The following is a 144,179-nucleotide window of genomic DNA, read 5'->3' on the forward strand; positions in this document are numbered from 1 at the left end:
CTTCTCCGGGAGCTCATTCCACAGGCGTGGCCCCAGTGAAGAGAAGGCACGATCTCCCATGGTAGCCAGCTTTGTCCGGGGAACCGCAAGGATGTTGGATTTTCCTGACCTTAGTGTCCTGGATGTGGATTGAGGGGTGAGGAGGTCCAGGAGGTAGGTTGGACCGGTACAGCTTATGGCCTTGAATACTAGCAGAAGTACTTTGAAAGTGATGCGTTGTTTTATGGGAAGCCAGTGGAGGGAGTGGAGGACTGGGGTGATGTGTTCGGATTTCCGTGTCCTGGTGAGAACCCGGGCGGCACTGTTCTGGACATATTGTAACCTCTGGATGGTTTTGGCTGGTAGACCTGCGAGCAGAGAGTTACAGTAGTCAATCCGAGAGCTGATAAATGCGTGCACCAATTTTTCTGCATCACGTTTGGGTAGTGAGGGTCTTAGCCTTGAGATGTTTCTCAGGTGGTAGAATGATGTTTGGCAGACAGATTTGATGTGCACATCAAAGGACAATGATGAGTCCAGCTTGACGCCCAGGTTTGTGACCAGTGAGGAAAGAGGAATGGGGTGGCCATTGATGGTGATGTGGGTGAGACCGGCCTTTTTGTCTGAAGGGGGTGCCAATGAGAATGGCTTCTGACTTGCTGCCATTTAGCTGTAGTGAGTTGCTGCTCATCCAGTGCTGGATGTCATCCAGGCATTTGGTAGCCCGGGATAGTGCCAGGTGTTTGTCAGGGTTAGTTTGCAGGTAAATTTGTGTGTCGTCAGCATACGAGTGGAATTTGATGTTATGGCTCCGTAGTATTTTTCCCAGGGGCAGCATGTATATTAAGAAGAGCAGGGGCCCCAGGACTGACCCCTGGGGGACACCGGAGGTAACGCATCTGATGCTGGAGGTGACTTTGCCAAGGGCAACATATTCCTGCCGTCCTGTGAGGTAAGAATGAAAGAAGTCCAGGGCAGTGCCTTTGATTCCCACCTCCTGGAGGCGCCGATACAGGATGCTATGGTCCACCGTGTCGAAAGCAGCGCTTAAGTCCAGCAAGATTAGCAAACTGGGGGATCCTGAGTCTGCTGCCCTTAGGAGGTCATTTACCACCCTCACCAGAGCAGTTTCAGTGCTGTGGAAAGGTCTGAAACCGGACTGGAAGGTTTCATAGAGCTGGTGGGAGTGGAGATGGTCATGTAGCTGGATTGTGACAACCTTTTCCAAGACTTTCGCTAAGAAAGGCAGGTTAGAGATGGGACGGTAGTTGGAGAGGACCTCAGGATCCAGATTGTGCTTTTTAAGCACAGGTTTGATGGCTGCCAGTTTGAGGGAGGGGGCTACTTTACCAGTAGACAGGGACCTGTTTATTATGTATGTTGCACTGGGGACAATGGCTGTGAGACATGCTTTCAATAGTGATGTGGGGATGGGGTCCAAAGAGCTGGTGGAGGAGTTCATTTTTAAAACAATGCTGGAGAGCTCAGCTTGAGTGACCTCAGCAAAGTGGTCGAGGGCTACGTCATCATGGGGGGCATGATCAAGGGGAGGGTCAGGTTGGTTGGGGGTGAAGTTGTGCCTGATGTTTTCGACCTTTGTTTTAAAGAAGTCCATGAAGCGGTTGCAGTCATCAGAAGAGGGAGTAGTGGTGGAGGAGCTACAGGGCTTGAGCATCTGATTTATGGTAGAGAACAGGTGTCTGGGATTTCTATGGCCAGAGTCAATGAGATTGGAGTAGTATGATGACCTGGTGGCTCTCAGAGCAGAGGAATATGCTCTCATGTGTTCTCTGAGGGACAGTTGGTGGACAGTTAAGCCAGTTCGCCTAAATCTGCGCTCAATTTTCCTTATGACCATGTGATATTTCAGTTTTTCTTTTTTAATAAATTTGCAAAAAATTCTACATTTCTGTTTTTTTCTGTCAAGATGGGTTGCTGAGTGTACATTAATGCGAAAAAAAATGAACTTTTTCGATTTTAGCAAATGGCTGCAATGAAACAAAGGGTGAAAAATTTAAAGGGGTCTGAATACTTTCCGTACCCACTGTACATGCTATTCTCTGTGACCCAGACTTTGCAACACACATTAAGTGTATTTCCCCCAAAGAAAATGTTAAGCCTTATGGCCTTTATAAGCTGTTTTCACCACTGACAGTTTCAGAGAGACAGGCACCAAAGTACATGTGGGTGACAATCCATCCTAAAACAGCTGAGATGTTATTTAATACATCTGACAGTGAGCTTACAGTAATGTATAAAAAGACAGCTATCTCCTTGAGCTGTAAAACAACATCAACATTCAATTCAGTTTATTTTGTATAGCCCAGAATCACAAATTACAAATTTGCCTCAGAGGGCTTTACAATCTGTACACATGCGACATCGGAACAGGAAAAAACCTTTAACAGGGAGAAAAAAGGAAGAAACCTATGGGAGAGCGACGGAGGAGGGATCCTTCTCCCAGGATGGACAGAATGCAATAGATGTCATGTGTATAGAATGAACAGCATAACAGAGATACAACACATTCAATGTATATGACATAAATTATTCATATAATATGAGTAGTAAGCAGAGTAACGAAGGAAAAAATGAAGACTACTTATAATATGGACAGGATTTCAGCAGCAATTATTATCGTTATAATTATGAAAATAGGGAATAGTAATAGTGGACAGCAGCAATTATTATCGTAGAATTATAATTATGAAAATAGGGAATAGTAATAGTAATGTGACTAATAATAAACATCAATTCTCGTAGTTTCTGTTTGATACAATTCCAAGTTCCAAGTTTAGATCAACATTTCTTAATGTATTGGAATTGCCTGCCTCAAAAGCTTGATGGCTAAAGTCAGATGGCAGAGAGGACTACTCATATATTTGTGTGCTTTTATGTTGTAAAAAGAAAGTCCTCTTTTCAAAAAGGTGTTTGGTATGAACTGTTTGCAGCAAAAGTAATCAACTTTTATTGTCACCCATTTTATTGAACACAGAACAGGACCCAGTGAAATTTAGCCTCTGTGTTTAACCCATCCTCTTACTAAGACCATTGAGAGCTACTATACAGTGCACTGGGAGCATGTTGGGGGGGTCTGGTTGCTTGCTCAAGGGCACTTCTGCAATGCCTAGGAGGCAAACTGTAACCTCGCCAACTATCAGTCCACACTCCCTATTTGTTTATTTTGTTTGTGGGTACTTGAAACACTACTCTTTGGATTTACAATGGTTCAATGAGACTGACACCACACAAAAATACCTGACCATTACCTTTGGGTAACCGCTCAATAAGAATAGAAAGGATTGCCGGTAATGGAAAAAGAAGCTCACAATAATGCTAGAATTAAAAACAGCTTTGTTGCTTTAGCAAAGCCAGTATTCAAACTTTACAATACAAATAGAAGGTGGTAGCTCTATGGTTAGAGCTATTGGAACTGGATATCAGCTTACTGTCAGCTATGAACTGACAAATCACAGTTTAAATCTATTCAATCTAACCACTGAGTAGACTGCAGAGAGCCCAAAGACAAATGACTTCCATAAATATTTAGAACCCTGCATGCAACACTGTGGGGACATCAACTTTTTTTAAATGTTCTGTTTGTTTGTTTTCTTTGCTCCTTTGTGTTCTTTTTTTGTTTTGTTTGTCTTCGCCCTATGTAAAGCGTCTTTGGGTATCTAGAAAAGCGCTATATAAAATTAAAGTATTATTATTATTAGAACTAAATTGAAGTTTTAATAATTTAATTACGAACTAACATGACAGACAACCAACATAATATATAGTGAGAAGTTTCTCGTGGTACAATTTTAGTAGTACTCTGGCAGTAGTATCACAATTTAATCTCATGCAATACTATGCCATAGTTGTACTCTCTCTTTACTACCGACTATGTAGTAATTCTAATGCTTCCCATTGGTGTGACTGGGTTGATTACACGCAAAATCAGACAAAATCATGCAGGTTCACCAGAAGCTTTTTTTTTTGCCGAGCCTCCGGCAGCGACCAGCCCACTGCAGATGGACCAGATGTGGCTTCACTGTGGTCCTCTACCTGCAGTCCAAGCTCTGGCAGTAGGTAGAGAGTTCTGCTCCCGGCAGCAGGGGGCTCCTCCTCCGGCCAGGAGGGTTAGGCCGTATTGCTAGGACCACTGGAGCTACCGCTTTTGTCTGCAGGGACCGCCAATATCAACACCAAATTAAAGTTATTTGGAGTAGCTTTAAAGTGTGATGCATCTGTTCATGTAACTGGGCCATCTGCTGGCAAGTCCTAATTGGGTCAGGAAACTGTAGAGTGCTCTTGAATAGTTTGGGAGATGAGACCAAGTCTTAACTCTTGGACAAATTCAAATCAAATGGGTAGGAAATCAGCATTACATATTATTAACTTGCCTATGATAACATTAAATAGTGAAATAATCATCCAACTATGGCAAGTTGGGTCTTGAAGTTTTTGGGGCGTTATGTTGATACTGAAATTGCATAGCTTTAAGTAAAAAAAATTACTTAAAATTTTAAAAGGGAGGACCCCTAAGTTACCTTCCACATCCATGGTGGGAATATTGAGCCCAATGATTGGTACTAGAGAGGTAGAATGTTTGCTTCTTGCAAGTTCCACCAGTTAAAAAAACAACAACATTAGGGTGGTATTTGTTGCATCGCGTGGGTGGATACGGATGCCCCATATGTTTCCCTGCTTAAGGACATTTGCCCATGCTATTTCTGAACATCACTGTGCGTTTGAAGCTTGTTTGTCCCAAAGTATTTATCGTTTTATAAAGACAGAATGTTTTGACTGACTTTGCCATAAAATGCTTTTTTACAAAGTTAAACCTTGTGTCAAATATCAATTCTTTCTTTTCTCAACTCATATTCAAGTGCATTGAGTGAAATAATGTGTATATGGGTGTCTTTGTTGCTCCCTGACTGTGTGTGCGTTTCCACAGCCACTCACAACAGCAGCTGCAGCACTGGCAGCTCTTCCTCCCCACTCCACCCCCGCCCCTGTCCCCTGCCCTGCCTTCGGATTGAGGTTCATCCCCTCCACCGCGCCGCCCTCGCCACTGACTCACAGCCGGTGCGTCATGGTGGATGTAACCAAATGGCCCATTTTCAGCCTGATGGGGACCCAGGAGCTGTCCATGATACGGAAAGCCTGCGTGTTTGGAACGTCTGCCAACGAGGCCATCTACATCACCAAAGACAATGAGGTGAGACGTCAGAGGGAAAAAAACAGGGTTGTGGAGTTAATCATGCGAAGGGTAGTCATCACTGTCCACTGGCCATCGTTAGTGGTGCGTTACTAATCGTTACAGGACCACCAGGGCTTTACATGTTTTACATTACTACCTTACATTACTGTTATTTTCTTCAGCACATTGTGGGTTTTTAGATGGTTAGTTTCCTACTTTGAAAGCAGTTATTTAATTTCATGTTTAAATTCAACTTCATTCAACCATAGAAGTAAAACATGATTAAAATAGGTAATCAACCACAGAGGACTTTTACGCTGCTTTATTTCTTTGCTGTCCGAGTTATAGTATTGAAGCGTGGTGACGAAGTGGCTGTGTGTTTAAAGCTGCACTGATACATTTCTTGTTCATTCGGAATGGATCACATCACTACTTCAGATCTACGAAGCATTTTAGCACCTTTCAGCTCATTGTTTTTGGTTTTACTGTGTTTTGCTTCACTCTCACTGCTCAGTGTTGTTACTAGCCACAGCTGGCAACTGTTTGAAGGGGAAGAAAGTATTTTTAAACCCACTCTACACTACCAGCCCTGAACCAAACAGCAAACAGACAAAGTTAGAAACATGCTGGTGAACTTAGTGGAGCATTTAGCAGCAGAGCTAAAAGGAGAGTGAATATTAGACTTGCATTCATCAGATAGCCAGAAACATGACTCCAAATAAATGCTAATGTTGCTCTGTGTCTGTATTGATAGGCAATTGATAACTTACACTTAACCATAACAACATTAATAAGGCAGAAATATGTCAAAGTTTTGTCTACAATTTGTTTTGCTGCCCCCAAGTGGCCCAAAAAAAGTAACGCAGCTTCAACAATGTAGATTTAACAGTTGGCTGCAAAAAAGCATTTCAGTCAACTTGCACATTTTGAAAAATAATAAAATAAATGTTAAATGGACTGTATTTGTTTAGCGCTTTTTTAGTCCTCTGAACACTTTTACATTACATATCATTCACCCATTCACACCCATTCATACAGTGACGACAGGGGCTACCATGCAAGGTGCCACCTGCACATCAGGACTCTAAGTCTAAATGGTAGGCCAGTGCTCCTGGCCTTGCTTGTCACCTCTCTGTATCATTGCTGTAGTCCTGTACTGAGTTGTGTGTTCTCTTATCAGCGCTGCCCACTGGTGTTGGTGTTTGTGTGTGTGGAATGTGACCTGTTACCTACCTGGCTGAAGGAGACCTGCTTATCACTGATACACAAAACACATTCTCTCTTTTGTCCCTCATCTCTCCACTCTCCAGGTGTATGTGTTCGGGTTGAACTGCAGTAGCTGTCTGGGAACAGGGGACAGCCAGAGCAGCATTGTACCCAAAAAGCTGGACTTCCTGAGTGGGAGGAAGGTGGTCAGCCTGAGCTATGGCAGCGGACCCCACATCCTGCTGGCCACAGAGGGTAGCTGCACACAACATTTAATCCTCCTTTTCACAGCTGGATTAAAAAGTTCTGCGGAATGACTAATCTTTTTGTGTTTCAGACGGAGAGCTATTCGCCTGGGGTCACAATGGTTACAGCCAACTAGGAAATGGGACGACCAACCAAGGAGTAGCTCCATTGCTCGTGTCTGCCAACCTGCTCAATAAGAAGGTCACAGAGGTGGCCTGTGGCTCCCACCACTCAATGGCTCTGACCGATTCAGGAGAAGTGAGTGACTACTACACAGCAGAATGGAAGTCTGTTTAAAACCTTTTGTAATAACATGTGATTCACCACCTCAGGACTCTAAGGCCTATCACAGCAGTAGCTGATCCCACTGAGCTGAAAAACTTAGAAAAACAAGCTCAGTCTTTAGGACACTATTGTGCTTCAAACTACTTTAAACGCAGTCAGCCTATACTGAAACGTACGGTTATGCTGTTGTGTTAAACAACAGCCTTTTTTATTTTTAGTGGTCGAAATCCACAAAAAGAGTGTCTTGAATTGGTTAAATGGAAATGTGTTGTTAAAGTAATCCTTTGACATTCTTAGACACTGGTTTGTTTTCATGCTGAGAGTCAGATGAGAAGAGAGATAGATGCCCCTTAATGTCTGTATGGTAAATATGAAACTGGCTAACTTCTCTTACCAGACTGTTTCTTGGACAGGACCTTATGAATTTTACACTGGTTGCCTGGCAACTGGTGCTGGCAAAAAAATAGTCCAGTAAAATTATGTGGCAACATGTTGTTTTTCCACAGTTTTTTGTATGAATTAATCAAATGAGATATAACGTGTTAATAAGTAATCTTTAATGCAGCTGATAGATACATTTAGTCAACTTCAGACAGAGCCAGGCTAGCCTGTTTCCCCTGTTTCCATTATTTATGCTAAGCTAAGCAAGCCGACTGCTGGCTACCGCCGGCAGCTGCTCAGGTTTATTGTACCTATGCTAATGATATAAATCTTCTCAACTAATTCTTGGCAAGAAAGCAAATATGCATATTTCCCAAAACGTAAAACTTTTCCTTGAAGCTGCAGTGATTTTTGATATGACTACAAAACACCATACTGTCCTCTAGTGAATTTATCTGAGACTGTCAGGACAGCTGATGCTATAATTCCACTTAAAATATATTAAAAACATCTTTATTAATAATTAGTGTCACATTGCAGAAACACTCATTTTTAGTTTTGTCAGAATAACCGTCTACTCTTAAACTGATAGATGAGATGTGGTATATTTAACTCTTTAACCTCACGTCTGCCAGGTGTATGCGTGGGGCTACAACAACTGTGGTCAGGTGGGTTCAGGCTCCACAGCGAACCAGCCCACCCCCCGCAGAGTGTCCAGCTGCCTGCAGAGCAAAGTGGCTGTCAGTATCGTCTGTGGGCAGACCTCGTCTCTGGCAGTAGTGGACAATGGAGAGGTGACTGATTTTATACTTGACCTATAAAACTCCATGTTATCCATCTCCGACCACCGCAGCACTCGTGTTCTCCTCCCGTCTCTGCAGGTGTACGGTTGGGGCTACAATGGGAACGGACAGCTTGGACTTGGAAATAATGGGAACCAGCTCACCCCCTGTCGCCTGATAGCTCTGCAGGGTTTATGTGTGCAACAGGTGTGACATTACACAAACGTAACAAGTCATATTTGTGCAACTCACTCAGTGAGTTTATACATCATATGATTACGCAATCCAATATATCTACACATTTTTACACCACCAGTGCATCATGTAGGTATTCTGATTCAGCCATGTCTTATTATTCAATGCAAAAATGTGAACATTTACATTCCAGCTTTATCCAGTTCATAGTCCTGTGAGTGGGTGCAAGAAGACATTTTTATGTTTGCATCAACTAATGCAATTTTACTATAGTTCTGTGAGTGGGTACAAGAAGACATTTTTATGTTTGCATCAACTAATGCAATTTTACTAAGAATCTTTCCAATTTGTGAGTATTCAAAGGGTTTACAGCCAAAATACCTTCAGAAAAAGAAAGACAAGAAGAGTCTGCTGGGGAAATAACTCTGATAAAACTTATGAGAAATGTGAAAGCACCTGAGAGGGCCATTACAAGATGCAAAAAAAATCAAAGTAAAGGGGTCATAATTAGGTTTAATAATATTATTAGATACAGTGAAGCTTGTATCTGCGTTTTTGTGTTTAACCACTTGGTTAAAAAAAGTTTCTTAATTGATGTAGTCTTATCTTAAAGACCCTCAAAATGTACTTTCAAGTCTAAAAAGACCTTTAAAACTATGATTGTGGCTTATTTGGTCATTTATTTAAAGTTTGAAAAAATACATCAGATAATTTTTTTGTTTAAAACTCGACTAATATTTTAAATGTAACTAGAGGCAAAAGGGCTACCTTCTCTTGTTTATCCAAGATTCAAAGATATTCAATGTACAATGTGAATCAGAGTCTGCAAACATTAAGAGTATTGGGACCTCGAATTAACCAAAATTGACAACTCTTTAGTGTTGTATTGAGTGTTAAGTAGACTTCGTTGTGAAAGTTTTTTATGTGTTAAATTTGGCGTGTTAGAATTGTTGGTCTTACATCTAAAGAATTAGTTTTTCTCTCCAGATTGTCTCAGGCTATGCCCACTCCCTGGCACTAACAGACGAGGGGTTGCTGTACACTTGGGGTGCCAACACATATGGACAACTGGGCACCGGCAACAAAAGCAACCAGCTGAGCCCAGTCCAGATCATGACTGAGAAGGAGAGGTGAGCGAGACCATCACCACACACACACACACACACACACACACACACACACACACACACACACACACACACACACACACACACACACACACACACACACACACACACACACTGTGTAACGAACCATCTCCTCATTGTCTTTGTCACTGCTAACTCTCTCCTCTGGCTCCTTTGACAGGATTGTGGAGGTCGCTGCCTGTCACTCCACACACACATCAGCCGCTAAGACTCAGAGTGGTCAGGTGTACATGTGGGGCCAGTGCAGGGGCCAGTCTATAGTGCTGCCTCACCTCACGCACTTCACCTGCACCGACGATGTGTTTGCGTGCTTCGCCACCCCCTCCGTCATGTGGAGGCTTCTTTCCATGGGTAAGACAAGGGGCCCAATAATGTGGTTATTTAAAGTGGGGCACCAGTGGTTTTACATGATTCATTTCATTTCACTGCAAATTTCATTTTACATTTTTACATTTCATCATTTCATTTCACTGCAAATTTCCCCGCTGCGGGACTAATAAAGGATTATCTTATCTTATCTTATTAACCACAAATAAGGTTTCTGTTACTGATGACAGTATTCTAAAGCTAGTATTAAGGCAGTTGTTCCTTTCCAGAGGAATGTCGCTGAAAGAACTACTCCATTTAATTCCCCATTTATTCGTTATTCATTCACAAGCTTTTATTCACAGGAGACATTTTTACTTATCATAGAAGGATAACAACTGGTATTCTATTCAAATTTCCCAGTAAACCATGGCAGTATGACAGTGAGCCAGCATGCAGGATACAGCAGCCATAATTAATATATTATACATTCGTGCACATTTTTGCTCAATTACAGCTGACCTGACCTAGCTCAGCAGTTAATTGGAATTATTAAATAATTGGAATAATTAAATGGCAGTATAATAATAGAGCACAATTTCACGTATAATTAGTGCCAAATTCCACATCTTTTTTACTATTAACTGACACGTAAATTTTGATTAGATTATTATATTATAAATCCTCATCAAAAGGATATGAGGAAAAACTGTGGTCCTTCCTGTTTCAGTTGTAAAAAGTAATTCAAATCCCTGCTTGTTTCTTTTATCCTCTTAACAACAGAGCTTGATGTGTGTGGGTGTGTGCGTGGGTGTTTTCTCCCTGCAGAGCATGATGACTTCTTGACCGTGGCTCAGTCTCTGAAGAAAGAGTTTGACAACCCCGAGACAGCTGACCTCAAGTTCTGCATTGACGGCAAATACATCTATGTCCACAAAGCAGTTCTCAAAATCAGGTCAGGGATTTCATCTCATAGCTGTCGGCTTAAGTTATGAAACTAAATAATTAAAAGAAAATAACATCTTTATCTGTCCTGAAACAAACTGCTGTGCAGGTGTGAACATTTCAGATCCATGTTCCAGTCTCACTGGAACGAAGACATGAAGGAGGTGATTGAAATAGACCAGTTCTCCTACCCAGTGTACCGCTCCTTCCTAGAGTTCCTTTACACAGACAATGTGGAGTTGCCTCCTGAGGATGCTATCGGTCAGAACCACACACCCATCACAGCTTTATCTTTACTGCCTTCTTATTGTAAATTGGCTGTTAAGGCTCTGAGTGTTAATGTCGATGCCTCACCTCTGTCAGGGCTGCTGGACCTCGCCACATCGTACTGCGAGAACCGCCTGAAACGTCTGTGTCAACATATAATAAAGAGGGGAATCACCGTCGAAAACGCCTTCTCCCTGCTGTCTGCTGCTGTGCGCTATGATGCAGAGGTCAGTGTTCAACGTCAGTTAACCAACCATCATCTGTTTGTATGTATTTCAATAAGGAGAGTTTATCTTCTGAGATCACCAGAGAAGGACTTTGTAGATTTGTAACATCTTCATAACAGGACAGGATCACATCTTTTTCAGTCTGTCTTAAAAAAAAAAAATAGTTAGATGCTCTTATTTATATTGAAACAGACAAAATCCACAGTCCTCATTCACTGCAAAAATGTATTCCAGAGTTTATGTTACAGAAATACAACAAGCAGTCTGAGTATCTAGATCAAGGTACGGTCTTGTTAGTTGTAATGTTGCTATTCATCCACTGTGGATTGTGGCACCAAAGAACCATCCAAGTATCTTGTTAATTTCTTGAAGTACATCGGTTCATAAAAGCTTTTTCTAATTTGTGCTCTTTCCTTTGACATTCAGGACCTGGAGGACTTTTGCTTTAAGTTTTGTGTGAATCACCTGACTGAAGTGAGCCAGACCGCCGCTTTCTGGCAGATTGACGGCGACCTGCTCAAAGATTTCATATGTCGAGCCAGCCGCTGCGGAGCCTTCAAGAACTGACTTCAACCTGAAATCATTCTAGACACGGATGCAGAGGATGCTGCGGCGACTCCGGGAGTGACTTCTCAAAGGACTCGGTCACTCCCAGTCGGCCTCAACAACCTTCACTGACAGCTGGTTACACAAACTTTATATCTTAAGATTGTCATCATCGCTGTCAAACCATTGCTGTTACTCATCTCATTCAAGACTAGAACCAGTGTGTCCATTTCAGTTTGTACATAGCTGTACATTCTGGAAGTACAAGGCTGAGCTGACATTATACAGTTCAGTTACAGTAGTGGTTTGCCACAGTGCCTCACTGCCTATTCATGTACACACAATGTGTAAACGCATTGAGAGGCATACTTTCACTTGATCAAGTTGTTTCTATTAACTTAAAAGATTCTTGCCAGTCGCCTGATATCACTTTTACTATTCCTATTATTTTGTTTGATTGAATAAGTTACTTCTTTAGTCTTTGCACTTGTTTGAAATATGATTTTGTTCCTCTTTACTAGAAGGCTCCATCATGGTTTGGATGTGATATTTGGAATCGTGGTTTTCAGGTTGAGGTATGAGGCTGTTTGCACTTTTAGATGTCTGGATAGATTTTGAAGATTTGACACTTTTATTAAGTGTGTTTAGGTCAAACTCCAGTCAGAGATTATTAAACCTAGTGGCTGAGGTGTGATCTTCTGTCTAGGTCTAGGATGTAAGACAAGCCAAAGAGAGGGAACTCAGGTTACATTCAGATTCAGAACAGAGTGAGATTAAGTCTTAAACTGTTACAGATGTGAAAATGATCATCTATAGCTACAGTATATTTGTGAATTCCATAGGTTGGAAAATGTTATTTCGTGCAGCTACCATAACATAAAAAAAAGCTTCTTTAATTTGTCTATTTCTATAGCTAAAAAAACAAACGAATCACCAAGAATTCACTTGGTGTTAGCTGGCAGCTAAACTTACCTGGTTGCCAGTTGAAACAAAATGTATGGAGCCATTAAAAATCAGTTTACAGGAAAGCATGTGGCCTTGTGGAATCTTAAATTGTATGGGTCTCGATTTAGATTTTTCGTGGATCCATATGACATCTATTGTATATTGAAAACATTATTTTACATTGTTGACATTCACAAAGTTTTTAAGTGACTTCTGCTCTTCTGCTGTGAGTATTTTGAAGAATTTGCAAAATTTCTATGCAGGAATTTTTTTACATTAAAATCTATAATTATATCTTATCAATCAACAGATATTAAGTATTATGAATTGCCAGTTAACTTTTGTGACCTTTGCAAGCAAATGAAAAAAAGACATGTATGTTTTCTGTAAACAAGTATTTTTAAGTATAAAACAAATATATATATATATATATATATATATGCAATTAACTTAAATGGAAAGCACAGGAATGTTCATGTATCAAAAGTAATCATTTCAGTAAGTACAATAATATGATGTAAAGAATAAGATATTTACAGGTGATCAACACAATAAATAGAACTTGTTTGTGCATCAATAAACTGCAAGAAGCAAATCATGAGTCCAACAACACCGAGTGATTTGTTTCATCAGCTATCAAACTGAATTATCAGACGACGAGCAGTGACATTTTGGTAGGTGGGTCCCTGGTAAAGTGATCTGTTATGATCCTTCAGTGGTATGCTTTAGGTTTCATCTTTCGAGTGCACTTTTAGTAACATATCTCGCAATTGGCTTTGTATCTGATACAGATGTCAGTCGTCATTGTTAGGATGTTCGGTAGAGACACTGGTCTTAAGATAATGTGGTCATTTAAGGTTCTGCCTTTTTTTTATTTGAAAAAAATGTACTTGGTTGTGAAAATCTTTCTTTCCGCAGTTCGGTGTTGAGAAAATTCTTCGGCACTCAGAATTGTTAGGGAGCGCTTCTCGAAAGTGGTTTGTTACAATCTTTCATCTACAAAAATATTTTTCAATAAATAAATAAATCTACAGCTTTACTGGTTATGCACGGAGGGCTACATTTCGTCAATTATTGGTCGGAATAGTTCAAAGATTGGATCGATTTACTGTGGGAGTGGGAAAATGTTTTTGGTTTTTTTCTAGTGTAGAGCTACAATAAAATATCTTAAAAGTACATGAAAAATCCTTAAGCACAAAAAAATATCTAAAATAAGATTTATTTTAACAATTTCAACATTTAGAAAATTCAAGTAATCTTGGTTCAGATGATAGTGCTGGATGTGGAACTTTTTCAAGACATTAAAATATTCTTTAAAATTCTTCAGTACTGTTTTTTAAATAAAACCCCTTCATTTCATGAATGAAAATGTATGTCATACTGAAACAATCCTGTGTGACATATTACCATTTACAACTACATACCAAAAGCATCAGGCTGAAATCTGAGATCATATTGTAAGAATTCAATATTTTAACTCTTTCATTGCATTTTGAACTATCAGTGCCAAATATTGGTGCAGTTTTATATTTCCACATACATCACTTTTACCACTTAAATATTAAGGAATAATGAAAATGCTAAAAATGTCAATGTGAGTAATTTGAAATACTAAACAAGAGTGGGATTACAGACAAAAGAGAAGAGTTCTAGAGCTCTAAACACTGATCCATGTTCTTGCAGTATCTGCTGAAGGACTCATGTCCTCATCTCTGAGAGACCTCCTTTATAACTGCTGTCGCCTTCTGCAGCTCCGTTTGTTTCCTTTGTAACTCTGTGGAAACAATATGTTGACCTTTTAGAAATAATAAGTGTATCACGATACAAATGGCAATGCTGACTTTGTAAGTGTAGTTCAATGCTTGTAGACCTGAATCTTGATTAAGACTACAACATCTTAAAACAAAGTTAATTAAAAACTGAAGCTGTACTTTACAGAGCTACAAAGAGTTCAATTAAATAATAAATATAAGAGAAAAATTATGAAATACATAATCAAATGATTCAATTGCAGAAAAATATATTAATAAAACAATATAATGGTATAAGCAGGATTCCTGAAGTTAAATTCAAAAACTTTTAAGACCCTTTCAATACTTTAAGACCTCATCGTCACTTCCCACTTTGCATTTTTCCTGTGCAACCCTCAATCATATATGGCTCCATAAATTAGTAATCAGAAATCAAAACTTTGACAAACACTGGTATAGAATGTCATAAAAAAAATCAATAAAAATGTCAAAGAAATTAAGTTTTAGTATGTCCTAGAAAATGTCATAAAAAGCAAAAGTATAGTATAAAGTCATAGTATGGTATTACATTAAAAGTCATACTATAGTATGCCATCATAATCTGTAGTATAGTATATCATAAAAGTCATAAAGTATGCCATAAAAATCAGCATGCCATAAAAAGACATAGTATAGTATGCTATAAAAATAGTTAATAGTCATAGTCCTAAAAAGTCATATTATGGCATTAAAGTCATAGTATAGTATGCCATAAAAAAGTCATAGTGTAGAATGGCATAAAACATTATAGTACAGTATGCCATAACAAGTCTTAGTATATAATGCAAAAAAAAGTTATTGTAAAGTATTTCACAAAAAATCCTAGTATAGAAGCCATACAAATACCATAAAAAGTTATAGCATAGTACACCATAAAACGTTATTGTAAAGTAGTTAATAAAAAGTAATAATATAGAAGCCATAAAAATACCATAAAAAGTGATAGTAAAGTATGCCATAGAAAATGTCATAATAGTCATAGTATGCCATATAATGTCAGAGCATGATTAGAGTATGAATTCTTGAGTTATGGCCAAAACATGTTTTGTGAGGTCACCATGACCTTGATATTGAATAAATAAGACGGACAGACGACACTTAAACATAATGCCTCTGGCCATGGCGGTCACCAGAGTAGACGCATAAAAATGTCATAGTATAGTGTGTCATTAAAAAAAAATCAAAAGCATGTCACCAGAAGATCATAGTGTTGTATGTCACAAAAAAGTCATGATATACTATTACCTCTTTATCTTTCTGACTCACTAGACTCACTTCAGTTTACTTACATAACAAAAAGATCTATGTATGACGCCATCCCCCTTGCTGTGCACAGTACCTTCTCCCAACAGGACCCGAGGAGAACTTGTGAGAATGTTGTTCATGGACTATAGTTCAGCATTGAATACTGCTGTGCCCTCCGAGCTGGTCATAAAGCTCAGAGACTAGATTAAACGCTGCTCTCTGCAACTGGATCCTTAGCTAACTGGTGGTGCCTGTCCGCACAGCCTGGGGTCTGCTTAGTATAGTATGGCCAAAAATATTCATGGTATGGAATTTGAAAAATGTCTTACTTTAGTATGGCATACAAATGACCATAATACCGTAGTATGGGAACCCATCCGACCGGTATTGAAACAAGGACTAGGATTTAGGATTCAATATTATGAATCAATTTTTTAGTAGAGCACAGTGGTTGAAGAAGTAGTCCAATGTTTAACTTAAGTATAATTAAAACTACAGTGTAGGAATACTCAGTTACAAGTCAAAGTCCTGCATTCAATATGTTGATTAAGTTAAATTACAGTATAAGAAAAAAGTGTTTATCAAAATATACCAAAAGTTCTAATTATGCAGAACGACCCATCTAAGAATAACATATATGATATCACTGGATTAAAATGTTTGAGGTATTAATGTGTTAATAATGTTAATGTTGCAGCTGGTAAAGGTGGAGCTAATTTTAATTACTTTATATACTTAATAATCATATACTTCATGATCATATACTACTTAATAATCTAATAGTAATATAAAATTACTTGAAAAGGAAATACTCAAGTAAAGTACAAATACTTCAAAAATGTACTGAAGTACAGTACTTGAGTAGCCTAAATGTAATTAGCTATATTCCACCACTGCTACAGCACAAAATTGTTTACAAGTGCACAACGCTATTCATAGATAATACCTCTTAATTTGGTTCTCAAAGTGCACCAGATTGATACATTTGACTTTAAAATGCATAATATTTTCTTCCAGGGTACCACGCCCCCGGACCCACCATAGAGGGTACGACCGCCCACCACAATCTCACAAGATCCTGTGGGAAACACTGGTTTACTTCACCTTCCTGCTGCTTGGCCACAAGCTCTGCCAGTTTTCCAGAAGCATTCATCACTGATAGTGCAAGATCATAATCTGTGAAAAGAAGAGCGAGAGCTTTTATATTCCTTATAAATAAAAACATAAAAAAACATAAATAAGGGTGAGACAGAGATGCTGTCACAGTATCTTGTGTCGTCCCTCACCCTCCTGGCTGGCCAAGTCTGACTGAATTCTGCTGGAGATATCGTTCATCTCATTAATGAAACCAGTGAAGAGGGCCTGTGTGCATCCTGCCGCATTGCAACTTTTCCAGAAGGTGGAAGAGTCGAGGCTGGGCTCTGGTTCTGAGGGAGGTGCCATAGGACGGGAAGGGGGGGACAGGAGGGACACACAGATGGTTATAGGTGGTGCTGGGGAAGAAGAGGGAGGAGATTCAGCGGAGCTCTGCTGTGGGACGGGGGGTCCGGCAGCGTGCTCAGCAGGACTGTGGACAGGACTCTGATCAGGACTGGACCCTGAAAAAAAGAGGTTACTACATTTGTTTTCACGGCTTAGATAGTGAATGACATAACTCCTGTTTGATTTTTGAACTTCATTATACAACAGCATCTTTCTGATAGAAGTGCTGTGTACCATTTCCCATATATTAATCATTTATAAGGCCACAGTCACCAATTAAAATGATCTCTGTACTGTGACCAGCAGTATTACAGCTCACATCAATGTTGTGGCATCACATTGTACTTTTGAGTACGTTTCTTACATATTATTTTAATGAATAAATCTAATGTGAATGGCTAACCCATACACATTGTGATGTCTGCTTTGTAAAGCTTGGCAACGTGTGTACACTTAAACACAAACACACACACATACATAGGACATTTTTATATGCGAGTGTTTACAATTGTGCGTACTACCAAAAAAAGTATTTATTTTATTTTGGCCAGTAATCATGCACAGTATATCACTATAGAATTTTAAAGTTGAGTTATTTTCCATGGGAAGAGCTGCTATCAACATATCGACGATTCTATTGGCCTCATTGCTGGTTAACATGCAGTGTGTTTCCCAGATTATAGTAATAAAAATACATTCTACACTAAGAAAAGAATTCTACCAAATCTTTATAAAAGTGCCATGTAGTCCAGTCATAGTGCACAACCGTTGGTATAAGTAATAAGAGGAAACAAGCTTCGTGATCTTGAGATAACAAAGCTTGTTTTTTCGAGGTTACATGATGATAAACTCATGATCTCAAGATAACAGCATTTTAAAAATAACTGCGAGCATGGCAGTTCTCGGCTTCCATAGCTCAAACTATTCACTCGTTACATACATAGAATTGATGCTAAAAATGATAAAGGCTAAGACTATACACGCACTGTATAACCACAAACAACATCTCAAGTCTTGATCCTGGTTATATTTATATACTGAATTTGAATGTACAGTTCCAAACTGAAGTTCATCTTAACATCTGACAACATAAGTAGAGAAAACTGTACCTTCGCCTATGCTCTCTGGCTTGAACAAAACCATAGTTGGTATAACAGCCATCGTCACTTCATGTGACACAGGAGACAGCAGACTCTCTGACTCAGCATCCTGAGAGAACGCAAACACATTTCATGTCAGGGGAGTTATTTACCGTTCTGCTAGTGATGATACACCACATAAATTAAATATAAAAGTCTATAGATGCTGGAATTACACATCCCTAACAGGCAGATCAGATCAATTCAAATTAACTTCAAGAAGCTTTGAGTTAATATTTTGACTATCAGTGAGATAGACCAAAACTTCTTCTGGACTAAATGAGATATAAGAACAATTGCTCAAATGTTCAATAGAGCCTAAGGTAAAGATGAGACTGTATAGCTGTTAATAAAACAGACATACACTTTGAAGGCAATACAGTAGGTAATAACTCACTGATTGTATTTTCTCATCTTCATCTTCATCTTTATTTCCGTCAATGCTCCGATCCTCCAGTTGATTTCCTGAAGGAGACAGCAGGAGTTAGCAAACTATGTCTTGGCCACATATTTTCTATATGCAGAATTTGCTGTGACAGCCTACCGTACCTGAAGTAGACCCAGTGGGACTCTCGTTGTCTTGTCTGAGTGTGGACAACAACATCAAACAATCATTCTCTATTGTTATTTTTACACTGAATAACCACACAAAAGAGAAACTTAAAAGCTGAATGCAATTCAATGAGACTTACTGTAATGGAAACTATTATTTAATATCAAAGTTGTTGACTGTAGTTTTGTAGTGGTGTTATATTGGATTGCATTTTAATGCAACTTGAAGGACTGCAACTATGATGTTCAGTAGATTAGTTCTTTGTTTAGTTTATAAAATATAAAATAAATACAAAATAATGTAACACCCATCACAAGACTTCATCTTAGGCTGATGTCTTTAGATTACTTGTTTCGTCCAAACCTAACAATAAAGCAAGCCATCTCTGTCTGTGTGTATATATAGGTGTGTGTTTGGTCTTCACATATCAGGAGAACTGCTTGAGAACTTTATAGCCACAGAGTTAATGTCGAAAGCAAGCTACTAATACAAAACATAAATCCGCAAACTATTTTTCGCCAATGTTTCCAACTGCGAGTAACAGCGACCTGGATGTGTTTTTCAGGGTCAGATTTAATTAAAAAAATCTATTAAAAGGCTAATCAATTACCAGAATAGTTAAGTTAAGTAGCTCTGGTTTCAATTATATTGTTTATCCGTCATGGATAAACAATATAATATAATATAATTTGCTGCTGGGTAGTTTAATCTACAGCTATTCAACTATTCGTCATATTTTAGCTGCAATTTCACTGGAAGCTACAGCTGTCAAATAAATGTAGTGGAGGAGAAGTAATGTGTGTGTAGCTCAAAACTGTACTCGGAATATCAGAGTGTATTTCACCCTTGTTTCATTTTTATGCTTCAGGCAATGCAACATTAAGAGTGCACATATTCAATTTATAATATATAATACAAAAATAATCTTGACCTCTAAAAAGATGATTGATTAAATAACATAAACAATTAATTTTACTAATTGATGGATTAACTAATTGTTTCATCACTAGTGAGGTGGTTGTGATATTTCTGTTCCTTCTAAAGTGTACTGTAATTGAGGTGGAAAAAGCAACATCCTTCAATATAATGCAACGCAACACTACATACCACAGAAATGATTTAACACACAAAAAACTGACATAGTGACTTCAATTAGATCATCCAATGTGAAATGCAAATTCAATTTATAATTTCACTGAAGCACAAAGGTTTGATCTTACCTGGTGAACTGCCGCACAGTCAAGAAAGAAGGAGGATAATAAAGGAAAAGAGAAGTATAATTTTTATCAGATGATTGGACATCTTAAGCCTCTCATGATGATGTTACTGATGAAATGGGAAAGATTAGACTTACTAGGGCTTCTGGAACAGAGTTTGCACTTTCGTCTATATCCGTCTCTATAGGGGCATATATAGCCATTTCTGAATCAGGTTCATTGTCACCTGTAGCAGAAGAGAAACTGGAATAAATCTGGTAAATCGGCTTAAAAAACAAGAGAATTAAATATGTTACATCATCTCATGTATGGAAGTGCGTTAACCTGAATTTGAAGAATCATCTGTTAAGAACACATTCCAGGCTTTACGTTTGGACGGGGTCCCTTCCTGTCTGTGACAGAGGAGAGAGGTCAGCCGTTATAATTATTGTAACTGTTACCCTTAAAGCAGTTTAATGGAAAGCAGAAAGTAATGAGGGCTGCTTTAAACAAAAGCAAAGATGTAATTGAAAGTAAAAAAAAGTCAAGGTATAAGGTGCCTTGGAAAGAAAACAAAGAATCCTGCACACGGTCTGTCACTTGTACTCACTTTATTCCTCAGACCTTCATCAGCCAAAGGTCATATACTAGTCGAACAGCACCAAAACATATAAAAGCTATAGGTTCTAACTTGCCTAAGAGCAAAGTTCTCATCTTATGTTGACCTGAATTTGCATGAATATGTACGGTTGATTTTTTGTAGATGAGAGCCTATAGCCTATATATGATAAAGGTCTGAGGACCAAAAGTGAGTACAATAAATTGTGCAGGATTCTTTGTTTCTATTCCAAGTCTGGAATTTTTTTATCCTACAGCGACATAATCAAAACTGTATGGTGCGCCAGAACTTTTTTGAAATTGCAAACAGCAGGTATAAGGTGACAGAGCAATCAGTCTGTAGTAGGTCAGGCATGCAAATTATCCCACACTTACTTGTCGCTGCAATCCAACGGCCTCTGTTTCAAAAGCAAAACAATTTGATTGAAATTTCTGAATCATTCTGAAAATAACTGAAATAGTACTGAAAAGCTTGATTTAAAGTGACTATGAACAATATGCATACCTTGGAACATGAAGGGGTCCCACTGCTGGATGAGTTGGAGTCACTGCTGTGCACAGACGGTCGTCCAGCTGCTGGAGAGTCAATTGTGAAGAAGAAAGACAACGGGCCCCATTCACTAATATGTGCCTACAAATGTTCTTATGTTGCGCATTCATGACAAGTGCCTACTGGCCAATAGTGTTAATAACATTGTGTGTATGTTAGGGAATCAGAATCATTCTAAATTAAGAGATGCGTCCCCTTTATTGACAATCAGGACTGATGATGATAAAAACAAAGAGGTAAAACAGATATGGTTGCTATCAAAGTTTATGTGGGAAAAAAAGAATAACAGAGCAAAAGAAAAAGAAGGAAACAGGTGGAAGAGGAGGACAAGGACCATCTGATTTGTCATCCCAAGATGTTAGTTAGTTACTGGACAAACGTCTTTAAGCGGGATATCTACATAAATGACAGTGAAAGTGATGACATCAGCCAAGGACTTTCACCCAGTGGTAAATTATTTCCATTCGTGCTGTACCGGATAGTTGAAGCTTCATTCCTAACCTTGACATTCCAATTCTAAATCAACATTTCAATGCTGCACAGTTTTTTTTTCTTCCTTTTATTTAGGGCGATGTAAGAAAAAAAAATGCTTTGTTCAAAATCCTTCAATAGAAAGTTTGAAAAATATTATTTTAATTATGACATAATTGATGAGGATCATTTATTCATAAATTAACTGTAAAATTGGCTATTAAACTACAAATAAGAAAATTGATGGTTTTAAATATAGTTGTCTATGGAAACCTTTTGTAATGAATGCGGTATTTAATATGAGATGCATTTAGTTAAAGCTGTGTGTTTACATAAGGACAGCCTTAATCATTTGTGCGTTTGCATGGTCTGAGGCAGTTCTAAATTTGTTCGGAGAGTAAAAACAAATTCAGGTAAGAAAATCTTGATGAGCCCGGGGTTTGTGTGTTTAACATTCGTATGCACAGTTTAAGCACTGTTGTTGCATGAGGCTCATTTTACCTGTAATACTAAGAAGAAAACAACTTAAAGCACATGACAAACATGTGCTCTGAGCAGGACTTACCGCTGGAGTTCCTCTTATGTGATGCAGGAGCATGTTTGTTACAATATAACCTAAAAACACACATGCCTGGATGTTACAACGGGATCAGATATTGATGTAAGAGACATACAAATGTTTAGTTATACACTTAGAAAGAAACTTTGCCAAAATGTGAACATACTTACATAACAATGCTATTGGACAAACTTTCGATGCTGATATTTCCTTCTGTTTTTTCACAGGCAAGGCAATATACCTCATCAAAAACAAATGGATATCATTACTTCCTATACAAGGTTTTGTGCCAGATAAAACTCTCCCATGTCTTTTGATATTTCAACATATAACCATTTTTTTCTGTAAACCCAAAAATGATCACATCACTGCTTCATTTTGTTCACTGTGTTTTATCTTGAGCTTGAAATACACTATCTGGCTGCTGTAAAAGCTCAATAGGGTCCAAAAGGTGCATTAATCCACCCTTGAAAATAGTCCCAAAAATTCACTAATCAATCAAACCTTAGATGGTCCCGCTTCACTCTGACTTTTGGAAGTGGGTGATTCATTGAAGGAGGAGGGACGTCCGTTTACAGAGCCGTTGTTTTCTGGAAAAAATAAAATAAAAATTCAACACCTAATATGTCGTTCACTGAAAGTGTTTAGAGGAAGATGGCCACCTACTTTGAGTTTGTTGATCGTGTTTGGTGCAGTACAGCCTGAAGCATAAAATGCATGAAGATTGTTTAACAAAAATATAAAAAAATATATATTACAAAACTATGTTTATTTACTGCATTACAGGGTGTTTTAGAACAATAAAACATGTTATTGACATACAAACAGCTACAGTGCATCCGGAAAGTATTCACAGCGCTTCACTTTTTCCACATTTTGTTATGTTACAGCCTTATTCCAAAATGGATTAAATTCATTTTTTTCCCTCAAAATTCTACATACAATACCCCATAATGACAAAGTGAAAAAAGTTTGTTTAAAATTTTTGTAAATCTATTAAAAATAAAGAACGAAAATATAACACGTACATAAGTATTCACAGCCTTCGCTCAATACTTTGTTGAAGCACCTTTGGCAGCAATTACAGACTCAAGTCTTTTTGAGTATGACGCTACAAGCTTGGCACACCTATTTTTGGGCAGTTTCTCCCATTCTTCTTTGCAGGACCTCTCAAGCTCCATCAGGTTGGATCGGGAGCGTCGGTGCACAGCCATTTTCAGATCTCTCAGAGATGTTCAATCGGGTTCAAGTCTGGGCTTTGGCTGGGCCACTCAAGGACATTCACAGAGCTGTCCCGAAGTCACTCCTTTGTTATCTTGGCTGTGTGCTTAGGGCGTTGTCCTGTTGGTAGATGAACCTTCGCCCCAGTCTGAGGTCCAGAGCGCTCTGGAGCAGGTTTTCATCAAGGATGTCTCTGTAAATTGCTGCAGTCATCTTTCCCTCGATCCTGACTAGTCTCCCAGTTCCTGCCACTGAAAAACATCCCCACAGCATGATGCTGCTGCCACCACCATGCTTCACTGTAGGGATGGTATTGGCCAGGTGATGAGCGGTGCCTGGTTTCCTCCAGACATGACGCTTGGCATTTAGGCCAAAGAGATCAATCTTTGTTTCATCAGACCAGATCATTTTGTTTCTCATGGTCTGAGAGTCCTTCAGGTGCCTTTTGGCAAACTCCAGGCGGGCTGTCATGTGCCTTTTACTGAGGAGTGGCTTCCATATGGCCACTCTACCATACAGGCCTGATTGGTGGAGTGCTGCAGAGATGGTTGTCCTTCTGGAAGGTTCTCCTCTCTTCACAGAGCAGCACTGGAGCTCTGTCAGAGTGACCATCGATTTCTTGGTCACCTCCCTGACTAAGGCCCTTCTCCCCCGATTGCTCAGTTTGGCCATGCGGCCAACTCTAGGAAGAGTCCTGGTGGTTCCAAACTTCTTCCATTTACGGATGATGGAGGCCACTGTGCTCATTGGGACCTTCAATGCTGCAGACATTTTTCTGTACCCTTCCCCAGATCTGTGCCTCGATACAATCCTGTCTCGGAGGTCTACTGACAATTCCTTGGACTTCATGGCTGAGTTTGTGCTCTGACATGCACTGTCAACTGTGGGACCTTATATAGACAGGTGTGTGCCTTTCCAAATCATGTCCAATCAACTGAATTTACCAAAGGTGGACTCCAATCAAGTTGTAGAAACATCTCAAGGATGATCAGTGGAAACAGGATGGACCTGAGCTCAATTTTGAGTGTCATGGCGAAGGCTGTGAATACTTATGTACATGTGATTTTTTCGTTCTTTATTTTTAATAGATTCGCAAAAATTTTAAACAAACTTTTTTCACTTTGTCATTATGGGGTATTGTGTGTAGAATTTTGAAGAAAAAATGAATTTAATCCATTTTGGAATAAGGCTGTAACATCACAAAATGTGGAAAAAGTGAAGTGCTGTGAATACTTTCCGGATGCACTGTATGTTGAACTAACCCATATTTCCCCTCTTCTGTATCCTCAACAACCTTCGCTCTGTCTTGCACAGCACACGGGTAGTGGTAGGACTTCTTGCAGCGTTTGACTTCACACCCCGCAGTGGCACCCTTCATCTTACATTTGCTACACATCTAATGTAAACAAATGAGAAAACACAATTATAAATAGCTCCCAGCACATTATTAATGGATAAGGTCTTTTCATATCTAAATGATGAATAATCTTTACCAGTTTGCTTCCTCGTTTCACCTCAATCAACACATCCTCCACAGAGAAACCAAACAGATCGTCAAACTGTGGGGTGTTACGGCAATAAATGCCAGAGGAAAATAACTGGGGGAAAAAACAACAACAACATGAGAGAGGATGAAATGTCTTGGACAATAACACAGTCATTCAAAGACAGGCATTGGAGGTAAGGTTAAAGTCAGCTGTAACATGGTGATTATATGGTTATATACTGTATTACAATTTCATCCATCGTTTAGACCAGTGGTTCTCAAATGGGGGTACGTGAAGGTACTCCAGGGGGGTATGTGAGATTTAAAATATATATATTTAAATTAGCATCCACTCAAAAATCCTTTAAAAATAGTTATTTAATAAATATTAAATAAAATATAAGTGTAAGTTCATAAACTGAATTCAATGCAACAATGCAATCTTCAGTGTTGACAGTTTAATAAATCAGTGTATTACATCTTTTTTTCAACCAGAAATGCTTTGCGCTGGTTAGGGGGTACTTGGCTGAAAAAATATTTCACAGGGGGTACATCACTGAAAAAAGGTTGAGAACCACTGGTTTAGACAACCACATTACTATAAATATATTGTAATCTTATTTCTATATTTATCCTCTACACTATTTCATGTTTGTAGTAGCATTGAACTAAGAATGTCATGGCCAACGACTGCTTCACTGTAATTCTTGTGCATATGACCAATAAAGAACTTTTAGAAGAAAATAAAATGCTTTTCATCATCATCATCACTAGTCCTGTTACAGTTCAACATGAATAAAGGAGCTCCAGACTTTTATATTAGATTTTCTGTTTTTTTTAATCTGTCTCCATCTTTTCACAATAAGATGCCAAACAATAACAATTCTCTTTCTGGCATCTTTTATCATGAGGATGGTCCCCCTGCTCAAAGGTCCTATTTCATCCGGTTCAAAGTCGTAATGTAGCTTGCTAACTTTAGCTTACTAGTTCAAATGAACTTACTTCGAAGTGAATTAAAAAAGAACAGGACAAACATGTTTATATTTACCAAACAGTTCTGGTGAGCCGTGACATCGTCTTTAGTCGATAACGCTCCGGTTATCTTCGTCTCTTCGCTGCGTTGACAGAGCACGCAGGACACTCTGTTACTGTCGTCCATTCCTGCTCCACTAACAGCTGATAAACTCTTTGTTTCTCTCAGGTTAGGTGAGTAATGATATGTAAGAAATGTGACAGTGCAGAGGTGCAGCGTTGTTGTATTGGGATGCTAACTACTTCCTTAAATTTGTTTCACCGCCTTTTAATGTGGTTGCCGGTTGCCAGGTTGTATCTGTAATATCCTCCGATGTCCCAAAACTGTATTATTTATTATTTTTTAAGAGTGGCTGTATTATGTTTACCCCTCAAGGGTATCAGGAATGTAGCCAGAGTTGTAGTTTAATACTGAGGTTATGAATTTAATTCTACTAGCCGAATCCCAGCCATTAAAAACTATTATGGCTGGCCACAGGTCAAACATAATTAAAAGAGAAATCACATAAAAATAAATAACTGTTTAATTTTATTGTGTTCAACATTTATTGATGGTCTGGAGCCAGTGTAAATAGCTAAATTCCTTTTTTTAAATAATTATCTATTTAGATTTTTTTTGCCCGAAAACAAAATATGAGAATCAGCCTAAAAACAACAACTACAAAACATGAATAATGCTGAATGTGTAATTGTGGAATGTAACTTTCCTTCAAGGCATTATATGTTTTTTCAGAAATATAACTGTGGACGTGACTTTGGTGTTCTCATGAAGATGGTAGTTTATTGTTCCAAAAATATTATAAAGTGTTTATATTACAAGTAAAACACAGCAATCACCTATCTTGCATTAATGCCTGGTATTGACTTATAGTTCCATTTAATATCACCATACTATTAAACAGCTGCCCTCTGTAATGTTTGCAAAGAACTACATGCACATTTTGACATCCGATTTTTATGGTCACATCAATATAATCATATTTCTCAATTGTGAAATGTGTTACATGTTTATTTAATTTAATCACAAATATGTTTCTATTGAAGTTATATTACTGTTCTCCCACAGAAAGCTTTATGGAGTTTTCATCGCTGTAGTAAACAAGATTAGTTTGGTTGCTGGGATTTGCCTTTATTGATATCATTGATTTGGTTTTATAAACTAATTTTCTGGCCACTGGAACTCCAAAACTCTGAATTTACAGTTTTAATGTAAATAGATTTGGTCTGAATAAAACGCATTTAAGCATTAATGGTGGGTTTTGACTAACTTGGCAACCCAACTGGTAAGTATCACTTTCGTTTTCAAAGGTCGCCTCAAGCTGTTTATGTCTGCCTTTGTGAGTGAAATCTGCACCCAAAATGCTCCAGATGTTTAAGATATGCACAGTTTACTTTAGCCAAAGAAAAATCGATCATTATTACGCTTTAATAAGCGATAACAAGACAGGAATCAGCAGTGGAGGAGGTATTCAGAGTAAAAGTAATAATACCACACTGTAGAAATACTCTGTTTCAAGTAAAAGCCCTGCATTGAACACTAGTGGTATAATCAGGAAAATGTACTTAAAGTATTAAAATTAAAGTACTTGATATAGAAGAATGGCCCGTTACATGCTATGCAAAAATTATTATAAAATGTGATCATTATTACACATGCAATACCATAACAGCATGATTGAAGGTTGTTGAGGTGGCAGTCATTTTTTACTATTTTGGATTGCAACTAATGATAACTTTCATTATAGATTCATTTTCTGATAATCTGAAAATAGTGAGTTATGCCCGTCAGAAGTTTTCATAGCCCAAAAAACATAGAACCCTTGTTTTGTCCAACTTAAAGCCCGAACTCCAAAACTATTGAAAATAAATTCAAATAATTAAAAAGAAAAGTATTAAATCCTTACATATGAAAAGCAGAAACCATCAAATATTTGTGTCATCTTTGCATTAAAAGTTACTTATAGCATTATTAAAATAGTTACCAATTAATTTCTGTAAATTAACTAATCGATTAATTGACTAATCCTTTCAGCTCTACTTTTATATACCGTTGAGTAGTATATTATAACAAAACACATTTAATAAGCTTGTCATATGTTTCCTCTGAAATGTAGTGGAGTAGAAGTTGAAAGTGTCATGAAAAGAAAAGACACAAACAAACTACAAATCTCAAACCTGAACTTAAGTACAATACTTGAGTAAATTAACTTAGTTACATTCAACCAGTGCAAGACATAAGAGTACCTCGCCTTCATCCATACACAAGACAAAAACAAAGACAGAGTGACTGAATTGAAGTTGTTTATGTAAAAAAAAAAAAATTACACAAGTCACACAGTAGTGACGTCACCATACTTAATGTACAATATAGCATCTCAAGTAACAAACATTTCATGACAACTGATATTAATAAACAATATCTACATTCAGAACATGATCCTCCACAGGGAATAAGTTAGCGCTATACAGTGATCTCTGATCATTAACATGGAGAAACATATTTAAACTGTAGCGTACATGAAAACTCACAGAGTTAGACCATGAGGCCGTCAGAGACCCCAAAAGACAAACCTCATACACAAAGTCTGGGCAGCTGGTGGCAGAACAGTGAGACAAATGACAGACAGAGAGAAAGTAAAAAGACAGGAATTAAACAAGGACAAAAAAAGTGACTAAATATATGTAGGCTTTTTCTTTTTTTACAAATAAATACACTTGTAAAGGGAAAAGCAGAGGACGGGGTGATTAGACTCTCAGTAAACATTCATTCAAGCTAAACAAGCTGTACAGCATCTCTCTCCTTCCATTGTATTTACAGTAACAGTAGAATTATAAACTCCTGCTTGGGTGAATTAGTGCAGATAAACACAGTTGTCCTCCACAGATAAACACTAATCTTTCTCCACTTTTAATGTGAACACAAATAGATGCATTAACTGAGATCAGTCCTGCTGGCCCATTCATACATCTATTACATTATAATCACAGGGATCCACTGTTCTTCATAAAAATAAAAATGTACAAGTGTATGACTAGAGGAAGATCACTTTGCAATACAGTGAAATGACTGTCTGTGATGTATTAATCGATCCAGCATTCTGTATCTTCAGCGCACAATCATGTTTATAACATGGGCACACATATGACATATTATGATAATAATAATAATAATAATAATAGGTGCATGTGCATGATTTGAAATATGACAAAATACAGCTTTATGTGGAAACCTGACAAAATTCTTAAGGATACTGATGTTGGCAATACAGCACAGATAGCAACATGATGCTAGCATTAATGAGGGCAGTTTGGTGATGGCGGAAATGTTCAGGGTTTGATGTCAGTGAAGGTTGTGTAGGTCTCACTGCAGCTGGACGATGTGCTGAGGTTACCAGAGCCACTGCCTTCTGGTAAAAACACACACATGTATTGAGATCAGATGTAGTATTATTGCTTAACATATATCTGTTCATCGGTCACACTCTTTATTTTGGATTGTTTGTTTGAATACCTGAGCTGGTGAGAGACTGGCAAGACTTGGACTTTCCAATGAGCGTGATGAGATTAGCAGCTGCGATCAAGCCCTCCTTAGAGCTGCTAAGGTTACGTACAAACCTGCATGACCACACAGACAAACATTCACTTTTATAGCATACGATATATATATATATATATATATATATATATATGTTGTTTTTTTTCTTTGCTCATAGGCAGCAGTATGACTGTATTCTCACCATTGTCCGTCATCCCCCTCTTTGACCAGCTGCACCATGTCTCCACTCTTCACTGAGAGCTCTTGAGCGTCACTGTTCTCGTAGTCAGACATCACTCTATATTTGCCGGCACACTGTTCAAGGTTGAGATTAGGAAACAGAAAAAGATATATACTAAAATTAGAAAAAGTTACATTAACATGTATGATCGTTTTGTGCCATGAATGGACGAACCAATCAACATGTGACAACTTTAAAGATGCAGTTATCAAAACTTCAGACAAGGTTAGCAAATAGCTGGTGAACATAGGTGAGCACTTATTAGCTGATTAAAGAGTTTTTTTCCCCACAGGTGATGATGCAGGACAAACCTGACATCATGTGGCCAAAAATGCAAATCTTTAGAAATGCTAATGTTGATCTTTATCTGCTTGCATTGTAAATAGGCAACCTTTTTTCTTCTTTCTTTTAATTTAATAAGATCTGCTGTTCTGCGTTCCTTAAGCGACCAAACTATTACTGTCACTGTAAGAAAATGTAATTGAAACACCATTTATTAAGAGTGTTAAGTTAGCAGAATGTAGAATGTCATATGTGGTACATTACACACAGTTTGTTCCATTTATCTGCAATGATGGAAAGAAAATTCATAATTGACAAATTAGAAATAGATTTTACCCCAAAAAAGGCCCTTTTCTCAGAAGCCATTTTGACATGCCATAGCAGGGTTTAAAATTAATTATTGTCCCTTTTTTTTTAGTGTGTCACATTCGTTCCACTGGGCCAGCACACACAATACCAGGGCCCTAACCCACTTTAATGCAACAGGGCCATAATTCATTTTATGTATTACACATTTGTTTACCCTGCAATGACATGTCAAAATATCTGCTGTGAAAAGGACCTGTTGTTTCATGAAGGTATTTTCAAATCGACCAATATGATGCATGAGTATCTAGACAGTGTCTTCAAATGCATCCTATTGTCTCAGTCTTTTATGTGTGATTAAAATCTACATAAATGCAATGACAAATGGGCAAAAATGGCAAATCAGTGTTCATGTGGGATAGATGTATGTTTAATTTGTTGTAAGAATACCAATTCATCCAAATCTAGTCTGAACAGTGTAGTATACCCACTGTTTTTCTTTAGTTTTCATGACTAACTAATTTTATACTTTAATGTGTGTGATATCAAAAACTGCCAGCAGATGTCATCATCTTACGACTAGGGGTGGTTCTGTGCATTGTATTCACACTTCCTTGTCGAGTTTTGAAGAAGAAGAACAGTAAGAAAAGAGTGTTACGCAGAGAACAGGCACCCTCATTCAAACGTTTGTTTGAACTATATTTAAGTTACGTTATTTGGTGCGCCCCGCCATCATACACTGACAGGAGGAAAACATGTGGGTCATGTTACCAATGCAGCTGATAATTATTGCATACTGAAGACATACTGATTATATATTTGGCGGCATAGTGGTGTAGTGGCTAGCACTGTCGCCTCACTGCAAGAGGGGCCCGGGTTCGGTTCCTGGGCTAAAACGGCCATCTGTGTGGAGTTTGCATGTTTTCCCCGTGTCAGCGTGGGTTCTCTCCGGCTTGCTCCCACAGTCCAAAGACATGCAGTTAATTGAAGAAAGTAAATTGTGTGTAGGTGTGGATGTGAGTGTGAGTGGTTGTCTGTCTATATATGTCAGCCCTGCAATAGACTGGTGACCTGTCCAGGGTGAACCCTGCCTTCGCCCATTGACAGCTCAGATCGGTTCCAGCCCCCCCCTCCCTCCACGACCCTTAACAGGATAAGTGGTTACGGACATTGAATGAATGAATGATTATATATAACATCAAAATGGTGTTTAAAATCAGTTGTACAGGCAGGCTTGGCACATGTCTATTTCACACAGTGGCTCACCAGCTTCTTGCCGTTGTCGTCCTCTGGGTCAGAGTTCAGAGGATCCTCAGCACTGGAATAGCCGTCATGCTCCTCTGAGGCATCCAGCGAAAGGGAGGCCTTGTTCCAGCCTAAGGGGAGGGAGAGACAGGTGTTTTGTTTACAGCAACATTAATCTTTAGCTGCTGTCAAACATGAGCGTGACCTGCAGTGACAGATCTACAAGTGTGAAAGAGTGAGAGGAAGAACCACAAAAAGCTCTTTTGAACAGAGAACCTCAGGAATCCCAGCATGACACAATACAATCCACAACTATAACCCAAAAACTATAAGACTAGGGAGAGGGGCATGCACGTCCATAGTTTAGACTGACTCAAACAAAGAAGAACATTAGTGTGTATTTCTATGATTTTGCTTAGCCTGAAAGAAATGTGGAGATGTGGGACCGCAATGCAAAACATAAAAAAGACTATAAAGGGTTTATAGTAGTGAAACAGTGGGCCCAACACAGGGCACCTCTCCACTTTGTCTGTAAGAGACTAGGAGTGCTGAACCACCTGGCCCTGTTCAGGAGGAGGGGGGGAGGACCTGCATCTGAAGGACAGGAGGCAATAGAAACACAGCTAGTCACTCACCCTGCAGGAGCTACAGCCAATGAAACCCATCATTATTAGAGTTCATCCCTGTGCTCAGGCTTCAGGGATGAACAGGTAACCAGACAGGGAGAGTATGCAGTTATTGTTGAACAGTCGAACTACCTTTGAAGCCAAAGGGCGTGGGATCGCTCTGGCGTTTCGTCTTGTGATCGGGACTCGTGGGAGATCCTGCGGTCAAGAAAGTAAAAAAGGGACAAGCATGGTTGAGACAAGAAAGAAATCCCCATTAAAATGGCACACTTTGATAAGAAGAGCACAAATGGTTATAAGCAAAGATTCATCTCCGACTACAATGAGACAGTCATAGACTAAACTAACACCTGAATCAGAAAGGTTGAGGATAGACGACTAATACAGAGGAAGAAAAACAATTCTAATAAGGAGAGAAACTGCAAAATGCCGCTCAATGTTGTGATGTTTTTTTAATGGAAGAGGCTTCCAAAGAGCATCAGCAAGGTAAGGCTTTGTCAGAGGACATTGTAACATGTTACAGTAGGAAAAGCACAGGTTTCAATAATAAAATCAATGATGCTTCAGTTTCAGGGACCTGGTATTGGGCATGCTGGCTCACTTTCACACTGTCATGACTTACTGGGGCCCTTGGATAAAACAGAGCCATTGTTAAGACTTTTAGTTACACCTTTGCTTTTCCTACTATTACAAGTCAAAGCTGTGGGAAAGGCATTGTGCCGGATTAAATAAAACCAGGGTCTAGAGCTGTGTGATACCTGGTGAGAGGAAGATCATCATGGATGGTAATGTAAAACATTTATCATCAGTAGTTGAGGACTCTGTGGAGGGAAGCATGCAGTATTTGACTTACTGACCAAACGCCTTTGAATTATATTACATCCTTATTTATTTTGTCCTTCAGAGACTTAGGACAACTTACTTGGCTTAAGTTAAATGAGAAGTTTGATGCCCTTCTTATGTCTGTACAGTAAATATGAAGCTACTGCCGGTAGCCGTTTAGATAGCTTAGCATTTAGAGTGGAAACTGGGAAACAACAAGGCTGGCTCTGTCAAAAGTTAAAAAAAATAAAATAAATCAGCATAGCTAGAGCTCAAAAACTATGTGTAAAACAAAAAATTTTGTATATGCAGAAGTATGAGCCGGACCATTTCTTAGTCAAGATCAGTAAATTACTTCCCAGTAATTTGTTGTCACCATACAGACATGAGAGCATTCTCTAACTTCTCATCTAACTCTCGCCAAGAAAGCAAATTATTCTAAATGTCAATTCTTGAATGACTCGATGATGATGATGATGATGATGATGATGATGATGATGATGTGATATGTTGGATGTGAAATCCACTGAATGGCCTGAAGTTACCTTTCTGGGCTTTGAGGTTACTGAAGCCCTGTAAAGTAAAACGCTTTTTAGCCACAGCAGCTCTGTCTGAGGTAGGGCTTGTCACAGCCTCATCTGACCCAGAGAATAAGATGGGACAGATAACAAGAGGGAAAGAGGAGGGTAAGTGAAGATTATACAGAGGAAGACAAGTAATAAAGAGGGAACATGTTATATGATTCAGCGGAATTGACAGAAGTTAAGACATGGGTTAATCAAAAAGAGGTTTGTAGAATACATGCACTACAAATGCTGGAGGCAGATTTGTTAATAACAAAAAACAATATTAATTAAGGGTTTTATATGTTGGATTAAAGTCTGTTCTCTCTACTCACCTTTTCCTGTTGGCTTTGGTGAAGAAAAGGAGGAGTTGGCATCAGTACTGCAGGGCTCAGCTTTCTTCTCCTCTCCCCTCTTCAAGCTCTTCTGACCAGACTTGAATGGACTGCAGGAGGAAAAAGCGGAGCATAAGCTTCAACAAGCATGATTGTTCCTGATCATCCTCAGATTAATATTAAAAGGCTGTCATAAATCTAACTCTTAATTAAAATTGTGAGAGAGAATAAAATGATGGTGTGGAGTACAGACATACCTGAGACTCAATGTTCCAGTGGGCACAGGAGGGAACTGGAAAACCTGATCTGGAGCCCTCTGCTGGCTGGCTTTGGAAACAACGAGAGGGAGAACCACCCCTTCAAATCACCCATGGTGGAACATATTTCTTTTATAATCATTACTGATAATAATATCAATGTTTTAGTTTCTGGTTGAACGTGGATATCAGAGTGAACATTGATTCATTAAATAGGTTTTAGAGAGCATTCTCTCTCTGTACCTCTGCACGCTTCCAGCTGGGTTGTCAGAACCTTCCTGATCTCATTTACCCAGGTGGTTTTTACTTCAGCCGTTGGAGCCTAAAACAGGATGGTTAACAAATATTAACAAGTTCATTGCAAACTGTGTTATGGGTTATCACTGTTACCTGGAGGTAGACATCCATATAAATGACAATGGTTCAAATACAGAACATTGCCATTCAAGGATGAGCTATGTCGTTGTTTTGTAATTTTCTAATTGTCAACAGAATCCATAAAAGAAGACTTAAAACCATCAATGTGTGAGTCCGTCTCTAAAAACTTCCCAAGTGCATTTCCTTTTTCAACAGGCCCAATAAAATAAATAAATAAAGTTTTTTCTTAAAACAGCAGGGCAATCAAAACGTACTGTTTTAGCAAACATTACAAAAAAAGATGTAAATGTTGCATTTGTTGGTCTTCATTTTCAGCTTCATTTTAATACGTGCAAGTGGGAACTTGGGAGTCCAGGATGTAGAGGAGCTATTGGCTGATCTCTACACACGGGAATCAGGCTTTGGATACAAAGACAATACTTATTATTAGTCGGATCAATTTCATGGGCTTTGTTGACAATTAGAAAAAATGAAGAACATAAACATAATTTATCTTCAGATATTAACGTACCTGAACAATATAGACCTCTTCTCTGGAGTTGCACCAGATTTCAAACTTCTTGTTGTCTCCCTTGGCGTTCTCAGTTATGCCAACAGCACTCATCTATTAAAAAAGATGGACATGGTAAAATGTAAAACAGTTTATGAATACAAATTGATGGTAGCATAAGCGACAAATGCAGCAAAATGTTTGCAACCATATATGTGCTCACATTCAGAGATTGCTTGAAGCTGTATGAGGGAGCTTTCTCGTAGCCTTCACCGTTCTCCTCCCTTCTCTTGCAGAAGAGCAGAGCCTTCTCATGGAGGAAGAGGTGTCTCTGCATGGGCTTGAAACGGGCCAGATCCTTAACTTTGGCATGACCTTTCTTGTGCTCCGTCCACACACTGAATGACCCCTGCATAAGCAGCTTACCCAACTCACTCATATTACCCTGAGAAAAGAAAGAGTTGAAGATGCTATAAGACAAAGCAAATTGACCGTATACTGCTCTTGTTTTAAAGTACTGCATAGAGGCCATAATTTGATATTCAAACAACTCTCTGTTCCCTTTAATGCATCTGTTTTCTGTCTAGTCGGTGCTCTGTGTTATGTGCCAGTGTTCATCTGGAGTGTCTGTAGTGTCTGTAGTCTGACCGCAGGGAGCCAGTAGATGTGCTCACTTGATTTAATCTGTAAACACCAACTGCACTGCATATATTGTTTAACACTTGGTTTTGCATTTTTATGTATAAAAAAAAATGTTCTTATTTTTTACTATTGTTTGACCTGTTTATACTTTATGTTTCTCCTCTCTTTTTAATGTAATAGTATTGTCTCATTTTGTATCCCCCCTTCTTTGTTGAACTTTTCCATCATTAAATCACAAAGACAATGTACCAGGACATCACACTTCACCACAGATCAGTGTGTCTTTTGCACAATATTATAATCAAATGCTTTGATCAGCAGATATCTATCTGTCATTTTATGTCAGAGATCTGAATACAGCATCTGTTCTGTGATTGATACGCCTATAACCTGTTTAATGTCTCACCTCATATCCTGTAATGGCAATGAGGTGCATTGAGTCGTTGACAGCCTTGAGGATGCCTACAATGGAGGTCAGTGCCTCCTGCAGGTCACCGGCCCCCTCACAGCTCTTGCTGTACTTCAGCATTTCCTGTTGTCAGAAACACAACGAACATGAAGCTCAAACATACCTGAAGACCAGAAATCCCACTGAAAAAACAACCGGTAGTATCATACCTTCAGTAGCAGCTGATATTTGGTAATCCTCTGAACGGGTTTCAGCAGGTAGGAGTCTAAGCCGAGTTTATGCTCCAGCTTTTTCTGACACTCCTGAAGAAAATGGAAAAAATAAAATGTGTCAAATAAAACAAACATATTTACTTAAAAAAACTTGATGGTGCTGACGGTGTTCACCTGAAAGAAGGCGCAGTCAGAGCACTGCCTCCAAAGGCTTTCAGAGCGAGGCTTGTTGTGACAGTACTTCTCATAAATCTGCAGGTCTGTCATCTAGAGGAGCAGTAAAAAACATTTATATTATAGAAACCTCTTCATCAGCACAGTGGGATTTACATCTCTGTCCTGAAAATCACAAAATCCACTCACCCTCTCTAGAAAACACCTTCCAACCAACTCTGGGCAGTCAGTGTACTGCTCCAACTCCCTCAGAAACGTCCTGGAAACGACCAAACAAATATGTTATGGATGAAAAAGCAAAGATGATGAAGAATGTGAAAACACAGAATAAAGAGATATTTGAGTAAAATGTTGATTTGCTTTGATGGCTGACAGTGTGTCAGTATCATCAATGACAGGAAGATGGCGCTCCTTCACCTCTTATGGAAGTGGTAGATTTCTGGCATGTTGCCAAATAGAACCTCCTTTTTGTTTTGCAAAGGAGTGGGGATGAGGTGAGACATTGCTGCATTATCCATCTCAGAGGCATATCCCTGTAACACACAAAACAAAACATGAAATCCAAGACACCAGTAAAAGACAGAGAAGAATAAACATGTTGGTGAGTGATTAAACACCTGTAGTACACAGAGCAGCTCCTCCACGTAGGCTCTCTCAGTTTCCAACAGCTCATTCATAACATGCCTTCAGACAAGGAGAGATTAGAGAGTGAGATAGATATAAAAGCACGAAAAAAGATCAAATGAAATAAAAGATAGATGCACAGGGCTGCAGATAATGAGATAACCGTTTTCACACAGTCCATCTGCCGTGTAATTTGATTACAGATGAAAGAGTGACAGCTGATCCCTCACCTCCTGAGCACCGCCAGGTTCTCCTCCTCCTCTGATAGAGACGTATGTCTGCTGTTGCTGTCCCCGTTCTGCAGTTCGCTGTTTCTCTGGGGGAAAAAACATCGGGTCACCATGATAAGCGACAGACAATACAAACTTATAAGAAAGACAGCGTGTAGACACAAACAGAATCATGACAATGCTCCACTCACCTTCTCACAGTTGTTCCCGGAGTCCGTCTCTGAGCACTTTCTCTCCTGCTGTGCTCTGTGTGCTGTGGAAGAACAGAATAAATGTAGGGAAGTAAATAAATATTGCATTTATCTTCTCACATCAGTGGATGAATGATTATCTGTGCAAGTTTTCAGGTCGGCCTTAATATTTGAGGAATCACATGCTTGATAGTTTTTGAATAGCAGATATTTAAGCACTTTTGGTTCAGTCTCAAGTATTAAGGTATAAATATTTTTAAATTAATTAAAAAAAGATATAATGAGAAATATGCTTATATGCTTAAATAATATAAACAGAGTAGGACTCTTAGGTCCGTGGACTCCATGGTCAGCTAGCGCAGCTCGAAGTCAGAAATAAACACGGTGAAGCAGCATTTAGCTGTTATGCTGCATGCAACTGGAACAAACAGCCAGAAAATCTTAGATGTGCACCAAATGTAACATTTTTAAATCCAGGTTTAGAAGAAAATCTCTTTTCATGTGCCTATGATTGAGCTACAATGTTTTTATTCTTTTTAATGTACTTTTTTTTGGGGGTTTTTTTTTTTATATTTATATAAAGCACAAAATTGCCCCTATGCACTAAATGCTGTTGAGAACCAAACTTGCGATTGCTTTATGAGTAAGGCAATAGGTATAAGTGAAAAAAAAACCTGCAACCTTTTGTTTTATTAGAAATAACCTGGATGTAATAGATCTACTATAAGACAACACAATGTTTATTTCTTCATTTGATGATGCTCTATGACTATCTCTGATATAGTTTGGGAATTTTATTAGTATGACATAATTAATGTGGTTTTTTTAGAGTAAATATTAAAATACCTTTTAAAAGAATATTACAATAACCTAGAAATGTACAGTAGAGTGTGCAAGATTAAGTATAGCCCTTGTTTCATCAGGGCTTTATTGTGCCCACTTGATCAAAATGTATATATAATTATAATTTGGATAAAACTGTCTTTTAACAATAACAATTCTAAATTCACAAGTACCTAACCCTCACTTACAATTTCTGGGTTATTTGTTGTAAAAGTGTAGCTCTCATGTTGTTTGACAGGCAAGGTACAGTACAATCCATATTATCCATCCACTCTATCAAGTGTTAAAGGGCTCTGGAAAATAGAGTCTATAATGTAGAGTCTGATAATGTACATTTAAGTGCTATACATAATTTGAATAGCATTAAGGTCATGTAAAGAAGAGCATAAAAGCTTCTAAAAGGCTCTGAATGTGTGGGGACTAACCCGGAGAGCTGAGAGGGGATTTGATGAAGGCTTCAGGTCTGGGGGCTACCGGCTGCACCGGCCTGGTCTGTTTGGCTGCAAGCTTCTTCAGGCTGACCCTCCTCTTGTCAAACATCTCCTGCATGGACGCCTGTTTCTGGAAAACCTTTTCCACTTGGTCCTGATGCACAGGAAGTTATCGGGAGTGTCAATACGGGACATGTGCTGCATATTTAAGTCATTTTTCTCAACATATCAACAGAAATGTATGTAAATGTGTAACGTCTAGCACTTTATCTCAATTCTGAGATTTACTGTTACTTTTTTTTTTTCACTGTGCCATGGATCATCCAATACATTTTTGGGATAGTTTTACAATATAAAAAATCATCTGGATTGCTTTTTCTCCCAGCACAAATAATGCCGAACGCTTAGGGGTTTATCATAATGTCATCTAATCAGATAACTGATAATAACAATGGACAATTACTTCCACAACACAATCATCCTCTTCTTTGTGAAGAGTGCAATTATTATTCTGTGATTGGTCGCCTTACTCTGAACTGCTGGTTGAGCACTGCATCATATTCTTTCCAGATGGTACTGAGGTCTGTCAGTTGGTTCTGGCCTGCATTATCCAGGTATTGCTCCAGCTCCGTCAGGGCTAACTCCGCCCCCTCATGTGATTGACACTTGTCTACTGGCTGAGACGCCAGCAGGTAAATACCATCATCCACCCATTTAGAAGCCTGAGGAGGACAGCAGAGGAGGAATCAGTAAAAACAACAACAGAGAAGACAAAGCAACTACACCAGGAGTGTGTGAGTGTTCTTACTCTCTCCAAACTGTGGTGCAGCTCCATGGCTTTGAGGAGATGGTCCTTCTTGGCCCTCAGGTTACTGCTCACATTCTCACTAATGGTTTTGAGCTCTCCGCATTTAGGCTGAATGGAGTCCTCTGCATAGTGGGAGTTCTGGATCAGGTCATCACCATCACGGGCCAACGACGAGGCTCTGTCCAGCACCTCCTGTGGAACAGTATGGAGTCATACTTATTGAGTTATGTCCTTTAAAGTCTATTTCTTACAACATTTTTCATATCTGGATGAGCCTAAATACTTTGAAGCTTTTGTTTTTACTTATATACTTTTACATTATTTTCAAATACTGGCTGTGTTTTTTTTCATAACTCTTAAAAGGCACAGTCCAATAGCGAATACCGAAATGTAAGCAAATATGCAACGGTTAAGTTCGATAGGTCCTGCAAAATGTGTTGGCATTTTGCTCACAGGTGGTGCTATACAGCAACATGAAACATTTAAATAGCCATGATGTAGTGGTTATGTGACATTTTTGCAGAACTAGTTCTTGTACAAAGCCCTAATATTCCCAGACAGGATTGAAATACTACCCCAAAATCATGGCCACCATCGACCAGTTAGCATGACTAAAATGTGTATTTCAAACCCATTTCAAAGCAGATCTGGATCCAGATTAGGATCTACTTTTTTTGTAAATATTTTTAAATTAAATTTAGATGATTGTGCAGCTGGCAGAGCAACACATGAAAGCTTTCTTAAATTAAATCAAACCATGCTCAGTAGGCATTTTTCAAGAAAGTACAGTGTAGTTAGAAATAAGATTATAAAAATCACATTATTTTGTAACACTGACTGGCTCCCTGAAGTCATCGTAAAATATATCATTCATCTATTCATGCCATGGTTAAACAAAGCTTTAATTGTGAAGGGTTGGGTATTACTTACACAGACTCTCTCCTCATAGGTGGTGAGTTCACAGAAGATATGGTCAGCATGGGCTGGGCTGATCCCCACCTCAGAGAAGGTTGCAAGTTTCTCAGACACCTGATCCAGCAGAGCCCTCACCTGCAGCCGAAACACAGCAGTCAGGTTTAAATAGGGATCATGTGTTCTCTATTCTTGTATGGACAATTTCACCTGAGCTAACGGGCTCACCTCTCTGTAGTTGTGCTCAAAGTGGCGCAGCTGGAGACACTGCTCCAGTTTGGTTTGATGTCTCACCCAGAACTCATCGAAAGCTCTTTCTGTTTCGTCCAGCTGGGACAACAGCCTAAAAGAAGAGCAGAGAAGGAGGTAGGGATGTGGGTAGGTGGAGAGAATTTGTTAAAAGAAAAAAAAAATCAGGCAGTAAAGTAGACCCTAAGCAGTTAGAGGAGAAATTAATAAAGTAGAAAAAGCAGTGGGGATACTGACTGAGGTAATTGGATATATTTTGTGTGTGTGCAGGTGTGAATGTTATGTAGATCTAATGCCTGTTGACATGGGATTCAGTGAACTCAGTGTTGCTTAAAATACCACACTGACTGACCTCAAGCTCATTGCCTTGCCAACTGTTACAGCTATACTAACAGCACAGCTGAGACAGCAATAAACAGATCAGCAGCCATAAACAACAAAAAACAATTAAATGTCTGCTGGCTTTAATCTTCGTTACATGGAACAATTTAAAAACTGAAATCTGATATATGACAATCAAAGCACTATATCCTAGTCCAGTGCTGACACTTACCATACAGTGCGGTGTGGATCTTAAAGTTTAATATTTGCAATTACATTACAGAAGCTATGTCTTAAAATTGGTACCCTTACTGATGTTGAAAAACACCAAATATATCAAATGTTTATTTGTAATGGAGACACGTTCCAATTAACAACGTGAAGCTCGAAACTGAAAAGAGTATTTTCTTTTCACATTGTGTTAAAATGATTCACTCATAGCATGAAATAATTGAAAAAGCATTCTTTATATTCAGTTTCTGAATAGTGACTGTGTCGCACCTTATTTCAGTGTCACAGTTTCCCAAATAATGTCAAATTTTTTGCTGATGCATAATGGTTTGAAACCTGAGATTTCTGGGAGATTTGTCCTAACCAGATGTGTCAAAGATCAAAAACAGTCTCACTCCCATCTGTCTGGTTCTTTTATGTTAATGATAGTCTTGACTTAATTTTATTCGCCAACCTGCACCTACATGGTTCTTACCTCCGCACTGTAGCCAGATTCTCAAGCTCATCCTGGTTCATGTTGTGGTCTGGGTCCCGCACCACAGGCTCATTGATGCTCTCCAGCAGCCTGCTGCCCTGATCCAGAGCTACCAGCAGATCCTCCTATAGACATGCACAGACAGAAGGAGTTATATGATCCAAATACAAAACTAATATTCATACCTAGTAAACTTTATACATATAAATTGTCTACTACGTTAACGGTGCTACCTTCATTTTTTCTTTCTTGTTGGTGTGTGTGCTCAGCAGGATGGTTGTGGCCTGGATTTCATTGGGGAGCTCAGTTTCAGCCAGTTCAGTCCCAAATGACTGCAGGATCTGCGCTGTTTTCTTTACCATCAATGCAAAGCCTTCAATAGCCTGATGCATGCAAGACACAACAAAGACTGTCAGCATGCAACGCTCATGATGGGGTGGGGCTTTGTTGACCCCCTTGGATGACATGCAGCAAAGGGGGCTGGATTCAAACACAGACTTTTAACGGTAGTAGTGACCATGTATTGATGATGTCATAGCCATTTATTTACTTTTCTTATACCTTGTTAACATATACCTGTATGTATTCATATATGTCACTCATGAAGTGCCTTGTAATGTTTGGCAGCATTGTAATGTCTATGCTGACCACAAAGGTGGTGTATACAGTGTACATACAGTGCGGTGAGAGATCCACTTCTCATGGCAGTACTCCTGTGTTCCTCCGAGTTCCTGGGTCAGCTGGGAGCGGTCGATGTAGGAATGGAGCTCAGTTATTGAGCTCAGCATGATCACCTGAGACAGAAACAGCTGAAACCATTACATACATATCACTGGATAATAATTATATTTACTAGCATTTTTACAGTCATTCAATTAAAATCTTATTTCTTCAATAAGTTGGTTTGGACCCACGGATGGAAGAACATAAGTAACTAATGCAATGTATCCAGAGGTAAGAGTAACTGTACGCACCGGCACCTTCATCTTGAACTCATCCTTGTTGAATTTGAAGAGGATGTCCGAGAGTGTACGCTGCAGGAGGGTGGTGGGCCTCAGGACCAGAACCAGCTGAAGGTTCCCTGGGAAGGAGCCCTGAAATAGCAGAGTGGATGGAGACTGTCATTTATGCAACAGAGCAGACAGGATCCTCCTCCACCCTGAGTCCATTATACATCACTGTTCAGTAGGACAGGTTCCGTTCTTTCTGCTGACAGTCTGCACTTCCTTTATATTCCCTGCCTTTGTACCCCATGTGGAAACTCTCGCTCAAACACATTACAGCATGTTCGTGGAGTGTGTAGCGTACAAGAGCAAGGAAAAGATGTGGGGGTTGTCGGGGATCGTCCTGTAGCAGCAGGGACATTAATCATCATGTCCCTAGGACTGCGTGAATAATGAGGTAGAATCAGAACCAACTCATACATGTGTGCAGGCTCACAGGGCTTTCTTTACCCAGCTGGCAGCGTTGAGACTTAATATGGAATAATTTGGAATGATGCACAAAAAAAAGTTGTCCTTGCTCGCAAAAATCTCAGCATTGAGGAAAAATATCCTAACTAAGCAAAAAAAAAAAAAGGATTGCTAGATGCTTTTGGAACATTCTCCTCATTTTTTTCATGCTATGCTACCACACAGCCCAGCTCAGCCAATAGGACCAATAAAATGCTAATTAAAAAGTCATGAATGACAGACTGACAGTAAGTAGTGCTGTGAAAGCAGTTGGATGATTGTTAAGGTTGGACACTGATCTCCCCTCCTGAGGCAATACGATTGTTAATGCTACCATAATTAGCTAATGACTTAAACGGCTGCTTCGCCTGATTGGCTGCCCTTCCTGAATGAGTTGGGGAATGCTGCTCTAAGCAAAAATGACAACGAAACCATAGTTAATAAGAACCACTTGGGATACGCACTGTTAATGGGATTAATAAATCAATTCAGTCTTTGCCCTTGTTGACCTGCCGAAACAAGGAGGAGAACTGTGATAATGGTCACTCACCATCTGGAGAAATTAAAATGATTGCTGGAAATACTGCTGTTTCTATAACATGGTAGTAGTAGGTGCTACCATACAACAAAGAGCTATTATATTCAGTGTATATTTTGGTAATTGTTTTTAACATTGTGTGCAGCACACTCAAAAAGTGGTTTCCTAAAGGATAAGTCTAGCAAAAGTCTTTATTCTCCTCATTGTCAACAAATCCCATGAAAAGATTGATACATATAAACTATGTAATAAAGATTTACGTCTTTAGTAAGCATGAATAGGCTTGGGGCCACAGACAGGGTAGAGATGTCAGAAAGTATTAAAAGATGCACTAAAGCATTGTTGGTTTTCTTCTTTTCATAGATTCTGTTGACAACAACAACACTATAGAATATCTCCAGACTTAACCTTAAAATGCAAATTGTAGCTTCTAACCATTCAACCGTGCTGCTTGGATATGTGGTCGCTGGCAGTCATTGTCATGGTCTACTTGTTCTTTGTTCTTTGTCAATTGTAGGCTGAGAGATGCGCACACACACATACACACACACAACACACACACACACACACACACACACACACACACACACACACACACACACACACACACACACACACACACACACACACACACACACACACACACACACACACACACACACAAAGCCTCAAAGAAGAGCCAGACAAATGACAAAAGAGGAGGGTTTCCTTTAGGGACTGACAGTAACTCTGCAGACTTAATAGGAGCCAGTCTATAAACACAAATTCTGTCTGTCATCAGATCAAACTCAGCCATGCACGGAGACGGGCAGCTTTTCCTTGAAACACACTGACCCACATTCACACAAGCACATGTACACATGTGTGCTCATATAAATAGACACACAAAAAGACAAAGGGAATCCTTACAGCATAAACATTCAATATCCTCTCTGATCCTCTCTCACACACAAACACACCCTCATAACATGTACACACTGACTCAATAACCTCGCTGAGTAAATACATCACAGTGTGCCATCACAATGCAATTCAGCCCTTGAACAAGTCTCCACTAAAAATATATACAGTAGCTGTAGCAGCTTGAAAGGTGCCAGTTTTCATCATAATCATCATAAGATAAGATAAGATAAGATAAGATAAGATAATCCTTTATTAGTCCCGCAGCGGGGGACTAATAAAGGATTAGGCTGATTCATCTATTTAGCAGGTGAATCAACTCAAACAGGACATTATTGAAGGGATGACTGACTGCCCCCTATTACCAGCCTGTCAGCCTGTAAAAGCCCCCCTTGTGGGATTAATAAAGCTTGATCTAATTTGAAATGAGCGTCTCTTGAGACCATACTTGGTGATGATGATCTCTCATTCTCTCTCAGACATTTCATCTTTCCGTATATCTCTCTCTGTCATGAGTTATTACTTTGCTGCCATCAGTGTTAATGGCAGACCTGTGGGGATCTGTCTGACCCAAAAGTTCCTGTTTCCTATTTATCACCAACACAATCATTTCTGCAATACACCTACAGGCAATAGAAGCTGAATGTTGATGTGAATGAAGCTGGTAAAGCTGTTAAAACTCATACTATTCGAGCATGAATCATGGTGCTGTTCCACTTCCCATTGTTTTAGCCAAAAAAAGGAATTAGATGTGTGATTATGAAGGTCATTCTCCCCCACACACATGTATTATGGAGAGCTGCCAGGCCATCACCTCCCTACACACACATAACACAGATGAACAGATAGCTTTTCGACCCTCAGAGGAGAACAACAACTGAAATGAGCAGAAAAAAAGCAGAGATCTGATTAATTCTGACGCTCTACCACTATATTTTATTCAGCAACATAAATAACATTATTAGTATCAGTTCTCTCTTTCAAAAAAGGTGCGATAAATCATTCAGTAGCAATGAAAAAGGTGATAGGAAAATAAATAACGTGCTATAGACAGTTTATACAGCTGTTTCTCTTCCTGCAGAATCATTCAGCAACTAAATACAGTTCAGCAAAACATTTAAATAACTGCTTGAACAAAAGCAATATCTTCTCGTCTTTTTCTGGCATGTGACTGTTTATTTGTCCCTGTAGCTATGGAAACACATGGCAGGCTGTGATGTTGATGGGATAGAGATCAGGGATGAGTTGGGCTCGTATCAGCCCACCAGGATGGAAGTGATATTGGTGGTGGAGCTGTGAGAGAGAGATGGAGACGTTCCAACACCTCTCTCTGGCCTGACAAACCCCCTCATCCTATGTGTGAGGGTGCGAGGCCAGCACCTTGAAAGTCAAATGTTGAAATTAGCACCTCTAATTTCAACATTTGACTAAAATGGTTGTTCCTCTCTGACACAGACACAAAGATATAAACAACACAGAGAGAAAGTAAGTGCTGGGTCAACTTACTGCGATACGAAGCAGGGTCCCCTTGACTGCCGCCCATCTGTCTTGCCGGCGATCGATGACAAGGATGAAACCCACGCCAGTCGAAGACAAACTGAAGCACACAAACAGACAACATGTCAACACAAATTAAACAGTGTACTAATTATACCCAGCTACATGGTGAGCAGAGCTTGATAACAGCACAAAGAAGTGAGTAGAGATCAACTTTTAACTGACATTGACAAAAACTGTGCCACAATCTAATGACTCCTAACTCCTAAAAGTAGTCAGCCCTCAGAAACGCAAGAGAACAAAGAGAAAAACATAAAGACATAAAACATGCATTTAGTTTTCAGTTGCTGTGTGCACAGTTAGACAGTAGTGAACCTAAGTGCTTGTTCACAGCTTGTTGTTTTGTCATGCTGCTCTTTATCTTCTGAGACAGCTGGTGCAGTCCATAAAAGGAATGCTGTGAAGTACCTCCAGATTTCTTGGCCCCCAGTTATTTTCCTGCACCCCCCTTCCCCCTGCAGTCCACTCTGGTCCCAGAAGAGAGGAGGGCTGTATGGTTTACGCACCGCCAATAAACAATGATAATTGCATGTGCAGCTCACCGGCAGACTCCCCTGTGTATACTTGAAAACCGATGCAACTACAGCGCTGTCAGAACCACGCAGGAATATCACAGTAATCCTCAAGAATTTGCTTTCACGTCCACCATCCTGCAACTATTTAATGCACATAGAGCAGTCCTTGGGACGACAAAGCCAAAATAAAAACATAGGAGATGGATTTGTTTCTCAGAGGCAGATCCCAGTGTGCAATGCTGTTTGAAGGAGAGGGAGCCAAATGCTTCAGACCACCACAGCATCCAGCCTGCCCCCCATGCACTGCATCTATCAGCCATCCAATGAGACACTGGGAGCTGCTGCGACAGGAGCCAATTACAGAAAGGCTGCAGAGTGATGAGCAGCGCTAGAAGCCAGTCAGCAGATATTGGGGGGAGGGGACAGACTCAAAGGAGGATGCGTCTGTAAGCATGCGGGTTTCATTTATTATGAAAACACAGAATGTTAATTCATGTCTGCCTCTCTACTTTATCTCACTGCAACATTTACATTCTTAGTGGCACTCATCATTTTTTTCTGCACTTTCCCTTCACCTTTATCATTTCCTGTTCTCTCCCTCCATCATCCCCTTTTCTCAGCTGTGCTCTCAGTCACCCACAGAGGCTCTTACAGCCACTACGGCTTTCAAAGCACAAACTGCTTTAACCTCTGCCGCAGAGGAGGAGGAGTAGAGGGGGCGAGTGGGACAAGAGCCCCTACTGCCTCCAAGACATTTACGGCTGCTGAGATGAGACGGTGGTTTATGGTGAACATAGAGCACCTGAGGCTGAAGAATCAGAAGAGCCGGATGAAATGACTCTCTGCTGTCGCTGCTAAAAGACAATGTCCCAAACGTTGTGTTATGTATGACGTATGACTATATTTTGCTTATGTCCAATTAGATTTTCAATAATATATTTCATTAATACAGTAATATACATCTCTTCCATCTGTTTTTAATTCTATTGGGACTATGGTTGTAAATTAGGCCATGACATATTTATACTGTTTTAAAAATGAAAATGTTGATTAAATGCACTATACCCTAAAGAACAAATCAACTATTTTGAATTATTGGTTCTGTAAGGAAGGTTGTTTTAAACACATGGGGCAATTTAAATCATATAACGTCTTGTAGTTGTCGTTTGTATTGTAAACAGATTCAAATATGCATAGGAAAGCACATGGTTGTGTTGCTGCTGCACATGCATCAGTGTCCTAATAATAATTGGATTCCTCAGGACAAAGTGTTAAGCTGTGAGTTGTAAAAAGGTTCTGCCTAATGGCGATGTGGTGAGGAGGGAAATTTGCTGCATGAATGCATACGCAGTGGTAGCAGCACACATTTTGCTGCAGCGACCTCTTCTTCTGTTGCAGTGAGCAGCGCAGAGAGAGACTGCTTGAGTATAAGAGCAGTGGTATATCAAATTAAAAACAGATTAAATGAGCCACCAGCGTAGAATGTGTTTCGATTTAAATATGTTTCAATCTTACTGCCAGGGTACCTTTCTGATATAAAACCAATCAGCAGAACTAGAACCATGAGTGCATGCATTTTCAAAGCCAAGGAGAGATAACAGGCCTCAGGTATTAATTCATTCCTGAGTATGTTTATAGATGCGAAGCCTAAAGTAAATTAATTAGGATCCAGAAAATCCTGCGACAAGACTGAAATTGATTTAATACTTAGCACATATTAATGTCAATAAACACATATTAATGTCAATAAACACACACATATATATATATATATATAGATGCCTATATATATGAAATATGTCATGCTATGACAAGCATATATCTTAGCATACTTTCTGGTAGTTCAATAAATAAATAATTCATATGTAATAACCATATGGTAAAGCCTACTTCTGTGAACTCCTTTAAATGAAACACAATTTTCTCGTGCAATTTAAGCCTTTAGTGCAAAATAACATTCCGTTAATATTGATCCAAAGGTATTTGTTTCAAACAAGCAGCAGCTGTTCAAGGGCACAACACACAGTTGTAGGACATTTGCCCCCGGCTGTGGACTGTTTGCCATGTCAAGGGTGTCGGTCCCTCAGGTACCACCGGCAGTCTGTCTCTGTGTTCAGAACAGCTTGATGCTCAATGGCATCTCACCCATGTCGTTTAGGTCTGATCATGAAGGGGTGGAATATGGATGCAAATTATATCTGCATGTTAGCTGGTTTTCAGCTTGGATTAAAAAAAAAAATGGTAGAACTGTAATACAACATTTTGAAAAGTTAAATCTAGACGCTGATGCTAAAATAGGCTGGACGTTTAATAATACTCTCCTACTTATTGATTAAAACTAATTAAAGTTTCAGTTTATTGGTTCAAGTCGGTGACAAAAAATGGCTGTATTGACAAGTTATTATCATCTAAAGGCCAACAGACATTAGCACATGTAGGCCGTCATAAAGACATGTGAACAGGTGTTCATGTGAATTCATCACACAAGCACAAACACCACAAGAAAAAGCTCTGCTCAGCTGTCTGTATGCATTATTCAGATTCGAATGGTCAGAATTGCTGCAGTTTCTATTTTTACACACTTTACCAGTCTGGTCACGATAAAGGAAGGGTGGTACAGCCAGGGGGAAAAGGCTAAATCATGTCAAAGAAAGACTTAATAGTGAGGAAATATCAAAGAAAATTCCAAAAATTGAGTCAGGGGATGGCTTTCTGGAGGAATAGTTGGAGAGAGAGATGGTTTCGTACATTTCCCTTCCCCCCATGTCTCGTCTAGGTCTGTCCATGTGTACAAAGACAGTCTGCAGAGGACTGATAAAGACCCTGGATTATTAATTGGCAGTTTTAGTAATACAGAAACCACTCTTCCCCTACAGATATCTATGCAATACACACTGACTGCCCATCCACTGCACAAATCCTCTGCAGCTTACATCTTTATGCAGTGAAATTGTGTTTAAATATTGACTGCCACCTACTGGCTGACTTCTTTCACAAAGGCATTTTCACAAAGTAAAGTGTTTATCTCTACTGCCTCTCTGACTTGAATACATCCATTCCACCATCCATCTATTTTGAGTTCACTTGACCTGCATGTGTTTGGAGTCCAAACCTGGGAAACCACTTCTACTTTATCACATGTTGTCTGAAATATATTTAAAAAACATGACTGTGGCTCTTGGTTTATCCATAAACCCACACAGGTTCATAAGCAGTGCATCAAGAGGGAGAAAACAAGTTGCTGGTGGTGTTAAAAATGAGGATAGGAAATGTGTGGTAATACAAGGTAGATGACAGGCAAAAAAAATCAGTTTTCCCCTTGACAATCAGCCAGTGAAGGACTTTACCTCGGCACACTAGTCAGGTAGGTCAGCACGTTGTGAAACTCTCCGCCTGTGACCTCTCCAAACGCTGGGAATTCTGGGAACACAATGATGGGGCTGCCATTACCTCCTCTACCTCCTAGAAAATAGAAAAAAAGAAAAACATTTAAAATTTCACATGAATATATAGGGGTTACCTATAAGAAGATTTGGTGTTTATCTCCTTGGGGATGCTGCAAATCAGTACAGCATAGGATAGTATAGTTTATGGGGCAAAGGCAAAACCATATAAACTTCATAACTTTCAAGCTCTGACAATGAGTCTAAGAAGGAAAATGTCACTTGATTTATTACAGCTAGAGTAAAGGAAGAGAGCACTGATGAAGAAGAAACTGTGGCCACATGGTGGCACTGATGTTAAACACTTCAAACCGAGGAGAAGAGCAAAGAGAAAAATATAAATATTGAAAAATCTCTCATTCGAAATAACCAAAAGTCTAATGTTGTCTAAAAGGTGTCTGTGTTAGACCCCATTGCTCGTTGTAAGAAGGTGATTGAGAAGATGCGCTTTAAAGGGTCTTTAACAATGGAATTTTAAATGTAATAAAACATGATGAGAAAAAAACGAGCGAAACATGTTTGTACACAATGATTGCTGCTGACACTAACACCATTAATCTAAACTCTTACATACACACAGACACACAGACACACAGACACACACACACACACACACACACACACACACACACACACACACACACACACACACACACACACACACACACTGTGAAACAGCTGCTCTGCTCTGTCAGCGCATGTAACTGGAATATCAATCTGTCTGCCTTTTCTTCTCTCATCACTATAGCAACAGCGAGTGCATGGTCATTGTTTCAACTTCTGCTTAAATATTTGTCTTGTTGGCTGAAGTCGCAAGGTCAGCTCTGGCACACACAGTACTGTACGAAATTATATAATTTGTCGGAAATAACTGGCAATCCCTGTTTAAAAAACACCTCAAATGTTGTGAAAGACACAAAACATGAATTTTATGATCCGGACATGCAGAGGCAGTAAGCTAAATACAGATTAGGTTACAGCAGCAATAAATATATAGGATATTTGTACCAAAACCTGGAAAAATGCCAAGAGGAAATAGAGGGAGGTGATATTTGAATAGCAAATATAACTGCCAGGAGAACACAGTTCACATTGACTATGCAAATATCAAGTGGAGTAGTTGAAATATAAATGATTCCTCTGGTGGCAGAGATGAGACAGATGATTTGTGCTAATTAAGAAATAAACTGACAGGCAGCAGACCAGATGAGAAACAATCATCCTCATACGCCCATACAGACAGATAAGCAGAGATAGATATGGAAGAGTCACCTGAAAGGAAGGCAAACTGCTTCTTGAGGTCAGGGGTGATGTCAGCAGCACAGAGGGGACTGCTCTCCAGCTGCATGATCTCATCTGGAGAAGGACAGAGAAGGGAAATATTAGTCACATCAGAGCTGAAGACGTACAGTGTTGAGGGAGCCTGAAATCTATTAAAGAGCTGCTTTTGCCTTACATATGATAGAGAGGGAGGATTAAAATGTAAACACACATTTTCCAAGTATAAATATAACATTTCCAGTACATTAAAGAAATACTTTCCCAGAAATTGACCGTTTGTGTATTAATTACTCATCCTGTGTTACTTTCAATTCTTGAGGAAAATTTATTTTTCTCACATGCCTCCGCGGTGAATCAAGAATTAAAAAACGGAGAAAAGTCTTTGAAGTAATTTAAGTAAATGTGGGGCTGCATTTAACTACAGCAAAATTATATTGAAACATTAATTTACAATCTCCCACACAACTCGTGCAGTATGATCCAAGTATATATTTATTTATCAAACTTGACTATTTAAAACCCTCATGCATAAACATGATCACGCTTGCTTCTCGCGATATTGAAAGAGTCAGGAGTGTTTTAAAAGGTAAGGTGTTAATGAATATGCATGTGTTTGATAAGTACTGAGCATCCAACTAAATTAATACGACTGGGATTATACTGCATGAACTGATATTTTACTATAGTTTTGCTGTTGTTAATCGCAGCTCCCGTTTACTTCAGTTCATCAAGACTTTTCTTGTGTCCCAGAAAATAAAGGTTTCCTTGAAGAGGGGTCAGTAATTGATATACAAATGGTCATCTTGTGGGCTAAATGTTCCTTAAGGCATGTGGTAATCGCTGAACCAAAGGAATGGCTGTTGATCACCTGTTGTTGATAACATACAGTATTGATAAATGAACCGTCTTTGTTGGTCCCCTCATTCCACCTTCCACAGCTATCCATCCCCCATGGACTCCCTCCATAAGGATTAAAATAATCAGATTTAAGGGTCAATGCCCCAGCAGGAGATGGGGATTCTGGTTATTACAGGGATCAAACTGGTGGCAGCAGGCATTCAGAGAGCAGAGGTAGTGCATTAGCAGTTTAGCAAGAGACTTTAAGGCCGTGGAGGACTGTATACCTTTATATATTATCAAAAAAGAATCAGACATGTTAAAAATTGTTACAGTGAATGTGAAAACAGGAAAATAACAATATATTTCCAGTTTGGTCTAAGTGGCAAAACAAAGTACAAATCAAGAAATTGACTCTGACAAAATGATTGTGAGATGAAGTAGGTTACACCGAACAACAGATGTTTCTGACAGCTGTTAGGCCTTGTGATTATGCAATTAAACATAAACAGTCTCCCTACAATATGGAGTATATGCATTGATATATATTTGAGAAACTTCTCAGTTTTGCTCCCTGAATAAAAACTGGCCTCAGTTTATCTTAAAATTGAGCTCTGTGCAACAAAGAGCAAAACCGATCAATAGATAAAAATATGTAGAAGTACAGTTATTTGCTGCAGGATTATAATGTTGCTGCTATGCTATGTGGGTCTCTGTATACATATGTGGAATGTATGCATGTTACTCAAGCCTTAAACATACAACATTCAATCAAACAAGTTTGTTTCATTAAATTCATGCAGCCATCCCCAACAAAACAAAACATCTAGGAGGTCTGAGCTGTTTCATCAGCTTTATGTCCCTTGTGACTAAACAGCCTTCTGTGATCACAAACGCGCCAAAGCGAGATGCCTGAGGGAAATAAAAGTAATCCAGTACATTGTGGTCAGATGCTGTCCTGAGAAGCTGCTGTTTTTGGTATCAATCCTTGGGGCATTTTGGTGTGCAAACACTCAGTGCGAACTGAATATCAGAACCTGTAAAACAACTGCTCAGTTATTGGCAACATCTTCCAACCGTTGTTTAAAGATACATGCATATTATATATTCCGTTCCAGGCAAATGTGTCCCTGTAGTCGTCTATGTCATTAAAGCTAAAAGACCACATTTAGTCATGAAAAACATGACTGATATCTTCAGCTCTTTCTTAATTTTTCCATTTGCACGTATAAAAGCACTTCCATGATCATGGCCGTACCCTCCATTGAGGTCACAGAGGTCCAGACCTCCATTTTTTCTGTCTAAAACTAAAAAGAAATTGTAGACTGTCAAGATAACCAACTTGCTTATTTGATCTCCATTTGGTCGTGCTGCATTAAATAGTGGCCAATGATGCCGGCTAGTGAGTTTCACTTTACACCCATATACAGCCCATATGTGATTACTTTTTTCACTGAGACACACAAAGATGAAACGACTGTCAATCAAACCTCAGCTTTGAGAAGGGAAAAGATACGGGACAAGATGAGGAGACTTGGAGAAAAAGAAAGAGAAGGTGATAGAGTTGAGAGAGGAAGAGCAGGGCTCTGCCCACTGACATGGTTTTAATGCTATTGTTATCCAATTATTGCTCACCAAACATCTTAAGTTGCGCATATTTAGATCAGCAAAATAAAAAAAAATTGGGGTGCATACCCCCAAACCCACTGGCTAACTACATTTTTGGTCCTCTGTATTTCTAAAACCCTGTGTACAACTATGTGTCCAGCCCACCAGGTTGCCTAAGTCTAGAGAGGTGCAGTTCTTCAGCATACCTTTTTAGGGTCCACAAAAATGAATTTTGATACTGTAATTCAATTAGAAAAAAGGCTGGAGGCACGAACATATAGGTGGAAAATTATGGCGAAAACAACAAAGGATGGCCAACTAGGGACCAGAAAAACCAGGAGAATACAGGAAGGGATTGTCTCACTGTGACAGACATTATCCTGTAAACGTGGTTACAAACATACAGTAGACTGCAAAGTCAAAGTAAATGTTTTGACTTTTTTCTCTTAGTCTGAATTTGTTGCGTCTTTTTGTCCTAAAGCCAATCATACAGTATCACCATGTAATTCCCATGCTGGAAAATATGTAGAGTAGTTAGTAGCAGAACTAAACTACCTTAACAGGTTAATGTCTTTCAAAAAAGGTATTTCATTTGTTTTTAAAGCTCATGACCATTATTGATCAAATGTTTTGTTCAACACCAGTGTACAATTACTGCATTCACAACTGCCCAAACAAATCGCACCACAGTTAGAGTAAAATGGACAAAATGTTGGCATAAACAGTTTGTCCCAACAACTTTCTTACCATACTGTCGATTCCCTCTTTATCCTGTCCGTCTGTCTGTCCCCTCACAGAAACAGCCCTTTTACTTCGAGCACTCCTCTGACTCCAGTTTTAACAAACCACAGAGTCTGGCTGTTAACTCCTTGTTGTCTGTTTGGTGATACTTATCAGGTGACTTGTTCTAGGTTATCAGTACGTTCAAGTTTATTGCTTTCTTTTTTCTCTCTCGCACACACACACACACACACACACACACACACACACACACACACACACACACACACACACACACACACACACACACACACACACACACACACACACACACACACACACACACACACACACACACACACAAAGTGTTTGAGGACAGGATTCATTCAAGTGTGTCTTCTTGCTCTGGCATTTTCCGTCTCTTGCCTCCTTTAAACCTTTTTCCTCGGAGACCAGCTGGTGCCTTTCCTGTTGTGTCAAAACAACATCTATCAAAGGTTTTAGCTACTCAAGGGGACTTAAAGGACCATAGCTGTGTTTTCACATGTGTAAGCCTGTTAACTACAGTACACTACAATTCTCTAACACTTCCCATTAATGTGATTTTATAAAGCATACCATATGATTTGAGATAGATTTCCTATCAAGTAGTAAACATGTTAAAAAAAAGTACCAACGTAAGTTGCATGATAATTATATGAAAATAGTGAGTGAAAACAGGAAATTGTGAGTAGTTACTAAGAAACAAGTGAGGAACCTCAAGATTGATGAATCATCAATAAGTAGCTACTGAATAACTCTAAGAGGACTTCATGTATAAAGTAGATAATAATGAATTACTGGTGAAAAAGATTCTATATGGGCGATACATTTGTGTTTATAACGTTTATGATATCACTATGAGAAGACAAGAAGAGACAATCCCTGAGAGAAAGGAGCTCAGTGCCAACACAACACCTTTACTTCTCTACAGCTTCTGTTCACTGAAGCAGGTGGTTTTAAATCTTGTCTAACAGCAGGAGACCTTAGAGAGTGATGCACATTACACTATTCTACCATGTCAAGCAATACAAAACCACACAGAGAGAGACACCTACACACATGAACACAATGTCTAGTAAATTGTACATATCATACACAGACTGATAATTAAGATGGATTAAAACCTTGTTAACCCATCGTGACCTTAAGTGCTATTAATTTACACTCATCACTAAAAGCAATCTGTTTCCTCTTCTCCTCCACTGCAAATGTTCTGTTTGTGATATGGCAAAGGGTTGTAGGGGTTCATCTATTATAAATTAAGAGCCTATCTGTGGCTGGACAAACATTATCGATCGCGCAATCTCATGGACTGTTCCAGTTTCATTTATGCTACCAAACCTATAAAATAATATAGTATACTGTATCAGGTTTCTCCTCTATTGATGGGATACTATTTCCATTGACATCTGTAGTTTACATATATTGATTAAGGACAACCGACTGACTGATGTCTACAGATGTTATTTGAGACAGTCACCTAAACTTCTTTTCTTTCAACTTAACCTCAAGCATGGGTGTGTGAACCAGAATGTATCATTAACAGAAGTCAGGTAAGTAAACATGAAACAAATGACATTATCTTTGATGTTTGCAACTTGGTAAAGCAGCCTTGCCCTGTAAAAAAATGGCCACTCACGGCCTTAGGACACAAAGCTGCAACTGTCTAGCCATCTGCAGAGTGCTTACAGGCACTCACACGCTCCTCATGGAATCAAGTTCACACAGAAACCTCCAACAGTTTCCACTTTCTGACCCAGCCTCACTTACTCAGCCAGCCACGCCTTGGCCCCAGCAAATCCCACACATATCAAAACCCAACCCCCCATCCAGGCCAGCAATACCTGCACTTTGTCTGCAGAAGGAGGCTATTCTGTTACTGGAAAACCCCTCCTGGAAGACCCCAGGTTTGAGCTTAAGCCCCTTTTAACACTCGCTTTTTCCTGTCCTGCATCTCCTTCTTTCTTCCTACAACTACATTACTTCCTTCCAAACTTCCGCTCAAAGTTGACACAGTATTATACAATCGTTAACAGACCCTCTGGCCATTAGAAAGGAGAGGATGAGCCAGTTTTAGATACTACTATATTCCTCACAAAGGAGGATAGACATAGAAACCACTCCAGTGTCTCATCCGATCAGCAAGTATCGATGATGTCACAAGGATCTTATAAAAAGTGCAGCAATTATCAATCATGTTTAAAAAAAAAACTTGTATAAATACTATACATTTATTATAGTGGTCAAAATAAAAGTATGTAAGTCTGTGTATATTGACACACACAGGCCACATCCTCATAACAGTTTGAAAGGGGGGAAAAGGGCTCAAATTACTTTTGGGGTTTATTTTAGTGATACTTGTCTGGATTGTTCTACATGGTACTATTAGAGGATACCGAAGTATCTGGTGTTTTAAAAATGGCAGATTAAAATTCATACATTTCTCTTCTTTACAAACTACGATTATCGTACAAGAGCTCTCTTTCTGCTAATAAGAAAATACACTTCCTGAACAAATATATATTTCCAAAACATACACACACACACACACACACACACACACACACACACACACACACACACACACACACACACACACACACACACACACACACACACACACACACACACACACACACACACACATTCACACACACCACCTGCTGGTTGAGGCGCTAATGTTCTTTGAAAGGCTTAACGATAGGGATTAGTGTCCACTCACGCTCACGTTTGTGGGTGACGAGTCAAACGTTAGTGGGTCACAGTCACACACCTGGACTGCCTGCTTCTACTGACACAGATTAAACAGGACTAGAGCAGAAGCCTGGAACTCGGATTCATCAGGCCAGAAAGAATGCAAACCTGAAATCATTCAGAGGGCCGGGAACAGAATGGACACCCACAAACGGAAAGAACGGGGGCCAGCAAGTGGGAATTAGGGGCTTACAGTCGTGGTCATGGAGGGGGGGATGGACAATAACAAAGCAAAGCACTAAACAGGGCTGAGCAGTGACACATGAGTCAATATCATATCAGGGGTGAGAGGGTTCAGATAACGGTTAAAGAAGGCAATGTTTAAGGCGATGGTCAACAATTGTGTTGCTCCTCTGGGTCTGTAATAACACAATAAAGAAATAAGGATATGGCCAAACACAGTTGATATTGGTTCTGTAATGCCTCAGCTAATCAAAAGTTGTTTAAGAACATAAATACATTTACCCATAGTCCTGTATAAATATAGTGCAGTAATACATCACTCTTGATCATTATCAAAATGTGATCTATACCAGATCCTAAAGACGTACACACAGTTACAGTTTCTTCTTCTATTGGACATGTTGTAGATTGTAAGGAGGGAAAAAACAGACATCAGATGAAACTGCACAGCCAAATGGACTCAAGATTTCAGTGACAACAAAGAAAGGACAAGTAGAAGATGTTGTGTTAAATTTTGCTTAATAAAATAAAGGGGTAAACACCCCACAAAACAAATAGCATGGTGAAAGACAGAGTGTGACAAGGGAAGAATCATTTCATCATCAAAAAAGTTAGGAAATTTTAAAAACATCTGATACCTACCAAACAGCCAGTGGCAGCAGCGAGCAAATCTGTAATATCTTTCCGCCTCCTCCAGAGAGATCCGTACATGACCCCCACTCTCCTCTACCGGCCACAAAAACACATCCAATGATCCCTCCATCTCCTCCTCTTTGACCTCTTCACTTTGATCATCCATCTCTACTCCTCTCTCTGCTTCAGTCTCTCCATTCTCCATTGACCCTGAATCAGCCTCCGTCTCACCTTCCCTTAAGGTGTGAATCCCTCCAACTCCTACTGGACTTTCCTCTTTTTGCTCATTACTAATAAACAGGGACTCTGTGTGTCCTGTACTCACAAACCAGTCCAACTCTTGTCTATCTGGGAGTTCATCTGAGCCTACAGTCACCTGTCCGCCTAAACTAAGCTCTGAGTTAACATCCATGCAAAACCCAGAGTCTAACTCCACCTCAACATCCTCCTCCATGAAGAAGCCTGAATCTGCCAACTCCTCTCCCCCCATCCTGCTGCACCAGCCTATGTCTTGATCGCTCCTCTTCTGCAACACTTGTTCCATGCAGCTTTGCAAAAGAGGTATCACTGCAACAGTTTCCCTCCCATTCTGACTCCACCTTTCACCAGACTCCACATTCGGACCCTCGCTCTCTGTCCAGCTGCAGGTGCTCTACAGCCTGCAGGACGTCACTCAGTAACTGTGGGGAATTCCTATTGCAACCTCAGGTTACCTTCCCTTTAGACAAAAGCTACAGTGTAGCACCCTACCCCACCCTACCTGCTCACCATTCAACCATTTTCCCTCCCCTAAAAAAGGACAATTACCTGACCCCCCCTGGTTGAATAGCAATGCTTCCAACCTGCTAATGAATGACTTAGGCTCACTTCTAAAAAGGGATCCAGTTTTGACTCTGTAAGACTAGTGAGAAACTGGATAAAGTTATGCATGCTAAGTTATGTCATGCCATGTTGTGTCACAGTGCTATAGGAACTGCAGCTCCCAGTCCTTTACCCAGTGCTCATTTACCTAGACCAACAAAGCTCTCGCTCCTCGTCTGCCTTATCTCAGGAGATGTGGACCAAAAGTACAAAGCTTCCATTCTGACCAGCCCATTTAAATACTGCCTGCATCCCCATTTAACCATTCACAGACTGTATCCATTCAAAGTCCCTATTCTTGTTTATAAAAGACCCCATTCTTACACATTTACTGAAAGACTTGGTTCGAATGAGACCTCTCAAAGAAAGACACTGTTTCTTAACAGAATGAGGCGATTTAGATTCCATTTCAATGAGTTGCATAAAAGATGTATTTCACTCAAAACAAGCTCATAGATACCATTCTCTCTGCTCAACGCTTATCTAAAAATACAAGTTCATTGTGCTAAAAGGTTTGGTCAAGAGATGTTGGTTGTGTTAAGTGTGTGTACATGTATGCCTGCATGTGTGTGTGTGTGTGTGTGTGTGTGTGTGTGTGTGTGTGTGTGTGTGTGTGTGTGTGTGTGTGTGTGTGTGTGTGTGTGTGTGTGTGTGTGTGTGTGCGCCATTGGTACAAAAGCTTGCATCTGCAAGTATGTGTATGTGTGTTCTGTGTGTGGGGGGGTTGTGTTTAATGTATATGACCAGGGGCAAGCACGAGGTTATCAGTGTCATAAACCTTGAGAGATAAACACGAAAGCCATTAGGTTAAAGAACTGCACAACTCAACGTGAACAAGAGGGTCAAACAAAGGGACAGAACGCTCAACTCCCAGTCTCAGTCTAATTTAAAGACACTGATTCATTGTGTTGTTGTCACATAAAGCCACTAAGCGAGTACCAAGACTGAGAGCAACAAGTGTTTCAGATATACTTTTCCTCTTGCTCAAGAGATTTATCCATCAGAAAGCTTTAGCCAGCACAAAATGCCAGAATAAGATGTTTAACTTAATTGGTGATTTTTATATATTACCTCAGGTTATAAGTGTAACTTGAGTCATCATCTGTTGGAGCAAAAAACTAGAACATTTGTAAATTAAAAATAGTTGGAGAGAGGGGAGTTAGAAAAAAAGATCGTTTATGACCAGAGCTCTGTAAGCTGCCCCTCGTCTCTGCTTGAGGCTAGCAGCTCGAGGCCACGTTAGCCCCAAGCAGTAGGGATGCACAGATCACACAGCAAGGATTACATTTGAGTACTTGCCAATACGGCAATGAATACACATTAATACCATTACAGTTCTTTAAAAACATGTTCTATTTTCATCACGTTCCTCCCTTTCTGGCAATAACAAATTAAATAAACAACATGATGCTGTTGCTGACATTTTAACATTCAACATTCGTTGCAGCTAGACGGCTTGTAAGGCTCAACTGACGATAGGTTAACTTCACGTTGCCGCAGCAGTATCAGGTATGGTTGTAATAGAGTTACTGTTGCCGTTGTTGGCACTGTAAGTAACGTGAGCTGCAAGCCGCATACTCAGACATATCCGTGTTCAAAGCTTGCTGTATGGATTAAAGCTGTTGCAGTAGTGGGCCAATCACAAGAGTCATTAAATTGAAGAATGCTTGCTGTGAATGGCTGCTAGCAAAACCATACAAATATTCATTTTTGATAGATCCGGGCACAAAAGGATTGATTGCAATCGTTTGACTAGAGAAGTTTCGAAACTACTCGGTACTGGGTTATTTTGGTCAGTATCGAGTACCAATAACCAGCTTTAATTGTTGGTAATGTAGGCGCCAGATTTTGACAAGGGAGTTGAACGTGTATACAAAAAAAGGTGACATTTCTGATATTGCTGCATTGATTTTGATCCTTTTTCAGAACACAATTTAGCATTGTACTATTATACCATTGTCTGACTTTTTTTTAAATATTGCAATGCTAAATTGGTGGAGTACTCTTTTAAGTATGGCCAATTATTTCTGCATGATGGTCCTTGTCACTGCCAACATCAACAGAGACCACGAAATGATCCCACACTGGTTTCCCACCTACAAACATCGCTCATTACAAGTCTTTTTTGTTTATATAGCCCCAAATAACAAGTTCGTCATTTTGCAATCTGTAGAAATTACAATACCCTTAAGAGTGTCAATTCCATAAAGCACTTGATGAAAACATTTTTCAAACAAGTTAGGTTGCTTAAGAAACAACTGAGTTTAATCTTTATGAAGGGGCCTCGGCCAGTAAAACCGCTAGACTGCTAGATCAACAAAATAGTTCCTCTCGTATGTATTCACCTCATGGCTAATGATTTTAACAGAGCTGAAAACCTTCCCTGAAACTACACAGCTTGTGGTAAAGACTAAAGAAGAAAAAAAAGCAAAGCAGACAAGAGAAAAAAGCACATACTGTATTTGGAGTCCATACAGGCCAACACAAATGCACATACTGTACTGTAGCTACACGCATGCAATCCATAAGTGCCAGGTACAACAATAGCTTTGAATATGAAGTGACCTTCAACCAGGGACAGAGCAAACCTAAATATCTGGGGACTCCCTTGGTGAGAGACAAAGATATGCAAGTTTGAAGAAACAACGTTTTCACATACATTGTTACAGCAAGCTATAGGAAAATACCTTACATATACAGACAGAAGGTCCGATTTTTTGGGCAGATTTTTCCAGACATATCAAAATCCTACCCACACAGACAGACAAACAATTCTCCTGACTCACTTGACTTAAGCGGGACCATCGGCATCCCACTATCCCATCGAGAAGCACTCCTCCTGGCTTTGCTCACCATGCTTTTCTCCCTGCGTGTTAGTGAAACCAGCTGAAGTCTTTTTCTTTGCAGTGGAAAAAGCCAAGGTCTCAAAGTGGCAACAATCTGGCTGACAGACAGGCAAGACACCAACTTGAAAACTCAGCTGCTTAAATCAGCAGTTCCCACTCCTTTGCACCAGCTTGTCTGCTGGGAAGGTGCTGCGTTCTGCAATTTCTGCATTTGCTGAAGAATCTGTTACCACTACAGACAAGTATCAGTGCAGCTGGAAAGATCTGCAAGCTGGAAACTGAAGCGACTGTTTGAACTGCGCAGTCACGTACTCTCACAAACAGTTGTCCACAAAGACACACAAACAGCCCTGTGGGGAGCAAGGGAAGCCCACAGGAAGCAGTGTGTGAGGCTCTGGGCGTGATGCCCTGGCCAGAGCTTTCGTCTGGAATATTGCACACAAATACACACACAAACACAGACCGTCACTTTTTCTCTTTTTGTCTTACCATCCCAGTCCTTCCAGGAGTTCCTGCGGCTGGCTGGGTTGAAAGGGAAAGGGGAGCCCGGTCCAGAGACGTCCAGGTTCTGGATCAAATGACTGAGCCGGTTCACTATCCGGTACGACGCCTCTCCACCCTCCCGCAGAAACTCATGCAGAGCCATGAGAGCGGTCTGAGTCTCATACACTCAAACAAACTCTGTCATCCAGAGAGACCCCACGCTGCACCTGCAAAGCTTCGCTGCACACTCTAATAGACTCCAAATCGCAGCCCCCAAATGCCGGCATGGGAAGGACCTTCTTTGTTGTGATGTGTCGTTTCACTCGGAATCAAGCAGAAGTCATCTCACATGCATCCTCTGAGGAGATGTCTGCATTGGCCTCATACAAGACAAGCCCGGTGTCCTCTGCAGTGCCACATTGGGGACAGAGGAAACAGCAGTGCAGATTCAAAAAAATAGCTGAGTCACTGTCTGCACAACCTCTGAAACAAACTGTGTTCACACTAGAGGTGAGAATGGGCCCAGCTCTGCTCTGCACAAACACACACTCACTCACTCTGAATGCACATGCATACCTCGTCGCAAGAGCAACTATTGACGGATCAGAGTAGCATAGGTTTCCAAGGGAAGTCGGGAGGGGAGGAGGTTGGAGGGGAGTTGGAGCAGAGGGCAGCCGGTGGAGCACAAATCCCCTTCTGCTGCTCAGGCTAATTATATTCCTCCACTCCTTAACTAATCTGCCTTTTCTCTCCCTCCTTCTATCTCCCCAGATTCTTTCATGCATTCATTCCTGGTGAACCGGGAGAGCATGGAAATGAAAAACCTTCCAACACTAAAACTTTGTGGTGGACATAGACAGCTGTGTCGGTTACTGGGGTGGAGGAGCAAAGAGGGTCCTCTTTGATGGGAGAGTGGAGGAGTCGCTGGCAGGCTTTTATGTATGTGTATTTGCGTTGTGTTTGTGTGGTTAAAGCTGGCGAGCAAAAGGCAGCGTGCAGTTTATAGGCTTAGAATAGCAATGAGAGAGGCACTGCACTCTCACGCTGATGCAGTGACTGCGGGAGGACGAGACTCCCCCAAACCCTCCATCTCTGTCTCCCCCCTCTCTTCTCCTGTTCCCCTGTTAAGCAGGTCTGATTTCTCATTATTCTCTCACACTGATTTCACACTTCCATGAATTTGCCTGTGTGGACACAAACATATACAGAAGCGAGCAAATGCTCATATGTCTGCCTGTCCTAACGTTGTAACCAATGCTGCTAAATTCCACAACGACCAAAACAAATCATGCAACACCAAGACTGAGAGTATACAGCTATGCTAGTGACGCTGCAAGGCTGGACTTTGCCACGGCGATGTTTTGAGCCAAATGCCAACATCAGCATAACAACAACCTCACAATGACAATGCTAACAAACTAATGTTCAGCAGGTATAACGTTTGCCATGTTCACAACCTCAGTATTGTGTTAGAATGCCAACGTTTGCTGATCAGAAGTAAACGCAAAGTACTGTACACTAGTTTTTAGTTTCTTTGTCATAAACAAAAGTACTGGACAAATCACATTTTTGATCTGATGATGGAGTTACATGAAAAGTCAGGGAATCACCAGAGTTAACACAACATTTTGATGGCGGGAATGACTGTAATGGGTCTTCATGGAATGGGTCTATAATGACAACCTCATAGTGGCAATTAAGAAAAGAAAATTCAGGGGATCACTAAAGGCGGTAAGATTCATTCCCTGGGCACCATAGACATCAGTACAAATTTCCTCTCCCAGTAGTTGTTGATTTATTTCAGTCTGGACCAAAGTGGTGGCCGCCCGTAGAGCCAACCCATTAGTGTGGCTTACATGACATTATTAATTCATTAATATTTCCACTACATACACACATTATTTCTACCATTTCTATCTAGATATGATTATAAACAATACAAACACACAGTAAATAACGATCTGAAGCAGGACATTACTGGTAATGTTTAAAATAAGGCTTTCAAATTCCTCTGCAGAGAGTTTAAATTATATTTTGCTTGATGGGGAAAAATGCATTGTAACTGCCCGAACAAAAATGCAATGACATAAATTGAGAATGCTTTCAAATTGCAGCACTGCCGATAGTTCGGGCCCTCGCGTCTTTCTGACCTTTGCTGACAAGCTGGAGACGAATAGTGATCTGCTGGATCCATCTGGCTATACACCTGCTCTGCCTTTAGGGATAAACAGCACAGCTCACCTAGGCCGGTTGAACCCCTGACCTCGAGCTGATAAGAATCCTGAAACTCGCATTATGGTGACAATAAAGTATTACGTATATATGATTTATAAGCAAGCTTCCTTGTAGTGCTTGTAATCCAAAACAATGTATCAGGGGAGCATTTGATCAATAACAAATAACTGAGCTCGAGTAGCAACCATGAAGTCATGAGACAGCTGGTCTGCCTGGAGCTCAGACACTTTTGTTAACCTCAGCTCCTGCTTGGCTCAGTAGCAAATACACACTAAACAGTCTCTCACATATAAGCAGAGAGGTGTGAAACATACTAGCAATGCTCAGCACACAAAAAATGCCAACCACTAGATATGTCACCATTACTGCACAATATATAAAACAGCTCCCCAAGCATCACTGGCAGCAGATGAACACATTCCTGTTGGAAAAGCTGAGACTCATGACTCACAGAACTGGATTTGTCATTTAAAACAAATAGAAGTAGGTCAAATTCCCAGTCCGAGTCCAGGGGAGAACGTTTTTGATTAGGGCTGCAAGTAACAATTATTTTAATTTCACTGATTAATGTAAAATATGCTAAATTTTTCATACCAGAGATGCATCATGTTTTTCAGCCATGCAAACACCGTGGCTCTTCTGGTGGCAACGTCAGTTGGTTGGTCCACCGGTTCGGTCCAGAATGAAATATCTCTGACGATTGGATCAATTGCCATCAAGTTTTGTACAGATATTAATGGTTCCCAGATGAGAAGACAATATATAAATATTTCAACATCTACTGGATGTGTTGGCACATCATTTTGTGCATACATTCATGGATCCCAGATAACACATCCTAATGACTTTGGTGAGCATCTGAATCTTCCTGTTGACCAGGTTGCCGTTTGTGTTTTAGAGTGAAATATCTCAACTTTTGCCATGACATTTGGTACACACATTCATTATAATTCTAAAGATAAATTATAATAACTTTGGTGACCCTTTAACTTTTCATCTAGCACATCATCAGGTCAAATTTTGTTTTTATGAATACCGTATTTTCCGCACTATAGGGCGCACTGGATTATAAGGCGCACTGTCAATGAATGGTCTATTTTCAATCTTTTTTCATATATAAGGCGCACCGGACTATAAGGCGCATTAAGCGAAACAAAACAGCCAGTCAGTCAAACTACATTACCCATGACCGTTAGCGGGTTGATGAGTTAATGATGTGGGACGGGGGAGCGCGTGTTGTGTTTTCAGAGCGAATGCAGAGTGTGAAATAAAGCCGACGTTTATTTACTCCGTCCACAAAAAGCCTTTCTCAGCCCTTTTGTTTCCCACACTCCTACAATATATAAAATACTGACAGCCTTGAGTTTGAAGTCCGCGTCGTAAGCGTGTCTCTTGACAGGAGCCATGTTGGGTCCTTATACACACACACTGTGATATTATGGTGAAGCACAGTATGTATTACTCCGCGACGCTCCTGACTACGGTGGCCGTGATGCTGCTGCGGTGCGGCTTTGTAGTTTACCAAAGTCGTACTAAAACATGTTGACAGAGCGCCGTGTACCACACAAAATCGCTTCGCGGTCAGTAAACACAACCAGAATTAATCCATATATAAAGCGCTCCGGATTATAAGGCGCACTGTCGTTTTTTGAGAAAATTAAAGGCTTTTAAGTGCGCCTTATAGTGCGGAAAATACGGTACTTTAGTTTTTTACCAAAAAGCTGCAAAAATTGCATTCCCATGAGTCCCCAGCTATTCACCATGTTTAATGCTAATTAGCAAACGTTGCTAACAAGCTAAATTAAGATGGTGAACATGGTAAGTATTACACCTGCTGTGTTAGTTATTTATGTATATCAAATGATGAAGAAATGCAAATCTCTCCATTCCATAGATTCTTTTTGTATCAACTGAGCACAGATAAGATGTGCTAAACAGGTCTGCCCACTTGATGCTGACTGAATGACCACACTGATGGATAAATTGGATTGCTGCCACTGATAAGAAAAGTAAATATAGCCAGCCACAGTGTGTGATGCAAATAGATCTTCCTGAATTTATATGAGTTTGAGAATATTGCATGTTTAGACACGTAATCAGAAACCATGATCCAATTCAGAGATAAGATCTGTTTGCAACTTGTTCTCAGGGGAACAGAAAATAAATTTACAACATGACACCTCCTTTTCAGCGCGGTAGAAGCGATCAGTTTACCAGATTAGACTGTGATGAATCCTTTTCATCCTCAGTTGACTTTGTTTCTCTGAATGTTTATTTTCCTCACTCTCCCTTCTTCTCTGCTGTCTTCTGTGATCAGTGTTAGTCTTCTCTCTGAGCCGATTACTGCTCTCATCTCCCTGCCACAGCACATTCCTGTCACATTCCCTTAAAAAGAAAGTGCTACCAATGATTGCGATGTCTGCAAATATTTACTACAGTGTTGCACACTTAATGCCTGTACATGTAAAAAGAAAAAATATGACAATTTGTCATCATTTTCATTTAATTTTGTTTTTATGATGCATGGAGTCATGCAGCTCATGATTCTCTTTCAGAGCTGTAGTTTGTTCTGTTTTATTCCTCTAGTTTGGCATTGCCATGGCCCCTCCTCGCACAAGACCACCCACTCACTGCCGCCATACTTTCACCATCTCTGGTGCTAAAGGAAAAGATGCAACTCGAGCCTAGTGTGCTGTATTCATGATTAATGTAGCAAGAGCCATGCAACAGTAAAATGGACAGTGTGTTCACAGTATCAGCTTATAATGGACATTATTCCTTTTCCCACTGCATTCATACTGTAGCTGCACATACAAATACAGCTAAAAAGAATCATGATCTGAAAACTACAATAACAAATATGACACTAAATGAGCAGCTGTGGACTCTAAATGCCATCAGCATCACTGATCTCCAATGAAACAAGATCAACACAACATTAAATGAAAGGTGCACTGTGCACAAGTGTGCAGTCATGCTTGTGAGAATGGCTGTGAGTCGGCAGTGAGTGGATTAAAGGAAATCTCTTTAAATGGATCAAAAAAGAAACGAGAAGCTGAAATATCATTCATTTTAGGTGCATTAGTTAGATAAAGGAGAGAAATCTGTCCTTCAGTCAGGAGCAATGTCAGGACAACACGTCTACAGTCTGGAAAAGGGTTCTCGTGTCAACTCAAAAAGGCTCCGAAATAGCTTTCTTTTCCATGACTGCGTAATGATAGACATAAAATGTTTCCCTGCAGCCGCTTGGACTCCTCAGAGCAATATGAAAGGCCATGACTAAACACAAAGGGTTGAGCTTTGCACAAAAAAACAAAACCAGAGTCCTGACAGCAAAATCTAAGGGGGGTTATGACTACCTGAAGAAAGTAATCAGTCAAGGGTTATAGTTGATAAAACACTATATAGATATAGATATAGATATAGATGGACATGACTGTAGCTCATTAGGGTGGAGTAGTGAGAAACAGTATCCAGTATCACAACACATATCAGCCAATAGATGTCATCATCAATTTTGATGGGCAACAGAAGATATATCAGTGTATAGAATACACATTAGATTTAATGCAATTAAACATTATACATATACAGTTATAACAAAGGACGCTTTGCCTTGACATAACTGAACTATCCGGGTGCAATAAAAATGATTTCAATCCATGTCAGAAGACCATGCATAACTTTTTCTCCTTCTAGATCAAATAAAGTGAGTCAGTATCACATTTCCCACAGCATAAACTGTAAAAGCAAGTCTTTTGACAAAGAACGGCCTAATGGCCAAACACCACCCTAGCTCGAGGCTGACAGTATGAACAGCAGGTTCATGCGTCTGTTAAACCTGGTGTGGTTTCCTGCAGAAACAAAGATTTGTTGTAGCTCATTGACATGATGATCCTGCATATTCCTTTATAAAGCCTTGTTTCAGATTTTATTTGGTCTAAATTTCATAAAATAATAGATAGAATATTATCTAGTACATATTTGTATTTCACCTATAATCATGTTTCAGACAAACATGCATAATCCTCTGTAATGAAGACTACAATGACCAGGGATTATAGTTGGTGTTGAGTGTGTTGTTGTCACCCACCTATGCTTTGAGTGACTATCCTCAGTCTCTCCAGCAGCTCCCCCAGGGCCATCTCCTCTGTCTTCATCCACAGGATCATCCTCCAAAGGGACAGCGGAAGACCAGCTGCCCAGCCGACAGACACTCTTGCACAAAAAAGAGACAGCTTGCCTGCTTTTTCCTGAACGCTGCTTCGGAGAGGGGATGATGGTGAAGCTGACGGGAGAGGGGGACTGCTGTGGTGGCAAGACAAGCCGAGCAGAAGGCAAGAGATGCAGGATGCAGCGGGTTAAACTAGCCCAGGATGAGACTGCCTGGCAGCCAGCTTGTACGACAAACGGTTGCTGGAGGAAAGAGATCTGAGAGAGAGGGGGTGTGTGCAGCTCAGAGGTGTCGAGATGCTTGTAAGAAATGGATGCTTTCGAGGATGCTGCACAGACAGATGAGGGGATGATGCTGAAGCTGCTATGGCTGTCACAGCCGCAGCTGCAGTGACGAGTCCTCCGAGGATGGATGCAGAACGCAGGACACCGGGGATGGAGATGGGGAGGAGGTGGAGCAGGAGGCAGCCTCAATCGCACAGGCATGCTTTAGCTTCAGCACACATGATCATGCAAACCTTTGCAAACCTGGAAGACATAGAGGGGGAGGGGATTTGAAGGTCAGCGTTATGTTTTCCACAAACAGCTGATCCAACAGCGCCCTCCAGTGTGGAGGCAAGACATAACAGCTGTGTCACGAAACATTGTCATCCACATAAAACATGCAAAGTACTTCTGGTCATGCATCATTGATTATGCTGCATTGCCGCCATGTGGGGGAACTTGGCTATGACAAACAATGGTCTTGTTTCTTTACAAAAGAGCAAATTCCAGTTGTATTTTTACACTACAATACTTTGGTCTTTTTAAATGAATAAAGGTTTATGCTTTTTTTTAAATCAATGTTTACGTACAAGGTTAAATTGTTTTTTCTAAAACCCACAACTCTAAGAAGATCAACAAATTCTGGCAGGTAATACAGACAGGAGAAGAAGATATTCCTCACAGTTGTGAACCTTAAAAAGGCCCAGGGTGCTTAAAGGATGCTGATCATGTGAACATTTTTTGAAGTTGCACATTTTATGAAGTTGGACACTACTTGAACAACCAAATAATATAAGTCTAAAACATGTTATGGAATATATTATTTATACATAACAACTTTATTCTTAGTGTATATTATTTTTCGGACCAGGTTTTATAGGTTTGTAGGTTAATTATCTGTAGAGGAATGGTACTCAACATCTTTTTTCAGAATTAGTGCCCAATACAGTGAATCTGAAAAAAGAATACATATAATTAACAGTCAACAATTCTCAAGGAAATAATTTGGACAGAAGAAACGGACCACGAGACACTAGGAGAACCTCTTAGCTCTAGTGGTAATAAGGCTACTAAACTTTAAGCTATTTGTAAAAAAGCCTTTTGTGGCTCCTGGAAGGGGGCCTCTGTATGAAGACGTTATTTTACCCGACCTCTTTAACCCGCTCCCCATCTTTGCTTGAGACTAGCAGCTCGAGGTTACACTAGCTGATAACATTCACACGTGACTCTCCGACTGAACTGTCGTGGTCGAGTTCCATTGCGGGAAATAAAAGGCGCAAAGTTTTGACAAGGAGGACGACTTTTTGAAATAAAAAAAGACTGGTTTGACTGCGTCGAGTTTAATATGTTTTTATCGTGAGTGTGATAATGTTAAAGGAGTTAACCTAAATAAGACAACCTAGCATAAAGAGATAATGTTTGTGGCTGATTAGCAGGTATGAGCTCCAGGTGTGCTGCCACGTGACGTTCATGTGACCTGGCAGAAACACGTACATGAAATGGACACAGGCGACAAATGTTTTCACTCTTTCTTTATTACAAGCAGAATGACAATACAGTGCTCTGCCCCCATTTGCTACAGACAGGCTGGCAAAAAAGTCAATAGCTGAACTTTTAAAATCTTTATCCAAAACAAAAAGTAAAATTCTCAAAACCTGTTTAGTAATACAAACAGTGCTGTACTGAAGGTATGATATGAGGCGTGCTGCTCAGAGCACAGAAGTCGACATTTCAGACATTTGCCAAGCTCAGGAGTGACATGATGAGCACCTGCTGTTCTGCTGATGGACTTAGAAAAAAGCAGTTCGACATTCTGATCAGCAGTAGAAGGCTGGTGCGATAAATCCATTTGAGATAGAGGCTACAGACAGTCCGTTCCTAGTCAAGTTATTTGGTCACTTTTTTTTTTTTCACCCACTACATTCTTAGAAAAATAACTTGTGAGGAAGAGTGAACACTTATAAATCCAGTCGACGGACATTAGACCTTGTTTTAGGGAAAAAACTGATCTGTTGTAGAACAAAGTGCAGTGTGTAGACCTATTGATAAATCTAATGAATCATATAATGTATAGGTTGCTCTAATTTTGGTTACAAACTTGAACACACATTCTAACAGAGTTAAAATATAGTCTTCTCTCTGGGATACAAAAGTAGCAAAAGAAAATATTCAATGTGGACAACACAAAAATGAGAAAGTAGTAGTGAAAAACGGAGCTCTGGAGGGCTCAGATAACAAACTGTGTTTGAAGAATGACTCCAGAGAAATCCCCATTACATTATTAAAGTATAATAGACCTCATAGCATTATTATTTTAGGATTTGTATGTGACATTTATAATATGTCTGGATACAGTATGGCAACAGCACAGTGAGGTGGGACACTGCATAACAAGCACCAAGGCCCTTCTAATAATCTACTGAGGTCAGGACGTTGAGCCCCAAAGTTCAAACGCTTGTTGAGGCTTGTGGGCTTTGAGAGAAAACTGAAAGAGACAAATCCAGACCTCCAGCCAAACTGAAAAATCACTAAAAAAATACCTGTTATGAAATCTATACATGTTGGCAGATGGTGATGTGTATGAAAATAAACTGTATAAACATACAAAAATGCTTCGGAATCTGACATTCAAGACTTCCAGAGTCAGTCACTTGCTGTGCAACAGGACAGATATGCTTTGGACAAAGAGGACTTCGGATGTTAGAAATGCAGAAGAGTGGTTCATCCATGATGAGCTACAATCTTGAGCTGGAGGACATGATGGACAAATCAGTTCAACATTCTATTGATTTGATTGTGACATCGCTGCTTCAAGTCTCCCTCCTACTTACATCAGGCTATATAACATCCCTTCTTACTACAATATATATATATATCAAAAGTTTTTTTTAAGTTACATCCATACATCAACAGTGACCGCCATCAATAATTTTAGAACAGTACAGAATAACTCATATATAAATGCAACACATAGAAAAAACCCTTATAATGTGACAACATGACATCAGCATTCTTACATTAACTTTTGCATAACACAGAGCATGGCAGCAAACACACAAGCACAATGCAACAGTGAGGAGTAGCAAGTCATTGAGGACATCAATAAATAAAGACTGTGAATCCGGGGCTGCTGCTGTTACCCCGCGCGACCACATGGGGGCAGGAGTGGGTACAGTGTGCTCATTGTTGGGAGAAAGAAAAAGGCGTCGTGATATGGTTCATGATGAATGATGTCTGGGAAGAGGGAGGATAAGGAAGAACCGAGAGAGGAGCAGATCAGCATGCTGCAGGGAGATCCGACATGCTACACAGGCAGATAAGAAAAACAAAAGTCGACACAATTGTGAGGGTAAAAGAAGAGGACTAAATGACACACTGTACCAGACATGTATGCCCTCTGAACCTGTCAACTCACAAACATGTTAAAACAGATTTAGAAATATAAACCACTAAAAATCAGTATCTATGAATTAAGGCAGGGTGGCTAGTATACTGCACACCCCTCGTCAGATTCCCCCAATTTCCCTCCCTCAGCTGATGTATGTGTGAGTGTGTGTGTGTGTGTATAAGGCTTTGTAATACACCAGTTCTGCTTTTTATCATATTTTCTTTTTTTTACACCTTTCTCTTTTGGCTCCTAGCCTGCTGCTGTGTGGCTACCTGTAAGGCAAAGGTGTGTCACATACACACATACAGTAACAGGCAAATTCATGCATACACTCGCACACATGCACACGCACGCACGCGCACGCACGCACACCTAAAGGGTTGAGCTTGACGGCCACCCCTTACTTGGCCAGACCGCAAACTGTACATAAAATGTTTTCAACAAACATTGACAATGACGCAAACAGGACATGAAAGTGGAGGAACAGGCAAGAACGTGAGACTGAAAATGAGGACAAGGAATACAAAAAACGCCTGATTGTTGACATGTTGAATCAGTTCAATAGTGCATGAGACAATGCATCTTCGGACATGGTTCCCCTTTTGTTTTTAGACTTGTTCAAGGAAGAGTTTGGGTAGTAACTTGGTTGAGACTAAGACGGGGACTTCACTGAATCGAAAAAATGTTACCAAAAGTATGAAGATGAGGCGTCAGGGCTACGATATCTAAAGGGTTTTTCACTCAGGTGTAGCCCAGAAAATGCACATGGTGAGCTCAGCATGGAGGTGGATGCATGTTCACATTTTGTTTATATTTTGCTCTATAAATCCTTGATCCTTGAGATGCCGTCTCTCGGTCCACACTTCCTCAACCCACGAGGTCCACACACACATAGTCTCAGAGCCAGCGTTTGTGTTCACACGGAGGTCTCGGGCCCCGGAGCGCAGTAGGCAAATCCTGCTCCTGAGAGACGGAGCATGTAGGGGCTGAGGGAGCACAAGTCTGCTCCTCCACCTTCTGCCAGGTGGACCAGTAGTTTCTGAGGAAGAGGATCGGACCTGCGGAGCGACAGTGTCTCCGCAGCGCCGAGGTGGAGGTGAGAGGAGTCCGTGCTCGTGCCTTTGTAGGATCGACGAGAGGACAGTGGAGTCAACTCGGCCACGCAAGCCCGCGACAGCTTTTCGTCGTCCTACGGAGAGACGGAGGACACATTGTCACAAGATAATCCAAAACACAGAAGCAGAAAAGGAAATCAGAAGAATTCCACCATGCAGATCAAATCACTTGTGAATGAGAAGAGATGTGAGACGGCTTGATGCATAAGATGGAACAGCAGGGATTTATTCAGAAGGTTTAATAGATTTGTTTTATATATCCAGATGTTTAGTTTTAAAGGTTAACGACACCCTGTTAGAGACACTTTGATCACATTTTCTGAACAAACAGTGTGGATTCTGGAAACAATTTACTGATCAATGATGAGAAACCCTCTGAACATTCCCATTGTGATTAATAGTTGTGTCAGAATATGAAATGAAGATATAAATCACACTTGCTATTCCATCTTCCAACACCAGATGTCATTAGTGTTCCTGAAACAAGATGATACTTTTCAGATTCAAGCTGCCTGGGCAACCTGTAAATAAATTTCATCTGTGACATCATGTTGGATTAGGTAACCTACAGGTGACCCTGCCCACTAAAATGACCTAAGTTACTTACTAAAGTTGATAGATTTCTGTATGAACATATATAACCAGCTCGGTCATCTCAAATTTCACAAATAAACTTCCTCTGACCCAGAACCTTCAGTGTGAACTCCTCTAGCTTACTTTCTCATCCGTCTTAAACAACAGTCCAGCACCAAAGAGGAGTCACAACAAGCCGACGACTTGTTGGAGCCCACATGACAAGTGGTAATGGATTTTAATTAGCCTGGGTCAATAAAGAGGATACCATTCGTCATTTGGCTGCTACCCGGATCAAGTTAATTCCTATCCCACATGCAGTGAGAGGCACGGCATGCTTTGCAACCAGCACTGCAGAGTTAATTAGAAGTTGCGATTCCTGAAAGTAGGTTTGACGAAAGGAAATGTCTTGCGTAGAAGCAGTTATTTAGGCCCAACCACCCCACCCCACCCCCACAGCCTGAGCCATAGCACGACAACATGCCCCATGCAGTGCAGAGCAGCAGGAAGCATCACGGCAGCAGCTTTAAGAACCCGACTCCCCGCGGTAAACGCCCTCAGTGTGCTGTTACCATGGTGACCCTAGCCCACCTAGGGGGGTGTGCTCTTGGGTTTGCTGGGAGGGGTGCTGTGGCTGTGTGACATCATGGAGTCATAGTTCCTAGCAGCTTTTTCTCCACTGTCTCCCTCACAGGTCCTATCAGAGTGGAGCGGGTTCCTCTCATTGCTTCCCCCTCCACCATCTGCAGTGCCAGGAGCCACACAGCCCTCCAGGGCCCCCGCTGTCCTTACCTTCTGTGGATGACGTTAGAGGAAAGTGAGGTGATAATTGAACCTGTTCAGACCTTTTGTCTTGTATCCAGATATCCTCAGTCACCTTGGCTAGCTAGGTGTTTGATATCGTTTGTGGTAACTGTGACCACTGCAACTATTTGCAAAAATGACTTTAACTCCACCACGCAGCTACAGATTAGGATAGCTTTTTGGTATCATGATAGGGATATGGATTCAAAGTATTGTTGTAGTTGGATAGCGTAAACCTATTAACTCATTGTACAGCTTTGTCTCTTTACACTAAAACGTTGACAAGGCAGACTTTCAGTGCAGTGATTACACTTTTATGTTCAGTGTACATGGTCACTCACATCTCGGCCAACTCTGAATGTGACTTCAGCTAAGAGCTCAGTGCACTCTGGGTTAGTCACAGCTGTAAATACCACTGTCCACCTCTGATCTGATCACCAAGGACACATTTTAGAGGGAAGCTTAAACGGGGTCATGGATTTTTTGGCCATAAGAGGTTGCTAACCTTCTTTTGGGATCGTACACCTTTACAACTTCAGGCCATCTGATAGCTAACAGTTAATCTGCAATGGTTAAGTGATGACAATAAATTAGGACAGCAAGTGAAGCTTATTTTCTCCATAAATCATTGAGCCATTAAAATGTAAAAAATTTGAGAAAATTGCCCCTCAAGCAATTTAACGTCCCAAATTAGCGTCTTCAAATTTCTTTTTTTGTCCAACCAAAGTCCCAAACCCTTCAACAATCAATTTACAATAATATATTTTTGCTTTGAAAATTACCAAAAACAAATAATAATTTATGATGATTTTTGAATAACCATAATAGTAAATAAGAAATACCAAACTGGTGTTTTGCATGGAAGACATTCTACAAACACAACTGATTTGTTTCTGACAAACAATGTTAGAATAAGTGTGGTCCCACACATGCCAAAATCATATCAAAAATACACAACAAGGTGACAAAATAAAAGACATTATAAATCATGGCATGTAATTTAAATATCTTAAACACTACATATAAAACAAAACACATGATGATGATGGAATGGGTGACTTAAAAAAATGGCAGGAAAATATACATTTCTGTGTTGCTATTGTTCTGCCCTAGTAGTTAGTTTCACATGAAGCGAGGAGTTGAGGCAGTAATAAGTGGTTTACACTAAGACGTACCACCATGCATACAGAGAAGAGGGCTTAAAAGAGAGAGTCACCTCCTCTTCCTGCTCCTCTCTCGTCTCTCTGGGCCAATCAGAAACTCATTCTGCTGGAGGACTGAGAAAGCATGAAGATGGTGGACGGCTCCACAGTAAGGCACGGGCGAGCGGACTGCAGTTACCCCGAAAGAGCGAGCGAGTGCAGAGTGCAGAGTCACAGGAGCAGTGTGGGGACACAAGAGAGGAGAGGGTGATGAAGAGGGAGAAAAAAAAGAAATATATAAAAGGGAGGATCAGGCAGGTGAATGAAAGGAAAAGGGAGAACAGGGAAGATGGTGGTTGGTGTGGATGATGGTGGTCCATCAGGTTGCAGTGAGAAGGGAGAAAAGAGAAGAAAAGAGCACAGCAGGGAGAAATCTGTCAGACCTTTCATTCATTTTGCCATTCACGGTGAAGCTTGTTTCACAGGAAGGTGAGGCAAGGCCATAGGGAACACAAAGTCATTCTAAATAACACTGTTGCTCAAAGCTATTAGGGATTCTAATGGTGTTCCTGGATGATCAATTAAGTGGAACAGATTTGCAGCTTACTAACATTGTTTCTTACCGTCAAAATATTAAGTATCAGCTGGCATAGGAGTGGATTCTACTTACTATATCAGATCATTTCAGTTTATGAACTGAAATGATCCGCTTTTAAAAAGGCACACTTTTAAAAATGGGAAAGCATTAATTAGTTAATAATTTAAGCATAGCAGAAGTAACTACTGGAAAACAAAAAAACCTAACCTTGGAACAAGACAATCTAAAGCTTGGTGCCAAATCGTACCTGTGCACGTTCGGTGGCTGTTGGACACATGGCCCTGCAGAGGACCTTCTTGATGACATCTGGCAGCAAGCTGACTGTTATGAGCAGGATGATGCTGAGCCAGGCAGGACCACTGGACAGCATCTGCATGAACACGTAGTACATCCTCTGGTAGTTCAGGAAGGGCCTACGCAGCAACGGGAAAGACAGAAAAAGGGTTTCAGAAAAGCCCTAAGCTACATAAATGTTGCACTTGCTGGGAAAAAAAGCAAAGCATATTATACCAAATGATGCCTCCCCAGAGGAGAGAGAAAATAACGTAGAAAAGTAGTGACCCCCAGATGACAAAGTGATTGATCCAGGTCCAGTGGTGTGTGTCCAGAGCAAGCTGAAACAAACGGAATACACACATAGTAAACACGCAGCCTGTCAATGAAGTCAATGACTTTGCCTTTAGGGTTTACTGTTGTGCAAACTGAGCGGCCAGTGTAGTGGATCGTTTTACGTAACGTGCTAGTTAACGTGTCTGCCGCGAGCTTGCCCACGCATACTATGAGGCACACGTGCAATGGTTATGAACTAATTTAAATGGAGGGATTATGCATTACAATAACATGGGGTGTCTCTTTTCATCCCTGTGTCACTTCTGAAGACGTGCTCACACACCTTGAGCGTAACGGTGAAGACCAGCACAGTAAAGACCAAAGTCCCGAAGGTCCAGTTCCCAAACATCTACAAGGGAAGAAGGGAAGAAGAGGGTTAGCGGCCACATTAATTCCACATCCCTATCACCCAGCATCCATGGGTCTGTGGACATCCTATGGTTTTACAGTGCAGAGCACAACAAAGGTGAGAAGTGATCTGTTTGAATAAAAGTATTTATTTATTTTAAACTTTGGGGCCAATAAACTGAGAATATTTTCTCTTCACCTCTTTGCATCCTAATTTTTCTACCTGCTGAAATCCTAGAAACGGTTTAAGCAGACATCAGGAGTGACAGATGGAATGAGAGTTGAGAGGGATTGGAAGAGGAAATGGAGGGAGATCAAGACGAAGAAAGCTGGGAAATTATGAAATAACCACAGCTGGTTCTTGGTACCAGTGCACCTATCTTTGCAAGAGTGCCTTCTTTCATTAATCCTTTTCTTTATGGATGCAAAAAAACAGCGAGAATTTCCATTTGAAACCTGCTTTATTTTAGTTTGTTTGTCACCCGTACACAAAGAGTACAGGATGAAATAATTTCAGCCAACCCATGGATGCTGGAGCAGTGAAATTAAAAAAATCCCCCAACCCCAAAGAACTGCCACCACAAATACATTTGACGTACGAACACACACAGATGCACAAACACATTAAAACAGAACAACAAACAGATGTTGGATCTTAATCTATAGTGCATACTAGCATTACTCTATTTACTAGCACAACGAAACACAAGGATAATGTGGGGGAGCATCTAAGGTTTCTACTATGTCAGTGGAGTTGTTAAGATCAGGTACTATGTAGGATTCAGGGCTTTACAGAGATTAGAGGAATAATGGAGCACTGGGAAACTACACATTCAAATGACAGGGCATGGATGATGCGAAGTGAGGAGGGATGAAACTGGATGAAACGGTCAAACTGAAAGCTTAAACGGTGCGACAGGGACTAAAAAAGCGTAAAAGACAGAGAGAGCTGACAGGGAGGGAGACAGGCTTACCATCTGTGTGTTGGTGGTCATGAGCTGAGGAAGAAGAAGAAGAAGAAGAAAAAGAAGAAGTGGAAGAGGAGCAAAATAAAGAGAAAGGAAGCAGAGAGAAGGAGGGGGAAGAAAAGAGAAAGGATTCAGGACAAAGGGTAAAATGAATTTCAGGATGTTTCAACTTAAAAAACAGGACCGAAGGCAATTGAAAACAGTTGACATGATACAAATTAACAATACAGAGAAAGATGCTATTGCGTTGTCGATATGAATGGAGATCCAATGTTGCTGACCTATAAAAGGGGCCACCTTACAGTTACAGACCCATAATAACAAAAACATGACCACACAGTCGTCCTGTAACACTTAACTCGTCTTTTATGAGAATCCAATGGAGATGGATGAGTGTTCTTGAAGGGAGCACTAACTTTGTGTCCATTATTCTCTTTTAATTTCCCTAAAGGACAACTTGAACACCCCACAAACTGATCTATTTCTACTCGTTTCACGAGACGACAGATCTCACTGCCTCTGTTGATGTAGAGGCAGAGGCTCACCTGGCCGTTGCTGGTGAAGGTGGTGTTGTCAAACAGGAAGTAGGCACCAAAAAAGAAGATAACAGCGTCAAACACGCCCAGGCACGTCCAATACATGAAGACGGGCCAGCGGAGGAGAGAGTTCTTCGCTATGTCCCTAAGAAAGACGACAGAAAAAGGAACAGCTGAGCAAAAGAAACAAAGATTGTATCATAAAGTCACGGAAAAGATACAAATGCAAAGTTTTCATCAGAACTGCGCTGACCTGTACAAGGAGGGGTCCCTCTTGAGCCTATCCATGGTGACGTGCTGCTCAACCAGGCTGTAGAGGAGGATGGGGAGTGAGGTGAAGCTGATGTTGTACAACGTCAAGTAGGCGGTGTCGTAGAGAGGCTGCAGAGGGACAAAGACGATACAGACGACATCAGACATCTGGAACTGAAGGCCATCTTAAAAGCTACTTTTAATTGACTTTTTGGGCCACTTATGGGCATCAGAACAAGCTAAATATATATTGAAAAATGATACTTTTTTTGAAGTTTTTTTAATGAACATGTTGCATGTAATTGTCTAATTTAAATACAGCAGGCAACATACGTTTTCTGTTACAGTTGTGGCTTTGACTATTTGACAGTTATAAGTCTCCTTTTAGCTCTGTTCTGAGAAAAATAGCTGCTCTTTCAGCTGCTAGATCTGCTCCTGGACCTTTGGTGTTGGAAAGGTACAGTGAAGTAGGTTTATTAGAGCTGGAAACAAGATTGATGACAATGGAGTTTGTGGGTCATGAAATCAAAACGAAAAAGGGGTTAAAATGCTCAGTAGAGCTGAGGGGAACTGCAGAGTAGAGCGTTCATTCTCTGACACTAATTAATGCAGCTTTAAACATTAACCTTAAAAGAGCATTAATTACTACATGAAGCCAATTGAATTGGTGACACTGTTAGAATATGTAATGGTGTTGCGCATACTGCACTGTGAGCTTGCAGACTGCAGCCCTAACACAGTATGACGTACTTACCTGCTGGGAGAACCCACAGAAGAACTGGTACAGGAACTGAGGGAAGATGAAGCATACATTCTGGAGAGATTTAAGAGGAAGGAAAAAAAACAACACAGAGAGAATGATAAGCCTGTGACGAGTACACGTGAAAAGATTTGAAGAATCTAAAAATGCTACTATCCACACATTTCCGTTTATGCTGCGATTGTGTGCTATAAGCTCACTGAGTGGGCCGCAAAGAGCTGGCCTGCCAAAAGTAAAAAATGATTCAGTTGGCAGGGCAATGCCTGCTGTGGAAGCCGCCCACACTGATCATCGTAGCCATGAATCCAGAATGTTGCACCAGGGATTCATGAATCCGGTAATCTGTCAGAGTAGCTGCAAAATCTGGTTCTTTGTAACTCAAGTGTTTCACTGGGAATTACCATAAAGTGATTAGAATGTGTGAGCCAGTGGGGCGCAAAAAGCATTCGTCTTGTACCTTGTAGAAGAAGTACTGAACAAGTTCAGCGATACGGATGTAATAGTAGTGGCCGTGAACGAGTAGCATCTTCTTCAGGTGTTTGAACTTCGGGATGGCATAGTCGCTGTTCCTTGCCGCCTGTCGGCCCTCTTTACCCATGATGCCTTAAGGAGAAAAAGGAGATTGGTTACATGTAATCTGATCAGAAATATAACACATCCATGAGTTTAAAACATGAAGGTTGTTATTCATAATATGGAGACATATATATTGTACGGTTGTCTGTGTTGGCAGATTGTCAAATAAAAATCAAGTGCATGCATGTTTTTATTAAATTATTTTTAGGTATATGTCGCTTAAAAAAAAAAAATCCAGTTCAATATATTGTAGTACATCTTCATCAAATTTGTTTTACCCCCTAAAAAAAATGATATCAGGAGGCTTTAGGAATCAACTTGGGCTCTAATAGAAGCATTCTCCTTCATTTATTAATGGCCACTTATTTCGGTGTTGAAATGTACTCACCAATGCCCACATGTGCTTCCAAGATCATGCTGACATCGTTGGCCCCATCGCCGATAGCGAGGGTTATGGGGTGCTCCTTGGAAGCTTTAATTAGCTTCACAATCTGCATAACAAAAGCCCAACGTCAGTCACTACCACTGTTTGTCACTGAGGAACGTGCTACAGTGACCATATTTGTAAAGTGTCGTGCAGCTTTCTCACCTGTGCTTTCTGCAGCGGTGCCATGCGACAGCAAAGCACAGCGCTACAGTTGCGACAGATCTCTAAAAAGATCTCTCTGTAGTTTCCAGAACCGGCACCCTCCTGGTGGGATTTTAGTACTGCAGACAGAGTGGCCCCGTCGATGATCAGACCAAAGTCGAGGCAGTCTACTGAAAACCTGGATCAAAATATGACAGACCGATCAACAGGGAGCTTTGAGTTTAGCCAATTGTAGATCAGGCTGCAGTCTTGATATTATACTTTTTGAACTTGTGTTAAAAGAAAATATTATTTATGATTATATGATACATGGATCCACAACATTTACCATATTGTGTATACACAGTCAAGCTGCAACAACCATAAGTCAAATAATCAATTACTTGATTGTCATAAAATGAATCAGCCACTAGTCTGATAGTCAATTTACCATCTTGAGACTTTTGTGATGACAAATTGTGATGGTTCCAGACGGGATAATTTGCAGCTTGTTCTTGTTTTACATTGGAGTAAATTCACCTCGGACTCTAAACTTGTGATCACTATTTACTGATTTGGTATACATCAAACGACTAATGGAGAACATAATCAGCACTGCAGATATACACATGATTTATCTCATACATCTCATACCCAGAAATAGAGCGCTGTCTGAGAACAGTCCTGTTCAGCTCGAACAGAACATCGTGCAGACTCTGCTCTTCTGTGCGTTTCTTGGTCAGCTCAAGGATCTGGGTGCTGCGGCGGAACAGCTTGCTGGCGTAGCAGGTAGCCGCTGCCGTCTCCATCTTGTCCCCTGTCAGGACCCAAACTTTCATCCCGGCCTTGTGCAGCGACTCGATGGTGTCTGCAGCCTTCTCCTGGAGCCTGCGCATCAATAAGTCGATAAGTGTCTCAGCCTCCAGCGGGGTAGGTTAAAGCATCCGTCTAAACTTCAATCAATCAGTTACCAACTGGTGATAACTTATCAATGCATGACCAACCCTGTCCCTACCCGTCACCAGTTTATCTACAAGGCAGTCAAACTGTCAGGCAGCTGATTGATCAGTTAGGAAAAACTATACTGGGGTCTACCTTGTAAGAGCTCAAACACATTAAGATTCTAACAGAGCAGAAAATAAAATGTAAAAAAGGAAACAAAAGGCACAGCAGTAAAAGAAGTGAGTCACCTATCAGAACTGGGACTTATTCCTTTTTTGAGTCATTACTATACTTTGAAGATGGCTTCATGACTCATTAATCTTCCCCTTTGTCCCCCCGCTGCAGCACTGTTTTTAAATCTTTCCCTCTATTTCTCTCTCTCTCTCTCTCTCTCTCTCTCTCTCCATGGCGACCGACCTGTCCTCCACTGCCGTCGCCCCTAAAAGCACAAAGTCCCTCTCGATGATGTCATAGGCCTGTGCCAGCCTCTGCTCCCTGTCCTGCAGGGCCAGCTTGGCTTCGTTCAGGTGATGACACGCCTCCTGGTATTCGGACTGCGACAGTCTTCGATAAGCGACACACAGAGTCCGCAGCCCCTCCTGCATTACAGTGAAGAAGACAGAGATGGAAGGTCATCATATATGGATATATCAACGTTCTTTAACTGTTAAAATATATGTATTCAAAAACTGGCCTAATACAATGCACCAGTACTTACAACAGCATTCTGTTCCACCCGAGCTTTCACCTGCTCCACCTTCCCAGACACGACACGAGGAAAAATGGACGAGTCTGCCCCCTTACAAAACAGCAGGTATTCTCCTGAGATGCCACAAACACACACGAAAAAACATTTCAAACAAACTGCAAGAAGAGTCTGGTGTCCGATCATGGATTTATAAACTGCATGAAGATAGCATTGAGTACATCTTACCTGAGCTTGACTTGACTATGACGCTCATTCGCCTCCTGACAGAGTCAAAGTTCAGAACATGGAGGAGCTCAAATCTGAAAGAGACACACTTTAAATGAAGAGGGTTCTTTTTCTTAACGTTCCCTTTCTTTCAGTCTTTCAAATGACATAAAATTAGTCCACTTCAGAACGACTCAGTTCTCACTGCACATTGTCCTTTATTCCAAGTGGGCCGAGGCCTTTTTTTTTTTCTTTTTTGTGTTGAAAAAAAACCTCAAAAGCAAAAGAGGTATTCCAGGGTTTGATCAGACTGGCTGTTTGGCAAATAGTGACTTCAACAGACACCTTCATGATTCCTTTGCAGTACAATGACGTTTGATACTTTTATACTATAATTTCTGAAGTAGGTCACTTACTTTGCCACTCTTGCAGTGTCAACACCTCCGTTTCTAACTGAATAACCCCCCTCTGTTTCTAGTTCTAAAATTGTAGATGATATTTAAACTTTCTAAGATGCAAATTGTAATTCAAATGAAGTGAAACTGAAAATATCAGGTTGGAGGTTGGAGATTTGAATTAGGTGCACTTTAGTCTGGTAGTTTGTGTAAAAGGCCAAAATACTACCTGCAAACGGTGAGAACAGTAAAACCTTTTGCCTTTCTATTCCCTGCAAAGTCTTCACATCTGCTGGATGCACCCCCTTCCCCTCTCCAGCTCCCCTGCTTCCTTAAAATAGCTCACTATTGACAGGCCACTGCAGAGAGTGATGGGTGGAGAGGGAGGGTGGCTACATGAGCACTTCCTACGGATCAAAACATTAGACACTTTCCACAAAACCACTTTCTAATGGAATCTTGCTGCCTTTCATTCTTCCAGATCAGTTGGAGCATTTTGATCCGATTGAGCTGTTTCTAAAAACAACCCTCTGTTTTTTCTCTCTGTTGAACATGTAACACAATCCCAGAGCCCTTTCTCTCCAGGAAGCTGATGTATGACCACAACTCCATCAACTGAACTGCCCCTTATTTCATCTCCTGTGGTGAAACCACAACAGACCTCTCACTGACCAACCTTTCAATCTCATCGTCTTTGTTGAGGATCTCCATGTAGTTGTCTTTCAGTCTCAGATAGGTGTAACCCAGCCTGGCAATGAGACAGAGACAGAGAGACAGAGACAAAGAGGAAGAGAGATGATTTATATAAGTCTGATTATCAACATAAACTATGCAGCTGTTACAGTTCAAAACAGCTCTCCAAGTGTGGCACCAGTGAGTACACTTGTGCCACACTTGGAGAGCTGTTTTGATGCATTTAGCGTAACCTGAACACAGCTCACACATACACTAACTACAGTTCTTCACATCTGTGAAAGCAATATGTGAGAGAAGCAAACTGTGTCTTACATGTGTCTAAGGCCACGTGCAGACCAAAAATAGCCACGAGTTAAAAACAACGTAAGGGTCTGTGTTGGTGTCCAGGAAGTCCAGTTACATACAGAAACAGTTAAGTCTTTTATGCTCAAGCAGTAGTTTCCTCAATCTGATGTTGTTTGTCTCACTTGTTAAAGAACAAATAACACACCATTTTTTTTTGCTAAAGTGTGTGTGACACTTTTGAAATTGATTTACAGCAAAGGTTTACAGCCAAATATCACAATGATTCAGTCAAGTTTCATTTATTGTAGTCGGCTTGTATGGGGGACTATGAATATAAATAGCTATAGTTCTCTTACACTGTTCATCTGATGTGAATGTTAAGACCCTTGAATTGAAGTTCAAAGTATTTTTGTAGTTCACGTCAAATTTGCTACAGTGCAGAGCTAACACAACAAAAAGAGACACTGCCCTAATAATAAAAGATTGCATAGTCATTTTGCAAATGGTGTGTTTACCTTTTCATTCCCTCCACCAAAGCCACCTCATCCGGTGAGGAGGAGATGTAGAAGGAGGTGGGCTTGCCCTGGTGGATGCCCCTCTTGATGCCATCCACCGTCTCCTCCTCCTTCACCTGCACCGTGTGACACAGGCACAGCGCCCGGAAAAACAGATCCTCGTGTTCCTAAAGACACAAACATACATTCATTTTACAAACGCAACCGTTAAGTTAATTTCAGAAGGGCAGAACTTCTTTAGAACCACACATTTGGTTTCCCAAAGAGTATTGAAACAGTAATCCTGAACTACATTTCCCTGAATTACAAAGCAATAATGCAGCAAATCCATACAATCCTTTTTTTTCTGTGCTTAACGCTTAGGCAGTGAGTGCTCTTCCCTCTCTCTCTCTCTCTCTGGTCATCTGTGGTGGCTTCTGCTGCCCATGCTGACTGCACACATTTTTCCTCTATTACATCTAAACTAATTACTGTTGCCAGAGCCAGAAATGCGAGGCTCATCACTTTTCTGTGTACCAGAGGACTTTTTCCCCCATGTAAGACACAGCAAACACTTAGGGGTTACAAAGAAAATGTCAAAGTTTTCATGAAATGGATATGCAAGCTGAATCCCTAATGAGATGATCAGTAAAACAAACATTTGTCCTCCTGCCTGAAAACGTGACATTAGTTAATCCGCAAGCACGGCTCTCTCTCATTTTCAACTAAAATATATAAGAGTTGTCTTTTATTCTCGTCTCTATCTCTGTTAAACACACATACTTACTCTCCTGTATCCTCCAGGTGAGGAGTCGATCATGTCTATACTGGAAGCAGCGCTGAGGATTTGGCCGTTGCAGATGGCATGCGGGATGTAGACGTTCCCATCGACGCAGCATTCAATAAACTCCATGTTGTTCTCAGTGAGAGTGCCTGTCTTATCAGTAAACACATACTCCACCTGGTAGGGAAGGAAGACAAAGGGTGGGGTAAGAGCGCGTCTGCAAGTAGTGTAAATGGAGATACTGTATGATAATGTCGGTGTGTGTGTGTGTGTGTGTGTGTGTGTGTGTGTGTGTGTGTGTGTGTGTGTGTGTGTGTGTGTGTTTTCATGTACCTGTCCCAGCTCTTCATTCAGGTCAGAGGTGTTGACCTGAGCTCCCTCCCCCAGCTCTTCGTCGAACATTTCCTCATCCCAGGTGATGAAATAAGAACCCAGGAATTTCTGCATCTCCACCGTCACGTACATAGACACTGGGATGATGTAGTTAAATAAGACCATGAAGGCCAGGAAGTCTGTGAATGCTCGGATCACCTGAAGGAGGAAGAAAGACAACAAGTGTGAAGTTTTAGGGAGATGAGAATTTGGACGGGGTGTAAAAGCTGTGTTTTTGCATAAGAGGTTGATGAACTGACCACGTGGCGCTGGCGCTCGTTTTCAGTCCGGTGGTTGTACCAGGGCTCGTCTCGGTCTGGAGACCACTGCCAAGCGTATTTCAGAACGGTGTTGATCACTGCTTTACTGATCAAGATGCACAGGTACACTACCAGAAAGGCATTCATCGACCTGCAGAGAGACGGAGTAAAGATGAGGAAGAGGAAACAAGGAATCAATCATACTTTAAATCTTGCTCATGCAGTTGAAGGAGCGTGGACGTTAGTCATACTTTTCTACAGCGGAGCGCTTCTGAGATTTAGACTGGTAATTAAGCGCCATCTTAGTCTCCATACCGGTGTAGACTGCAACAGCTGAAGGGAGAGAAAACACTGAGTCATCAAGCCAAAAACCACATCAGCCTCTCCTTAGCTCAAACATTCAAGACACATTAAACGGTGAATCCGCATGTTACTACCATAAATATGTTGTGTGTTCTTCAGTGTGGCTCCTCTAAGGAGCAAATTCTCAGCCCCAAGTGGTCTGCAAGAATGAAACAGAATCCTTGGCTGTTTTTATTTCAGAAAAACCATTAAAGACATTTGATTAAATGAGAAAAAGAGTTGGCCTTGTCAAAAAAAGCTATAACCAAGAAAGAAAATCATAGTATCTGCCTACAATCAACGTACACTCACCTAGCCATAGGCTCTTCTTTTTCCTTGTAAATATTGATGCGTCCCACATATCTGCAAAAGAGCCACAGCGAAGTAAAATCAAGAGTGAAGATCTGCTTCTAAGAGGTTGTGGATGATAATACGTGTACAAAGATGCATCAAAAAGCGTGTGGCACACTCACTTGTAGAGGTCAGGCTGTGGTTGTTCACATTCAATAGTGGCATGTAGCGAATCCACCTCCTGCTCCGTTCTAAAGGCCATGGTATCTTGTACGGCATAATAGGTCTGAGATAGAGAGGTGGAGGAAGGGGGATGAAGAAGGAGACAACAGAGGAAAATGTCACCCGCAGCCACTAATGAGAGCAGGGTTCATTTGACACCACGGTCTTGCTTCCATCTGATTTTCTAAATAATTGGGCGAGCCAGGGAGGTGAGCTGTTACAGACTGCTCTACCGGGTCATCAGAGGAGGAAAGCATGCTGGGATGGTGAGCACACCAGGGGGTCACCCTCAGGGCATGTATGAGGAGAGTGGGTGGAGCACTACACCATATGCTGTGTGTGTCTGTGTGTGTGTATGGGCGTGTCTTACCGGTCTTGTGGGGACATAAATCGGATTACACAGTCACATTGTGGGGACTCGCCTTGCTTTTGGGGACAAAATGCACGTCCCCGTAATGTTAATCATTAGATTTAATTGTGAAGTCTTGATTTAAGGGGAGGGTAAGGTTAGGTTTAAGTTAAGATTAGGGTACGGGTTAGGATTACGCCGGTAGTGGTTATGTTTATGGTAAGGGTAAATCTTCAGGAAATAAATGTGTGGTAATATAATGTCCCCAAAAGTCATGAAAACACCACTGTGTGTGGCTGTGCATGCGTGATCGATCAGCCATGCATTTGGTCGCGTGAGTGACATCAATGAACATCAGAGGGGAAATGAACATTTGAAATGCCGTGCTAACACCATTATTCATTTGTGAGTCTGTGATCATGTGTTGATTGATAAACATAGGGTTGCAAATAACAGATATTCACATCATTGATTAATCTGCTTATTATTTTATAGATTGATGTCAGAAGAAAGTAATGCAAAAATGCATCGCAGTTTGTTAAGTGATGTTTATTAGTTACTTGTTTTGTTTGATTAAAACCAAATATATTCAGTGTATTATCACAAACTGTATGACAAAGAAAAGAACCAAGTTCTCAATTTTGATTTTTTGATAAAAGGCTTTAAAATATGCTGACATGTTGTTAAATCATAAGGCTTCCCTGTTTTGGGATTCAAAGATGGTTACTTTAAAGATAAATTAAAATATATATAATCAAAATCCTGCACTAGTCCTGGCACCTTGTGACTGGACTCCCCGTCAAGGCTGGCAGTGGTGACGTAGCAGGTCCCATCATGGCGGCTGGAGGAGAGCAGGATGAGGTCACAGGGGAAAGTCTCATCCTCCCTCACCACGACGATGTCCCCCACCTGACAGAGCAAGACAGACACACCCCCGTTATGGCATTTACGCAATAAAACATGAGAAGTATGTTGACGAGAGCTTCAACGTAAACAGGGATAGTAAAAGACAAAGACACAGACCTGCGGGCAATCGTCTGCTCATCCTTTACCATTCCTTTTTTTATTTTTTTTTTATTTCCCAAAGGATTGAGAAGTTGCATAACGGATTATGCGAGCGGAGCAGCTTAAGCTCTGATAAATCCCATCTCCACGGTGACCATACACATGACACACGCTCTATGATTTTGCATGATTAATATATTCATCATTATTCCTGCTCCCAATTCACACACTAATCCTCTCTGCTTGATCTATGGTGGTGAGAAAACTTGGTACAGAAAACGCTGGAAGACAGACAAAGGGAGACAGAACAAGACAGCGCGAGAGTTTCTGTTTTCCAATGTTAAATGTATTTCACGACCAGTGACATCCAGTGAAGAACTACTGCTATAGCAACGCAAACTAGAAGAATCTATAACCTTTAAGATTGGGCAGCTGAATTGAAGCCCTATTCTAAGCGGATCCTCAACATCCCACAAAGTCTCTGCATGCTCGGCAAGAGCAGCAGACGCAGCAGAAATTAGACGTACCTGCACCAATTATATACCCTCCGACACAATAATGAAACAAGACTGAGATATACTGTATCCACACATCTACATAGGAGGTGCTGAGCAAGACACTCATGTTATGTAGTCTGACGCCTCCGTTTTCATTCACCGTGGGATGATTTGAGATAGATATCTGCAGAGTAATATGCTGGCTCAGTGAAGCTGGTTCATGTTTTTCTAAAGAAATCTTCACCCTAAGTCTGCTACCAGGAATAGGACCACTGAATAAAACCAAACAATACTAATGGACCTCGTATTGTCCCTACACTATTGTCTCGCTGATATTCTTGCTGCTGTGTTGTGCTGAGCACTCTGCAATCTGTCCAGAAAAAGTAATACTGTCGGAATTATTCATCTCAGGGTTTCTTCAGTGTTCACAACATCAAATGTATGACTTTTAAAGACTTTTAAAGACCCTTTTCGCACCATATAGAATGCAATTTAAGATCGGTTTTAAACTCATTCATGGACAAAGAATCACAGAACACTGGTAGGGACAATAAGGCCTACAGTTTTTATGAACTACAACAAGAACTGTCTGTGAAGCCAAAACCTGGTATAGTTCATTTTTCTGTGCAAAAGACCTCCATTGTGGTCAAACATATAAATGAGTCACACACCCACACTGGGTGGTGTGCTCATTCAGTACACTGAACACAGGCACTATAGTTTATTGTGAGTCAACCACACATACACTGACCTGCTGCTGATCACACTAAAAATATACCCCAGCAAGATGCACTATTTACTGCTGTTTGAGTAATGTTTTTTAATAACTACAGTTGTTTAGGAGATAATGTGCATAATGCATATTAATAGTACAGCAAAACTTGTGAGTCGACCACTGGGGATTGCAAATGCAACACAAGAGCAACTTGTGCTCTGGTTTACACGCAAAACATCGGCTAAGAGGAATCTTGCGTCACTTAGTTTAAATAATGAAGAATAAAAAAAGGGCAGTCAAAAGTGTCGCATGAAATGATTATACTGAACTCATGATCAAATGTCTGCGTTGTTTTGGGTACGCAATACGATATTAACATGGGACAGGAAGTCACCATCAGTAAGAACAAAAAAATACTTTATAAAAGGGCAATAACATGGCAAATAATATTGAACCAAATAATACCGACCATAAATAGTATCGAAAATGGGTTTGATATGATGAAAGTCTATCGGATGATAGGACATTTTCAAAAATGAGACTGAGGCGCAATACCAAAGAGTGATCTGCTATTGCATCAGAATGACATAAGAGAACTTCACTGGATGATGACAGGAATATCTTACTCATGAAATACATCAGTCCTGCTCACTTGCCAAGGGACTCTTGTGTGGTGCACTGAGGGACACTATAATTGTCCCTCTACTACAGTGTCAGGGCAATTAATTGGTGGGAAAGAAAAGAGAGCGGCAGAGAGGAAGCTAACAAAGTTACAGAGAAAGAGAGGGGGGTGTGTGAGAGACAGTTATAGAAAAAGTGTATTGTAGTGTTGCTTTGTGGCCTCAGGTGCAATGCTGCTCTAATGAGGCCATCCTTACCCGTAGCTTGTGACTCTGTGTCTTCACCACCTTCCCCTGCTGCACCACGTCCACCGGACACTCGTTTATGGAGCAGTCAGCCTTGTGTCTGAGCCAGTCCTCATAGCCCTGAGAGAGCAAAAGGGAAGCAGCGAGAGGGAGGGAGGGAGAGAGAACAAGATCGTAAGGGGGGAAGGAAGAAAGAGCCAATGTGTTTGTTGGCAGTGGGGGTAAACAGAGAATATAGATTATTGTGCAGAGAGAATCGGGGCCAGAGCATAGTATGGGATCAAGAGAGACGGCGGGGGAGAGGTGAAAGTCATACACTGTAATTAATTAGCATTGTGCTCCCTGAGCTTAGTGACCTGTTTCCTCTAGCCAAAACGTCATGTTTTAGATTTATGTCCCAGCAAAAGCTCAGGCTTCCTTAGCCAGAAACGGCTCTATCTATCACTGATAGTGGCCCCATCCCTCAGTACCGGGATGCAGTAGAGAGGATGCATCTCCCAGGGGCATGGGATCGTCAGTTAGAGTGATTAACAGAGAAGACCATTCATTATCATATTTCTCACATCACCAGACACATTCAATGGCATGTCCTTTCGCTGGGAGAGGAATGTGTATATTCAGATAATAGAGCAGCCGATTGGTAGAGAGTGTGTGTTTGTGTGTGTGTGTGTGTGTGTGTGTGTGTGTGTGTGTGTGTGTGTGTGTGTGTGTGTGTGTGTGTGTGTGTGTGTGTGTGTGTGTGTGTGTGTGTGTGTGTGTGTGTCAGTGTGTATTTGGGGCCGGGGGTCGTTGCTGGCAATATTTCCCGGAAGTGTGAGCATTTTTGTGTGTGTCCTACCTGTTTTATTGCGGTGACAGTGATAACAAAGAAGAGGGGCAGGCCGCTGGTGACTGGGCTGGTGGGGGTGTCGATGATAAGCTGCAAGGGAGAGGAAGAGTGGGAGGAAGGTGCAGGGGGAGGGGGAGGGGGGGGGGGAGTTTGAAGGGGGACAACAGAAAGGAGAAGGGAGAGGATGCCAAGTAATGCAACGCTTAAGGAAGTGAGTAAGGAAAAGCTTCTGAAATAAGGAAACAAGCACCAATCTGGCTACTTTAGAGTATCAAAGTAAACATATCATGTTTGATTTCCTCCATCTGCACTCCATTCTGTGATAGTTTACTTGTGTTTTTTTTAATGTTTCCTTTTTTTAGAGACAGTACCTATGCATATGTAGAAAGTAATAGGGAAGTAGGACCTAGAGTACAAACATTGCTGCCATGCACTGTTTGTCCCATTAAGAGGGTGCAGTATTTCACATGTGACTGATAAACACACAGCATTCTGGTCTTCTAGGGCTGCTGCTGTATCCTCCTCCTCCTCCTCCTCTATGATGAATGTGTCCTTGCATGTTCCTTCAACATTTGGTGCAATTTATTAGCTCAAGGAAAAAGGCTGCTTCTCTCTGATTCAGACAGACAGATCCTGAGCAGTACAGCACTCATTATTTCAGGATAATATGGTGTAAGCAAATTCAAATTATGTTGGTTATCCTCATCCAGGTAACCCTCAAACACAGGTGCAGGGTTTAACTGTTAGTCTTGGATGACTGCATTTATTTTGAAACCAGGGAACAATGAGAGCAGGGTCTGAACTGCTGTCAGCCCTGATTTGATTGGCAATTGCACACGATTGCTTAAAGAACCAGCACCTTTTTTCTAACCTGAGTGAGTTTAAGCCTATGAGCATCTGAAAATGTAAGAATATCACATTCAACATCATAACTAATAATTCAAATTCTATCAGAAACTATAAGAAAAGTTAGCAAAGTAAACTTACTGACTTTTGAAATGTAACTGTTGGCTCGTGGATTGTTCCAAGTAAAGTCAAGCAAACTTTGCCAAATGATCTGCGGTGCTGAAATGTTTTCACAGCTTTCTGGTTTCACAGATCCGAAAATAAGTGAGAAACTCTGCACCAGCTCACTTTATAAAATGTTTGCAGCCACACACATTTAAGATATTCTTCAAAATACTGAAGAAGACATATTCTGAGAAAATGAACAGCAAAGATCTACACTATTTAGTTACCTATGTAAAAATGGGGCAGTGTTCAGCTGACAAACTTCTCCAGCTGACTTGAGAATATAAAATGCGTACATTGCACTTTAATTAAAATTAGGCCAGTGTTGTTTTTTTTAAAGCAAAAATTGGACCAAGAAACGCATTGTTTGTTAGTTTTGTTGTAACAAATGACAAATTACATTACAGTCATTTAGCAGATATAGACAGTTGGGAGAGTTTTTCTTTGGAGCTTCCCTGTTGTGTTTTCAGATTTAAGAAAGACAGATAGAAAAATGTTTTCATGAAAATCTCACCTGGACCAGAAATATGAGCAAGAAGTAGAAGTTTGCGATTCTTCTGAACTGCTCAAACAAATTCTTCGGAATGAAGTTCCAGGAGGTGTACTGTGGGACAAAGTGACAGCAGAATTACGATCACACACATAAAGAGAGAAAGGCAAACAACGGCACATTATCATCCAGTCCCTCTGGCAAGAGAAATGGTGATGCGCCATTTGACGAATACACTCAAAGTGAAATGTGTCATCCTTAAAAACATGGCCACAAAAGAGATTACATGGTTGTCTAAAGACGAAACAAAAGCACGAGAAGATGATGAACAATGTTATGGCTCTGACTCAAAGGCTGTGGCTCTCTCACCTTGGAGGAGACGATGCGGTTGTCGGGGTAACGCTGAGGGATGTAGGCCTCAGCTCCCGGAGGAGGTTCTTTATGTCCGATGTACACCGTCCGACTGTCCACCCAGATCTCCTCCCCCACACACTGATGGAGAGAGAGATTTATGTATAGTTATAAATAGAAATACAGTAGGAGAGAAAAAAACTGTGATAAATCACACTGTTCAGTCTTGGTAATGTGTTCACTTACAACACATAAGCTTTTTACTATCATTATGGAATATTACAGTAATAACACTTTGTCATACGCCTATCCAATCACCTTACAAAAGTTCAAGACAAATGTATACATCTTTAGCATAGAATTAAATTATTTTTCTGATGATGCTTCTTTTAAGCAAGGTATGCCAATTTTTACTGAATATATAATTTTGTCTTTTGTTCTCAGCGCCAACTAATGCTGAAATAATTAGACAATTATATGATTACCAAATGAATTACCAAGTAGTTTAGCAAACAATAAATCAATTCACTTATCAGGAAAAATTGCCACTGGTTTAAGCTTCTGAAATAAAATGATTTGCTGCTTGTCTTTATTTAATGTCGTGGTAAAATGGGTTTTGAAGATGTCACAATGGGAAACTGAGATGGATATGGAGCATTTGTTTTGGCGATTTAATAGACAATTTAATGGAAAAACATCATCCACAGATTACTTACTACTAAAAGTTGCCCAAAACAACCAAATAAAGTTCAAATAAATTAAAAGGTAGCTGAATTATGAAGGAGCCCTCCTAACTGTCCTCTGTCAGGAAACAGAATGTTACACAAGACTGTTGCACGACTTCAGTCGCTTATAGGACTCACAGTCCAGACTGAAGGATGTGTATGTTTGTTGATGTGTGTACATCGGCTCTGAGTCACACCAGTGTGGTGATATCATTTATCTTTTCACTTCTTCCTGCAGGTTTTACTATAAGAGTCAGATGCTGTGATACAAAATAATGAAAGCACATTGGATCGTGTGTATTCACACCTCCATCTCAGTTCATCTCTCATCTATGCTCCATCTAAGTAACTCCCGGCGGACTAACACAGTGCATTCTGGGAGTTTAGCGCAGCACATATTTATTTCAAGGTGTCCTTCGTCAAACAACATTGTTGAAAAAGAGCACTTCAAGAAAAAAAACGAAAGTCAACGGGCCTCGGTATTCAGCTGTTTGTTTCCCGCTGGCTTCCTGCATGGCTCCTAATGCTTTGGCCTGAGCCGGCAGTGTGAGCGTAGCCTCTGGCAAAGCAGCCTGCCTGACACAGCTCAAAGCAGAAGTGTTGACCATTAGCAAAAAGTTCACTTCAGTGCGCTTCACTGCTTAAAATGTCCTCAACATTTTGGCAGAGATGTAGCTCCTCACTGCCAATGACAAAATCTTTTATTGTTCAGAGTCGATGTGCCTCGTCGGTAACCTTGTAGGTTCAAATCCATAACTTTTAAAAAGTTTTTAACTTGAATACTACCATAAACATAAAGTCTGGACACAAAATCACTTGAGGGCTAATTTCATTTTTTCCTGTTGAAATCTGCAATAAAAGTATCTGCGTGATAACAGGGGAGTCGTAAAAGCGAAAATCTCAGTCACAGATCTAAACTAATCCACAGTGATCAACAGGTGCTTGGCAGCGGGATGAAAATAGACATGGAGCCAACAGTGTCAGCCGACAAGAGGCCCCTCCAAAACATTAGGGGGGGCACCATGACCCAGAGAGACACAGTGAGATAGAAAGTGAGGTGGAAAGAGAGTAGCAAATTGAAGTGGAGCGAGCAGCAGGAGCAGGAGGCCAAGGAGGACAAAAGAATGAAATGACGACAGTGACAGGGATAAAGGCAACAAGGAGGGAGTATGAGTAGAGGAAAAAAGAGAAAGACTGCGGAACAGGTTGAGAGGTTGGAGGCTGACAAGTAAAACAAAAATAGAAGCTGTAATTGCTGAGATGTTGACCAGATGATGTAGCACTAGCAATTTTTAGATCTAGATTTTAGATTGGTAACTTACCAAACGGTTAAAAACACACACAATCTGTCGTGCAGTGTCACGTTTACTGGTCTCAATAGAAAAGTGTGTCAAAAACGACTCGCTTGGCTCTGTTCCTCAAACATGGATAAAATAATCCTGCCTTGCTTCACGTTAGACAGCTACAATAATCTTATTATTACCCATCCAGCTTAAATTGCTCATTGTGAAAATTGTGTTATAGCAACAGATCCTAATGATTTGTCAGTAAATTACATGTTCCCCATGTAAAAATCCTAATTATAATCAATTAGAAATCAGCTTTGAAGGCTTTATTTATTTATTTGTTTTTTGTGTGTAAAAATGTGATGCAAAAATAAAAAAATTGGCAGAGTTTATATAGTTTTGAATGAGGTGTTTGCTCTTGCGAGACATGTATGATATTTTGTATTGTGTGTATACGTTTTTGGTTTTGATTGTAGAGTTTCAATAAAGAAGGCCCAGGTTTCATAAATAAGGTCTTAGCATTTGCAAAAATGTAACCAGTCAGTAATTGATTAATTATATAAGTTTGTAAAAGGTAACAAAAAAATGGCCATCATAACTTCCTAAAGTCCAAGGTGAAGTCTTTCATCCAACCAACAGCAAATCCTGACATATAAGAAGCTGGAACCAGATATTTGTTATGATAAGATAAAACTGTATATATCCCCAGAGAAATTGCTGTGCAGCAGTTGCAACACAAAGTGGGAAAGTGTACAAATAAACATACTACAAACAATAATGGAGTAGTGATTGTCCTTATTATTATCATGATTACGATACAGAATATCCACTATGTTCAACTTCTACTTCTGTCATAACGTTTTTCTCCTAAATCCACAATTCCCTGACCCGTGCTGTCATATTTTTATCTGCACTCTTTTGTTCCCTCCATCTCCTGGCAGAGTGTGTCACACGCTGACAGTGTGAGGAGGGCGAGAGGTGGACAGAGAAAGACACAGAGAGATAGCATTGTGGTTTGTAGTTATCCGATCATTAATCCTCACTGATCCGTATCAACCTCCAGTCCACTGTTTGCTCTTCACTCTGCTGCTCCATCACACAAAGTGGCCGGCTGGTTGGATGTGGGACATGGAGGCTTTGTCTTTATTAACAACATAAAAAACTCGTCCTAGCAGAGAGGCTGGTCTAACGTCACCATAAATCACCAACCATGACAAGATGGATTTGATAAAAGCAAAAATCCTGCCACTGCAACTTCTCCTTTAATGTTTGTAGTAGTGCATCCTCTTAGGCAGATAGTTTTAAACTGTTTAACCTCTGGATTCAGCATTAGAGAATACAAGCGTGTCTGCCAAGGTTTAAAACGCTGCTTTAAAAAGCCCAGGAATCCTCTATAGTACTGCCTTTTAACACTTATAGCACTTTACAGGACTAATAATGTGCATATTTTCATTGTGGGAAAGAAAATATTTTCATTGTGGGCGGTGCCATGATCTATCCCCATGATGAAGCTTCTTTCTACCGCAGAGGTGTAATAAAACGTATACACCATTAACCGGCCTGATTAAATGGTCGGGTCTCATCCCTCCTCCACTGTCTCGCCATGCTGTGCTGCAGAGGCACACGGCATGTTGAGCAGGTATCTCTCATTAACTCACAGATCATATTTCTCTGATTGAGCTCTTCCATAATGAACTGCTCATGTTAACTGGACAGGGGATGTAGAAACATATAAACCATGATTACACAACACCCACGTGCAGGACGTGGTAGAGTTGTAGCCCACAAAGTATCAATTCAACAGTCAATATTATTGGAAAATATTAAATAATATTGGAAAAAAAAATGTTTTCCTTGAGGAAAGTGAGAGAAGTGAGGGCATAAAATAATATCACTAAATTAAAATGGGTTACATACACTAACTGCCTGTTGTAATTTCAATGTAGCTAACTGAGCATGCTCATGTTAGCTCACTGATATAAACCCCGTTTAGATTAGAGGGTAAAATATTAATTATAGTTTAAATATCTGACCTGAGACTTTATAAACTGCTGTTTAATAATGTCATGAACTGAAAAGATTTTAAAACATATTTCAGAAAAAAACACACAAATATTCTTCAAACAACAAACCATTATGCTAATAACATCAGGCTAAATGACTAGCTAAATTGCATTGGTTAGGTTAGCCTAATCCGTTTTTTGCATTTCTTTTACACTAACGCTACATACAAATGAGAGAAAGTAGCACAGCTGCAAAGAAACTCTTTCCTGGGTAGATTTAGGGTAGGAATATTAAATAATTTCAATATTCTCATTAATAGAAGCTGTGAAGTTTGCCGTAGCTTTGAGCAAAGATAAAAGGATTCTTGAGACCTTGATCGGCTTAAAAGGAAAGAGGCTACCTGCTCAACATGCACTCCACCGCTACTCATTTGCCATTAATCACCATAGCAACACAGTATGCGGCGACAGACAGCACGCTACGTCTGCAGGTTCATAATGCAAAGGACCACACGGAGGCTGCATTAAGTATATAGTGAAGATCATAGTGAAGATCAAATATGTGGGATTTTCTCATTAATCTACAGCTGTGGAATTGGATTTGACAAGAGATTCTAAAGCTTTAAGAAAAATGGGAAGCATTACTGTTCAAGACATTATACCTGAGATCTACTTTGTGCTTTAATCTGGTTCAAATAGCACTTCTCTGTTGCTGTTTGTTTACTCTGTGGACAATCCTTTTTTGGAGCAAAGCAGGATGAAAGAGGAAACATCAAAAGCAGTGAAGACAAAACTAATGAAGTAAGGAGAGGGGAAATAGCTCACAGGGAAAGGAAACGCCAGTCGCTATTATAATTATTTATTAGACAAATATATTTGGGAGTAATTGCTACACAGGTCCAGATAGAAAACAAACAAGCCCCAGTATTTTGGTTGGAAAATATGATAGAAATAGTGACCTTCTTTCTGCATACACGGTCTCAACCGCTGTCAATGATGACGCACATAACTATATACCTGCAACAAAATCAAAGGATGCATATCATAAGATTACTATAAAATGACAACATTTGTATTCTGTTGTTGCCCCAGCTTCCTCTCCCACTTGACTTGCTGTGATCCAACTGTTACATAAGTCTTTAATCCAGCTGTGCTACTTCTTCTCTCCCCTCCCTCTCTTCTCTCCTTTTCTCCCACCACTCTAATCTGAATTCTGAAAAGAAAACCCTTTTTATCATTTTGTCTGCTTTTAACGCCGACAACATCCTACTATAGGCTTCAAACGGTGTCTTATAATGAAACCTCTGTGTCCAGGGCACGCTGCAGGACACAGAATGATTCTTATGAGCCGGCACGCTGATGCACGGCTGTTTTCTCTGATATAAACACGGGCCAGCAGGCAAAGCTTTGCTCAAACACAAATCCTGTGTGTTTTTGTCACCTACAGCCTCTGTTTCTCCGCCAGGGCCCTGTCTCTAAAGGGGGGGGGGGCAGCCAGGAATAGACTGCCCTTAACCGTTTGTAGCAGCTAATGTGGCAAACAGTAATCTAGCAGGTTGTGTTCTGCCTTTCACCGCCGGCCAGGGGACTCAAAGGGCTGTAAAGTTGCTAGAAAACCTTTCTAAAGCCCTTCAGCACTCCTGGACTCTGCTGGCACGCATTTGATCAAAGGGATACATGGCTGGCCTTTTTCTTTTATCTGCTGAGGTTGTGAGAGGTCTCCGCAAGAGTAGCCGTCATGTACTCATAGATAAGATGTAAAGTGGGTGGAGGATAGAGAGGGGACCAGGGTAAATCAGGCTGAGGACAGGAGAAGGCAGTGGCAGATATAAATCAAAAATGTTGTTATCACAAGAGGCGGTTTTGTGATAGTGAAAAAGGTAAACATGAAAAAATAATAGAAAATATTTAAGCCCCTATAAGGTATCATGTATCTTTAATAAGACCACCGGCATCCTTCTTATCCAGATCATGACCTCATGCAGTTCTCACTCTTTGCGCCACTCTGAGCCATCACGTCATCGCTATTATTATTACCAGACGACAGAAAAGCACCAAAGAGAAGGGAGTGGAGACAGTGGACACATATAACACATGCACTGACCCACCAACACACATCACCACAAACACACACACACACACACACACACACACACACACACACACACACACACACACACACACACACACACACACACACACACACACACACACACACACACACACACACACACTCCTATATTGTATATCTTATTGCATATAGGCTTAGCCGTTCTTTTATACCAACAGGGTGTAAAAAGTTAAACAGATTTAGGGTTATAGTACAAAACAATGTCCCATTTAAACTTCACGCACTGCAAAACCCCATGACACCATATTTTTCTGCACAAAAACTATTTACTGAACTCTACAGGCTCAATTCACCAGCAATTTTTTTTTTCTTGAGCCAGAAAACAGGCTTATGAGCAGAGAAAATCACATTTCCTTCTCATTATAAAGTCCTGTGCTGGATAGATCTGAATGACTGTCTGCAGTTACTTATGAAGTGTTTCAGGAAACACAGTTTACACTCTCTTCATAGTGACAGCTTATGCATTAACTGTCAAGGTGAAGATTTAGGAACCAGACAAATAATGGAAATATCTCAAATAATAAACTAAATTCTTTAACAGAGGGCCAAGAAAAGCATCCTGAATTATGAACCATTCTTTTTTCAACTTGTCTGCTTGCTTCAACTTGTCTGCTTCTTTCATAATGTATTGCTTGTTCATATTAATCAATTTTGGATGTTTTTAAGTTCCAATTTTTCTATGTCAAACATTGCATGCCTGTGTCCATCCTCACAATGGCCGCTGGACTGTGTTAACATCACAGACAACAAAGGAAACCAGTCCAGGACTTTATAATTCTGTCCCCAACAAATTGTAATATGTTGTATTTTAAAAATGTATGTTAATGTTGTCAATAAACCACACCAAAAGCAAGCAAGGCGGATTTTGACGATGCAACACAACTGAAAAACCCTAATTTCCCAAACACACAAACACATCAAGGACAGGTCAATAACAGGGTGATAATAGGGGGATATGAAGTTGAAAGGACGTTCCCAGTGGAGTAAGGTGGACATAATCAAAGTACATCCTTTCATAGCTGAAGCTTTGCTTATTTGTGTTTTTTGTTTCTTTTGAGAATCTCAAAATAGTCAAAGTACAAGATGTTGGCAATATTTGGGCGGTGACCTTGATGGGAGTATACTGCTCTCTGTCCAGAGAAAAGATGTCATGTTAATCACCTTGGATGATGTAATGTTTGTTCTTCTATGTAGCCTCATTAAGGGAGCAGCTGTTCAGAATATGGCAGGGTTAATAGAGGGTGATACACAAGTAATAGGAGGACCAGATAAACGTCAACCATCCCTACAATTCTGAATCAATAGCTGGATAATTGAATTCATGATTAATCCCTTGCCTACTTCACAACGCTGCAGAGTGAGGATGCGAAAGGAAAAGAGTGAGAGATGAAGGGGCGTGTTCATTGACCCCATCCCTCCCACCTCACCTCCGCCTCACCCGTGGATCTGATTTCCCCTGATGGCAGTGCTGGAGCATCCATCAGGCTCCCTACACACTGTCACCACACATTCACACATTCAAACACACACACACACACACACACACACACACACACACACACACACACACACACACACACACACACACACACACACACACACACACACACACACTGCTACAAGCCTAACGAACATACATAAATACACACTCATACTGATAGTTATCCTCACTGCACCTGAGCCAGTTTTAAGGTCAGGTGAAAGGGTTGCAGACTGTATGTAGCAGATGTGACAATACTCCAGAGGTGGCCTAGTCTGATGAACATCAACAGGCCTGTCAGAGCTGGTTCCCAATAGACGCTTTATTCTCTAATTCAGCCGCCCAGCAACCAGCTGCTTCCTGCCCTGGCTGATAAGCACGGACTGCTGATGGCACCGGCCTGTTCAGACCAGACCAACCAGTAATGTGGTTACAGCAGCACAGCGTCATTTACATTGTCATTATGTGTACTATATATATATGTGTATTATATGTCCCGCTAACTGACAAATCACAGATTACCAATAATGACGAGGCCTCTTTTTCTTAAAGTGTTTTCTACTGAGAGTGTTAACTTTAAAGCCTCTTTAGTGTAACTTGTACAACGTATCACTCTGGCTGGAGGTGAGTACAAGCGTGTGTAAAATTCAGTACTGCAGAGTCCCAACAAGGCCTCTCAGGTCCGTGAGTCCTGATTGGGATTTATGTCCTCTGCAGACCAGGGCCACTGGAAGCCATGAGATATAGTTGATAGTGTGTATGCATATTGTAGCTCACTAAAGCAATTGAACTGGCCCATCCAGGTTCATTTCTATTCTGCACATTCACCAGCCATCACTGCATCTGTAGTTACTGGCACATTCCCCATTCAGCTCCACAAAAAAACATTGTAAAGCCCACAGTCAATGGCCTGCCAAAGCACCCCGAGTGAAATGTTTATCATTGGAGATGAGCACAGTGTTCATCATCCTGTCCAACCACCCGGATGCAGAGGTGTGCATGCAAGTTCATTTTTCCAACACACACTGTAGGGTAGAATCATAGCTACAAATGTGATGTGTAACATGCATTGGTAAACCGATGCACTTGCAGACACACAGAGCTACAGCTGTGACAGTACTGACAGACGTGGGCCCCCCCTTACGTATCTGCTGATGATGTTCCGGAGCTGGGTGAAATCCATCCTTAAGACACCTCCGGCCGCGACCCAACCGTGACAGAGACGTTCAGCTCCTCCTCGGATCTCCGTAAACGCTACCTAACGTGGATCTTTCCACCAGTATCCATCGCTCACCACCACCACCACCACCACCACCACCTCCGCCGTGCCTGTGATAGCGAGGAGCAGCGGTCTCTCAGTCGGCTGTTCTGATTTTCATGGCATCCCGGAGAAGAGCCATGCAGAGACCGAGCGATTACAACAACCCCGCGCTCACGCTGCTGGCTACATTTCAGGAGAAATATCACCGCGTGCAAGCCACCGAGCCTCTGGGTAGTCTACCCGGTTCCTCCTCGTTTTGTTGAACTGTTTTATTCTTGCAGGAGATGGTCCCTCATGGAGGCTGTCTGCGTCCCGCTCCGTGGTACAGCGGTGGCCCTTAATGTAAGCGGCAACGCAAAACGTCCACAGCTCTCACCCCGTCAGATGACTAGGTTGCGCATGCGCACCGGTGGTTGTTCCTCACCTCTCCTGGAGTAGCCTACATCTGAATACTGACTGCACTGTGTAAAATACTTACCCTCAAAATGCAGCTATCAAAAACTCATAATCATGTCCCAAAATAAAAGCAAAACTACAGAAGCAACAACAATATTAAAAGTGTATCACTGTTGTTGTGGTTTTTCTAATGTTATGAGGGATTTGAAACATTTAGATTCATTTGTAATAGATATTTGGTACAAACAGAGTATAACAAGTGAAACCTGCGATAAAAAAATAGTAAAGTACAGAACAGTACAGAGGTAACATCAGCCAATTGCACTTAAAGTTAAGTTAAAGTACCCACAATGCAGGCAAAACAGCATTAGTAACATATTTGGATTGTTAAAGCAGATGCATTCACATGTAAACAGCATTTAAAGCTCTAGATGGCAGAGGTGGAGGTGATTCTACATGTTGTATATACTGCTGCTGGTTTAATTCAGTGTATAACAATCCAACATATTCTATATGTTGGATTGTTATACAGTGAATGTTTTTAAAATCTTAATCTGAGAAGTAATTTGCAACTATTTCATGATAGTATTTCCCTCTTAAATGTAGTGGAGTAGGCCTAGAAGTAGGTTAAAATTAAAATACTCAAGTAAGGTACAGGTACCATAACATACTAAAGTACAGTACTTGATAAACGTACTAGATAAGTTGTGTATCAGGGTGGATGGCTGTGTCTCTGAGTCTGTGATCAGCAACACCGGCGCACCCCAAGGAACTGTACTGGCACCGTTCCTCTTCACTCTCTACACCTCGGACTTCCGCTTCAACTCTGGTTCCTGCCACCTCCAAAAGTTTTCCGATTACTCCTCCATTGTTGGATGTATCACCAGGGACAACGAGGAGGAGTACAGAGGACTGATTGAGAGCTTCATCACATGGTGCAGCAACAACCACCTGAAGCTCAACATCAGCAAGACCAAGGAGCTTGTGGTGGACTACCAGAGGAACAGAAGCCCCCCTGTCCCTGTTTTCATTCAGGGAGGGGAAGTGGAGAGGGTTGAGTCCTACAAGTACCTTGGGGTGCAGATAAACAATAAACTGAACTGGACACACAACACTGATGCCCTCTACAGGAAAGGACAGAGCAGGCTGTTCTTCCTGAGGAGGCTGAGGTCCTTCAATGTGTGCAATAAACTGCTCAAGGCATTCTACCAGTCTGTGGTAGCCAGCGCCCTCTTCTTTGCTGTGGTGTGCTGGGGTGGTGGCATCAGGACTGGAGATGCCAACAAACTCAACAAGCTGGTGAGGAAAGCCAGCTCTGTGGTGGGTCTGGAGCTGGACAGTCTGGAGTCAGTGGGTGAGAGGAGGATGAAGGCCAAACTCGGAGCCATCCTGGACAATCCCTCTCACCCTCTCCATGAGGAACTGTGGCAGCTGGGCAGCTCATTCAGCCATCGGCTGATTCTGCCAAAGAGCAGGACGGAGCGCTTCAGACGCTCATTTGTGCCCACTGCCATCAGACTGTATAACAACAGCGGAGACCACAGTCTGTCAACATGCTGACCAGCCCCCCCCCATGTGGATATACATGTACATTTTTATTCCTGTTCTATCTTTATGTTGGATATACATGTACATTTTTGTCTTCTGTGTAGCTGTTCTATCTTTATTTTGTTGTATAGTATGTGAATTTATTGTCTGTGTCTGTATAGTATGTGTATTTATTGTCTGTGTCTGTGTAGTTGTATAGTATGTGTATTTATTGTCTGTGTCTGTGTAGCTGTATAGTATGTGTATTTATTGTCTGTGTCTGTGTAGTTGTATAGTATGTGTATTTATTGTCTGTGTAGTTGTATAGTATGTGTATTTATTGTCTGTGTAGTTGTATAGTATGTGTATTTATTGTCTGTGTAGTTGTATAGTATAGTATGTGTATTTATTGTCTGTGTCTGTGTAGTTGAGCTGCTGCAACACTTGAATTTCCCCCATGGGGATCAATAAAGGAATATAATAAGTATCGCAGTTCTCACTATTTGACGTAGTTGTTGTATCATAATTCACTAATATATAATACGTGTAACAGTATAACCTCTGGGTATATTTAGGCAGAGACATTTTACGTTCCCTAAATACTATATAAGTATTTAAATAAATAAATAATGCAGTTATAATCTACCAATAAATTCTCATGTTACTCTGAATTTTAATAAGCCATCAAGTCTATTGTTTTAAGTATTAATAGGTCAATAATAAGGGCTTTTAATCACCACTCTGCAGTTGTAGGTGTTCATAAGTGGTTAATTATGAGATTTTGGTCCGAATCGTCTCAGTCCCTTTGTAGAAATACAGTAAGTGCTCAAACAGAAGACCAGTCAAAGAGAGTTGCATAACCTGAGAGCCCAAACAACGTTTTGATTAATTGCCTTTAATGGATCTAGCATATGATTTATTTATCTTAAATAAATCCATTGGACAATTATCAGAAAGATGTACCTGTTACGTTGCCAAACTTTTCCATATGTGCTGTTTATGCATATTGATCAGATGTTTGTTTGATTATGAGAAAGAAGAAATCACACACGTAGCCAAGTTGTCTTGTTAACATCATAATACCAACAAACGAACAAAAACAAATTTCAATAAAATGTCTCAAGTTAAAAATGCTTAAAGACACAAAACTAATGGTCTACAGACATAAATAATAAGTAAACTTAATAAGAAAACAATGAGGTCAGAGCTCACAATCTGTAATAGAGCTCATGTTAACTGCAGCTACACAACAACCCAGCTATTGCTGGGCTTGATAACACAATGTGACTTGCAAAAATCCCAAAGAAAATCTAAAATTAGTTGCGTCTCCATTTAGGGGTGGGGTCCTCTGGCTGCAGGGTGGTAGGGGCGTGATGTCTGCCCCAGACGTTTCATTTGCGGAGTTATGACTTTCAATTAGCTCAGACACTATAAATAATAAATAGGGATCCAGCACTTTCAGCTCTGACCTACTAATGCTGTGTTTACCTCCCTCAAGACCTCAGGGCACTTAGTGCGTAATGATGAGTCTGCCTCATTGGACAGATTACACCATGCTCTTTGTTTATGGACTGTGACAATTATGTGCATGTTGGGTTTTATGTCATTGTCATGCAGTGGAAGATGAAAAATATCAACAGGGCACCAGCACGCAAAAAGTTTTCTAGCATGTATGGCAGCCTATATGGCACCATGTTTTCTCAATTTTTAGGTCACCTTAGAGGGCACTGCATTACATTTTGTCCACTGCAATGACACAGTAGAGGGCACTTGATCATGTTTTCCACACTAGAAGGGCACCCTAGAGGACACTTTATGATGTTTTATCTAGTATAGAAGCATCCAAGATGGCACTTTTCACCACCGTTGTGAAGTTATGGAGACAGGATTGCCTCTTACTCTCCATTTATTTCATGTCACACCTACAGAAAGTGCAATGGTAATCAAAAGTTTAAGATAGCTCATGCAGTGCCACCACAGCAGATATAAGAATATCGTAATGCACTGTAATAAGAACACCAGAAAAGCTGACTTTTTGGAATGAAAGCATGTGGCTGATAAAATTACTTTACCATCCCACAATGATGAACTCACAGCAATGAATTTTTCAACCTGGAAATTAAACATCAAGTTTGTAACTTCTTGTCACTGTCTGAATCTAAATCTAAAAAATAAATCGGATCATGTACTGATCAGCAAACTATCAGATTTTCTTTTTTCCCCCCGAGAGCAGTTTATCTTATTTTTCCGATAAACAGGGCCGAAATTGCTGATCAGTTTTAAGCATAGGTTGATGTTTCCACTGCCGACTGACTATTACTGTTCAACCTGAGTGGAGGACCTAGGTCATTGTTTGGCATTCCATCTGTTTTCTGTTTCGGCTACATATGGGGCAATGGGTTACTTTCCTCATGTTGCCATCAGTCCTGCGTGGGAACAATCTGCCATCTGCATATCTGGGGAAAATAATTCACATTAATAAAACATATAAATTAGTGTTATGGTAGTAACAGAGACATGTACAATTACTTTAGGACATTCTCTGCAGACACAGAGGCACAAATGACTGCATATTGTGGTGGAATATGACAAAATGAGGCCTGTTTGCATCCTACTATAATCTTTAAAATGTGACATATTTGGTAATCATTATTGGTGCATTAAAGAGTAAACTTCTATTAATCTGATAATATATATATATTCTAACTAATATATATATATATATATATATATATATCTGAACTGCAAGCTAATTTAAAAGTAAACTATCAACAAAGATGGATCCTGTATCATAGTCTGATGGCTTTTGTAGATTCATTATCTTCATTATCTTAGTTTATATAGTGCATGTTCTTTTAATCAAACTACTGTATTTGACACTCAGGGAAATTGGGGCCAGGTCAAATTATTCCATAATAAGAGTTAAGGTGGGATTCTAGGTTGTGGGGCTTATAATGAAAGCTCTAAGTATAGATTGTTTTGTACACTGATTGTACTGAGAACTTAAATATAAAATGAACATAGGGCTGCAGGTGGGGGTCAATAGGGGCCCAACAACAATATTTTACAAAAGGCCATCTATACAGTCACATCGTTGATACACGTTAGTGATAGAATTGCTTGACTGAAAGCTCTTTAAAGATCAATCTTTGTTCTAAAATTGTAAAAAAAAAAAAAAAATAACAATAACTGTCCAATCAGCCAATATCTATATGCTGACATGTTGTTTATTTGCTGAAACCTTAAACTGCTTTTCAGTGATGTTTTTTTTCAGTGCTGAACAGATTTTTAGTATCATTTTTTTCACGTGTGCTTTAATCATTACAGCTCTTGTTGCAGCGCAAGCAGCTGATTCTGCACTTTTGTCAGCACAAACAGTGAATCCTATTATGCTGTAGATTGAATTTATCCCTCTATAAGAATAAAGAATATGGGCCATGGGATGAGGTTTGTGAGGAACAACTGCAGTTAGTTTGGATAGGCAGATATTACTGCAAGGCATGGGATACAGATATAGATATTTTTCAAATCCCCAAAGTGATCATGTGTAGAAAGCCAGTAGACAGTAGATTTTATACAGAGCTTGATCTCCCTACCTTGTAAACATGATGCATGTCTATCAGACATTTCATATTAGTATATTTAATATTTATTATTATTATTATTATTATTATTATTATTATTATTATTATTATTATTATTATTATTATTATTAACATAATCAATATTACTATTATTCTTCGGGCTGTAGTCTTTTTAGTTTGTCTGTTGTTATTTTCATGTTGAAGACATCTTAATGTACATTAATTTGCATCTTGCACTTATAAGTGAATTGAAATGCTTATCACAGGTCAGGATAATAGAGTATTATTTAGGAACATCAAGATGTTACTTGATAGCTGTTAATGTGCAACAGAAAAGTAAACTCAAGTATTTGGTGCCATCTAGTGGCTGTTGATCACAAACACATTAGTTGCCTTTTAAAGGCAACATGCATCTGCCCCAAGGCCCTGTTGTTGTAAATTCAGGTAATTTGGCAGCTAATTAAATGCTTTGATTAGTTGTAATTGAAGTACCGTTAAAACATGAGTTTACCCCGTGTCATGGGGGAACAAATTAACAGAAGGTAACAATTAGGTCTATAGTGTTTTGCCTACTGTTTATTAATTCATGAAGCTTCAACAGATTTGTTGTTTCTTGACTGAATGAGTTTTTGAGTGTGTTTGTTGATTGCTTGATTGATTTCAGTTGATGAATGAATGTGCATTTGATGTGTGACTTCTCGTCTCATGTCAGAGTTTGCTGAATGTATCCAACACAGTTTGAGAGACTAAGATTGTGTGAGTAAGCGTTGCACACACTGCAGGACGCCCGTCCCTCTCTGAGCAAATATAATAGGTGTGTTTTTGTCTCTGGCGGTGCTGATGTGTGTCACATGCCTTCTCTCTCCATGCCCAGTCCGGGTGCCAAGAGAGGGGCTTAAACCTGCGTCTGGAGATGGGAGCTGTGGAGATCCCAGGGAGCGGATGCTTGGCACCGTGAAATAGGATTTAGGGAGGACCGAAGCAATGAAGCGAGAGGGAGAGGAGCAACTGCCAAGTCCTCTCTACAGATTTGATGCCCCCCTCCTCACCCCTTAAACATATTCAGCTTGTGCACACACACACAAACACACACACACATACATACTTGCATAGAGGGAGAGAAGGAGAGGGGGATTGTGGATGGAGAGGGAGAGAAAAGCAAAGCAAAGAGGGGAGCATACTAAGAAGAACAATGTTTGGAGCAATAACATAGTGCAGTCAGAGAGACAGTGACCTGAACATGTGTTCCTCACCGTAATCAACTCATACAACTCACTAATCCTGCCAGGGCTCTCACCAGGTGCCCCGTGCCTGGTTCTACTCTGTGCTTATGGTTTCCTGCATGCACGCTGTAGATCATCCTCTATAAGTGACAAGCAGAGGTTGGAAAAGAGAGAAACAGTAGGGAGGAGGAGGAGGGGGGGAAATAGAGGGGCGGGGCTACTCACATGGCTGTCACAGGGGGTGATTGATTTTCCGCCCCCTGTTATCAAGGCCAGCAGCCACCAGGACCCTTAATACCCCCCTGTCTGACACACGCACACGCACACACTATCAGCAGCTCAATACCCAGAAAATAGGCCTATCAAGTGTCATCTGTCTTTCTCTCTCTCACGTGGTAAAAACAAATATCTAATCAGCATAGTTGGCGCCGTCTGCACAGAGCAGAGAGAGTAGAAGAAAGGGAAAACATAGTTGGCTCGGTTCGCCTGTAGCTGACAGAGCTAGAAAGAAAGGGAAAACAAAATCAGATACGAGCCCGAGCACAGATGATTGAGGAGCTGAGATGATTCAGAAAAGCAAGATGGATGTATCTAAGTAGATGCCTCTGGGCATTTCTATTTCAGATCACATCTTTCTGTTTATCTCTGTGCTGAATTCTGATCGGAGGAAACCATCAAAACCCCAAAGTTGATAGCTTCTGAGCTAGACTGCTGTAAATGATGTTGAAAGCGGTAAAATCAGCACATAGAAGTGTGGTGACAAAAAATTCAAGGCAAAACAGCTCTCTTCCTCACACTTCCTCTTTCCGCCTGCCTTTACTTCACGTTCCTTTTCCTTGCCTCTTGTTCCATGCCCTCTACAACCCCCTCTTAAATGATTTCTCCTCTTTTTTTTTCAATTTTCCACAAAGGACTTGTGCAATTTTGCCATTACTCATATTATTGCTGGTGGCTGCAAACCGAGTCTTGGCTCCATTCCTGAGGGGTAATTGGAAACTGCAGGTGTGAGAGGGCACATTAGCATACACAAGCCTTGCACAGCATACTGCTTCAGCCCTAATGGCAGCAAGAAAAATATATCTATCACGCTAATGCCGAAGAGATGGATGTGTACTGTAGTTACACCACTGAGACCAGTCATAAAAAATGTGATATCCTGTCGTGTTAGTGAGCTTGTGCACTTTTTTCCCACTGTCTCTGTATGTTTGTGTGTGTACCTGAGACCTGAATGAGATGACAGGAGCGAGACAAAGTGAAGTCTGTGAATATAAAGAACGTGTGGATTAAATGTTATGTGTTGACTTTTTTTGCTCAGGCCAGTTCTGATCATTCCTAAAATATGTTTCGATGCCAAAATAAACGAGTCGTACTTTGCTGGTTGAGTTTAGCAGATGTCATATTCGGCCACGTTTTATTGCACACTCATCAACTCAGTGCTCCGCCCTTTAAAGCACATTGGGCAATTTAGTTTTGCTCCTGTGATAAAAAATAATTGGTGATAAATTGTTGATTAGATCAACATCTGCAGGATTCAGAGGATTTAGGTGGGAAAGGAATGATATCCACCAGTGAGACAATATCAACCTCATCTTAAAGGTCTTGTGATGGTGTATTGAAAAATGCCAACAATCTTATCTGAAGCAAATGTTTCACATTATGAAGGGTAGACGGAAGCAGACACTGCCCATGATGTTAAATTGGATGTAAATTATAGATCTCTTATAGTTTTGGTCATTTCTAAATCTGAATTTATTATTAAGTCATCTTTTAGTTAGTCCACAAAATTATTTGTGATCTAATAAGTAGCATTGAGTGGGGAAACATACTCCATGTGTACCAACTTTGACGTCACATTGAGTCCAATCTCTAATCTATGTGTTTATTTGAGACATCACGTTGATTGGAATTCTGCTCCTTCATTGACAAGACACAGATACTTAAAGCTTTGATTCAGGCCAGGCTTGTTTTAAAGAAACCAAAAAAGAAAATAATAAATGATCATGTCCATTTGCACTAAGTATAATAATAATAATAGATTATTATTTTTTACTAATAATTTTCCAGGAAAATGCGATTTAAATCATAGTCAATGATTGTGCCATTTAGGCTGAGTCCTTACCTCTGTGGCCAGGGTTTTGAGTCAGGTCCAATATCATCCCCTCTCTCCCCTGCCTTTCCTGTCTCTCTCTCATCACAAATAAAGCAGAAAAATGTGATAAAGAAAAGTGATATTGAAAAAAAGAATTACCAAAAAATGGATAACCTCACACGTTAGCCATCATGGTGCCACCTGTTGGTAATTTTTTACTTTCTCTGTAAAAATAAAAGCAGAGATCAGTGAATTATTTAAGCATTATTTAAGCAATCTGCAACCTCACCACTAAATCCTACACCATGCTCCTTAAATAGTTTGAGGAAAAATGTTATTTGAAAATTCAGGACAAATTGTTCTTCAATCTTTTTTTGGACAGACGAAATATGAAATCTCACAAATTTTGTTTAAGTGATACTGTCATCAAATTCAAAATAACACAAAATAACAATGTAGAACATATAAACTTTTGGCAGTAAAGGTGCGATGTGTAATGCCACCTGAACCAAAGAAACCGGGGCTGCATTTCACCTCTACTACTTGGTTCATACAATCTAAAAATACAGTCGTCAATTATTTTAAAGAAAACAACCAACTACTTGCTAACGGCAGGGCAGAAAATGTAGTATTCAACCAAACTAATGAAACTCTTCATGGGTTCTTCTTTATGTGAACTATCTGTGTGTTTGTGACACTAACCAGGGGCGGGGCGTTCCTTGTACACTATTGGCATTTTCACATCAAACAGCTTTGGCCTTCCCTGCCCACTGGGGAGCTCCGACGAGAACAATATACCTTCATTTTTTTTTTTCTGTTAGCATTAGCACCTCCAATAGGAATGTTGAGCTAACGTCAGCCCGAGAGCGCCCCCTCACACACATCTCAAGCTAATATTGGTAAGCGGCGAGTTCACTGCACTCGCTTCAGGATCTCTTAGCCTCTTTTAGTAACATAATGTTAAATTAGCACAATCGTATAAAGACAAGCAAAATAGCCGTCACAAAAGTAGCGTCGTGATTTTTGTTTCAAACGACTTCTTCAGCTAGGCTGGTGTGCTTTGTGCTGCTGAGTTAGCTGTTGTGCTACTGGGTTAGCTCACTGAGCAGTGACTTCCACTAGTTTTCAGGCCCACTGGATGTGTGCTCATGAACAAGTTAACTTCTGGACTTCACTATCCTCGCGTGTGTTTGTGTTTTCTTTAAAAAAAATTGTGTTTTATGATGTTGTCTACACGGCTAACAGATTTTTCAAACTTCAGTTTGCCAGTGCTGCATTAGCTCATGTGTTCCACCAATCACTATACACTTATTACACTCATGGTTCCTCTTGTGCTTGGCGAGTAAGTACTCTGATATAAGAGCTACAAAAAGTCCTTCAAAACATAATTCTAAGAACTATGATTTTTCCTAGTTCTTGGGATGTGAACACTATTAAAAATAACTTATTAGTTATTAGAACTATGAATAAGTTCCTGCACAATACCAGCGCACTGGTCGACCTAAATAAAACAGGGTCACAATTATTGTTATTACGTACACCTGTGTTTACCTTGCAATGACATGTCAAAATGGCTGCTGTGAAAAGAGTCCATTATTGACAGGCACTCAGTGCTGTTCCACTACTTCGTTCTCTGGACTGTGGATGGACTGGACGATAAAATTACTAACTATCGCCTCTCAAAGTACAAGTGGTGTTACAAGAAGGGATGGCTAGCAGATTCGCATTCTCATTTCAGTAGATATTTCTGAAACAGAACTCGTAGATGTCTTTCACATAAAGCACACAAGTCAACACTGTAACCTCTTCAGTTATTTTGAATATTGAACATTCAACGAAATTCTGTCCATATCTTACACATGGCAACTTTAATCAGCTTTACTTTAGCCCTGTTCAGACAGCCAGATCAAGGCAGGACTGTTGCGCAGTTATTTCCATTATATGTTAGTTTGTCAATCTTTCTGTGTGTGTGTGATGTGAAATAACTTTTAGTAATTTTAGCCTATAAGAGGAATTTATCTTGAGTATCAAGCCACCATCATGATAGTTTCACCTGTGTGTTCACCATACTAGAAAACTTTCTGAGAATTAATTTCCCTCAAAATGCCTTGAGTGAAAGGAAGAAAAGAACACAGGAATATCACATTTTCTGAAATTGTTATGTAATCGAAATTGTCACAAGTAATCACAGGTATATCTGGATATGAAGAGTGCCACTCGGGCTCACTCTGCCACAGAAAAGGAGAAATTAAAAGCAGGGGCAACCAATTTCTTCTAAAGAGGTGAAATAATGACCCATTTGGACCCCCCATAGTGTGTGCATAGGGTGTGCACCCCTCCAACTTGCTAACCATAGTCTTGTGTTATTACCATATCCACCACACACCACACACACACACACACACACACACACACACACACACACACACACACACACACACACACACACACACACACACACACACACACACACACACACACACACACACACACACACACAGACTTGCAAGGGTCTTTCTTTGTCCTGTCTTCAGTCTGCAGTTTTTCTTGTATACAGAACAGTGCTGAAAAAGCTTGTTAAACAGTGACATCCATTGACTCCCAGACCCCCCGCTGAACACATCTCACTGCAGTTAGGGCTTCATGGGAGCGAACCAGCCATCACTTCTTCAGAAAAGCTGGAGTCACCTCACGTAGCATCCATGTGCACTGATAAATAAACAGGTCAGAGGGCAAAACAGTTCATTAATAGAACAAGAGAAGAGCAGGAGAAAGGTGAGGGTACTCTGCTCAAAGATGGTTTGACCCACCTTCTCCTTGTTAGTACTGACATGAAACCGAGCATGACTTTCCCACTTGCTTTATATTGATAATGAAAAAAGGATTTACATTTATATATACATTAAAACAAGAATCCAGAGTTAGATTAAACATGCCATTATTGGGTAGTAAATGTATTCAATGCCCAGTGAGAAAGAAATGGCTCTGCTGTGTATAATTGCATATTTAATGCCACACCACTGCTAACTACCATGCCATCCACCTCTTTACAGTATTTAAATACATTGCTGTTGATGCTGCTGGAAATAAAGAAAGTATAATCTCCATGAATTTGAATACATTTTATAAAACGTATGTGGTTGTTAAAAAAATAGAAGCTACCTGTCCTTGACTCCAGCGGTTCTTCTTTTTCCACGTGCAATGCAATGCGTGTATTTTTAGTTTATGTATATTTATACATATTGTGTATCTGGGCTTTCAGAATAGAATGGTTGACTGAACTGAACTTCTGACCTCTGTGTATCACTATACATTAGTTGCAAATGCTTGGTCATTGTGGAATTTTTAAACACAACATGAATTACAAAAAGAAAATAATAGATTAATAATTTAAAAGAAAATGCTGCAACTTAATAAAACAGCTGGCCCCCGTTTTACAGCTGCAGCTGTTTCTGATAATATATAAGAGCATTTTATTATCTTTATCCACATCACAGTATTAAAACTAAATTCACTCTCAACTGACTGACTGGTCTTAATACAAGGAGTGATAATACATAATAAGATGGCTGATACAGTAAAGTGGTTGTATTCCAAAAGTTATTATTACGTAAGAAATCTATAATTGTATATTATTGCATAATACAGGAGAGGCTCTTATATTGTTTCAGCTACAATAAATAGTGTGTTATATGTATTCAGCCAACAGTCATAGTTACTTAGTGTACAATTTCCAAATTGCAGATACAAACAATCTTTTTTTTTTTTTTACAAGTACAAAAAAAAGACTGAGATGTTGTTGGAGATACAAGTTCTTGATTTTACTTTAAATCACTTTCAAAGAAATGCATAAACTTTCCCATAAATAATCTTTAAAAAAGCATCTAAACAGGCATCAATCAGGCTAATGATGTTACAGGCTTACAGTGTCTATAATAACTTTATTTATGCAGCACTTTTAAAAAAAATAGTTTACAAAGTGCTTTGACAGACAAAGCAAAGCAAAAGCAAGATACCAGGCAATATAACAACATACAGTTAAAAGCTTTCAACATTATGTAAACAGCTGCAGGTATTAAGACGCTTATAGACTGCTGGGTTAGGTTGTAGGACGTATCAGAATATTTACTGTGTTTTTGAATTTTGTAAATAGATTAATGTCTTATTTATGAATTGCCTCCAATTGTTTTGTCTCAAACAGTACTTTTTTTTTTACAGGTGTCTAGTCGAAGTGAACTTGAAGTTTCATGGTATCACTTTTTTTTCTTTTACCTGTGCGAATGGACAGACATTAGCAGGTGGTGGCGTCTACGTCCAGAGTGTGCAACAGTATCTCTGACGCATTTTCAAACCTTACAGCTTATAAAGCAGATGTTGCCGTTGGAAATGCGAGGCAGCAGGTCAGTGTCTGTTTCAGAACTAGACTGTGCTTTGACCAAAATTTAGACAAGGTGTTTGTCATTAATTTACAAGACAAAATGAGACAAAAATACTGATGATGTGCTGGTCTTTGTTTGCATTTATTGGCATCTAAAGAGTTAAATGGTGGTACATGACATTAGTGTCAGAGTTTGTATTGTCTTGTATTGTTTTCTTTAAAAATGTGTAAAGATGGGTCTGTGTGTGTGTGTGTGTGTGTGTGTGTGTGTGTGTGTGTGTGTGTGTGTGTGTGTGTGTGTGTGTGTGTGTGTGTGTGTGTGTGTGTGTGTGTGTGTGTGTGTGTGTGTGTGTGTATGTGTGTGTTTGCATGCACCTGTATTTGTGTGCGTGTTGTTTTCCTTGCAGGAGGTCAGAACACTACTGTGCTGACGGACTGTGAAGGATTATTATGGGATTAGGGGTGTCTCGGTTACCACAGTGAGATGATAATCACAGTGGCTGTCCTCTGATCTCTACAGGGATAGCGGCGTCAATCACACTGGAGACACTCAGAGATGAGAGGGAACACTGCTGGGAGCGTGAACACGTGTGTGATGTTGTTCCCGTACCAGGCGTTACATGTTGTGCTCATGTGTTGATATTTTATGTGGAACAGCTGTCAGGGGGGAAGAAGTGGGGTTTTTTTCACCTCGCCAGCAGATGAGTGAATTTATGTTTTATGGAAATAAAATATGGCCCTCACCTCCCTCCCTCCGTGACTCCAGATGGTCCCTGTGGAGAGAGGGTGATTATCTGGCCCATCTGAGCCAGGGAACCTGAGAGTGTTGATGTTGGGTGGGCAGTGCGGTGCCACGCCAAGCCTCCTGTCCCCAGGAGCCTGAACACGATCCCCTTTACCTGCCCCCTGTCTCTGGTCCTCTCCCTCCCTCCTCCACCCCTCCACCGGCTAGACTTACTGCAACTCCCCCCTCCTCCTCCTCCTCCTCCTCCTCCTCCTCCTCCTCCTCCTCCTCCTCCTCCCCCTTGTCTCCACCCTGGGATAGACTTTCTTCCACCTGACAAGGCTTGGCCTGGATTAGTGGAATACCTGGACAGATAGGTCTACTGAGGAAGGTGTCAAGTGCATGCATGTGTTTGTATGAGGCACAGAAGGACAGAGGGAACGAAAGAGTTTGCGATGCTTAGCAACCTATCAGGAGCAAAAACAGCAACATGGTTGCTGGGAACTTGGCAGGGCACTCCTGTTCCAAAGTCCTCTTTAGTAATCCCATGAATAAATAACCAGGGGTCACCAGCTCTGTTAATAAAGTCTTCCTCGTTTTGATTTTCAATCTACTCTTCTTCCTTTCTCTCCCCCTTCTCTCTCCATCTTTCTCATCCGCCTGCTAATTAGGCCAGGTCTTCGGTTTCCCTGTCATGTGTGATATGAGTTTATCAGAGCTGCCTGTCAGGCTGCGGGGGTCAGAGAACGGTGCTGTTGGACCAGACTGCAGCCTGAGCCACGGCACAAACTCAGCAATGAGAGACGGATCAGAACTAGAAAAAAGATCCTATCAGTTTTTATTTCAGGATCAGAGAAGCCGCAAAAAGGCTCAGCGGAAGACAAGAATTCATGATGGGACTGCTAAATGATATTTCAGCTACTGTCTGTACAGTATGTAACTGTTTCATTATGTCCACTACTATAGCAGTAAGCAAGTACCAATATTATATATTATTAATATAGTACCAATAGACCTACTATTTCATTAAAATCCTGATAAAGGTCATCTCATGCAGTACTTGAGATGTGACACTAAATAAAAAAGTATTCTGCAGAGAACTTTGGGGACTTATATATTTATTGTTTCTTTTTGAAGCAATTTGTATTAAACGATGGCAATTTCCAGTTGGTCAAAAAGCTGAGAATAAGATGACAGTCTTTCTTTCTGTTCTTATTTTTAGGTTTTATTCTCCAATCTCAGAGAGATTTAGATGATTAGATAGTTAAGAATTTAACCTTTCTGTAGCAATTTAAAAACATGTCTTCTCAACTATTTCTTTCCATATTGGAGTTTATTTCAACAAAAAATATTCAAATATTTAGCATGGTCTCGTGCTTTGAGTTGAACATTTATTGAAATATAAGGTAAATACTCAAGTAGCTAATAGCCTGAGATAGATAATTATCATCAACGGATGGAGCTGATGACATTATAACCATTGGTACCAATATACAAACTGAGGAAGCTGTAGCCTGAAATATCTGTATTTTAGTGGGTCATTGATCCAATAAGAGATAAGTGTGTTTGCACCATATATTATGGACAATTTAGTTTTTCCAAAAATCTGGCATTTTACTTGAAATAAGGTCCTTATGAAAAATGCAGTTATGTTATGAGCTCCCGAATGTATTTTTTTTATTGAATTCATAATTTTAAAAAAACTGAATAACTTGTTCAATATGTTATATATGTAAAGAAACAGGTTACTGTTTCTGTCAAGCAAATAATATCTTTCACCTACAACAGTTTGGAGTTCGATTGGAAAAATAGGATTTCTTTCATCTGAGACACATTTTTTATTTAATTTCTTTGAATTTATAAGGCACTATTACTGCCTTATAAATTTAATTTGATTCGTATTTTCTTGTGTAGCATTCCCTATGATATTATAATTGGTCCTTAAAGGTTTATTCCATCTTTCTAATTAACTGGTGGTAATAAAATTACCACCAGTTGTGTTGGATTTCTGATTAAATTGAAATCTTGGTTTTTATTTTCTATATTTTGCACTGCTGCAGCACATCACTAGGATGCACTGCAGCGCATTCAAGAGAGGGCAGTGTAACCACACATGCGGGGTTTGCTTGAGGCTTTCCTCTAGTTCATTATCTATCTCTCGCATATTAAATGCTACTATTTCTATACACCACATGTAGGCTACATCTGTGTTAGTTCCACTCGGCATCATTGCAAATCAGACCTTTCTGTCTGCAACTTATTTTTTTTGTTTTCAACTGATATTATAAAATGACAAGAGATGAAAAATAAAATATAATAAGTATGACTAATATCTTTTCGACAAATTTTTCTGAAAAATCCAGTGGTCAAGCTGTGAGGAAAAAGCTGCACCTGGTAATTGCTGCAACTCCCACTGATCCTGTGCAATGTGCATCAGCATACCCCACGACTACATGTAAGAAAATTGCTTCATAGTCGGTGTATTATTGTTTCAGGGATCGCAGAGAGGTTGCTTTTCCCGGCCCTGGGTGGCATCATTAACACAGTCTGGAGTAACACGTTTAAATCAGATGGCATTGTCACAGGTGTAACTGCTGCTGTTCATGCATGTGATTAATGTCCCCTTTTTTGATTAATTTCCTACGTTGGCTGTGAAGCCCTCGCATTTGTGATTAATGAACCTGCAGCCTCACATAATATAATGGTGGTTTGGTACATATTTTTTGTGTGTGTAAGTGTGTCCTCTCTATGGCTGTTACCAGTGTATAGCATCCTTCAAATCCCAGCTCAGTCAATAGTCACAGCCAAGGTTCAGGATATGGGAAATCACGCACGACACTTGGACTCTCCATGTCTTAAAAGCAGAGCCTGTCTCAGTGTGAAGTCATTGTAGGGGCGATACATTGGGCTTTCCTGCTGTAGTTAATCTTGGAGACAAAGACACAGAAACTGGCACAGCTCTTGTATGTGAAGTTAGTGGCAGGCTAATACATAAATCCACATACACTGACGCAGCTCTGGTCCCATGGGTCTAAGCTTCTCTCTCTGCCTGAGGACTGGGAAGGGTGTGACCAAGATGCTGCAGACCATAGCCTCACACTCTTCCTCCCGTTCACAGAACTAAAGGGCAAAAAATACGTACGGCTTGGTTATACGCACTCACTGTTGACCTTTTGATGTCTAAGTCAATATTCTCTCCTCTCTCCCTCTCAGGCTTCTTCCCTCCACACCCCACCTTCCCCATCTCCCCCGGTGGTGACAGAGTCGGAGGACACAGCGGTCTGTAATTAGCTGGTTGACCCCGGGGTTGGGTTGTGTGACCCCGGCAGCCGTGAAGCGCGGATCCAGCCTGATCAGATGAGTAGTTCTGAGGGGATCAGTGGTTGAAAGACAGCCGCCTCCTCGCCTCAGCCAAGCCAGTCACATTAGCCAGCGCGGCCGAGAGGGGCACAGTTACAGGATCCCAGCTGCCGAGCCCAAGCAGAGCCACAAACACCTGTCTGGGGTAGAGTGCAAACATACAGACACATGCTTTTCAACATCTACGGACGTCGATGTGTGCCGCAAAACACGCTACCTGCCACCACTCAAGGAAAGGAGTAGGAGCTGGGGGATGGTGGGGAGGGGGGGCTGAGGCGTAACCTGACCCAGGTAGGGGAAGGAGAGGGGAGCAACGGGATGGGAGGGGAGGGAGGAGCAGTGCTGGCCCTTGGTCAAGTGCCTTGTATTCCACAAACAGGCCGCATCCAGTTACACTCCACCTGAGACGCTGAGCCTGAGGAGAGGATTCAAAGAAAAGCATGTGGACCTCCCTCCCTTTGCTGCACCTTCTTTGGCTAATAGAGATTTTCACTCTTAGAAAACACATTCTGATTTCTCCTCTGAGCATGTATCCGGGGATTTTGTGGAAATCAAGATAGGCTCCGTTCTTCTGAGTCAGTTTACGAGTAATTGTGTGTTGCTGTTTTTTTTCACCTGCAGAATTATGAAAAGCATTTCATTGCCGTCTCAGAGACACCTCCGAGCAGGTTCATAATTGGTAAAAATGTGGCTCAGCTGTCTTTGCTGCCTTCGCTGCTCACTATACTGATTAAAAGCAGCGCGATGGGAGAAAGGGAGAGGGTGTCATCAAGGACACTCTGGGAGACGTTCACCTGAGAAGGCACAGTCACTAACGCTCCGGGCACGGCGGTATGACCTGAACGCCGGCGCCGTTTGAAGTTGTGACAGAGAGAAAGAGGGACAAAAGTGTCTGGATCTGAAACTACTGCCCTCGGGGTAAATAAAGAGATAGGAAGAAATAGAGAGGAGGGGAGAGAGCACATGAAAAGAGCGTGAGGAGATGGAGTTCTGTAGAGAGACGGGGTAAAGAAACATTTTTCTAGATTTAGAGTAAAGACTGCAATAGGAGAGGGCAAAAGGGAGAGTCACTCCTGCCTCGTCTGTGTGAAAGTTAAGGCCTCCTCTTTAGGATACTTATTATTTAGTCTCACTTTCCGCTGCTCGGCCCTCATTCATTTCTACCTCTTTTACCTCTCTCAAGTCAACATGTTTACACAAGCTGTTACTGTCATTTCCCTGTTGTCTAACCCTCTGCTGTTTTTCCTCCTTCTTTCCCCTCTCCCTTTGTCTTTTTCCTGCTGGTTGGAAATCTGCAAGGCTTGCTCATCGGCGCCAGCCTCTGTTAATCCCCTCCCAAAGCACCTTAGCAACGCTAGGAATTTAGAGATGCTAAAAAAAAAACACACGACGACAACGACAACAACTGTTCTTAACACTGGGCTCATATTGGCAAGAGTGGCCACATCTTGAGATGTGTGTGTTTTCCATAAGTAGTTCAGAACAATCTGGAAGGGTGTGATAACCAAGGATCTCTCAGGAGTGTGTGTGCCATGTGTGTGTGCGTCAGAATGTGTGTGTGTGTGTGTGTGTGTGTGTGTGTGTGTGTGTGTGTGTGTGTGTGCACAGAGTGGGAGTGTATGTTTATGTGATATAGTTCCTATAACACCAGCAACCTGGTAATCACTGCATGTAGTCACCTGAGATGCTCATTATCTAGTCCCTGTACACGTTCTGTCTGTGGCTGTTCACTGAGTCTGTAGCTCAGCAAACACACACACACACACACACACACACACACACACACACACACACACACACACACACACACACACACACACACACTGCTGGACTATTCTCTCACCAGTGTTCGTCTTTGTGCGGTTGGTTGCACACACCTGAACGAGTCAATGATAGACCGAGCTGAGTGGGTTAAACAAAATATAAATGATCGCAGAAAGCTGAGAAATAACTTGTGTTATTATGGGCCTAACTTTAATGTTAGCCAAATGCCTTGATGGAAAAAAAAAATCAATAAAGCAAGGTTATAGCGCTCACCGCAATTATGCCGTTAGTTATTTTTTCATTTGTTGGCTTTAGCGGTTTTCACACATCAACACATATCACCCCCCACCTCTCTCTTTCTCTCCATCTAAAATCAATTACTTAGGGGCAATGGTAAATTAATTGAGGGCGCATTTAAGCCTTGAAATTAACACATAGTTTAAACGTTAAAACTTTTCCATAACTTTTCAGTTTGAAGTATTAATTTACCTCCCAAATTGAATGTGAAAAGAAAAAGACGAGAGGCACAATAATATATCCAGGCAGAAACAAGATGCAAGCTTTTATTCAATATGTATTCTCTTTTTTTTCAGCAAAATCTAACACAACAGTAAAACAGACTGTACAATTAAAGTGTATAGTAAAAGATGTGTTTCACAAGAGGAGAGTTATTCCATGAGGAAAACTGTACAAATTGTGGTTTCTTTTTTTGAAAATGTAAAACAGAAATATTCATGACATGTCACTTCATGCACTGGAAAGATATTAATTGACACCTAAGATGATATGTAAATAATAAATGCGTATTTCCTTTCTGCTTCTCTTGATAAAAGAGTTTTGTTTTAAATTAAAATGACCTGTTTCACACTGTTTCCACACTGACTGAGGCTTCTCTCTACTGATGCTCTGGTCCCCAGTGCCAGATCAGTACAAGTTCCTTTTTGGGCTGGTCACACGGCACATTAAATACACTCAAGGCTGTAGAAATATTCATTACAGGCATTTTGACGGATTTAACAAATCTAAAAATGCAGCGGGTTCTTGGAAAACATGCCAGCTGAGGGACTAAGAGTATTAAGACAGTGAAGCTGGCTCCAGTGAAAGGGAATGGGAAATGAGAGCTGTTTATTGTTTTTTGCTGAGATGGGTGAAATATAGGGCAAGGTTTTTTTGTTTTTTTTGTCGATGATTTTCATGGCCGACCTTTAGGAAAGCCACATAAGAAAAAAAAAGATAAAATAAAATCTCCACATACTCCTAAACCAGACACTGTACTTAGATACAAAACAATGGTCAATAGGAGAAAATGGTTGTGTAATTAGGGGGTTTAGAGGAGGTAGCATCACATGGGGAAGAGTGAATGGAGGAAATTTAGGGCTCTGACTGTTGCTGACATTTTCCTAAAGGTCTTTTTCGCCCACAGCACCTATGTTCTAGGGCTCGTCGTAATGATGGCCTGCCAGCAGAGGAGACAAGGTGCTATCTGTTAATCACAGGCCCCACAGTGATCCATGTCCATTGGTGATAGCCATGATGGACAGTTTCTCTGGATGAGAGAGACAGACAGAGAAAGAGGGAGATGGACAAAGAGAGGATATTGATTTGTAGGGATATCAAATGTCAAAAGTCAATAAATAAAGACACAGCAGAACAGAGCAAACAGTGCCCTGTAGTTTCATATGTAGGGTTTATGATATGACATATACATACTGTGCACAATATGTACATGTGTGTATTCATAGATAGAAAGAGACACACAAATGTATGGTTCAGTCAGCTAAATAGTGATAAAACAGCCACAAGGTTATCTATTAAATTACAAATTAATCAAATGTATCCTACACCTTAAACAGTCTGATAGCTGACAACAATCTAATGGCTCCGGAAACAAATTGAGAAGGGTTATAATCATTAAAAACAATTTATCTGCTCCTCTTGGACATATTGCTGTGACATACACATCTTTCACTTGTTCCAATCTGACCTATCTAAACGACCCAGTTTGTTGATCACTTGACCCCGGAGGGTTCAAAGGTCAGCCGGTTCAAACAGCTATCAGCGCGCAGCAGGCACCATAAAACCGCTGTTTCTTATTTGAACCATTTGACCCCACATTAATCTCATTCTCTACTGCACTGAGACTTATCACCTGCCACAGAGGAGCAGAAATCCTTTACAGCATCTGGTGGGTACGCATGTGTGCGGGCCAGCGATAGAGAAACACTGCAGGTGTGTTGTACACAGCACTCTGTTGAGTGAATTGTTGAATTAGAGGGAGCCAGCAGAGCGACGTTTTGAGTGTACTGCTAACCACACCATGCTAACATGCTCACAATGTTCACATCATATTGGGTGTATTGCAGAGATGGGATGGATCCACTGTTAAACTCTTGCAAGTTTTCACTTCACTTCAAGAAAGATTACAGAGTTGGTCGAGTAAAAATACTCACCAAAACTATTAAATGTGGAAGTAATGACATTGAAAAAATAGGCTTTTGCTGATCCATGTTTGTTTGGTTTTCAGGCACTTCTGTATTTTTAAGTGGAAAACCGGATATGTTAGAGGATTCCCAGTCGTAATTACAATTTATATGTTGAAGTGAAACTAGTGACATTATTTACAAGTCGTAAAAACAATAACCCCTTGATATGATACGACATGATTGCAGCATCATGTTATACTAGTGGGATGTTCACTAGGGTCACCATCTTAGTTTAGCGCATTAGCATGCTAACATTTGCTAAAGAGCTCCAAACATAAAATACAGCTAAGTTTGGCAAATATTTACTCATTAACTGTATTAGACAAATTTTGACCTGATGATGCAAATTGCCAAAGTGATAACAATTTATTATGAGGTAAACATGAATTGTGTCACAGTTTTTATAGCTATCCATCCAATATTTGTTGAGGCATTTCATAAAAAAAACTAATGTGAACCTCATGGTGGTGCAAGGAGAAAAGGAAGGAAGTCAGGAACGGTCACTTCGCTATATCACCCTTTGCCATTAACAAACTGTAGCAATAACACTCAATGGACCCATGTTCCTATGACTGTATTGTGTTCCTTGTGGCTATGTTTTTGTGATCAATGTTCATTAATTCTTCATTAATTGCGAATACAAGCTGTGGAAACTAACAATAGATTCAAAGTCACGGGATCTGCCAAGGATAAATCGTTTGGGGACCATGGATTTTATCGTTTTTTAGATATTCCAGTATGGACCAAAGTGGTGGACACAAAGCAGTGTCATCCATAGAGCCTCTTTAGTAGAATGGCTAAAAAACACAGTACAGAGATAGAGCGACTGAAGTAAAGCATTTCACCTGCTGAAAAGAGTCTGTTCAAGTGGGAGAAACGGAAGACCAAGAAAGAAAGTAATACTAGTATGCAGGAGACGCCATTACTTTCAAACTATTCTTCCTCCCCCCCAAATGTGGTCTGGACCGAGCTGCCATGCAATGTCTACGGAATGCTGCGGCGGTGGCTGCGAGCTCAGCGAGCTGCAGTCATTTGATTTGCATTTGAAATGCAGCCAAGCTAAGCAGTGGGGATAGTTACATTTTTTGGCAGCTAATTGTGGCCGGAGTTTACCCGCAGCCAATGCGTAAACAGAGTCCTGTGACTACTATGACATGTTGACCCGTATTGAGAAGAAATTCTTCCGGTCTAAAACACATGAACATGCCTCTTAGCTCCGGAAAAATGTAATATAAAATGAAGCTGCACTTCCCTGCTGCTTGGTGTGTTTCTGGCATTGAAGTCTGTGTTATACATTTGGTTCTTTCGGAAAAACATATGATGAATACTCTAGCTAATCGGAAATAAAATTCTGATGATACAATTCTGACTCAGTGTCTAATGTAAAAATAAGTGAGGAACAGGAAGCCACTTCACTTCATTAACACTTTATTCTAAATTCCCACTTTTACTCCTGGGCACCTGTAATAGTTCAACCCGCGCTGTCAAGGAAACTCTTTCAAACTGGTTCAAACTCTTTTTGGAGACACTTATGATGAAAGAGAAAAAAGAAGCTACAGGGCCAAAGATCCTTCCTTCAAGTACAAAAACAGGATTGTAGACGACACTCAAAACGTATCATGTGACCCTTCCTTGTTGATTGGAACACTGGTATCAAAGTTTGTCTGACCTGAAAAAGGGTACATGGACACCCCGAGAAAATGGAGTTTAACTTTAAAAGATCCATGCTCCTGTTATTCTTCTTTTGAATTTATAGATAATTTCAAGTATTTGAAGAGATGGTTAAAGTCCCATGTCTTGATAGGAGAGACTTGTTTGTGCATGTGCCTTTTCAGGACACATATTATAGATTTATGTGATCCCAACAAGGTAGTCTACATGAGAGTGTTAAAGCTTCCACTTCGACACATTTCTGCATGTGACCAGTGCGGCTCATTCTGATGCCATTCATTGTATCTTCTTTATGATCCTCTGGTGGGGAATGAGAGGTGCACTCGCTGTAGAGGCTCTGATTACTCGTCCTTGGGGTCTTGCCTGATTGTCTGGCTGCTAGTGTTTCTTGCCTTGTTGGACCTATTTTTAGCGACGTAGCTGCATTCTGAGATCTCAGCAATTACTTTGGTGAGTACAAAGGTAATGTTGTAGAACTGATGGCCAGAGCTACAAAAGTAAAAAAGCCAAGTCGTATTAAACACCAGTCTTCCAAGCACACCTGCTAAAGGGGCTGAAGTGATGGACGTCTTTAGGGATGAACGGACAGCCGGAATGACAAGACTACACGGTCACACACTGGACGCCAACACTGTTGTGTTACACTGGCATGAGTAAGTCCGCAACTTGTTGTTCTGTGTCACAGTTCTTTGCAATGGCAATGGTACACATAAAAATGGCCACTGCACTGACCATCCCAAGATTCATCTCTGCATACACTTCTACTGCTAATCACTTTTTAACTTTGGCCATTTAGAGGCTTACAATCCTACAGTCAGTCAACACAATCATTTCACCAATATGCCACTGGAAGCAGTTGTTAATCAGTTTTAATTGGGCTATTCGTCCTTCTTATATAAGGATGAGCCAAAAATAATAAGCAGTCAACACAACTTGGTATTAATCATCAGTATATGATTTATATATTTGTCACATGTCAAGTCAACCAAGTGTTTTAGGTTAAAGGATCAAAGTATCAACATACAGCAACATTTAAAGTGGAAGTAGACAACCTTTTAACACCAGCCAATGCTGTCTGCTTATCAACTCATTGTTCATAATAGAATATAGTAACTTTCACCACTGCTCATTTTAGAATGGCCACAGCAAGAAAAAGCGTTCTTCCTTTATTTATATGTTATACGAATGGAGGGTGAAGACTGTCTAGGCCATAAAGCTAGGTTGCTACCGCTACCAGAGCCATATATGGCGTCTCTAAGTCACTCCTCTGCAGTCAAAATATGGCCTCTGTTCACTGGTTGCAAAAAGTCAAGATGGGCACGGCCATAATCCCAAATGGCAACAGCCACAATGCCAAAGTCGAGGCTTCCAAACGGCCGTCCACAAACCGATGGGTGACGTTACGATGACTACGTCCACTTCCTACATACAATCCATGCTCAAAGCGCCATCTAACTCAAGCAGCTGGGAGTGGGGCAGAAGTCCCGCAAGGTGAAATCATTCTTTTTTTTAGCATAGCATTTAAAATGTAAATGTGGTTTTAGCAGGGACGCCAGTAAAGCAGACTGTATTGATCTGCAATAACTTCTTTCAGTTATTTAAAATAAATGTCACTCTTCCTACCAGTAAGTGATAGCTGTATGCAATCAAACATAGCTACAGTCCGTCTCTTTGGTCATAAACCTGTTTATAAGGTTGTAAACTACTTTTTTGACAGACTGCTACTTTTTTTGTTTAATTGCTGAAATTCACTGACTGGCCATATTTCTTCCATCCAGAAAGTTTAACCTTCATAAGGCCTTGAGAAGTCGTAGGAGCTTGGGGGTGAATGGTTTGACATATCAAAACTTTGACACTGAAACCCAACCCCTACCAACTACCAACAATTGTTTATTTTACAGGCTCTTTACTTCATCTTAACCAAGACGTTTTAGCTGTCTAAAATTAAAGCTGCATGAATACATTTTTGGCCACTACGGGGCATTGGAATAAACTAAAAACCTATTGCTTGGGGGAAACATTTGGCTCTGCTAAATACTCCACTATGGTCACAGCTAGTTGCTAACTTGTTACACAGAGATAGTGCAATACAGACATCCAGCCCGTCGCAAACTTTGTAAGTTTCATAACAGACCCAAAATATTTTTACACTTCTCAGCGGGTGGTATCCGAACAGTCTCCCCGGGAGATTAAACTTGGCTTTGCGTGGATGGTTACTCCCAGGTGTGGGAGCGTCACCTCGGGTATCCTCTCCCCGGTGCTGGCTGGCCCCACCACACATGTCTATACAACCAACCTGTTTATGATTAAATTGTTAACAGAAACACAAAGTTCTTCATGGGTCTAGCCTCTAAATTCTGCTCTCAAAGTCCACAGACTGAGGCAACTGACTTTAAAATATATAAAGATTTCTTCAAGGCACCCGGGCCAAGAGGGTCTAGGTCCACCCAGTGTCTTACGTCTCTAAAAGCTGGATGCCCCCCACCACTTTTCAAAACTCATTATGGCGCTGCTGCGTGCAACACAACAGAGTCAGTGTACAGTGTATGTGCGGGAAGTCCTGCCGTGCTGGCTGTCCCTTTTACACTGACGCTGATTTGGCTCTGTGACTACCTTCTGCTCCGCTGCCGGCTTAATGGAAGAACAACTATTTCCCCAAATTTTGTGTTTGTACCTTTAACATTAGTCGAGGCAGAATAACACTGCGACATTCCCTTGAACAGGCTGTGTGAAAGGGGCTTTAGTCTGTCTGCTGTAGGGTGCTGGACATGTAGTGTACAAGATTAGGGTTCATCAGAACTTGTTTGCTTAAAACAACTCCCTGCTGTGGCTAGAAATTAAGTTGATGAGTATGTTTGCATGAAAACCAAAATAATGAGTTTAAACAAGTAAAAAAGGCCACTTAGAGCTGAGGGAAGCCTCAGAGTTCAGAGAAAACTTTCGGTGGGTTTGTCACCACTAGTGACCTCGATTCATAATTCCCAGTAATTTGATCCACCTCTAAGTATATATATATATATTCAAAATACAGAACACTTTGTATGTTTGCAGATAAAAAAGTTCTTTTTTTATGTATTTAATACATAAAATTCCAACAGTAATACTTTCCCTACAAAATGTATTTGCTTTATTTAAGCAACTTAGTGACCCTGTTAAGTTATTTCAAAGCAGGAATGAGAAGAGTTTCATGGTCCTCTTAACAAAGCCCCTTTATGTGAGACAAAGTTTATATCGACTGCAGAGATTGGACCTATTTCACTTGCATACAATAAAGGCTGCTAGTTTTCAGATAGATGTACAGTCGCCAACATGTTGGGTTTCTGAGAGTATAATACTTAATAGACTAAATGTCTTAAAATCAAAACATATATTAAAAAGACATTTAGTAAGCTACATTTTGCCTGAATTTCATACCTTGCAGAAAACTAGAACATTTAGACAATAATAAAGTTTACAGGAAATATAACAAAGCACTAAAACGAATTAATAAAGTGAGAAATTTGTGTTCTTAAATACAGATATATAATGGCTAGTCAAAATCTGGAGTCATGACCTGAGTGAGATCCTGGCTTCAGCCCTGATTGCGAGTCTCCTCATCCTTTCATGCAGTGATGGACAGTGAGGCCACTCAGTATGCTGCACCCCAACCCCCCAAACTCCCATCTTCTTCTAAACTTATTCTTTCCTTTCTCCTCGTTCCTCCAAAACCTCCCCGGTTCCCGCGGAGAGGCTGTTTTTGTGTGGCCCCAGCCCTGTCCCGTTTTTATCACTCCTCTGACGGGTTGCCCCGGTCCCCCCTCGCACCTGCGCCGCTCCCAGGTCCCTACAGGAATGCGCTGGGGCTTGTAATCGCCTTTGTGGGGGACCATTGAGTTGTACGGCTGACTGAAACTTCCCAACCTCACAGCGCGCTGGCCGCTGAATGGGGCTCAGCGTGGGGCGGCTCTCCAAACCATCGGCCGCTGCCAAATTCCTACAGTGGAGCTCCACAATCACTCCCACACAGGCCCCGATACAGGCTACCGACAGGCAAGAGGGACGGGGGCCGGGACGTGGTGGTGTGTGTGTGTGTGTGTGTGTGTGTGTGTGTGTGTGTGTGTGTGTGTGTGTGTGTGTGTGTGTGTGTGTGTGTGTGTTCATGTTGAGCAGAGAGATGGTAAAGTCTACATTAAACTGCATACAAACCGGGCACTTTCTGCTTCACATCGCCAATCTGGAGGGACATGCACAAACATTTCTTTTTTTTTTTTTTTTTTTTATCACTTTTCGATTAATCGATAAAGTGAAACAGTGATTTAGGGTTAACAATACACCAAATATCTTTTTTTTTTTTTTTCTCTTTTCTTTCATTTTTCATATCTCACCTCTTGTCAAAAAGTTCCAGTGCAGCTGTTATTCCAACAACGGAGAAATCTGAAAAAAAAAAATAGGAAAATAAAAAAGGCGTTTGAATGCGGGACAAAGTTTGGAAAAATAAAGCAATTTCTCATAACTTTCAGGACATTTGTGCTGCGTTTCGGTGCATTAGGTCTGTGTGCCGGCATACAGCGCAGTAGCTGTGGGTAGATAGAGCAGCACTGCAGGATTAAGAGGCAGCAAGATTGTTAAACATGTCAACGTGTAATTGCACGATAAGGCCCTTCCGAGGAATTCATTGGCCCAGTTGCTTTCTCTATTCCGCGCTAATCTCAGCCGGCACATTCGCTCTGTGCAATCTGTCTCCATAATCTTCTGTGACAGAGCGACGAGAGCAGCCTGTTTGGTAATTTTTTTTTTTTTTTTAGAAACAGGGGGGGGAGAAGCGGAGAAAATATGCAGAGGCGTGATAAAGTGACGCTAATTATCCCCATTTAGGACAGGGAGTGCAAGGGATCGGGGCTTTACGAGCAGCCGAGTGTGCGCTGCTGCTGATGGCCTCCTAGCACGGGATATATCCTATCGGTGCTACAAGATAAGAGCACCGCGCTGAGGAGAGATTTATTGGCCGGTCAGCTGAACACACGCACACGCGCGCATGCACAGAATCACGAATACACACACACACACACACACACACACACACACACACACACACACACACGCACGCCGCTGCCTCATTGCCTTTACGCGTCGCACCCTACACTTACCCCTCTTCCACCTCAAGGTGTAATTTATTCGGGTTAAATTTGCCAGAACGCTCCTCTTTTAGCCGGCCGATGCGCCGTGACGCGCTCCGCCTCTCCGGGCTTTCACTGTTAATCCGCATCTCTTCACATCAACAGATAAGATAGAAACAGATGCAAAACGCACGAGGAGGCCGTCCCGCTGTAGCGAGGAGAGATGTCTCCATAGATTCGGCCTCTTTTGGGGTTTCGGAATTGAAAAAAACAAATTTCCAGATATTGTTCCTCTGATTTCTTTGAATAGATTAATGCTCAGCCAAAACCTTACACGCTTTACTATGAGGCCTAACAGGTTTAATTGACATACCATGCAAGTCTTCATCAGTGTGAAATAGGCCCTTAAACTATGTATTTGAGATTAATTGATTTTTTTTTTTTAAATGCCTAAATAGGCATAATTTCCCCTCATTTGCATGTGTATGGCTATTAGCCTATATCTACACATGAGACCTAAAGGCAATAAAAAAATATACATGTCAAACCCAGCTGCAATCTGTCAAAAAAATGACGTCATTTTTCACAACTCTAAAGAGATTAGCTATCTGAATGACATGATATCTGTCTTTTTTTAAAACATGTCTGATCCTCAATAAAGGTGCTTTTGTACAAAGGTACCAAAAAGTAATCTCAAATCAAACATCTACAACTTTGAAATTCTGATGAGTCATCAATAACCCCATTGTCACGAAAATGCCATGGCCAATGGGAAGTGAAAGTCCAGTGTGTGCAACAGCTGTGTCGTTTTCGTTGTGGACGTCGTTAGATGGACGCATCAATCTGGAATTGTTTCATGCTTTGTGCTGTGAGTGCAACCGAGTTTTACATATGGACTACAAGTTATTTTTCTTCCTGTACAATGACGGATGGTTGATTCCCACAAGTCTCTTGTAGTTTCATAAAACATGAATTTATTGTTCAAATTTTGTTCCGTTTGTGCCTCATGTAGTTTTCCCGGTTCCCTTTACTTTCCTGCCTCTCAGCTAAACTAAAAGATGATGGGTCTATGCAGTGAGGATAAAACCGTGGGTAAAATAACTGTTATTACAATTGTCACCTTTGCGCACCGTTCAATTTGATAGCAAGATTTAAAAAAAAAAAAAAAAAAGTTAAACATATGAAGACTTTTGTGATGTGGAAAATTTAAAATTTTCCCCCTGGGGGTCTCGTTGATCACCATGAAGCTATACATATATTAATTATCTATATCGTATTTCACTTAATGTATTTTTTCTCTCAAACAATTACATTTCTAAAGACAGATAAACATTTAAAAAAAATGTAATGTGTTGAAATAAAACCAGTTCATGGGAAAGTCACTGAAAATCCAATCCTTGTGTCATTATAGTGTTCATTTTATATATTACTCTTTTTTCATTTCTCTGCCCGATTCTTATGATTTACGTCAAGTGTTCAAAACAGAAGATGTGAAATTACAATCTAAATTTCTCTCAGTGCATCAGAAAGATATGAATCTATTTGAATGATTTTTTTTTTGTATTATATACAGTTTCGTTTTTTAAAAAGGCCTAACATAAATACATCAGTCAATATCAGAGCAAATGAGTTATATGGCCTTTTAATGTGTTGTTATATTAATTTAAAGAACATTTCGTTGATTATATTGTGATGTGATCTAATTAAAAAAATGGAAGTCTCACACAACTTTGCAATTCATTAGAAAAATAGAATTTTTTAAATTAATGAAACAAATGTTGCTGCTTAAATTTGTCATAGCTCGTAGGCAATTTGGTTTGTTGATAGCATAATTTAAGTAAAACCTCTTGTTCCCATTTATAAATGAAGACGTTTTGTGGCTAACACTAACAGGTGGTTCGTCGTATGAGGCCTTCACGTAATCAGATTTGTTTAGAAAATATAATTTAATATGTAACGAATCATTTTAATATGAAAGGAGACTGTGGGCCATCAACTTGGCCTTCCTTAAATATTCAGAACTTGAATATATTTTGGCCTTGCACTAAAAAAAAACGTTTCATAATCTATGAATATATTTCTCATTACTCATATTAAAGTGAGACATTATCATCCTACCAAGATGATGATGATGTTTCCTCGGAGGCCTACAGACTGTAGCTTTTACGCACAATTACGCACAAACAATTAGGCTATTTAAAAGCTCGTGGGATCATGTGGTGTCACAATTTAAACAGGTGGCTATTTTTTCTCGAGAGGAGGCTTGATCATATTCTTGTGTCCTAAAACGTGAAAACAATCCTGTAAGAACATTGTGGAAAATAATCAATCTAAGACCGTTGTCTTAAGAATCAAAGCAACATCTGGTGAAATTTATTCAATTCTTCTTCATTGCAATATCAGGGCTTTTCACTTGCAGAAAAGCACTTAAATTACAACAGCAGTTGCCCTTCATCCTTTGAAATATTAAAATTATTCACAATTTACAATAATTAGAGTGTTACAATAAAAAGAGATGGTTTCCAAGAATTAAGACACAGGCTTCTGCAAATGAACACAAATGTTTAAAGAATGTGATTTTCCCATATCTTTTAAAGCACTTTCTTAAGATTATGACACTTTATCTCATTTTCAATAACTTACAAGAACCCCCCAAAAATGATGAGACAATTAAACCAAATACCCCCCCCTCCCCCCATTGTGAACCTGGCATAACCCTCAACTAAGATTGTGAAGTAATGAACAAAAAGATGGTAGCACAATCACCAATATCTCAGCATCATATTCGTTATATAATTCCACTGGTGGCTATTCCAAAAAAAAAAAAAAAAAAAAAAAAAAAAAAAAAAAAAAAAAAAAAAAAAAAAAAAAAAAAAAAAGCCGAGATGAATTTATCTATTTACCCTTCATTTACAATATCATAAACATTCTGTACAAAATGCAGGTAGTTTTTTTTCGGGACCGGGGTTATTTAGAAAAGAGGTAAATATTTGGTTATGTGTTCGTGTTGCAGTTTTCAATTATTCTGTGAGTTAAATGTGTGTGAGAGGGACCGTCCCGTTCACTCCAGCCGTGGCGCTCTGGTAGTGCTGCGGCAGGGCATGGAGTCTACTTTGCATTGACGGGTCCCCCGGCTCTCCGGTCGGTAAATACATGCTTATCATCTCTCTCAAGTCTCCGGGGCACGGACCCCGTGAGTGTGTGCTGCTGACGGGAGGGCTTACACTCGGCTCCGACTTCACCAGCGACCCTAACGTCCCCATGGCGGCTGAGGAGGAGACGCCGGAGCCCTGGTGCTGCGTGTAGGTGATCCCACCGTAGCCGGACGGGGAAGCGTTCATGTAGCCCTGAGAGTTCGAGATGGGGCTGTACTGCAGCGCCGTCATGTCGTAGCGGTGCATGGGCTGGGGGTTGTGTGAGTGGTGGTGGTGTGAGTGGTGGTGGTGGTGCGCTCCGCTGCCCGGGTGCTGGCTGTAGGCGAGCTGCGCCTCCTGCATCATGGCTGCGGCCGCCGCGGCAGCTGCCACCTGCCCCGAGTACGCGCCGTTCGCCCAGCCGTTCATGTGCGCGTAGCCGGAGCCGGCGGAGCCTCCGTGACCCCCGGGGCTCTCCAGCCTCTGCCCGACCCCGGAGGAACTCATCCCGACTCCTAAGCCCACTCCGCCGCCCCCACCGGGCCCAGAAAGCAGTCCGCCGGCGAGGGAATATTTGTCCTTTTTCAGCAGCGTCTTGGTCTTCCGTCTGGGCCGATACTTGTAATCCGGATGCTCCTTCATGTGCATGGCTCTCAGCCGTTTCGCCTCGTCGATGAAAGGTCGCTTCTCAGCCTCGGACATCACTTTCCACTCGGCGCCGAGCCGCTTGCTGATCTCAGAGTTGTGCATCTTGGGGTTCTCTTGTGCCATCTTCCTCCGCTGCCCACGGGACCACACCATGAACGCGTTCATCGGCCTCTTCACGCGCTCCTGGTTCGCTTTGGACCCGCTGTTCGGCCCCGTTTGCCCCGTGGTCGTGTTCGTTTGGGGGCCGGGGGAATGCAGGTCAGTTTCCATCATCATGCTATACATTCACCTGCTTTTAAAGTTCGCCACCAACAGAGGAGAAAACAAAAAGTAGAGTTTTCAAGATAGGCGCGCACGAGTTCGGGTGCGCGCAGGTTGACTTATACAGGATGATAGTCTAACCCCCCAGAATGACTCAAATACGAGACCAAAAAAATAATCCGAAAAGGGATATAAAATGTTCTCCAACCAGTGTTTCTCGCTGTCTTCGCCTGGGCTGGTTCACATCCACTGTGACAGAATGCGCATTTGAGCCACTTTCCCTGTCGGAGTTAAGAAGTTGGTTAAAGCGGCGGCCATGTGATGCGCACTGACAGCGGTTAAATGAGCCACGAGCGGCCAATGGGGCTCTAACAGCAGAGTGATTTGCATGGCGTTTGGTCAGGTGACTAGGGGACCATAGAGGAAGAACACACCGGAGGAGGAGGAGGAGAAGGAGGGGAAGGAGGAGGCAGAAAGGAGGGCCAATCCCACAAATAGCACAAGGCATTTGAAATTTCCAAACACGCTCTCAGAGACATCAGCTAAACAAAAATAACTAAGATTTGTTAGCAGGGATGAAGCGGGGTGCAGTCTCTGAGCAACATGAGTCAAACATCTCAATATGTTTTAAAGAACAGCTATGGTTCCAATAGACATAAATACAGGCACCGTGTGCAGAAGCTTTTACATTCACAGGCTTCACCAAAAGTTTGGGTAAAAATCGGTTTATTCTCCACTTATTTCCCTTATTTGTGCTTGAACTTCAGAACATTTCCTCTCATCTCTAAGGGCTGTTCTCAAATCTATCGTGCGTCCCAGCAGCCTGGGCCCAATTCTATTTGTATGCACTATAATTACACTACAGTCTACCCAAACCAATTCAATATCAGGCCAATTGATGCTCAACCGGAGCTTCGAAATCCAATTTTTTTTTTCCAGAGTGTGTAATTAAGGTATATGTAGTAATAGCAGGTGTAAGAGGGAGACATGACACACACACTCCATGCAGAGGATGCCGTGAGAGAGACTTGGTGAAACACCGGTGGTCTCAGAGGAGAAGCCCCTGAGGATGGATAGCCGTGTAACGACGTGAAAGTACCGGGGCAACGCGTCGTGATCGCCGTCTGCTGGCGGTGGTGAATGGATCCACACTGAGCCTGTGCCTGCAGCTAAAGATGGAGAAAAAAAAAAAAAAAAAAAAAAAAGAGACCACATGTAAACTACTCCGCTGTTGTCATTTTTCAGCGGACTTTTTTTTTTTTTTTTTTTTTTTTTTTTTTTTACACGATACACTTTAAGTCCCTCATTGAACACACGGGAGCCCGCTCGGAGGGCGCGAGAGGCAGCCGATGTATGTGTGTGTTCGAGCGCGCGCATATATAATCCAGATTTCACAGCTGACCTCCCCTGAAAAGCCCAATCAACCCCTAATTGAAAGGGAAAACGAAATACCACTTCCCGCGGCGAGACTAACGATTTAATCATTCTATCGTCCTTTGCTGTGTTTTTTTTTTTTATTATTTTAATTGGAGCTTAGCTTGATGTGGCCTCTCTGTTTAGGGCCACGAGGGAGCGGGATCACTCGGACAGATCCACGCGTCTTTGGTAATGGGGTTAACGGGGATATCACAATGGTCAATACACGTTTCCAGTGGTTTAGGCCACGTGGGTTATGGGAGCGAGGAAGATGACAATGTAATGACACCTGGAGAGCTACAGGGAGGTGAGGCCAGTGAAGCTGTCACACCACCAAACAAATAAACAAACTAAAATAAAGAAAAACAATTACGGCACACTGGCTCTCTTATAATAAAGAAATGGAAAGACCACTGACGGCTTAAAGTGGCCTCATTATTAATACAAAAACGTATCACATTAAAAATGCATAAAAGGTATGTAGCCCTAATGCTAAATTGAAAATGAAGGAGTGGTATTTTATTGGCCAAACCAGATAAGTCCAGTAATACAAGCAAATATAAATTGGATTCTGGCCAATTTGCTATTGCAAAATTGAACAAAATACATCTTCAGACTTGTTTTAATGCATTGAGCCATTTATCTTAATATCTGTCTAGATTATTTCAAGCAGACGACGCAAGCACCCTCAATGGTATTGTTAAAGAAACACACGATTAATTAAAAATATATTAAAAACAGCTTTTTGTCATGGTTTTGGATTAAAGTATCGATCGAGAAAAAAAAAAAAGAAATCATGAAATGATCATTATTATAATTATAATTATTATGTGTATCTCTCATTGTGGAGTGGGTTTTGGGATTGTAGAGGATTAGCCTTCACAATGACGCGGGGACACCGGTGGCCCTGTTTACACTCTCTGTCTTCCCCCATCAGTTACTCCTCTTTTAACAAACCTCTTTTCAAACCTCCTCGCTCCTTTGTGTGCGGCCTCCGCAACAGGATGTGCGAGCTGCGATGAGGGTGTACGGCAGGGGCCAAGGGTCAAAGCAGTTATCACCCCCCACCACCACCACCACCACCACCATCCCCAGCCTTCTAAATGAATAAATAAATAAATAAATAAATAAGAGACGAACTGGGGAATAAATACAACTCAGGTCTCACAAATGATGCACAGCGTCCAGTGGGTGTTTGTGCCTTTTATTCTCAGCAAACTCTCAAACACTAAAAAAAAAAAAAAGAATAAAAAAAGAGACCGAAAATACTCTGGTTACCCCCTTTAATCTTCAACATTTCCTACAACAGTTAACCTATTAACCAGAAAAAACAATGTCCAATGTGTGTGTGTGTGTGTGTGTGTGTGTGTGTGTGTGTGTGTGTGTGTGTGTGTGTGTGTGTGTGTGTGTGTGTGTGTGTGCACAGCCCAGTGCACACGCCAGCGCGCGGGAAACAGGTTGATTTGGGGTTTTTTTTCTGGGTGGGGAATAGTTGTGATCATGCAGCAATTGTTTTAGAGACTTCAATCTACACCTCTTATATCCGAACCATCTGACAACCAGCCCCCACCACTCCCACCCGCTTTCTGAAAAGTAAAAAAAACCCCCCAAAAAACAACCTTGTAACCTTCATCTCGACAGGCATCGAGCCGCTTTAAAACAATGCACGTTTGATTAAACTTCCATATTTTTACAGCATGCATCAGGTTAATCCGGACAGACATTACAACTCACTCCCGAACCTGATCGGGAGCCGGTAATGTCACCTCGGAAGATCAAACCCGAGTCTGCCGGAGAGCAACTGGTACCCGGTGAGGTTCAGAGCCGCGAGCTCTGTGCAGCCTCGCGCGTCTCACTTGTCCCAAAAAATAAAACGACAGCCTGCAGCGAGACACGCGCATCATCTTTACTGAACTGACCACAGCAGAGCGCAGACGGTTCCGCAAATAAAGCTTTATAATATTACAAATATATATATTTCAGTATGCGCAACCACAGATCAGAAAGCGTTCAAGTTCACTTCAACCTTGTGATTTTTAAAAAAAAACAAACACATTTATTCCACTTCACATTTTTGACAAAAACAGCTTTCACTCACAACAGATCCACTAGTAATGGATCTACAGGATAAATACTACAAATGCGTAACTGTCATATGCAAACTTACGCATGTTCCCCTCGCTCCCTCACACTGCAGACCAAGTGGGCAGATTTCTCCCTCCATACTCCTAAAGCCGTCCTAAACCCTCCAAAGCTTCATGTAAGACCGCTACTCCCACTACAATCTGGCCGCTCGAGTGCCAAGGCCATCCGTGCCCGGTGCCCAAACCCACCACTCAACACACACTGAGGAGCAGAGACAAGAAGAAATGACATTTATTATACACTCCAAAAAAGACAATTCCAAGTTATTGTTTCTCTCTGCGAAAAGGGGCTTGCTTCTAACACAATGAAGCGGCTTTTGTGTTGCACAGAACAATACAAAACAAGTATTCTAATAAATAGCCACTCTTTTTTTTTTTTTTTTTTTTGGCTCTCCAGGATGAATGGGGCTGGAGCGGCGGGGTTCTTAGAGGCAGCTGTGCCGCATTCGGGGAGGAGGGGCGAGGACTTGGGGAGGAGCCCCCGCACCCCCTTCGCATCCTCCTGGATACTGACTCCCATTACTGATCCTGGAGCAGAGTAGGATGCAAGCAATGGGGGGGGGGGGGGGGGTATTGACTTTTTGAGGCTGTTTTTTTACTCGGGACATACACTGTGTCCAACAACGTGATCCTCAAATCCTCAAATATTGCTCCATACTGTGAAGCCCACAGTATCCAATTAGATTTGTGTTATATGAACCTGCACAGCTTGCAAGCATGTGGCTTTGACAGCTTCTAGGTGGGGAAACACACACACACACACACACACACACACACACACACACACACACACACACACACACACACACACACACACACACACACACACACACACACACAAACGCAGGAACCATTTTTATAAGTCATAAGGGTTGTTAGGGAATTTTGTGGATACGTTATGTTTTTCATAACCCACACACACCCACGCGTGCCCACACACACAAACGACACAGCTGAGCTGATGTATGAGATATTATTTCCAACATTCCCTTGAAAAATCTCAAATTTCAAAGCAAGAATACGTCTGGCATTAAATGTCAGGATAACTAATGTTTATTGTTATTATTTCTAGAGATGCACTCAATAAGCCGATGGTGGTTAACCAACCTTTTCATATACTTTCTTCCCAGTGGAACAATCCCGTCGCTGCAGATTAAAACAACTTCTACGTTCTGTCATTTTAACTGATTCACCAGAGATTACTCTGTCACTTTGTGAGAGCTACTGCATCATATAAGAACTACACATAAACCATGCAAGCAGGAGATTGACACAAAGTGGTAAAGCTAAGTAAAAGGCAACATTGAAAACTATTAAGAGGGAAAAAAAACAAGAAAGACAGCGAGAGTGGGAGAGTGAGAGAGAGAGAGAGAGAGAGAGAGGGAGAGATCAGGTGAGGTTCAGGCCAAAAAGCGTTGAGGGAAGAGTGAGCCAATCGGCTAATAGCAGAGGTCTTAGCTCAGTTCATATGGTCTCTCTCGAACACAAACCTCCATAACATGACACTAAAAAACCTAAAGACCTCAAAAACAGCGAGAGGTAACAACGTACACATCATGAAAAGTTAAGGGATTGATATGTATCTAGAATTTGTATCTTATTTCCTTTTAAATTCCCTCTTAAACCATAACTTTAGATGTTTGCAGGGATGATTTAATATAGAAAATGTAGCTACACAAATAGATAAAGCAGGTAATCCGCTATGTTTATATACGCCTATTTCCACCATTTGAACAAAACAGAAAAGAACAGAAGAAGACTTTATTGTCCACTAAAGTGGAAAATGTATCTCACCAGAACAAGAGAGCAGCCTAAGGAGTTGAAGAAAGTGAAGGTAAAATGACACAATCTGTAAAAACACAATATAAATGGGATCCAGTGTTGAGAATATTTAGAGTTGGTAATGGCTAAAACTGGGTTCACATATTTTCTAGTAAGTGGTGTAAAGCATTGTGTCCGTATTTAGAGCAGGATGGTTACCCCAAAAAGACAAACTGAAAGTGTGATTTTTGGACAGAGACATCATGCCATTAAAATTCTGTGCACCCTTGTGTACAAGCAATTTGTTCTTTTGTTGCTCCATGTGCTCTATTTTCATCTTCTTCTCTTGGTTAAATTGTAAGAGAAGAGCATATAAGGGCTTGATGGAGTGGTGAGTCAGAGACAGGATGACATGATCAAGTGAGAAAAAGAGTAAGAAAAAAAGAGAGGACAGGGAAAGAGGGAGGGAGAGAGAGAGAGAGAGAGAGAGAGAGACCAGGGAGGCCAATGTCAATCCCACGGCAAACAGCAGTGGATAATCATGGGCTTTAGGAAAACACTGTGTCCATAATGCTATTACCCAGGATTACCTACTCCAGCAGAGAAGGCGAGACTCTCTTCACAATGTGCCCCAGACCTTTCAGATAATCATCTTATCACAGATGACAAACCCAGAAGAAACATCCCATTATTCAAGAAGCGGGGGGAAAAAAAATCTACAGCATGTTTGGATGAAGACATATTGTAAGGCCAAATTATTCGAGTGGAAAAATATCAGATTTTGAAATTAGCACGCCAGTCGCTTCCACACTCTCTCTACTCTCTATCTCTCCCCCTTTTCATTCTCTCACTGTCTATTTCTCCCAGGGCGCTTTCTCCTTTTCCCGCAGGGCAATTAGAGAGAAGATTTTATGCACTGCTCAGCTTATCAATTAGCCATAACACCTTCCCCTCTGATTGGTCTGTAATGAACGTAATGGTTTTAACAGTCAGGAGTTGCAACTCTTAGAGGTGCTGTGCTAATGGTGTCGCCACGGCGATGGAGTCACAGTAACAGCTCTGCAGAAAAGCAGGAAGGAGGAGGGAGGGGAGGGGGTAAGTCAGCTCACCCTAACACATCTCTAATTAGAGCTCACAGTCAGTCATTACTCATGTAATAGGGTGTAACACTAATGGCTATCAGGCAAGCCCCCACAAACAACAGAGGGGGGTTCTTGTAAGGTGAGAGGAGCAGAACATTTATGTAGGAAGAAAAAAAAAAAAAAATCGGGAGATTATGGTGGGGAGACAAGGTGAAATGGAAAGTTGGGGGTGTGGAGGGAAGGAGGGTCAAGGAGTGAGGGGAGTGATTATGGGTAAGAGCGCCTAGCAGCAGAGTTTTTAAGAACAGTCAGACAAGGTCAAGGCCCATTAATGGAGAATCTTTCTTTGGTGATGACGAAATGCGTCGTGTTGGACATTGTCTATGTAAAGACATTGACAAGACAAAAAATGGATAACAATGAAGGGGGTAAGAGCAGCCGGGTGGTTCAGGGGAGGCAGAAGACAGAAAGAGAGCCGGAGTGATTGTGAAGGAGGACGACCGTGAGGCCTAGTTAACCACTTTGGCCCTTAGACCTCGTTAGCGAGGATGCACTCTGCAGCCCATTCAGCCCGTGTGGTGATGCATGTTTTTGCACTTTTCGGCACTAAATTGCAGCGGCTTTAGCAAAACAGAGTGACGGAGGTAAAAGCTAAGGAGGGTGGATGACAGCAAACCAATATAGGGAGAAATGAGAGGTGGGAGTCTTGAAAAGAGAGAATGAGTCCTCACTGGACTGGCCTCTGTCTCAGGTGAAGAACTAAAGTCTGAGTGCTAAATTAGAAATCAGAGCATATCTAGCGGCTCCACATGGCTCTCAACATGGCAATGGCTGAGTCGGCAGCTCGCAGCTAACAGTGCTAAAAGCGCAAACAATAGCAACAGTGCTGACAGAGCTAACAGTGTTTACCTGAGGGTGAATAGGTCAGGACGGGGTCAGGAGTGGAGGTCAGGAGCTAGCCATGGGGCACGCTCACATGCACTTAAATGCACTATAAGGCACGAGCTGTGTAAACAAAGCACAGAGAAGCTCAGGTTACAACACATGCAGAGGGAGAGTGCTCAGGTAGACACTACTGTAATATATATTTACATAGCAAATAGTTGATTGAAGCTAATGTTTGGAATATCATATAGAGAACCTCCGATGCTCCTGTATGGGAAGAGGCCAATAGTGTAAACAGCATCATTGCTAATGGATGTGTAAACTGGTGCATTGGTTTTCACACCAATAAGAATAAGAATAAGAATTTTTGCAGACTGTGCGTAATCTCAGCACAAGGTCCATTTAGTAGCTGCCTTGGAGCTTTTAATCTTATCACATGTTCTTCACCTGCAGAGAGCTTTTGCTCAATTGTCATGGAAGTGTAGATGCTCACAACTATTCTTTTTTTCAGAGCCGTTTCTGGGATGTCTCACCCATGTTGTCTTTTAAGTCAGCAAGGATCAGAGTTCAGGATGAGATGTCAGAGTCAAGCACTACTTTGGGTTTAACTATTATTTACAATTGTATACAAAATCACACAGTTTATTCTCTTAAAGGTCTTGACCAAAGCAGAATAGGAGTTTCTGGCACAGCTTTACCAACTTTTTAAAAGGTTTTCAGAGAAGGGCAAAAGTCTGAAGAGGTTATAACAAGCAACATGTTTTGTATAAAGAACGATTTAATAGATTGACCGTGTTTGATCTTGTTACATTCATCAGGGTCATTTGACAACACATTACAAAGAACATTCAAATAAAATAGGAACAAAAGAAATTCTTAAATTTAAAAAAAGAAAATTATATATATATATAATTAATAATTGTAAAATGTATCTCTCACACACATATACACATATGAATATCACCCACACAGTGTGTGTGATGGGTTGTCTTTTATATCTTGGCCACATCATGAAGTAGTTCTTTATACTACAACTGTGCTTGAGTTTTGACCTTCAAAGGTCATGATCAAAAACTTAATTAAAAGCAGTTCTGTTTGAATGTGAGTGAGCTCGATGCAAAGCAGTGTTCCTATACAGCTAAAACTATTTTGGTAAAAAAAAAAAAAAAAAAAAGTGGCATCGACATCTCCTGAAAATCCCTACAGACAAAAAGCGCTGCATTCAAGCGCAGGCGGTGCGACGATCTGGAATCAGTTGGTGAGGTCTACATGGGAGCAGGCTATCTATTGTAAACTGATATCTGGACACGGGTAAACTTGACCGGCAGACAGCTGCTTCTTACTGTTTGTTTTTAATATATGAACACTGTTGGGAAATGAAAAGTACTGTATCAATACATAAATAGAATGTATATACTACAGATGACAATTAAAAAATATATATATATCACTTGACCTCTGTGTTTGGTTAAATATGGAAGGTAATTTGTTGTGAAAATTTGACTTGACAAATTACAGACATGGCAGATTTACATGGGATTAAGATCACGGACGACCGCCGCAATTATTACAAATTAGCAGAGGTCCCCAGGTAATAGTCATCCCGTGCGAGTAGGGCATACATCACCTCTTGTCTTAATTTGTCCTGCTGATAAGATTTTTCCTGCAGGTTACCACGCATTAAAGAAAAGTAGGTTTATTGTGAACCACCTAAATGTTCTGCCCATGCAATTACCTCAGTGTAGCTACTTACAGAAATTGAATTTACATTGTACATGTAAATAAAGGGCAAAGGTCGAATACTGTACATCTTGAATCTACACAAAACTTTGAGCATGCTGGGCAAGTTGTGTGTCAAACACTAAATGCCAAAACGTATGCATTTATTCTCCCATGATATTCAGAGAAGGATTTAGTTCCTAGTTTGCTACTATTCCACCAAGGATACAGAGTTGAACCTTGGAGGAAGATTGTACGCTGTAACCTATTGTGTAGCTTTACTAACCACAATGGCAGCAGCTTGGCCTTTCAGGGAGCTGCAAGACTTCAGGGGGGGGCTCTATATTCCTAAACTCAGCCTTGAAAGTGGGTTTGAGTATGTGTGTGTCTGTATGTGTGTGTGTATCTGAGACTTACGGGGGGGCTCCTCAGTTGCCTAACTATAGTCCCTCACC

General features: G+C 40.7%; 6 protein-coding genes across 8 annotated transcripts; 1 reads left to right on the forward strand and 5 right to left on the reverse strand.

The window, feature by feature from the left end:
• The first annotated feature begins 4,992 nt into the window (after nucleotides 1–4,992).
• Nucleotides 4,993–13,768, forward strand: LOC129104670 (RCC1 and BTB domain-containing protein 1-like). The gene is made up of 11 exons (XM_054615466.1): nucleotides 4,993–5,188; nucleotides 6,481–6,631; nucleotides 6,714–6,880; nucleotides 7,924–8,082; nucleotides 8,170–8,277; nucleotides 9,253–9,395; nucleotides 9,574–9,764; nucleotides 10,548–10,674; nucleotides 10,774–10,925; nucleotides 11,028–11,158; nucleotides 11,585–13,768. The coding sequence occupies exons 1-11, from the start codon at nucleotides 5,063–5,065 to the stop codon at nucleotides 11,723–11,725; spliced, it is 1,596 nt and encodes a 531-aa protein (XP_054471441.1). The 5' UTR covers nucleotides 4,993–5,062; the 3' UTR covers nucleotides 11,726–13,768.
• A 124-nt stretch (nucleotides 13,769–13,892) lies between these two features.
• Nucleotides 13,893–18,933, reverse strand: LOC129104671 (uncharacterized). 2 transcript variants are annotated; one of them, XM_054615468.1, is made up of 6 exons: nucleotides 18,855–18,933; nucleotides 18,703–18,770; nucleotides 18,276–18,375; nucleotides 16,971–17,111; nucleotides 16,789–16,860; nucleotides 13,893–14,423 (listed from the first exon to the last, which is right to left on the reverse strand). In XM_054615468.1, the coding sequence occupies exons 1-6, from the start codon at nucleotides 18,907–18,909 to the stop codon at nucleotides 14,356–14,358; spliced, it is 504 nt and encodes a 167-aa protein (XP_054471443.1). In that variant the 5' UTR covers nucleotides 18,910–18,933; the 3' UTR covers nucleotides 13,893–14,355. The 2 variants fall into 2 exon arrangements, with proteins under 2 accessions (XP_054471443.1, XP_054471442.1); XM_054615467.1 differs by having other exon boundaries at nucleotides 13,895–14,423; nucleotides 16,971–17,282.
• Nucleotides 18,934–20,074: 1,141 nt separating this feature from the next.
• On the reverse strand, nucleotides 20,075–26,242 carry phf11 (PHD finger protein 11). Its single transcript, XM_054615772.1, has 11 exons — nucleotides 26,008–26,242; nucleotides 24,967–25,071; nucleotides 24,736–24,869; nucleotides 22,919–22,953; nucleotides 22,757–22,842; nucleotides 22,259–22,271; nucleotides 21,178–21,248; nucleotides 21,048–21,070; nucleotides 20,400–20,467; nucleotides 20,213–20,301; nucleotides 20,075–20,086 (listed from the first exon to the last, which is right to left on the reverse strand). The coding sequence occupies exons 1-11, from the start codon at nucleotides 26,116–26,118 to the stop codon at nucleotides 20,075–20,077; spliced, it is 747 nt and encodes a 248-aa protein (XP_054471747.1). The 5' UTR covers nucleotides 26,119–26,242.
• A 2,884-nt stretch (nucleotides 26,243–29,126) lies between these two features.
• mcf2lb (mcf.2 cell line derived transforming sequence-like b) lies at nucleotides 29,127–68,882 on the reverse strand. 2 transcript variants are annotated; one of them, XM_054615101.1, is made up of 33 exons: nucleotides 68,804–68,882; nucleotides 51,500–51,583; nucleotides 50,132–50,246; nucleotides 46,219–46,309; nucleotides 42,798–42,917; nucleotides 42,501–42,617; nucleotides 42,057–42,206; nucleotides 41,824–41,948; nucleotides 40,776–40,890; nucleotides 40,566–40,685; nucleotides 39,636–39,827; nucleotides 39,358–39,549; nucleotides 38,822–38,981; nucleotides 37,554–37,615; nucleotides 37,363–37,448; nucleotides 37,126–37,192; nucleotides 36,926–37,041; nucleotides 36,698–36,767; nucleotides 36,509–36,601; nucleotides 36,332–36,424; nucleotides 36,120–36,245; nucleotides 35,295–35,516; nucleotides 35,093–35,185; nucleotides 34,447–34,525; nucleotides 34,204–34,273; nucleotides 33,947–34,056; nucleotides 33,594–33,686; nucleotides 32,359–32,424; nucleotides 32,117–32,194; nucleotides 31,622–31,731; nucleotides 29,729–29,841; nucleotides 29,503–29,606; nucleotides 29,127–29,398 (listed from the first exon to the last, which is right to left on the reverse strand). In XM_054615101.1, exons 1-33 carry the CDS (start codon nucleotides 68,880–68,882, stop codon nucleotides 29,319–29,321), a joined length of 3,591 nt encoding a protein of 1,196 aa, XP_054471076.1. In that variant the 3' UTR covers nucleotides 29,127–29,318. The 2 variants fall into 2 exon arrangements, with proteins under 2 accessions (XP_054471076.1, XP_054471075.1); XM_054615100.1 differs by lacking the exon at nucleotides 68,804–68,882 and adding an exon at nucleotides 62,482–62,638.
• A 7,398-nt stretch (nucleotides 68,883–76,280) lies between these two features.
• On the reverse strand, nucleotides 76,281–102,301 carry LOC129104652 (phospholipid-transporting ATPase IH-like). Its single transcript, XM_054615438.1, has 29 exons — nucleotides 102,263–102,301; nucleotides 93,512–93,634; nucleotides 93,167–93,256; nucleotides 91,651–91,731; nucleotides 90,825–90,932; nucleotides 88,510–88,638; nucleotides 87,341–87,444; nucleotides 87,180–87,230; nucleotides 86,963–87,027; nucleotides 86,777–86,858; nucleotides 86,526–86,676; nucleotides 86,227–86,424; nucleotides 85,897–86,070; nucleotides 85,131–85,297; nucleotides 84,311–84,382; nucleotides 83,261–83,334; nucleotides 83,045–83,148; nucleotides 82,744–82,925; nucleotides 82,039–82,272; nucleotides 81,406–81,583; nucleotides 81,205–81,307; nucleotides 80,698–80,843; nucleotides 80,235–80,294; nucleotides 79,482–79,609; nucleotides 79,238–79,373; nucleotides 77,660–77,725; nucleotides 77,278–77,381; nucleotides 77,015–77,180; nucleotides 76,281–76,358 (listed from the first exon to the last, which is right to left on the reverse strand). The coding sequence occupies exons 1-29, from the start codon at nucleotides 102,299–102,301 to the stop codon at nucleotides 76,281–76,283; spliced, it is 3,393 nt and encodes a 1,130-aa protein (XP_054471413.1).
• A 31,342-nt stretch (nucleotides 102,302–133,643) lies between these two features.
• Nucleotides 133,644–142,072, reverse strand: sox1a (SRY-box transcription factor 1a). The gene is made up of 2 exons (XM_054615097.1): nucleotides 142,030–142,072; nucleotides 133,644–134,745 (listed from the first exon to the last, which is right to left on the reverse strand). The coding sequence occupies exon 2, from the start codon at nucleotides 134,739–134,741 to the stop codon at nucleotides 133,707–133,709; it is 1,035 nt and encodes a 344-aa protein (XP_054471072.1). The 5' UTR covers nucleotides 134,742–134,745; nucleotides 142,030–142,072; the 3' UTR covers nucleotides 133,644–133,706.
• Nucleotides 142,073–144,179: the final 2,107 nt, after the last annotated feature.

This window comes from Anoplopoma fimbria, chromosome 16, assembly GCF_027596085.1.
Source record: "Anoplopoma fimbria isolate UVic2021 breed Golden Eagle Sablefish chromosome 16, Afim_UVic_2022, whole genome shotgun sequence".
NCBI lineage: Eukaryota > Metazoa > Chordata > Actinopteri > Perciformes > Anoplopomatidae > Anoplopoma > Anoplopoma fimbria.

Bases quoted from the DNA above. Each gene is read 5' to 3' on its own strand.
- phf11 (XM_054615772.1), bottom strand. From the start codon at position 26,118: ATGGACGACAGTAACAGAGTGTCCTGCGTGCTCTGTCAACGCAGCGAA. The intron at 25,072-26,007 runs GTAAATATAAAC...TTTTTCCCCCAG, and splicing joins CGGCTCACCAGAACTGTTTG to TTATTTTCCTCTGGCATTTA. The intron at 21,071-21,177 runs GTATGCATATTG...CTTTTGAAACAG, and splicing joins GGACCCCTTCATGTTCCAAG to AGGCCGTTGGATTGCAGCGA.
- LOC129104652 (XM_054615438.1), bottom strand. From the start codon at position 102,301: ATGGATTTCACCCAGCTCCGGAACATCATCAGCAGATAC. The intron at 80,844-81,204 runs GTGAGTACATTT...TTTCTCCTTAAG, and splicing joins GGAAGCACATGTGGGCATTG to GCATCATGGGTAAAGAGGGC. The intron at 79,610-80,234 runs GTAAGTACGTCA...GTCCCTCTGCAG, and splicing joins TCTGTGGGTTCTCCCAGCAG to CCTCTCTACGACACCGCCTA.
- LOC129104671 (XM_054615467.1), bottom strand. From the start codon at position 18,909: ATGTTGTTGTCCACACTCAGACAAGACAACGAGAGTCCCACTGGGTCT. The intron at 18,771-18,854 runs GTACGGTAGGCT...TGTCTCCTTCAG, and splicing joins TCCCACTGGGTCTACTTCAG to GAAATCAACTGGAGGATCGG. The intron at 14,424-16,788 runs GTGAAGTAAACC...TTGTTTCCACAG, and splicing joins TGTGGCCAAGCAGCAGGAAG to AGTTACAAAGGAAACAAACG.
- LOC129104670 (XM_054615466.1), top strand. From the start codon at position 5,063: ATGGTGGATGTAACCAAATGGCCCATTTTCAGCCTGATGGGGACCCAG. The intron at 6,632-6,713 runs GTAGCTGCACAC...TTTGTGTTTCAG, and splicing joins CATCCTGCTGGCCACAGAGG to ACGGAGAGCTATTCGCCTGG. The intron at 9,396-9,573 runs GTGAGCGAGACC...CTCCTTTGACAG, and splicing joins ATCATGACTGAGAAGGAGAG to GATTGTGGAGGTCGCTGCCT.
- mcf2lb (XM_054615100.1), bottom strand. From the start codon at position 62,638: ATGGCTCTGCATGAGTTTCTGCGGGAGGGTGGAGAGGCGTCGTACCGG. The intron at 50,247-51,499 runs GTGACTCTTCCA...TCTATTTTCTAG, and splicing joins GCAGTTTGCCTTCCTTTCAG to GAGGTAGAGGAGGTAATGGC. The intron at 29,607-29,728 runs GTGAGAATACAG...GTGGTCATGCAG, and splicing joins GAGGGGGATGACGGACAATG to GTTTGTACGTAACCTTAGCA.
- sox1a (XM_054615097.1), bottom strand. From the start codon at position 134,741: ATGTATAGCATGATGATGGAAACTGACCTGCATTCCCCCGGCCCCCAA.